This window comes from Microcaecilia unicolor, chromosome 11 (genome assembly GCF_901765095.1).
Source record: "Microcaecilia unicolor chromosome 11, aMicUni1.1, whole genome shotgun sequence".
Classification (NCBI taxonomy): Eukaryota; Metazoa; Chordata; class Amphibia; order Gymnophiona; family Siphonopidae; genus Microcaecilia; species Microcaecilia unicolor.
The window spans coordinates 122715729-122859907 of record NC_044041.1 but is presented as its reverse complement, the minus strand read 5'-3'; the positions used below and the strand labels follow the sequence as shown (position 1 = coordinate 122859907).

General features: G+C 45.6%; 1 protein-coding gene across 1 annotated transcript; it reads left to right on the top strand.

Moving 5' to 3' along the window:
- Positions 1 to 26153: 26153 nt before the first annotated feature.
- On the top strand, positions 26154 to 135420 carry EHD1 (EH domain containing 1). The gene is given in 9 exon segments (XM_030217940.1): positions 26154 to 27266; positions 43594 to 43691; positions 82731 to 83143; positions 110706 to 110870; positions 134337 to 134457; positions 134460 to 134691; positions 134693 to 134744; positions 134746 to 134791; positions 134794 to 135420. Coding segments are annotated over 9 exon segments (1596 nt in total). The 5' UTR covers positions 26154 to 26862; the 3' UTR covers positions 134859 to 135420.
- Positions 135421 to 144179: the final 8759 nt, after the last annotated feature.

The window sequence follows — 144179 nt, the reverse complement described above, 5'->3', positions numbered from 1 at the left end:
AATTGCTGTATTGGGAAATACAGTACTGTATACTGCTCTGTATTTGTGCTCAAATCGCCTGCTTTACAAGATGAATAGTCATGCCCTATAAGTACTGTACAATTTTTTTTTTTCATTTTTCCTTGCCCTATGCCTGTTCTTTACGTTTTCTGTGCATTTTTTAAGGACTTACCTTCGTTTTCCATATTATTCGATTTTTCATTTATCCAACAATGGGTCGGTCTCATTTACATCAGAAAATGGAGAATGAACTGTACAACTAAAAAAGGCATAAGCTGGAGTATCCTCTGGTAGTTTCAGCCCCCGTGCTCTCTGAATGTTGGAATCTCCCCAGATATTTTCAATACCTGCAGTCTTTGTATTTTGCTAGGAAATCCCCTGGGTATTTTAGCTTCTGCACGCTCTGCATTTTTCCAGAGTTTCCTCTTGTGTTTTCAGTCCCTATACTCTCTGAATGTCGGCAACTCCCCCCATACTTTCAACCACTGTGGTGTTTGATGTTTGAAGTCATTCTGGTTCAAAATTATCTATTCTCTCTAGACTTAAAGGATGCCTACACCCATATCCTGATAATTCCAGGTAAAAGGAGGTATCTTGGATTCCTAATTTAAGTCATTTGTGTAGACTTGCTTGAAAAGGTGAGTTTTTAGCAGCTTCCGGAAGGGTAAATGGTTATTGTGTTCCCAACTGAAATCCATCTGAGATACCCAGTTCTGACTATTTGAACTTGAAATATGCTTCCTCATTTATCCTTTTGAATTCATCCCTCTCCCAACCATCATTATTTATTCTTCCTTAATTTACAACACACTATCCCAATTTACACATTCTTTCCACTCCATCCTCTACCACCTTCCTCCCTTACCCATCTTACTTACCCACTTTTATTGTCCACCTCTTTATATACTATATTTAGCTGTTTTATTCTTTTTGTGTTATCTTGTATACCTGTTATGTTATGTAAGTCGCATTGAGCCTGCTAATAAGTGGGAAAGCGCAGGGTATAAATGTTACATTACATTTTAAGCCTCTGCACTTTTTCTCAGGTATTTTCAGCCCCTGGTCTCTCTTTATTTTGGTAGAGTCTTCTGATATTTTCAGTACCCAAGCCTCATAAATTTATAAGTCTCTCCTTTTATTTTTGGTTCCTGTGTTCTCTCCATTTTGCTGGAATCTCCTCTGGTATTGTCTGAAGCTCTGAGTTGTGCATGTTGCTGTTGGGGGGGAAAGGGGATTCTGATATGTGAACTGCTCATGACCTTGTTGCACAGTTGCCTAGAAGTTCAGACTTTCTGATCTGGTGTGTCATGCTCCTCTCTGGTCATATTCAAATCCACTCCAAAAGCTCACCTTTTTAAGGTTGTTTGTCCTGACTAGACTGTAAGCTCTCTGGAGCAGGGACTATCTGTTATGTCTTCATACAGTGCTGTGTATGCTTGGAGCACTTTAGAAATGATTAGTAGTTGCAGCAGAGTCAGGCTGTGAGCAAATGCCCTTAACATTAGATTCCCTTTCAAAAGCTGAAACTCCTGTTGAGGGCACCCACAGAATTACCACTTCCCCCTCTGCCTGAAATCTGTTACTTCCATAACCAGGACTTGGCAAACCACCAGCTAGACCACAGCAAGAGTCACTTCATATATGAAACCTCAAACCAAAACTCTTGTTATCACTTTTTCCAGTATTCTAATAATTAGAAGGAAGGGAAAGACATTATTTCAGCATTAACAGCCAGGAAATGCCAGGGACTGTGCAGAACGCCTGAGTGTTCTTGTAGCACTTCCTGCCATTAGCAGGAGTGCTGAGTGTTCCTTCCACCTTTGTTCTCAGCCTCAGACAGGGAAACAGGAGTCCGAGGCACAGTGCCGAGTTCACAGGCTCTGGGGGGGCAAACACCAAGGACTGAAACCATAGAAATCTGGAAAAAAAGGCAGTGAGAGCAGAAGCGCTGTCTAGGGAAAACACAGAGAATCTGTCTCTCCTGTGTGTGCGATCATCAGGGGTGAACTGACCATCCGGGCAACTGGGCAGTGCCCGAGGGCCCAGACACTCTAGGGGTCTCAGAGGCTCTGCCTAGTTACCTGCCGCACACTACAACCCTCCCCGGTCCTACCTTGAAGGGCCCTGGTGGTCTAGTGGCCTCTGCTGGGGGGGGGGGGGGGGGAGGAAAGAACAACACTGTTTCCTGACTGCTGCTGCTATTCTGTCCGTGTTTTACAAATGGCTGCTGAGACTCCCTGCGTTAGTCTTACGAGACTGTCGAGACCAGCGAGACTACTGTGGGAAGTCTCAGCCGCCATGTTGAAAACACGGCAGTGCCGTGCAGAATAGCGTTATTGGGCAGGAAAGCATGGGGTTCTTTCTTGCCCCTGAAAAAGCCACTAGGCCACCAGGGCCCTTCAAGGTAGGACCAGGAAGGGCCCACTGAGAGTCGGGGGATTGTGATGTGTGGGAGGTAAGCAGCAGCTGTGGTGGTAAGGGGTGGCAGTGCGGCAGTGGGGGTGGGGGGAGGCGGCAGTGCAGCGGACTGTGGTGAGTGGGAGGGGGCAGCAGCACACTGGTGGGCAGCAGCCAAGGGGGCCAAAGTCACTCTCATTGCCCAGGGGCCCAGGTCACTCTCAGTCCGCTCCTGGTGATCTTCAATACTTCTCAAGAAGAAGCCACTTCAGAAAAAAAAAAAAAAGTCAATATGAAAGCCAAGATTGTGGCCAAAATGACTGCCAGTGGCACCCTGGGCAAGGGGGAATTCTACTTCAATGACACAGATGGCCTGGGGGATTTCTTCCAATGATACAGTTGTCCTGGCTGCTGAGAGACATTTAGATTGACTTTTGTAGATAAAACAGTCTATTCGCCGAAATTATCACTTTTCCAAAACCTGCCTCCCCATAGAACACACTCTGTATCTCTATCACCCAGTCCATGGTCCATCCCCCCCCCCCCCAGCTCCACTATCTCCCCCCAGCTTCTCTTCCCACAACACAACTTCCCAGCCATCTGCCATTCCCACCAGTTAGTGTCCATCTCTATTCTCATCCCCTTCAAGCCAGTTATCCCCCACCCCACACAGTTTTTAACACCCCCCCCCCCCCCCATATCTCATTTGGAGCCACCTTTAGAATTGCTGTTCAGTTTTCTTTTCAACACCACATAGGTTCTCAGAGAATTTGAACCACATGATGCCTGAACTCCTGCCCTGTTCTCTCAGTCACCCAGGTGTAACAGCCCCAGGTCCCATCACTTGCTGTGGCATCTGTGGACCTGTGACCAACCAGTTGAGAATGCTCCTTAGATGGGCTCAGTCGACCCCTGAATATCCCACCTGGGGAAGATGGGTGTTAGCAGGGGGATTCCCCTGTCTTCCCCAAGGAAAAAAAACACCTGTAACTGTACACAGAACAGGCAATATTGACAAGTTTAATAAATTATACAACTACAGGCTCATACAAAGTTCCAGTAGAGTATTTAAATAGTCGGGGTATTAATCCCCAGGATGCATAACTGTTCATGAAAAAGAGATTCTTCGCTGCAGTTCTGTGAGATATCAAATAGCAGTATACAGAGCTGCCAAGTGATCCAGTTCCAGGAGGGAGATTTTTCAAGCAGTCCTAGTGTGTGAACCCACATCACAAATTCATGTGGGATTTGCAGTCCTTGATGCTACCCATTGGAAATCTGGGCTACAGGTTCCATAATTAAAGACAGTGGACCTACAACGTGTGGCGGATCCCTAAAGGGAGCAGGGGGGGGGGGGGGCTGGGGAGGGATGGAACATGATACTCCTTTAGTGGAAAGAATGAGCCTCTCCCTATGACGATAGGACTCCGAGAATGATCTGCTATCCCTAGCCTTCCCATATTAGGCAAAATCCTTTGCAGAGTCCTGACCTCTGTATTTTTTCCCTGAACAGCTGGCTGGAAGCCTGAGTCACTCTATGGCATGCTGTGTTCTCCTTTCCTTTCTGCCTCCTGCATAGGGAGAGCTCCTTGCTTTGCCCTAGGTCAAAAAAGGGCTTTTCCACAATCTGTGCCCAAAGAGGTGTTTGCCAAAATAGGAAAGGGGGGGGGGGGGGCTCATGTTCCCTGCTAAGCTCTAGTTCAGAAAAGTTGGGTCTCCATAACGTAATTGTCTCATTTTGCATCATGATAAACCTGTATATTGGGCCAGGAGTTACAAAAGCATGGATTGTGTAGTTAGCCTGGCTCTCGGTTTCAATTCATCCTCTTTGGGTCTTACTTCTTGTTCTCCTTCCTTTATTACTTTATCCTGATAACTATTTCACATAGTTTTAGTGGGGGGGGGGGGGGGGGGGGGGGTCGGGTTTTTTGGTTATTTCTGTCTTTCTTTAAAAGTGTACCAGTTATTTATTTTGCAAAGTCTGTCCAGGCAGCTGGAATGGTTCTCCACCCCCTCTATAGGGACTATCTGAAAAAGTTGAGAGGAGGGGGAACTCTGCTGAGAAACCAAAACTATGATGACAGAGTCTGGGTGAGGTGTGTCCTTTTTGGCTGTCTCTCAGATGAACTCATCCCTCAGTCAGCAGACAGAAGGAGGGAGGCACACTTGGCCCCTACATTCTCTGCATTTTTGCAGCAATCACTTCCAGTTCTGTATTCCTAACTGTTGCGCTCCTCATGTTGACAGTTTTCCCAGGTATTTTCAGGCCCTGTGTTTTCTGTATGTTGCTGGAATATATTCAGTATTTTCAGCCCTTGCAATATGGATTTTGCTGGAGTATTCTCTGGTATTTTTAGCCACTGTGCTCTCTGAATTTCGGAATCTCCCCAGATATTTTCAGCCCCTGCAATCTTTGCATTTTGCCAGAATTTGGTCTTGTATTTTCAGTCCCTACACTCTCTGAATTTTGGAGTCTCTCTGGTATTTTCAGCCTCGGCAGTGCACTGACTGCATTTTCCTTTGGTATTTTCAGCCCCTGGGCTCTCTTTATTTTGATGGAGTCGCCTCTGATATTTTCAGTCCCTATGTTCTCTGAATTTGGAATCTCCCTTATTAATTTTGGTCCTTGTGTCCTCTGCATTTTCCTGGAATCTCCTCTGGTATTTTCTGATTTTTGTATGGTGGGAGAAGGGGAATTCTGATGTGTGTAATGTTTTCTTCACACTGGTGGTTTTGCTTTCAGTATTAGAAACCTCAATAACCATAGTAACAGTAGAAGATGGCAGATAAAGACCTGTACAGTCCATCCAGTCTGCCCGAAGAGATAACTCATTACGGGCCCCTTTTACCAAGCTGCGGCAAAAGGGGGGCCGGCACTGGAGTCGGTGCATGTTTTACAAGCGTGCCAAGGCCCCCCTTTACCGCAGCGGAAGTACTGCCGGGCTGCTGCAGTATATATAGAACTTATTCAGAGGAAAGGAAGGTTTTTATTTGTTTGTTTGTTTTTTTCTTAATATAGGATAGATAGAGATCAAGAAATCTATTAAGAAAGGGGGACACACAGAGAAGAGAGCAGTTTAGAATTTATCAAAACAATCCCAAATGCAAATTTGATAATATAAAAATTCAAAAGAGCTTAACTTCAAAATCAGCAAATATCAAACTGATCAGACCCCACAGTGTCGGTCTATTTGCGAATGTCTTTTGGTAATTCTGACCGAATCACAGTTCTTCGGTTTGATATTTGCTGATTTTGAATATAGGTTCTTTCCGATTAATTATTCATTTGACCCCTGATGTAGGCGTTGTGACACGCCGAAACACGGACCGTGTTGGGTATCTCAATATCAGCATCAATAAAGTATTTCTCCATAACATCTCCAGTGTTGGATTCTTACTTTGGTCAGCCTCTACTTTTTCATGTCCAGAACAGGAAGTAACATCAGAGGGAGCAGGAAACCCGTGGAGCCGACAGCTGTGCGGCTGCTCCCTGCATCCCCCTGCAGCTTGCACCGGGGGAAGACCGCCCCCACCACCCCACCCTCAGTATGCCACTGGTTATGTTGCTCTTGATGTGTATAGCACATACTAGGTGTAGACTTTCAGGAAGAGTCTAACCAGCATGCTATGTGCTTTTGATTTAGCCCTCACAAATCCAGTCAGGTTTCCCACAGAAGGCTGTGTACATTATGTTTGAATGTTATCTGTTTATTTAGAACTGTTTAATTAAAATGGCCCTTTTACTAAAGCTTAGCATGTGCTAAATGCTGAGGGGTCCTTTTACTAAGGTGTGCAAATTGATTTAGTGCTTGCTAACAATTAGTGAACGCTGAATGCCGGGCAGCCCATCATATACCTATGGGCTGCATGGCACTTTACGCATACTAACTCATTAGTGTGCACTAAATCCATTAGCACAGCTTAGTAAAAGGACACCTAAGAAGCCCGTAGGCATAAAATGGCTTCTTAGCATTTAGCGCACTCTAAGCTTTGGAAAAGGGCCCCTAATTGTCTAAAATAAAATCAGCAAAAAATCCACCCATCTCCTGCATCAACCAAAGGTTTCCTGGAACCTTAGTAACTTAAGCACCTTCTGAAATCTAAAGCGGACCCATTCTTGTTTAATCATCTTAGATCCTTGGTCTTCACCTCCCAGTCCTCAAGGGCCACCAACAGGTCCGTTTCAGGATACTCCCAATGCATATGCATGAGAGAAATGTGTACACAAAGGAAATAGTAGGCATGCAAATCTCTCATGCATGTGGATTAGGGGTATCCTGAAAACCTGACTTGGTGGCCCTTAAGGACTGGAAGTGGAGACCAAGAACGTAGGTAGATAACTCCATAAAAAGGGCCCAATTAAAGAAAAGGGATGCCCTCAAATCTTCTACAATTGACAATCAATTGTATTGGGAATTTCCAACAATTCATCATTTTGTCACTAGCAAGCAAAAGATTTTGCATGAAATGAGATAGATGTGTTTTAGTATACTGCTGTAAGACCTTCTTGAATGCCAAAATGTTGCTTTGATATTTTATTAAGTTACTGTTTAAAACATCAAAATTTGACCTATTGGTGATTTATAATAAGTACATTAAATGGTAAGTTATCAATGTGGGTTACCGTTAACCAATGTTGGTCAAAGTACATAAGTAAAAGTAAATATTTTTTTAATACATAAGTAAAAGTACAGTGAAGAACACATTACAAAATTTACTTAAGTACAAAAGTTATTCCCTAATATAATACTTTTTGAGTAAAAGAAAAATACCATAACTATCATGAATGAAACTATTGTTAGCGTTTTTATCCCAACAAAAGTTTTACTCTACAATTCAATCCACTTTGCTTTTAGTAAAACTACATTTTGAAAATGACTGTCACTCATGTGAGTGTGCTTGTGAGTCATTATTAAAACCAGCACAGCTAAAAAAAAGTGTTCAACAACTGTACTGGCACTCAGTCTGCTGCCCCTCACTGTCTTTCTACCCTCATCTCCCCTTACGTTCCCGTCCGTAACCTCCATTCACAGGATAAATCCCTCCTTTCAGTACCCTTCTCCACCACCGCCAACGCCAGGCTCCGCTCATTCTGCCTCGCCTCACCCTATGCTTGGAACAACCTTCCTGAGCCCTTACGCCAAGCCCCCTCCCTGCCCGTCTTCAAGTCTTTGCTTAAAGCTCACTTCTTCAATGCTGCGTTCGGCACCTAACCCTTACCGTTCAGTGAATCCAGACTGCCCCAATTTGACTGCCCCTATCGGACCGACTGTTCACTTGTCTATTAGATTGTAAGCTCTTTGAGCAGGGACTGTCTCTCTTTGTTAAATTGTACAGCGCTGCGTAACCCTAGTAGCGCTCTAGAAATGTTAAGTAGTAGTAGGAAGTGGATTGTTCAGACTGGATAAAAAGTTCTTTCAAATCAGTGTCTTCTGATTGAGTCTGCAGATATTGATTAAGGGAATCTCTGTCTGAAACACTTGACTTCCTTATAGCAAAGAATACTTTATCATCATTATTGTCATTATCATCTACATTAGAAGTAATGTGGTATAATTCATCACTTGCATCTTCATCGTCATAAGTCACGCTGTGAGAAGGCTTTCACAAAATTGGAATCATTGTCTGTTGTTGTTCTAACAATTTTTCAGCTGATGGCAACCTCTGAATATCTTCGAGAACTGATGCAAGAACACCAAATACATGGGAACCCTTCAGCCTCAAGGCCAGACAAGCAGACTTCCTCTCTAAAGACTCTATCAATCCAGTGGACAGTCACCCCAATGTAAATTTTTCCATGAGATGACCAGCAGTCTGTTGTGACAGAGCCATCCAAGAATTCCAAACAGCTTCAGCTTCATATCCACTTCAAAGTGAGCCAACTCATCATTGTTCTGTTTGGCAGGAGACCAGTAACCAGTTCAACAAACACAGGCAACTCCACTATTCTCATAGGCTATATTCACTGAACAATACTATATACAGAGAGAATACAATGCACTCCACAATAAGAACTCTCTGGTGTAATTCTAAATTGCTTTCTGAGCAAGTAGTTTGCTGATCGGAGCACCAAACTACTGAAAAACAAAATGTTCTTCCCCAAATGGTGTTCTTCCCCAAGCCGCCCGGAGTGTGAGACGGCCCAATTTAAGATGTACACTTGCGATCACACAGCTCACATCCTGTGCAGCTACTAAGGCACTCTTGGTTTGGGCAGGACACTGCAAATTACCAAACTTCAAACTATCTTTTATATATAAGGAATTGTGGGGCCCTTTAACAAAGGTGTGCCCAGTTACCACGTGAGACTTTACCGCTAGGTCAATTGCTAGCGGTAAGGTCTCAGACCCAAAATGGACGCACGGCAATTTTCATTTTGCCGCACATCCATTTCGGCAAACATTTTTAAAAAGGCATTTTTTACAGGTGCACTGAAAAATTATTCTGCGTGTGCCCAAAACACGCATCTACACCACCGCAGGCCATTTTTCAGCACACCTTTGTTAAAGGGCCCCACAATTCCTTATATATAAAAAGATCATTTGAAGTTTGGTAATTTGCAGTGTCCTGCCCAAACCAAGAGTGCCTTAGGTAGTGCAGATGCGTGTTTTGGGCGCGCGCAGAATAATTTTTTAGCGCACCTGTTAAAAATGCCTTTTTAAAAATGTTTGCCGAAATGAATGTGCGGCAAAATGAAAATTGCTGTGCGTCCATTTTGGGTCTGAGACCTTACCGCTAGCAATTGACCTAGCGGTAAAGTCTCACGTGGTAACCGGGCAGTAATGACCTGCGCACATCAAATGCCACTTGGCACGCATACGAAAATAAAAATTATTTTTCGGACACACGCCAAAAATGAAAATACAGCAAGAGCCACATGGTAGCTGGGTGGTATCTCCATTTTGGCATGAGTTGGGCGCAGGTAGATGCTTACACGGCTTAGTAAAAGGGCCCCTGTAAATGTAATTATAGGATCATTCAGTGTGACACTACTCATGTGCACTAGAAGTGCATCAGAACAGCAAATATGGAGCTTTTTTAAGATACTGTTGCTTAAGTTAGGGACTGTGTTCATACATCCTTGTAATCCTATTTGTGAATATTTTAATATTTAACATAAATGGTACAGTGTCTAAACCTCAAATTGTGTCCATAAAGCAAATATTCATGCTTAATAAGGTGCCCAAATGAAAGCATCCACTATATCCAAAATCTCTCAAAAAACAGAATATTACAAATTACTCACTAGTAACTGTTTAACATTTTAAAATATATTTCTTTATTAATTATTACTATGGGTTAAGGGAATGGATTTTATTTTAGGAAAATTGTATTGATTTATTAATAAAGAAATATATTTTAAAATGTTAAACAGTTACTAGTGAGTAATTTGTAATATAATGTGTAACTAATTATAAAGTTGAGACCTAGATTGTAATTGTGATTCAAAAAACAGAATGAGTCGTTTAGCTGTGGCTGGTGCGATAGAGCTACGAAGGTGTGGTAGGGCTACCGTGTGGTTAGCGCTTGGCAAAAGAGCACTACCGCCAGGTGTGCCCAGGCACCCTGTAATAGTTCTGATTTTGCTGCGTGCCATTTCCCGTGCTAGAAAATAATTTGTATTTTCTAACATGGGGGGTGGGGAGTAGGCATTCCCAGCAGTAATCGGACAGCGCGGGCACATTGTTGCACGCTGCCTGATTACTGCATGAGTAGCGCGTCAGCCATTACCACCTACTAAATAGGAGGCTCTAAGGGTTCAGGTGATAATGGCCATGCGCTAATTTGGAAATGAGCACATGGCCCTTAATGGCAGAAATAAATATTTGCCAAAACAGCAACCAACAGGTCAGGGTAAGGAAACCCCCGCATGCGTAACAGCAATGAAAGTCAGAGGTTGATTGAAGTAACTTTATTTGCACCATATGTATGTATGACCAAGCTGGCGGCAATTTAGGGGAGAAAGACAGCCCTAACCCAAGACCCTAAGGAACGTTGTTCTGAAACCCACAGTGCCGGGCAAATTCTTATATCCAAGGGAGAGCGGTCTTTCAGCAAGAGTATGACGGCAAAGTGACTAACTTTATGGAGCCCTGGGCGTTTGATGACGCCGGGCTCATAAGTACAAGGTTTCTTCATTCCTCTTTAACATTAATTTGGTTGGTTATTTATGCTGGCTTATGTGACAAATTGCAGTGCATTTGGATGGAGATAGATTAAGGGCACAATTACACAAGCACTGAGCACTAATAGCACTTTTGTATACAATAAAATCACAGGAAGAGGAGCTACCCAATGAATGAAGTGCTATATTTCACCCGTTAGTGGTCTAGTAAGACTACCACGTGGGTGTTTGTTTTTCTGAGGGAGCTCCTCTTACTTTGTTAATAGTGATTTTTGTATCAATACATTTTCCTTGTTCTTTGATGAGCGTATTTATGTTTTTACCAGTGAATTTAGGGATTTATTGTTTTTGAGTTTTGGTTTACAGCTTGTTGAGGCTTTTTCCTCCTATTTGTTTAAGCAGTATCTTAGATTAAGATTTATGCTATATGAACATGTTTATCAATGGATACTTCCTTAATTGTTTGAAAGTGGAGCTGTTTTCTATGGTAAATTGAATGTATTTAGAAAATTAAACAACATCTGATTACATGGACATATCTCTCACAAAATAGTAGCTAGAAACTTTGATCAACCATCAACCTATTGATCTGATCTTAGATCGGAAATCCACAACATGTCCTAATAAGTCTAAAACGCTGAAGGAAATTAATAACCTATCCTCTTTGAACTTAGTAGATCCATGATATTTAACTCACCTAACTGATCATGAATATACTTTTTACTCAGCTCCACATAACACTTGTAGTAGGATAGATTATTTTTTAATTTCCTGAGGTGTAGTGCCTGCTCTTTTAAACTTACACATTTACTCTCTGAGCAAGTAGTTTGCTGATCGGAGCACCAAACTACTGAAAAACAAAATGTTCTTATCCAAACCGTGTTCTTCCCCAAGCCGCAGGAGTGCTAGACAGCCCAATTTAAAATTTACACTTGTGATCACACAGCTCACATGCTGTGCAGCTACTAAGGCACTCTTGGTTTGATCTTCCCACCTGCCTAATTACTCACTGCTGCAGACACTCATAGCTGCACACTTTTGCCTCCCACCTATTGTGGCAACACCACTACAATTAATTTTTCAGCCTTGATCTCTCTCAGGATAATTCTATTGTCACAAGCACTATATTAAGTAGCAGCTACTCTATAACAAGTCAGCCTTCCACTGCTGATTTATCCTTTAGACATGACCATTACTGAAGGACATTTTTCACTGCTGCGGGTATTGTTTTTATGTACTAGCTACCTTTCTTCTATATGATCAATCACTAATGCAGGCAAACCCCCAGGCAAAGTAAAAGAAGAAAAAAAAACAACAACCAGCCCCACGCAACACACAAACACAAGCACTCAGAGCCCAAACACACACATATTCACATGCAAATACCCCCAAGCCAGAAGTAACCCTCAAAAATGGCCAACCTAAGGGCATGGATCTTCTACTACTACTACTATTTAGCATTTCTATAGTGCTACAAGGCGTACGCAGCGCTGCACAAACATACTGTATAATAACAGCAACAACTCCAACCGAATGGAACAAAATACCAGTATGCATCACAGGAAGAGCCCAATCACCACCTAAAAAAACAACACAGAAGCCAAACAAACCACAAGCAATGTGAAACCAAACACGAACAACACTCAATAAAACAACAAGAGCAAAACTGGCAGACCACATAGACAACTACAAACTGTTAAAAAACAACAACATTAAACACGACACGTATATCCCGATATAAATAGGTTACATAAACACAAGATCAGCATTAAATAAGACAACACTAAGAGTCTGGATAGAAATGGAACAACTTGGACTACACTCATAACTAAATGGCTGCACCTCGAAGACGACTCTGCAGTACTAGACTTATTCCCACCAGGATACAAAATAATACATATCAACAGAACCAAAAGGAGGGGAGAAGGCGTTCCAATAATATACAAATCCTCCTTCACAGCAGAACCTGTCACTAAACACACATCCTCAACAATCAAAATCCTGGCATGCAAGATCACCGACAAAACACTAACTGACCAACTATGCATCACATTATTCTACCACCCTCCAGGAAGCTGGACGAACACCCAAGATGATTTCATGGACTTTTTATCAAACATCTGCACCAATTAGCCAAATGTCCTATTAATAGGTGACATAAACCTGCACCTAGAAAAACAAAACAACACAAACATCAGAACACTAATGAACTTCATAAACCAATGGAACTTCTCAACACAAGGAGTCTCATCGCACACAAAAGGACACCAATTAGACATAATAGCCCACAGATTCTCAATGAGTAACAACCACATATTAACAAACCACACATGGGAAGACCACAGCAAGCTTGCTTTCACACTACAATGGAAAGAAAGCAGCAAAAAAAGAGATCCAAGAACCAAACACACATTCACAACCAGAGGAAAAGTAGACAAGCACACATTTTGGACAACAACAATAAATGAACTCAATGACATATCACCTGAGAATAAACACTTAATGAAAAACTGGGATGAAACAAGTGAAAACACACTAAACAAAATAGCACCCCTAAAATAAAAAACAAAATTCACAAAACAACCACATGCCTGGTTTAATGACAAACTATTACACATGAAGAAACTCTGTAGGAAACTCAAAGCAGAACGGGCCAAAAACAAAACAGACATAAACAAAACCATATGGAGAAAAGCCATAAGAACACACACAAACAGCATAAAGAAAGTGAAATTAGAAACTACTGTACATATACGAACCGCAACCAGAACAATACAAAAATAATATTCAAACTCATGAACAAATTACTGAAAACCTAGAACATATTGGCAACAACTGAAACACCACCAACCACAGATGACCTTGCACAATACTTCTAAAACAAAATAAGAAACACAAGATGAAACCTTGCAAAAAAAAAAAAATAAATAAACATCACAGACTACCTACAGGACTGCAAAACACACAACAACCACACCACAGCAGACAGAATATGGACCTCGTTCAAACCACCCCAACTAGACACAGTAAAGACACTATTGACAAAATATGCACATGCATACTGCCTACTTGACAAATGCCCGGACTACATGATGAAAAACCCACCAAACTGGTTCATCGAGTACCTCACCAAACACATCACATACATGTTTGAAAGAGGTAAATTTCCAACAGACAAAGGCAACATAGTACTCACACCTGTCCCCAAAAACACTACCAGCAAGATCAGTGATATCACAAATTATAGACCAGTAGCCTCAATACTACTACTGACCAAAATGATGGAATGTCTAGTAACTAACGGAATACTTGACAAAATTCTCAATTCTTCATAAATCTCAATCAGGTTTCACACCACAACACAGCACTGAGATGGTCATAACCACCCTGAAAACAAAATTCTGAAGCATAATATGCCAAGGACAAAATGTATTACTACTACAATTCAACATGTCAACAGTGCTCGACCTAGCAGACCACACCGCAGTAATGACACTGCTCAACAACATAGGAATCAGTGGTGCAGTAGCAACATGGTTCAATGGCTTCCTAAAGACCAGATCCTACATTGTAAAGAAGTCCAACCAAACATCAGCCTCATGGATCTCTGAATGCAGGATATCACAGGGATCGCCAATATCACCAATACTCTTCAAGGTAATGATGGCACCACTCAGAAAAAAAACTGGAATTAATGGATTTCAACCCATTTATATATGCAGATGATGTCACCATCTTCATACCTTTCCAAAACAATATCACAAACATACAGGACAAAATAAAAAAAAAATTGAACCTCCTGGAAGAATGGGCAACAACTTTCAAACTCAAACTGAACAGAGACAAAACCAAATTCCTAGTACTGACCAGCCCACACAACCCCACATCCTACCAAAAATTCACAATCAACCAACAAACATACCACATTGAAACACATCTTAAAATACTAGGAATCATTCTTGAGAAACATCTAACACTAGACAATCAAATATCAGCAGTTATAAGTACACTAGTAAAAGAGGCCCGTTTCAGAGCAAATGAAACGGGCGCTAGCAAGGTTTTCGTCGCCAACACCCCCCCCTCCCTCCCTGGCCAATCCCTTCATTGTTCTGCCATTGCTCCGCCCCCAACGTCATGACGTTTGACGCGAGGGCGGGGCCCGGAGCGATTTCCCATCCACCCCCCACCTCCCTGCCTCCCTCCCTGCCAACCCGTTCATTGTTCTGCCATTGCTCCACCCTCGAGGGCAGGGCCCGGAGCGGTTTTGGTGGCTTCACCACCACGAACCTTCGAACCTTTTTGAAGGAAGTCAGAGCTTGGCTTCACTGACGTCAGTGTCCTCAGAACATTGAGGGTGAGTTTTATTATAGTAGATAAGTACATAAGTAATGCCATACTGGGAAAAGACCAAGGGTCCATCGAGCCCAGCATCCTGTCCACGAGAGCGGCCAATCCAGGCCAAGGGCACCTGGCAAGCTTCCCAAACGTACAAACATTCTATACATGTTATTCCTGGAATTGTGGATTTTTCCCAAGTCCATTTAGTAGCGGTTTATGGACTTGTCCTTTAGGAAACCGTCCAACCCCTTTTTAAACTCTGCTAAGCTAACCGCCTTCACCACTTTCTCCGGCAATGAATTCCAGAGTTTAATTATACGTTGGGTGAAGAAAAATTTTCTCCGATTTGTTTTAAATTTACTACACTGTAGTTTCATCGCATGCCCCCTAGTCCTAGTATTTTTGGAAAGCGTGAACAGACGCTTCACATCCACCTGTTCCACTCCACTCATTATTTTATATACCTATATCATGTCTCCCTCAGCCATCTCTTCTCCAAGCTGAATATCCCTAGCCTCCTTAATCTTTCTTCATAGGGAAGTCGTCCCATCCCCGCTATCATTTTAGTCGCCCTTCTCTGCACCTTTTCCAATTCTACTATATCTTTCTTGAGATGCGGCGACCAGAATTGAACACAATACTCAAGGTGCGGTCGCACCATGGAGCGATACAACGGCATTATAACATCCTCACACCTGTTTTCCATACCTTTCCTAATAATACCCAACATTCTATTCGCTTTCCTAGCCGCAGCAGCACACTGAGCAGGTTTCAGTGTATTATCGACGACGACACCCGTATCTCTTTCTCCTAACTCCTAACGTGGAACCTTGCATGACGTAGCTATAATTTGGGTTCTTTTTTCCCACATGCATCACCTTGCACTTGCTCACATTAAACGTCATCTGCCATTTAGTCTCCCAGTCTCGTAAGGTCCTCTTGTAATTTTTCACAATCCTGTCGCGATTTAACAACTTTGAATAACTTTGTGTCATCAGCAAATTTAATTACCTCGCTAGTTACTCCCATCTCTAAATCATTTATAAATATATTAAAAAGCAGCGGTCCTAGCACAGACCCCTGAGGAACCCCACTAACTACCCTTCTCCATTGTGAATACTGCCCATTTAACCCCACTCTCTGTTTCCTATCCTTCAACCAGTTTTTAATCCACAATAGGACATTTCCTCCTATCCCATGACCCTCCAATTTCCTCTGTAACCTTTCATGAGATACCTTGTCAAACGCCTTTTGGAAATCCAGATACACAATATCAACCGGTTCCCCTTTGTCCACATGTTTGTTTACTCCTTCAAAGAATTGAAGTAAATTGGTCAGGCAAGATTTCCCCACACAAAAGCTGTGCTGACTCGGTCTCAGTAATCCATGTCCTCGGACGTGCTCTGTAATTTTGTTTTTAATAATAGCCTCTACCATTTTCCCCAGCACTGACGTCAGACTCACCGGTCTGTAATTTCCCGGATCTCCCCTGGAGCCTTTTTTAAAAATCGGTAATACATTGGCCACCCTCCAATCTTCCGGTACCACGCTCGATTTTACGGATAAGTTGCATATCACTAGCAGTAGCTCCGCAAGCTCATTTTTCAGTTCTATCAGTACTCTAGGATAAATACCATCTGGTCCAGGAGATTTGCTACTCTTCAGTTTGCTGAACTGCCCCATTACGTCCTCCAGGTTTACCGTGAAGTCAGTAAGTTTCTCCGACTCGTCTGCTTGAAATACCATTTCCGACACCAGTATCCCACCCAAATCTTCCTCGGTGAAGACCGAAGCAAAGAATTCATTCAGTCTCTCTGCTACGTCTTTGTCTTCCTTGATCGCCCCTTTTACCCCTCGGTCATCCAGCGGCCCAACCGATTCTTTTGCCGGCTTCCTGCTTTTAATATACCGAAAAAATTTTTTACTATGTTTTTTTGCCTCTAATGCTATCTTTTTTTCATAATCCCTCTTGGCCTTCTTTATCTGCGCCTTGCATTTGCATTGACACTCCTTATGCTGCTTCTTGTTATTTTCAGATGGTTCCTTCTTCCATTTTCTGAAGGCCTTTCTTTTAGCCCTAATAGCTTCCTTCACCTCACTTTTCAACCAGGCCGGCTGTCTTTTGGACAGTTACATCAAAATGCTTCAGAACACTGTGGAAATTGAGAAGAATAACAGACTATTTCCCTAGACAATCTTTCTGGATACTGGTCCAATCAACGATACTATCGCAACTAGACTACTGCAATGCAGCATACGTAGGGTGCAAGGAAAACACACTAAAATTGCTTCAAACAGTCCAAAACATGGCAGCAAGACTGATTTTCAAGAAATCGAAATATGAAAGAGCAACCCCACTGCTTGAACTAATACATTGGCTACCAGTCAAGGCAAAAATGTTTTTCCAAAGAGAGCACCCTAATCTTCAAGATACTATTTGGAATGGCACACGAATATATGCTTAACATGATTGACCTATCCACAAGAAATGCCAGCCCAGTAAACAGAAACTACCTTCTCCTACGTCTACCTAACTGCAAAAACACCATCTACAAAACTATCTACACAGCAGGATTTAGCTACCAGGGTTCCAAATGGTGGAACACGATACCAAAAACCATAAGAAGCATCATAAATCTCCTCCAATTCAGAAAAGAAATGAAGACCTATCTCTTCAAAAAATTCTACAGCTAATCAAAAAGATATCGTTGCCTTCCTTTCAAATCTACCTGTTCAAAAACTATATGAATAAACATCACCAAAACTCTACAACTGAACACAAAAGGTACCACTACCTTTTCCTCTTCAAATCTATCTGTTCAAAAACTCTATGAATAATCACACGAACTATAGATGCCCTCTCCACATTGCACAACAATATTGTAGCTCCACCAAAATGTAAATTGTAAGCCACTTTGAACCAAAATTTGTTTTGGATAATAGTGGAATACAAGAATGCATAAATAAATAAATAACTGCTGATGCCACCCCCATAACGCTCCCAAAATAGCCAGTTTTCACCTAGGCACTAACCACAAATTTTCTACAGTGATAACCGGTTAAGTGCTGCTGAAAATTAGCAGACAGCCCGAACAAGCGATTTAACCAGTGAGTGGCCAGTTAAATCAGTTTGGAGTGGAGGAGTGGCCTAGTGGTTAGAGCACCAGTCTTGCAATCCAGAAGTGGCCGGTTCAAATCCTGCTGCTGCTCCTTGTGATCTTGGGCAAGTCACTTAACCCTCCATTGCCTCAAGTATAAAATTAGATTATGAGCCCTCCTGGGACGGAGAAATATCCAATGTACCTGAATGTAACTCACCTTGAGCTACTAATGAAAAAGGTGTGAGCAAAATCCAAATAAATAAATAAACAAACCAGAAAATGTTCACCAGTGAATTCTTTAGTCTCAATAAACTAGACAACATATGTCCTATACTGCTTTGGCCCTGAGAGGTGAAATTATGAGTTATAGTTCTTGGAAATGAAAACAAGATTCACTTAGGGGCCCTTTTACAAAGGCATGTAAGCAGGGCCGGTCTTAGCAAGTGCGGGGCCCTATGCAGACCAATTTGGTGGGGCCCCATCCTAGCCCCGCCCCCGCCCCACCCATTGATAAGATTATTCAATTTTTAGAAAATTTTTTATTTATGAAATTTCAAATAAAGACAAATGAAGCTAAACTTGTACAGAAAAACTGATTGAAATAATAAGCACAATGCTATCATGAAACCCCCCTCTCCCAATAAATTATTCAGTTCAAGTCCACAATTAGTAGTTCCAATTCTCATAACCCCGGGGGGGTCAGAGGTGCAGACACACAATCTCTCCACTGCAAAACACTATACACAGACTTGTGCAAAAACACAGTCAGAACCTTACCAAACCATAACAGCACTAATTCCAAGGACAGGACGAGCTACAACCTTATGCATGGAAAGGCAGAACTGTAATTACACCAGGCTCTAAAACACCAATACACTACCTTGTGAAAAAAAAAAAGGGCTGCAAATACTACACGCTAGCAGGATACTGCACCTTGATCACACATGAAAAACACATGACACAACAAATATGAAGGCAAAATACTGAATGGAAAGTTACCTCAAGAAGTCAGACTCAGCATGCAGCAATACTAGAAAAATTTAAACTTACATGCAAAATATCACAGATGCACATTTCTAAAAGCTGACATATTCCAATTAATAAATTCTGAATAAAATACTTTTTTTCTACCTTTGTTTCTGATCATTTAGTTTTTCTATTCGCTTTGGTCCCAGTGTCTTCTGTTTTATGCAGTGTCTTTCCGTTTGATATTTTTTCTCTCACCATGTCCACCATCCTCCTGTGTCCTTATGTGTTCTGTCTACCATCTGTAGCCCCCTGTCCCTATCCTTTCTCCAGTTTCAGCATCTGCCTTCAAAGTGTTCCGATCCAGCCCTTAAATTCAACAATTTTTCCTCCATCCACATCCAGCATTTCTCCTCTCTCCCCTCCACTCCATTTCCAGCAATTTCTCCTCTCCCTGGGCCCTGCCATCCCATCCAAGTCCATCCTTGGCCCTCTCTGCCCTTCCCTCCTCCATCCACATCCAGCAATTCTCCTCTCTCCCCTCCCCTCCATTTCCAGCAATTTCTCCTCTCCCTGGGCCCTGCCATCCCATCCAAGTCCATCCTTGGCCCTCTCTGCCCTTCCCTCCTCCATCCACATCCAGTAATTCTCCCCTCTCCCTTCCCCTCCATTTCCAGCAATTTCTCCTCTCCATGGGCCCTGCCCTCCCATCTGTTCCTCTCTCCCCTGCCCCCTGCCCCCCTCCATTCACCCATGTATCCAGCAATTCCCCTCTCTCCCTGAGCCCTGCCATCCCATCCATGTCCCTCTTTCCCCTGCCCGCCCTCTTCTCTCCCCCACGATCGATCCCTTTCCTTTTTTTTCTTTTAAATTTACCTCCAGTCCGGCAGCGTCAGTGAAAGCGCTCCCAGTAAAAGCGCTTCTCTTTGTTCAGTGACCCGCCTTCTTCTGACGTCATGACGTCAGAAGAAGGCAGGACACAACGAAGAGAAGCGCTTTTACTGGGAGCGCTTTCACTGACGCTGCCGGACTGGAGGTAAATTTAAAAGAAAAAAAAGAAAAGGGATCGATAGTGGGGGAGAGAAGAGGGCGGGCAGTTGGGACGAGCGGCGGCGATCCCCAGGCGGGCGGAACTAGGTCAAGGCTGACTGAGGCGCGCCGCGCGGGGCCCCCCTAAGCGCAGGGCCCTATGCGGCCGCCTCGGTTGCCTCGGCCTAAGACCGGCCCTGCGTGTAAGGGCCTATCCAGCTTATTTTCGAAAGAGAAAAACGCCTATAGTGCGACCTAAATCGGGAGATAGACGTTTGTCTCGCAAAGGTGCCCAAATCGGTATAATCAAAAGCCGATTTTGGGCGTTTCCAACTGCACTCCGTCGTGGAAACGAATAAAGCTGACGGGGGCGTGTCGGAGGCGGAACTGGGGCGTGGTTATCAGCCGAGGAGAGATGGGCGTCTTTAGCTGATAATCGAAAAAAAAAAGGCGTTTTGACCGCGATTTTGGGTCACTTTTTTTGGACCCTTTTTTTTCACGAACAGGTCCCAAAAAAGTGCTCCAACTGCCCAGATGACCACTGGAGGGAATCGGGGATGACCTCCCTGGACTCCCCCAGTGGTCACTAACCCCCTCCCACCAAAAAAACCCCCACTTTACAAACTTTTTTTCCAGCCTCTATGCCAGCCTCAAATGCCGTACCCACCTCCATGACAACAGAATGTGTTCGATCCTGTCACAGCCTTTCCCTGGGTCAGATGTGGCTCTCGGGTGCAGTACAGGGTCACATCAGCATTGCATTGTGGTGGGTGTAGGGTATTTGGCTCCGTGATTTCATTAGCTTGTGTTACAGTCTCACGATGTTGGTAGTTGGTAGGCTCTTCTCCCATGGTGCTTTTCCTCCTGCCTACTGGGTCAGAGTGTGCCCTGTTGTGTTTCCTGTTGTAGTCCATGCAGTAGTGGCCATTTTTGTAAGCCAGTTTTAGTTCCCTTTCCTGTGTTAGCCACATTAGAGAACTTAGTTCTTACCTTGAATGTGGCTGAAAGAGGGCATTGTACAGCATTCTGCCAGCTCTGACCTACTGCTCATCTCAGTACCAGGGAGACTCATTGCCAGTGGGGCACAACCTCTGATCTGCAGTTAATTGTGAGTAAAGGCGGTTATTCCAATAAAGGACGTTTTCAGAGAGATTAGTCTTCAGGTGTCAACTGGTGTGCCAATGTTATATAGCAGCAACCAGTCCTAGAGGCCTGCGTGTATGCAGGTCCCTGGAGCACTTTTAGTGGGTACCGCAGTGCACTTCAGCCAGGTGGCCGCAGGCCCATTCCCCCCCCCCCCCCACCTGTAACACTTGTGCTGGTAAATGGGAGGCCTCCAAAACCCACTGTACCCACATGTAGGTGCCCCCTTCACCCCTAAGAGCTATGGTAGTGTTGTACATTTGTGGGTAGTGGGTTTTGGGGGAGGGGGGTTGGGAGCTCAGCACCCGTGGTAAGGGAGCTATGCATGTGGGAGCTTTTTCTGAAGTCCACCGCACTGACCTAGGGTGCCCAGTTGGTGACCTGGCATATCAGGGGGGCCAGTGTACTACGAATCGTGGCCCCTCCCACGACCAAATGGCTCGGATTAGGAAGTTTTTGAGCTGGGCGTTTTTAGTTTCCATTATCGCAAAAAACAAACAAACGCCCAGCTCAAAAACGTCCATTTTTTTGAAAATTCGGTTCGGCCCGCCCCTTCACGGACCCGTTCTCGGAGATAAACGCCCATGGAGATAGGCGTTTCCGTTCGATTATGCCCCTCCACGCGTGTCCAGCATGCACCAAATCGGCATTACCGCCTGGCTACCGCATGCCTCTGGTGGTAATTCTGAACTTTGTGTGCACTGAAAATACGCAGTTCTACCACAGGGCGCCTACCCAGTGGTAAACGGCAGTTGGCACGTGCTGCATGCTTACCGCCGGGGTAGCGCATGAGAACTTACCGCTAGGTCAATGGGTAGTGGTGCGGTCTCAGGCCGAAAATGGACTCACGCTGGTTTCAATTTTAGCGCACATCCATTCTCCGGCCACTTAAAAATGGCCCTTTTCCTAGATGTGGTAAAAAATGGCCCGGTGTGCACCCACTTCTGCAGGCCACTTTTTACCATGGCTTAGTAAAAGGGCCCCTTAATCTAAAAAACTTGGAAATGGAAATTACAGCTACAGCATTAGAGCATAAACATATATGTTCTTTTTCTAAACAGAATAAGAAATATCAATACAATAAAATCATGAGTCAAAGAGCAGGTCAGAACATATTTATTTTCAAATTACCTCATGGCAGTAGTCCGGGCTGGAGACCAATGAAAAGAGAAGGACGCCCATCTTTAAATCAGAAGATGGACGTCCTCAACTGCCCTGTTGCAGGGACGGTCAAATTTCAAGGGGGTGTCGGAGGTATAGCAACGGGGCAGTTGAGGACGTCCAAAATTTGGACGTTTCTGCAATGGGCAGTTAAGGACATCCAAAATTGGATGTTTCTATGAGAAAGATGTCTTTCTCATAGAAGTATCCCATTTTGGATATCCTTAACTGCCCATTGCAGAAACATCCAAAATTTGGACATCCTCAACTGCCCCGTCACAGAAATGTCCAAATTTTGGACGTCCTCAACTGCCCTCACTGGCAGGTTTGCTGTAGGGGGGAATGGGGGCCTGCCAGCATGCAAATGCTTGCTGGACAGGGTTCACCATTTCTCCCCAATGATCTGCAAACCCTAACGCCAGCTTGGAGCTGGCGTAGGGTTTTTTCGCAGCTAGCGACCCAATCTTTGGCGCGCTGGATGCTGATCATTGGGGATGAATGCGTTAAGCTCTGATTAGCATGCATGTGCAGGCTACTTGCGCTAAGAGCTCTGTTTAGCATGCATTTGCATGCTACTTGCGCTAAGAGTCCTCGAGTGCATTGTTTCACGCACTCGAGGGCTCTGATCATGGGGTGGTAGCAAACACCAGTGCTAGTATGGCGCTAACAGCCTCTAGCGCCGGCGTTTGCTTTTGGTCATCTGCCTGTCAGTACTCATAAAGGAACTGAACTAAGAATATGTGCTGTGAGTAAGAACCAGGGGCCAGATGCACTAACTCCATTGAAAAAGCCCTTCCCTTAGCGATCCCTTAGCGATTCGGAAAAAAATGGGCATGCATGAAGGAAATCACATGCAAATGAGCTGCTCACTGTTAGCTCATTTGCACGCGATTTCCTTCCTAAGGAGGGGAAGCCAGTCGGCCAGCTGAGCATGCACAGAGCAGCCAAGTATTATGCTTGGCTGCTCTGCGCATGCCAAAGATGGCTTCATACACACAAACAAGCTGTGTGTATAATAGCCATCTACAACCGCCAATAAATTTCCATCTTTGGCATTGTGTAGCAGAGGGAGAGAGCGGGATCCTGGAAAGAGAGAGAACTGAACGATTCCATGGAGACCCAGGTCTCTCAGCCAATCACAGCGCATTTAGCTGACAGCTAAATGCGCTGTGATTGGCTGAGAGAGACCACATAATCAAAAGGGACGTCCATTTTGATTTGGACATTCTCGCACGTCCCGATCCCCGATTCTCCGGTGGTCAGGTCATTTCGGGCACCTTTAGAAAGAAGGACGTCCAAGTGCTCATCAGGGACGTTCTTGTTTTGTTTTTTCCAATTATGAGTGAAGGACATCCAAGTGAAGGCACGCCCCCTTGAAATTTGGCCGTCCCTGTGACGGGGCAGTTGGGGACGTCCAAAATTGTGGTTTCTGTGAGAAGAATGTCCATCTTCTGATTTGTGTCGAAAGATGGGTGTCCTTCTCTTCCCACTGGTCGTCCTTGATCTTTGCAGTTCTCTCTTTCCAGGGTCCCGCTGTCTCATCTGCTGCACAATGCCAAAGACAAGTTGCGTATATAATAGCTGTCTGTAATTGCCACAGAAGTGCTTCTTGCACCCACAACAGCTCACAGCAGCCCCAGCCAGGCATTAACGAGAGGTGCAGACCTCACGTTAGGTTTTCCACGGTAAAGGTTTTGTGCATGGGGTTGGAAAACGGCTGTGCATCTGCCTTGCATGCACATTATAATACTAATTAGCTCATTATAATAACTTTTAGATCATTTGCATTCCATTTTTGTTAGCTGCTACCGTGACAGGAAAATGGATCGGAGAACCCTTTTGTGCATGTCTTGTTTTACTACTTGCTCGCTAGACTGGCTAGAACTGGTTTAAAAACCATGTTGCTTGCTCCTTAGGTTTAGTGCATCTGGCTCCAGTACTGGGTAGCATCTTAGCTTCAACTAATATATAGTTCCAGAGAAGAGCTGTGTGCAACTTAATTGTTTAACAAGCTAATCAGTGCTGATAATTGGCTGCTAACAAGCAATTATCAGCACTAATTAGAATTTACATGCGTAACTTTCTAAGTATTCTATAAAGTGGTGCATTTAAGTTCTAATGCGCAGATCACAAAGGGGGCATGGCCATGGGAGGGGCATAGGCAGGATGTGGGCATTCCTAAAATTTATGTGCACTGTTACAGAATATGCCTGATCAGTGTCTAAGTAAGATGTGGGCATTTGCACCAGGTTTTTGGTTGGCATAAATGGCTGTGCCTATGTGGGATGGCTGCAGTGCGTATTCTATAAACCTCACCTAACTGTAGGCAAGGTTTATAGAATAGTGCTAAGTGCGATTTTAGTTCATCGCTGATATTTTTGGCATCATATATAGAATCTGACCCTAAATGTCATCTGTCATTTGGATGCCCAGTCTCCCAGTCTTGCTATTTTTCACAATCCTCTAGTTATTTAACAACTTTGAAAACTTTGAATAACTTTGGGTCTCATTTTCAAAGCACTTAGACTTACAAAGTTCCATGGGTTACTAAGGGCTTCTTTTACAAAGCCGCACTGATTCTCGGTGCAGCAAATGAGAGGAAGCCCATTCAATTCCTATGGGCTTCCTCTCATTGCCACACCAAGAAGCGGTCGCACGGCTTTGTAAAAGACCCCCTATGTAACTTTATAAGTCTAAGTGCTTTGAAAATATGCCTCCATGTAACTTTGTGCTTTGAATGTACACCTCTTTGTGTTATCAGCAAATTTAATTACCTTACTAGTTATTTGGATTCCCATCTCTAGATCATTTATAAAAAGCAGTGGTCTGAGCACAGACCCCTGGGGAACCCCATTATTTGCCCTTCTCCATTGAAAAGGCCGTAATGTCTTGTCTGTCTGTTTTACCTAGATTGTAAGCTCTTTGAGCAGGGACTGTCTATGTATGTCAACTGTTCAGTGCTGCGTGTGTCTGGTAGCGCTATATAAATGCTAATAGTAGTAGTAGTAGAATACTGACCATTTAACTCTATTCTGTTTTCTATCTTTTAACCAGGTCTTATTCTACAATAGGACACTACATCCTATCCCAAGACTTTATAATTTCCTCTAGAGTCTAGAGTCCTTCATCATGAAGCACTCTGTCAAAACGTCTTTTGAAAATCCAGATACACAATGAGGCATATTTTCAAAGCACTTAGCCTTCCAAAGTTCCATAGGTTTCTATGGAATTTTGGAAGGCTAAGTGCTTTGAAAATAAGCCTCAATATCTACCAGCTCACCTTTATCTACATGTTTATTCATGTCAAAGAAATGTAGTAGACTGGTGAAACAAGATTTAAAGGGAAAACTTGCCTCACCAATCTACTACAATTCTTTAAAGGGGTGAGTAAACATGCCGATAAAGGTGAGCCGGCAGGAATTTAAGGGGAGGGGCGGTATTCAGAAGCTTTACAACCTCTCTCCTGCTCCCATAATTAAAAGTTTAAAAGAAAAAAAGGGAGAGCTCAGATTTCCTGGGGGGGAAGGGGCATAATCCAATACTCTCAGCATGTTGCCTTTGTGTGTTAAATAAAGCTTTTAATTAAAAAAAAAAAGGGGGGGGCTTAAAAAGCTGCGCCTCTGAATTATTTGAGGAAAGTGTTCCAACAACTCCAGCAGCAGGTTAATCGGAAACAATTATTGGCATATTGTTGTCCTTTAGCGTTGAATAAAGCTACTTTGTTGATAAAAAATAAATAAGCAGAAGCGGCGCCACAATGTCCTTTGAGGGGCGTGTTCTAAAAAAAACTCCCACAACCAATCAAATCCCAGCCGGCACGACGTAGTCGCCTGTGTAGTAAATAAAGCTTCCTATGGGGGGAAAGAAAAAAAAAAAAAAAAAGAGAGCGAGAAGACGGCGTGTTTGCCCCGCCCGGTCCCGGAGAGCAGAGGGCGGAGGGTGTGTAGCTGCCGGGTTTCAGAATCAGATTCAGTTTGAGTCGATCACTCAGTTAGGGGCCGGCGAGCGGCGGTAGTGCTGGAGGGGTTGTTCGGTGGCAGTGGTCATCGCAGCGTCGAAGAGCCGCACATACGGAGTCGGGAGGATCCTTTAAACTTTCCCGCCTCTGTACCGTTCTAAACCGTTGGCTATTATTTGTTTTAATCTTAGTCCCGTCCCGTTATTCCTCCCGCCCCTCCCCCAGGCAGCGCTAAAGTGAGGGCAGGGTAAAATCCGAGATGATATGGGGCAAGCAAAGAGGGTCGCAGGGGTAACTAAAAGCGTGCAGAGGGATTGAGATGACTACAAGGAAGGTTGGGGGCGTCATAGGTAGGGGACGGGTGGTAACTGAGGAAGGGGGTTTATCTCGGGTTGCTTGTGGAATAATTGATGTGGTTTAGTTGAGCTATATCTTGTATATGGGTCAGTGCGTTACTGAAAGAGCTAATTAAGGTGGGCTAAAGATTTTGGAGGAACGATGCCTAGAGTTCCTGGGAGTATATAGGGTGTCATTGAAGAGATCTAATATTGAGTTGGTGGTCGGTATTGGGCTGAAATTGGCCATTAGGTGTGTAATAGTGAAGGAGCTGAGAACGTGAGGACCTTTAGTGGTTTGCTGGCACCATGTTCAGCTGGGTTAGCAGCGACGCCCGACGCAAGAAGGAGCCGGAGCTCTTCCAGACTGTGTCCGATGGGTTGCGAAAGCTGTATTCCCACAAGCTGCTGCCTCTGGAAGAGTATTACCGCTTCCATGACTTCCACTCGCCTGCCCTGGAGGATGCTGACTTTGACAACAAGCCCATGGTGTTGCTGGTGGGCCAGTACTCGACTGGGAAAACCACCTTTATCCGACACCTGATGGAGCAGGACTTTCCTGGCATGCGCATTGGGCCAGAGCCTACCACTGACTCTTTCATTGCAGTCATGCACGGGGATGTGGAGGGTGTGGTGCCAGGCAACGCACTCGTTGTGGATCCCAAAAAGCCTTTCCGCAAGCTCAATGCCTTTGGTAATGCCTTCCTCAACAGGTATGCCCAGTGTTTTATATCTTTCCTTAATCCTTCTGTATCACCTGTTTTACTAACCTTTTGTATGTTTGGGGCTACTATAATGAAGGGGCTGGTGACAAAAAACTTGCACAGACAAAAAGAAAGTGTGCTGTTAGTGTGATATCTGTACACACTCTTTATTTTCATTGACTTGGTCTATTGCAAATAGTAAAATTGCTGTATTGCCAGTCACAATAACAAAACTCAAGAAATATAAAAGCTAGAGTGAGAAAAGAAGAAAAGTCAATTAGACTATTGTAACGTTTTTCTGCAGGGCCTACCTCACTCACAAACTTTCTTCTTTCCAAAGACACATAACAACCATCACTTCTTTAAGTCCCCTGACTATAGAACTATCAAACGAAACACCTACCACTCTCACACCCTCTAGTGTTATATTACATCAATAATAATGTACCCAACCTTTGTCCCATTTATGATGTAAATAGCACTGAACCCTAAACAGGTGATATTAGCGGTATATAAGACCTGAATTGAATGTTTTACAGTACGCACAAAACATAGTGGTTAAACTTATTTTTGGGGGCAGATCTATTGATCATGCCATCTCACTTTGATTAAATTGCAGTGGTTTCCGGTCCAGGTGAGCATTCAATTTAAGCTATTGACGTTTGTTTACAAAATATTGAATGGATAGCTCCTATCTCCATAAGGTGGTCAATCTTTACTCGGCAGCTAGAATACTTTGTTCCATTCAGGAAGTGAGGTTGCATATACCTCCAGTTTTGGTATGCTGAAAGTGCTGTTCTCCGAGGGCAAGCAGGCTCCAATATTCACACATATGGGTAGACACCGATCCGAGCCACTAGGTCAGACATTTATGTGAAAGTAAAGTAGAGCTTTGTGAAGGGCGAGCTGCTCTGCACCGCGCAAGTGCCTTCCCGCCCGTTGTGTGAACGCAGTCTCAGCTCTTTTTTTTTTCTGCGCGAGAAGCTGCATCTTTAGGTCCTCTCCTCCCTCGCCTGGTTGAGAGAGCTTTTATTGCCTTAGCCTTTTCTTTTTTCCTTTTTTAATTGTTTTTTTAAACTACCATTTCAAACCTGTCTTTTTTTTTTTTTTTTTTTTTAGTGAGTTTTGCCTGGTTTTAAGTTTTCTTTCTTTTTTGACGTCATGGGCCATCTTTCGACCCTGACCGGTCGGGTTCTCCCCTTCTTTTTGTGTGCCATTGCCCCTTTTTAGGCACTGAGCTATTTAATTTGGCTGACGAGGTTTTCCCATCCATATCCACAAAGACTCCCAGTGGCTTCGAGCACTGTACCTGGTGCAATCGGACTATCTCAGGAAAGGACACTCATTCTTGGTGTCTGCAGTGTCTTGGACCTGACCATAGCCCTGCTGTGTTCTCTGTCTTCGCATGAAGATGACCCAGGTTTCCCGAGAGGCTCAACGAGAGAACATTGTTGGAACTACGTCCTGCATCGGCATCAATGTCGAGCATTGCACTGGCATCGGGAACCTCGGTAAGAGTGGCTGCTTCGAGACTTTGAAACACTGGGAGCAGTGAGGTGTCAAGTGGGTCTCCACCTGTCTCGAGACCTCCTGCTGAGGGGGGTGGGTGCTTGCACCTGCCATACCTTCCGCTTTTGCACCACCTGGCCTTCAGCCTGTAGTGCAGCCTCCGGCACCGTTTGTGGCACTGGTATCAACTGCCATCCAAGCCAGTACCCCCTGAACTTTGGTCAAGGAAGCTTCACCGGAGTCAAGGTGGGAGCTGGTTTCTTAACGCCGCTCTTGAGGACATGGCTCCTTGGCATCGAGGCAGGTTCGGTCTCGGACCTCTCATAGGGAGATCCTGTCCGACACCGAGGAGGAGTGCCCATGGGTATCAGAGGAAGATCCCAGATACTTTTCCTCAGATGAGTCTTATGGGATCCCCTCTGAGCCCTCGCCACCACCTGAAAGGAGACTGTTTCCACCGGAGAGCCTTTCTTTCCCATCTTTTGTCAAGAAAATGACTAAAGCTATTCCATTTTCTTTGGAGGTGGAGGATGAGCCCAGGGCCATGATGCTTGAGGTCCTTGCCTATACATCTCCTAAGGAGGCTGTGACGGCACCTCTCCACGAGGTACTCAAGGAAGTCCTTGTCGGGAACTGTGCATCCCCTCTGTCGGTCCCTGTTGTGCCTAAGAAGATTGACACCCATTATTGGATCCACAGTGAACCCGGGTTTGTAAGGCCTCAGTTGCCTCATGGTTCCTTGGTGGTGGAAACTGCACTCAGAAGAGCCAGGAGTACTAGGGCCTATGCCTCTGTGCCCCCTGGCAGGGAAACTAGAACCCTGCATTCTTTTGGGAGCACAATGTACCAGGCTTCAGTGCTGATCTCCCATATACAGTCATGCCAGCTCTTTATGAGCGTTTACTTGCAAAATTCAGTGAGACAACTGTCGAACTTGGTCGAGTCCCTCCGGAGCAGGCTGAGCCTTTTTGCCAGTTGGTCAAACAGCAGAAGGCATGTCGGAAGTTCTTGGCCAGGGGCACTTACGACACTTTTGATGTGACATCCAGGATCTCTGCTCAAAGCATAACAATGCGCAGACTCTGATGGTTGCGTGTTTTTGACTTGGAGCGTTATGTTCAGCAAAGGTTGGCAGATGATCCTTGCTGGGGGGTAAGCTTTTTGGAAAGAAGGTTGAGGAGGTCGCTGACCAGATCAAGAAACACATTGATACTATCTCTTCTCTCTCTTGCCAGATGCCTTCTGCATTCACCTCCTCATCTAGGAGGTTTTTTGGCAAGCCACGAAGCGGTCCCTACTACTATTCTAAGTGTAGGTACACTCCTGTGGCTCGTCAGCCTACTCAGGCTCAGCCCCTGCTGCTCCTCAGTTAAAGCTGTAGGCGAGCTTTTGACTGGCTGCAGCAGAGCATAGCTGCGGTAAAAGTCTGTCCCGGACGACTTGCTGGTTGGGGAAAAGGTAAAAATTTTTCAACAAATGTGGCATAACCTCCGACCAGTGGGTCTTCAAGTAGTCCATCTCGGACACGCCCTCAATTGGCTCTCCAAACATCCAAATTGCCCACCGAGAGCCCATTCTTTCAGCTCTCAGCATAGGCAGATACTTGCAGTGGAACTCTGCCCTTCTAAAGGATCGTGTGGCCGAACTCGTTCCACCAGGGGAGGAAGGGTGGGGATTCTATTCCAGGTATTTTCTTGTGTAGAAAAAGATGGGAATACGTCCCATCCTAGACCTGAGGGCCCTGAACAAATTCCTAGTCCGAGAAAAGTTCAGGATGGTTTCCTTGGGCACACTTCTCCCCATAATTCAGAAAAACAATTGGCTATGCTGTCTGGATTTAAAGGATGCATATACTCGCGTTCTGATACTTCCAGCCCACCGGAAGTATCTTCGATTTTGGCTGGGAACACCTCACTTCCAGTATCGAGTGTTGCCACTCTTGTCATCTCCCAGGGTCTTCATCAAGTGTCTAGTGGTAGTCGCAGTATCGCTAGGCAGGCTGGGAGTCCATGTGTTCCCATATCTCCGTGATTGGCTGGTGAAGAGCACCTCGGAGGACGGTGCTCAAGAGTCCATGCAGATGACTATTCGGGTGCTAGAGATACTAGAGTTCCGTTTTAAACTACCTCTTCTACACCCTGTTCAGCGATTATGGTTCATAGGAGCCCTGCTCAACATGCAGACGGTTCAAGCCTACCTTTCGGAGACGAGAGCGGACAATCTTGTCTCACTAGCATCCAGGGTTCGTGCCTCATCAGGTCACAACTCGGCATATGTTGGGATTGCTGGGCCACATGGCACGTCTTCACATGAGATCAACTCAATGGACCCTGGCTTCTCAGTGGTATCGGGCCACGGGGAGTCTAGAAGATGTCATTCAGGTGTCCCCAGAGCTTGTACACTCGCTACAGTGGTTTACCATTGATTTAATTTGACTCTGGGACTGCCATTCCAAATTCCTGAGCCACAGAAAGTGCTGACGACTGATGCATCTCTCTTGGGTTGGGGAGCTCATGTAGATGGGCTTCACACTCAAGGTGCTTGGTCCGCCCAGAAAATGAATCTTCAGTTCAACCTCCTGGAGCTTCGAGCGATCTGGAATGCTCTAAAGGCTTTCAGAGATCGCCTTTGTCAAATTATTCTAATTCAAACAATCATGTTGCAATGTATTACACTAACAAGCAGGGGGGGCACCGGATCTCGCCTTCTGTGTCAGGAGGCATTCTGAATGTGGCACTGGGCTTGCCAACACGGCATGTTTCTTCAAGCCACCTATCTGGCGGGTGCAAACAACACCCTGACCGACAGGCTGAGCAGGGTAATGCAACCACATGAATGGTCTCCATATGGACGTAGCCTACAAGGTCTTCCAAGTGTGGGGCACCCCCTCTGTGGATGTTTTTGTCACTCAATCAGAATGTCCCTCAGTTCTGTTCCAGGCTTCAGGCCCATGACAGGCTAGCATCAGATGCCTTCCTCAGTTGGGGGACAGGCCGCCTGTATGCATATCCTCCCATACCTTCAGTGGGAAAGACTTTGAAACTCAAGCAAGACCACAGAACCATGATTCTGATCACACCATATTGGCCGCGGCAGATACAGTTCCCTATTCTTCTGGAATTATCCTATGAAAAACCATGGAGATTGGAGTATTTTCCGACCCTTAGAACGAGGGGGCGCTTCTACACCCCAACCTCTAGTCTCTGGCTCTCACAGCTTGGCTGTTGAGAGCCTAGAATTCGCTTTCTTGTGTCTTTCGGAGGCTGTCTCCTGGGTCTCACTGGCTTCTAGGAAAGATTCCACTAAGAGGTGCTACTCTTTTAAATGGAGTAGGTTTACTGTCTGGTGTGAGAGCAAGGCCCTAGAACCCCTTACTTGCTTTCCACAGACCTGCTTGAATACCTTCTACACTTGTCAGAGTCTGGTCTCAAAACCAATTCAGTAAGGGTTCACCTTAGTGCTATTAGTGCTTATCATGTAGATGATAAGCCCATCTCTGGACAGCCTTTAGTTCGCTTCATATGAGGTTTGCTTTTGTTAAAGCCCCCTGTCAAACATCCACCAGTGTCATGGGATCTCAACGTTCTCACCCAGCTGATGAAAGCTCCTTTTGAGCTACTGTTTTCCTGCCATCTGAAGTACTTGACCTGTAAAGTCATTTTCTTGGTGGCTGTTACTTCAGCTCATAAGGTAAGTGAGCTTCAGGCCTTAGTAGTGGATGTACCTTATACTAAGTTTCATCACAACAGAGTAGTCCTTTGCACGTACCCTAAGCTCCTACCGAAGATGGTGTTAGAATTCCATCTGAATAAGTCAGTTTTGCCAATATTCTTTCCCTGACCTCATGCCCATCCTGGCGTAAGTAGCTTGCACACCTTGGATTGCGAGAGAGCATTGGCCTACTTCATGGAGTGGACAAGGCCCCACAGATAGCCAGCCCAGCTTTTTGTTTCTTTTGATCCCAACAGGATGGGGGTCGCAATTGGGGAAATGCACAATTTCTGCCTCACCTCACCCTATGCTTGGAATAAACTTCCTGAGCCCTTACGCCAAGCCCCCTTCCTACCCATCTTCAAATCTTTGCTCAAAGCCCACCTCTTCAATGTTGCTTTCGGCACCTAACCTTTATACCTTTCATGAAATCTAGACTGCCCCTATTTGACTGACTGTACACTTGTCCTTTAGATTGTAAGCTCCTTGAGCAGGGACTGTCCTATGTTAAATTGTACAGCGCTGCGTAACCCTAGTAGCGCTTTAGAAATGTCAAGTAGTTTCTTTGGCAGGCAGATCGCATTTTCTTCAACTATGCCCAGGCTGGTCTGGCCTTAGAGGGTCATGTCATGGCTCATAATGTCTGGGCCATGGCTGCATCGGTAGCCCGCTTGAGGTCAGGCTCCTATTGAAGAAATTTGCAAGGCTGCGATGTGGTCTTCAATCCACACGTTCACATCATTATTTCCTTGAGCAGGATACCCGACACGACAGTCTGTTTGGGCAGTCAGAGTTGCAAAATCTCTTTGGTGTCTAGGGTCTAGAATCCAGCTCCAACCTCCTAGGCCCATTTTATTTTGTTCCAAGCTGCATTCTCGCTCAGTTGTATAGTTTCAGGTTAATCTGTATGCCTTTGCGAGGCCCAATTAACCAATGTTTTTGGGTGAGCCTGGATGCTAGGGATTCCCCACTTGTGAGAATATTAGAGCCTGCTTGTCCTCAGAGCATACCTGCAACAGGTAAGTATCTTTGCTTTCTCTGAGGACAAGCAGGCTCTAATATTCTCACAATCCCGCCCATCTCCCCTTGGAATTTTCTCCTTGGTTATTTTTATTTTGTTTTTTGCTTTAAATATTGAACTGAGACTTCATTCAATATGAGTGGAGTGGAGGAGTGGCCTAGTGGTTAGGGTGGTGGACTTTTGGTCCTGGGGAACAGTTCAATTCCCGGCACAGGCAGCTCCTTAACCCTTCATTGCCCACCGCATTGAGCCTGCCATGAGTGGGAAAGTGCGAGGTACAAATGTAATAAAAATAAATTCACTCGTGCATGTGCAGTTGAGTGCCGCTCGCGCTTCACAAAGCTCTACTTTTTTACCTTGGCATAAATGCCAGACCGGGTGATGCGGATTGACATCTACCTATTTGTGTGACATCTACCTATTTGTGAAAATATGAAGCCTGCTGTCCTCGGAGAATACCTGCTACAGGTAAGTATCTTCGCTTTTCTAGGTCTAGATCTTTAGTAAAAACAAAGAGACATGATCGCAGATAAGGGCCGAATGGACCATCCTCAGTAACCACTAACTCCTCCATTTCCTATGACATCCCATGTAAATTCTGACACAGTCCTCGTCTCCACGACCTCCACCAGGATGCCGTTTCACAAATCCACCAACCGTTCTGTGAAAGATTCCTCCTAACCATAGGCGCCGACTCCGTGGGTGCTGTGGGTGCTCGAGCACCCCCAATATTTGACCCGCTGGAAGTCCTGCCCGGAATGGAAGTTCCCAGCCAGCCCGACCTGTGCTGCCCGCCCTCTTCTCCCTGTCCTCGCCTGCCCCTCGCCTTCCTGCGTGCTGCCCAGAATTTAAAAGTTCTTACCTTGGGGTCCGGCGGCAGCAGTGAAAGGCGAGCAGGCTTGGCGCTTCAGCCTGCCATCCCTTCTCTCTCAGCTGACAGCTCTGCTTCTGGTCCTCTGGCACTTCCTCCTATCACTTACGTATTTAAAAAATGTCTTGTACCCCAATTTTACCGTATTGGCTATATTTTCCTCCATTTGCCTCTTTGCTTTCCTGACAGCTTTTCCAGCTAGGAAAAGGTCTGGAGCTATGGAATAAATTACGAAAAGGTATCTGACATATTACCCATTCTGTATTTGAGGGTGGTTAAGGCTTTTGTTTGCCTAACATTTGAAGGTCCCTTGATTATGGAGGAAGAGTGTTTTTTTATATGCCCCATTTTTTATTTTGTTTATCTGCCTAGAACCTATTTAAATAGAGTGGAATAGAAATGTCCATATTGGATCCAGATAAAAACAGAAAAATGACTGATATATTGATGACATCTCATATACTGAGGAAGGTATGATTGAAAAGCTAAATCTTGAAGTTTTTTTTTTTTTTTTTTAATGTTGAATAAGAGAGATTCAGTTTATTTATATTGGACAGTATAGCATGTTCCAAAGTTTTGGACCAGTTTAGGCAAATGCAGCTTTCTGAGTGACATCCAAATGTAAACAGGTGGGTGGAGGGATCTTTGAGAAGTCTGAAGTGGATGAGCAGGGACATGGGGTATGAGTAGGTTAGAGATACCTGGGGCAGAAGGTTGCCATCCCTTATAAACCAGTGTTAATTTACATAAGTACATAAGAATAGCCATACTGGGTCAGACCAGTGGTCCATCTAGACCAATATCCTGCTTCCAACAGTGGCCAATCCAGGTCAGGAGTCCCTGGCAGAAACCCAATTAGTAGCAACATTCCATGCTACCAATCCCCTGTGGCTTCCTCCGTGTCCATCTAAATAAGACCATGGACTTTTCCTCCAGGAACTTGTCCAAACCTTTATTAAACCCAGATATGCTAACCGTTGTTACCACATCTTCTGGCAACGAGTGTCCATCTCAATAACAGACTATAGGCTTTTCCTCCAGGAGCTTGTCCAAACATTTTTTTTAAAACCCAGACATTTTAACTTACCACATCATCTGGCAACAATTTCCAGAGCTTAACTATTCTTTGAGTGAAAAAATATTTCTTCCTTATTTGTTTTAAAAGTATTTTCACATAATTTCATCATATCCCCTGATCTAGATACTTTTTGAAAGAGTGAAAAATAGATTCACCTTTACCTGTCCTACACCACTCAGAATTTTATAGACCTCAATCATATTCCCCTTCAGCTGTCTCTCTTCCAAGCTGAAGAGCCCTAACCTCTTTAGCCTTTCCTCATATGGGAAGAGTTCCATCCCTTTTATCATTTTGATTGCCCTTCTTTAAACCTTTTCTTTTTTGAGATACAGCGACCAGAACCGAACGCAATACTGAAGGTGAGTCGCATCATGGAGCGATACAGAGGCATAATAATCTTGGTCTTATTTTGCATATCTTTCTTAACTCCTAGTAGTGTTTTATTTTTTTTTGGCCGTTGCTGCGCACACTGGGCAGAAAATATCAGCGTATTGTTTACAATGACATCTATATCTTTTTCTTGAGTGCGGACTCTAAGGTGTACCCTAGCATCAGGTAACTGATTTGGATCATTCTTCCCAATGTGCATTACATTGCATTTGTCCACATTAAATTTAATTTTCCATTTGGATGTCCAGTCTTCTAGTTGCCTAAGGTCTTCCTGCAATTTTTCACAGTCCATGTGTTTTTGACAACTTTGAATAGTTGTGTTATCTGCAAATTTAATCTTCTCACTCATAATGATTTCCCGATCATTTATAAATGTTAAATAGTACTGGTCCCAGTGCAGATGCCTGTGGCAGTTCACTATTCACTCTCCTCCTACTTGTTTTTTGTCCAGTAACCAATTCCTAATCCACAGAAGGACATTGCCTCCTATCTTATAACTTTTTAATTTTCTGAGGAGCCTCTCATGAGGAACTTTGTCAAAATGAAAATCTAGGTAAACTACTTTTATCCACATATTTATTCATGCCTTCAAATAAATAAAGCAAATTGGTGAGGCAAGACTTTCCTTGGCAGAAACCATTCCGACTGTCTCATTAAACCACATTTGTCTGTTTTCTGTAATTTTATTCTTTATAATAGTTTCTGCTATTTTACCCGGCACTGAAGTCAGGCTTACGGGTCTATAATTTCTCGGATCACCCCTGGAATCCTTTTTTAAAAAATCAGTCACCCTCCAATCTTCAGGTACTACAGATGATTTTATCGACGGAGATGAAATTGATAACCAGTGTTCAGATTTAAGTAAAAGATGTAGCACAATCCAAATTTTCTGGGTACGCGATACAGAAAGGGGTTTTGTGCAGAAGCTAACCTGGCACAGAATCTTCCTTCGACACCAGTGCACAGCATATAAAACTCAGCCAGTGAGGCTATTAGCAATTCTCCACAGTACAGAGAGCTTTGCAGAAGACTTTAAGGTGAGCACAGTACAGGAACTTAGAATGCCAGTTCTGAGGGAAACATAGGGTTAGCTAATTTTCTGTAGCAGTGTCTGAGGAGGATTTATTGCCTGATTCTTTTTGCTGTAAGCATAACAGTATCTGCAACTTCTTAAGACAGTCAGACTGTATCTGTTCATAAATATTAACATTGTGAAAACTTTATGCACAGAAATTTTGTGATTGTGATATTTATGTGCAGAATAATATTCCGACACATGATAACCTTACATGCATGTGTTCGGAGTGCCCGCCCTAAATGGCTCACAAGTTGTGTGCATCAGATTTTAAATATAATTAGCTTACTATATTAGAAGGCAAAAATTGGGTGTTGCACTTGTACTAGTAACCGTGCAGTCAGCCATCAGGGTGGAGCTCCTAATGCAGGCATTATACAACGGCTTCAAAGTATACTTTGTGCAAACTTTTGTGCACTGCCATGGGTGTTGTGTTAATGCGTGGTTAGCTTATGCACAGTACTCAAAGATTGCAACAGTGCATAGCTCATTTAAATTTCAAGCTAATGATATTCACTGTTCAAGTGCACAAAACACTAAAATGCCGAACATGGGGTTTTAACTCGAGGTCTGAGAAGGCGTGAAAGGGTAGCTAGCTGTTTGTTTGGTTTTTTTTTTCTCCTTCAGCCAGCATTGTGGGGATTTCATGCTTGTTTCTTCTCTGTAGAGTGAGAATTGGCACCTGCAATTTTTTTTTCCTGGGCTTGTTTTGAACAGGTTGAGTCCAAAAAATGAGCTGATGGGGGAATATGCTTGATACTGCAAAAGCTGCATGAGCACTCATTGGAGTTGCATATGCTAAAATGCTATTCTGCACTTAAATAACTGGTATTGCAGAAACTTGTATGCACAGAATAGTATTCTAGCACATATGCCATTGTATGTGTGTGCTAACAAAAATTATATCGGCACCAAGGGTTGCAAGTGCTGCTAACACAGCCCTGTGCCCATCCATCTGTCAGCAATCGTTGTCTAGGGAAGGTCCCGGGGTCCAGTTCACAGAGGCAGTGAGTTCGTAGAGGCAGTAGGTTCCCAGAGAATACACATTCCATATCATCATGCTGATCAATCCATAGACTGGTGGGTTGTGTCCATCTACCAGCAGGTGGAGATAGAGAGCAATCCTTTTGCCTCCCTATATGTGGTCATGTGCTGCCGGAAACTCCTCAGTATGTTCTCTTATCTCAGCAGGTGGTGGTCACACACAGCAGCAGCTCTGGCTAGGTCTCCAAGCCTAATTCTTAGGTTTTGTTGAGTACCTGAGGTTGAGGGCTCTTCTTGAGCAAGTGCAAACCTGGTGGTGCCAGGTCCCTCCTTTTCTCCCCCCTCCCGCTGGCTCCGGTGCGGCGGTTTTTCCCGCCATAAGCGCCCATCCCCCGCTTCTCGGCCACTCCATGTTTGCCGGCCACTCTGCTCGGGCGGCTTTTTCTTGGGCCGCCCTCGAGCTGGGAGACGTTAATAGTATGGTCGCCCTTGATTCGGGCGACGGTAAGAAAGCAGCCAAAGTTAAGCGCCGTTCTTCCCACGCGGCTCCTTCTTGGAGTTTCGCGCCGGATGCCATTTTGGATGCGCAGCACGTTTCTCTCCCGCTCTTGCGAGCGCCGGTTGAGGGTGCGTCTAGGGCCGTGGTCCAAGCTGCAGAAGTGCACAGTTCGGGGGGGTTCTCCCCTGAGTTCATTTTGCTGCTGCATCAGGCTTTTCTTATGCAAAACGCTGCCCCTGCCCCCCTGTCTGGTAAAGGGGTTGAGGCCTTCGGGAGCAAACGCCCTCGGGTGGATTTCCAGATAGAGGACTCGGTCTCCTCTGATGTAGATGAGGGCAGCGTATCTGAGTTCTCCCAACGGTCCTTTGGGGATTCCTTGGAGGAGACGGATTCCCGCTCGGATGGAGCGGATGACCCCTCTGCAGTGCGGATTTTTCGCTCAGAGGATTTACCCAACCTGTTAGTGCAGGCCATGAGCATTTTGAAGATTTCCTCTCCGGAGGACGTCTCTCCCTCAGCCTCTGCTGGCTCTGCCATTATGCTGGGGACGAAGCGCCCGCCTAGAACCTTCCACGTGCATGAAGCCATGCGCACCTTGATTTCGGCTCAATGGGATTTCCTAGAAGCGAGCCTTAAAGTGGCTAGGGCGATGTCCCGCCTCTATCCTCTCCCTGAAGGTGAGCAGGAGGCCTTTCTTTGGCCTACCGTGGATTCTTTAATTACTGCGGTGACTAAGAAAATGGCGTTGCCGGTGGAAGGTGGCACGGCCCTAAAGAACGCCCAAGAAAGAAGATTGGAGGCGGCTTTAAGGTCGTCCTTCGAGGCGGCTGCTTTGTTTGCAGGCCTCAGTTTGCGGCTCCTATGTGGCCAGAGCATGCCTGACGACTGTGCAGCGGGCTTCTCCCTCGGATCATTCCTTGAGGGCTGATTGGCCGGCCCTGGAATCGGGCTTGGCCTACTTGGCAGACTTGCTGTATGATGTCTTAAGAGCCTCGGCAAAAGGTATGGCTCAGACAGTCTCTGCAAGGCGCTGGCTTTGGCTGAAGCATTGGTCTGCTGACCACGCCTCTAAGTCTCGCCTGGCTAAGTTGCCTTTTAAAGGCAAGCTGCTCTTTGGGGTCGAGCTGGACAAGATTGTGACCGATCTCGGCACTTCTAAAGACAAGAGGTTACCAGAGGTCAGGGCTCGGGCCAGTGGTCCCCGCCCCGGTCCCTCCAAAGGATGGTTTCAGGAAGCCCGTCGGTATCGTCTGGGCAAGTCGAGCTCCTCTGCCTCCTCTTTCTTCAAAAGGAACTTCTCCCCCAAGCAGCATTCCTTTCGCAGAGACCGCCGTCCCGGAGGTGCGTCCTCTGGTCCTCCCCCAGGGTCTCGTACCCAATGACGGGGCCCTGGTCCATGGCTCAGAGCAGATTGGAGGAAGCCTATCCTCGTTTCTGAGCGAGTGGACCAGGGTAACTTCAGACGCTTGGGTGCTGGAAGTCATCAGAGACGGCTACAAGCTAGAGTTCTGCCGACCCTTAAGAGACGGGTTTGTACTCTCTCCCTGCAAGTCTCCGGTCAAAGCTGACCGGACAGCAGACTTTGGACAATCTAATCCGCCTGGGTGCGGTCGTTCCGGTGCCAGAAGATCAGCTTGGCAAGGGACGCTACTCCATTTACTTTGGTACCAAAGAAAGGAGGTTCTGTGCGGCCTATCCTCGACCTCAAAGGGGTCAGTCGGGCCTTGAAAGTTCGATACTTCCGAATGGAGACTCTCCGCTCTGTTATAGCGGCAGTGAAAGCAGGGGAGTTCCTGGCATCCTTGGACATCAAGGAAGCTTACTTGCATATTCCCATCAAAGCTTTCTGCGTTTTGCAGTCCTGGGCCGACACTTCCAGTTCAGAGCCCTCCTGTTCGGGTTGGCTACTGCTCCGCAGACCTTCTCCAAAGTAATGGTGGTCATCGCGGCCTTCCTACGAAAGGAAGGAGTATAAGTCCATCCTTATCTGGACGACTGGTTGATCCGAGCTCCCTCTTATGCAGAGTGTGGCAGAGCTGTTGACCGGGTGATTGCTCTTTTGAGCTCCCTGGGGTGGATCATCAACTGGGAGAAAAGCCAGCTGCGCCCAACTCAGTCCCTGGAGTATCTGGGAGTTTGTTTCGACACCCAAGTGGGCAGAGTGTTCCTGCCGGACAATCGGATTGTCAAGCTTCAGGCTCAGGTGGACCAGTTCCTAGTAGCCTCTCCTCTTCGGGCTTGGGACTATGTGCAGCTGTTGGGCTCTGACGGCCACGATGGAAGTAGTGCCCTGGGCCAGGGCCCATATGAGACCTCTACAGCTCTCTCTGCTGCAGCGATGGACTCCAGTGTCGGAGGATTACGCTGTGCGCCTTCTCTTGGATCCAGCGGTGCGCAAGGCGCTGAGCTGGTGGCTGAGGACAGACAAGCTGTCCGCAGGAATGCCTCTTTTGACCCCGGAATGGGTTGTCGTCACGATGGACGCCTCTTTGACGGGCTGGGGAGCCCACTGCTTGGGAAGGACAGCACAGGGGCTCTGGTCTCCTGCAGAGGCAAAGTGGTCTATCAACCTCCTGGAACTCAGAGCCATTCGGTTGGCACTTTTGGAGTTTCTCCCGGTGCTGGCGGTGAAGCCAGTACGGGTCCTGTCAAACAATGCCACGGCTGTGGCCTATGTCAATCGCCAGGGACCAGAGCGCCCCTCTAGCCAAGGAGGCCATGAAGCTATGCCAGTGGGCAGAAGCGAACGTGGAACAGCTGTCGGCGGCCCACATTGCGGGAGTCATGAATGTCAAGGCGGACTTTCTCAGTTGCCATACCTTGGATCCCGGAGAGTGGCAGCTATCGGCTCAGGCGTTCTTGGACATCATGAAGCACTGGGGCCAGCCGAGCTTCGATCTGATGGCGTCATCGGCCAATTGCCAAGTGCCGCGCCTTTTCAGCAGAGGACGGGACCCTCGCTCTCTGGGAGTAGATGCTCTTCTCCAACGGTGGCCGACACAGGAGCTTCTCTGTGTTCCCGCCCTGACCCATGTTGGGCAGGGTGCTAGACCGGGTGGCAAAGCATCTGGGTTGGATAATCCTGGTGGTTCCGGACTGGCCCAGATGTCCCTGGTATGCGGACTTGATCAGGCTCTCGGTGGACGGCCCTCTGCGGCTGCCAGCGGTGCGGGGCCTGTTGCACCAGGGTCCCGTGGTGATGGAGGATCCCTCCCCCTTTGGTCTTACGGCCTGGCTATTGAGCGGCAGCATCTGAGGAAGAAGGGCTTCTCAGACAAAGTCATCGCCACTATGCTGAGAGCGAGGAAGCGCTCTACTGCTACTGCTTACGCCAGGGTTTGGCGTACCTTTGCATCGTGGTGTGAGGCAGGCTCTCTTTCTCCCTTCACTGCTCCAATTTCTTCAGTGTTGGCGTTCCTGCAAGTAGGTCTGGAGAAAGGCCTGTCGCTCAGTTCCCTTAAAGTCCAGGTAGCGGCTCTGGCTTGCTTCAGGGGTCGCCTGAAGGGTGCTTCCCTGGCCTCGCAGCCAGATGTGGTGCGCTTTCTCAAGGGAGTTAATCACCTACGCCCTCCTCTGCACTCGGTGGTGCCTGCGTGGAATCTCAATCTAGTGCTAAGAGCCTTGCAGAAGCCGCCTTTTGAACCCTTGTCAAGGGCATCTCTGAAAGACCTGACGTTGAAAGCAGTCTTTTGGTGGCTATCACTTCAGCCAGACGAGTTTCCGAGCTCCAGGCGCTATCATGTCGGGAACCCTTCCTGCAGTTCACTGAGGCAGGGGTGTCTATTCGCACGGTGCCTTCCTTCCTGCCCAAGATTGTTTCTCGTTTCCATGTGAATCAGCAGCTCTGCCTACCCTCCTTTCGTAGGGAGGACTACCCAGAGGAGTACTCTGCTCTCAAATATCTAGCTGTGAGACGAGTCATCATCAGATACTTGGAAGTGACCAATGATTTCCGGAAGTCGGATCATCTGTTTGTGCTGTTCGCAGGTCCTCGTAAGGGTCTGCAGGTATCCAAGCCTACAGTGGCACGATGGGTCAAGGAAGCCATTGCAGCGACTTATGAGGCCGCGGGGAAGCTGCCGCCTATCCAGCTGAAGGCTCACTCCACTAGGGCACAGGCGGCCTCAATGGCAGAGGCCGGGTCCGTCTCCTTGGAAGAGATTTGTAAGGCGGCAACTTGGGCATCGGCTCATACCGTCTCTCGTCATTACCGCTTGACTGTGGCTGCTCGGGCGGAGGCCCGGTTTGGAGCTTCAGTGTTGCGGTCAAGGATTTCTGTCCTGCCCTGGGTGAGTACTGCTTCGGTACATCCCACCAGTCTATGGATTGATCAGCATGATGATATGGAAGGTAAAATTATGTATCATACCTGATAATTTTCTTTCCATTAATCATAGCTGATCAATCCATAGCCCCTCCCAGATATCTGTACTGTTTATATTCTGGTTGCATTTCAGGTTCAAGTTTAGTCTTCAGTTCCTGTTCAGGAGGATCTTCGATTGAATTCTTTTGGAGTTGAGACGATTTTGTGTTACAGTGAGCTGCTGCATTCCTCTCCCCTCCGTTTTAGGGGCTGGATTGAAACCTAAATTCTGCCAGCGCTCCCTCCCGCTTCGTGCGGCAGTAGGGTAGCATTATATCCCTCCCGCTTTGGCGGTGTTAGGGTCAGCCAGCTCCTCCTGCGGTTGCGGTCGCAGGATAAGCCAGATCCCCCTGCATCGGCGGGTGTGGTGTCCCTCCCCCCCGCTCCGCGGGGATGAGCTGGACGGTTTCCCCTCCCCCACTTGTGTGGGGATGAGCTGGGTTGATTCTCCTCCCCTGTTTCGGCGGTGGTGAGCTGGGCAAAGTGTCCCTTTGTGGGTGTAATTCTCTAAGTGCTGAGTCCTGCGGATGGAGCTTTGATATCGACATACTGAGGAGTTTCCGGCAGCACATGACCACATATAGGGAGGCAAAAGGATTGCTCTCTATCTCCACCTGCTGGTAGATGGACATAACCCACCAGTCTATGGATTGATCAGCTATGATTAAGGGAAAGAAAATTATCAGATATGATACATAATTTTACCTTCCTTTCCTATTTCTTACATTTTTGTTAAATGTGAACTGCCTGGGTTTGTTTACAGAGTATACAGAATTAATAAATGATAAACAATAGATTTTGCAGCTTCTGATAGCCCTTCTTTTCTGTCTCCCAGATTTATGTGTGCCCAGCTACCTAATCCAGTCCTGGAGAGCATCAGCATCATTGATACCCCAGGGATCCTCTCTGGTGAGAAGCAGCGGATCAGCAGAGGTATGCCATGTATTATGTGTGACCCAGGTTGGAAGTTCTTTGGCAGATGGGTAGCTGAAAATTCAGCACAGTACCGATATTCTTTCTTTAGAAAATTTCTTCATGCAGTCATGTTTGGTGTATGGGGAGCACTTCTGGAACATAAGTTCTGTTCCACTTTTCCAGTTAAGAACAATGCTGTATCTGAATTCAAGAAAGCAAGGGACAAGACAGGATTTCTAAGGAAGAGGAATGGATACAGTATGAATGGCACACCAGATATGCCATTTGGTCTTATCTGCCATCATTTTCTGTTTCTGTGTAAGTGAATGTGGTGGTAAGAAATGAAGGAATTTGCCAGAGGTCACAGAACATGAAGACTTCCATTTGTCTGGTTTTGTTCTCATCTGGCAAACATGGTTCTCTGTTGACAGGTGGGGGTGGAGGAAAGGATGCAGCCATACGAATGAGTGATGTCATTCTGACAGCTCCAGTCTGCTGTCTCCTATAACCCAGGAATACCATTTGAGGCTTCAGTGGGCATAGGTACTTGATATACCTCAGCTCTCCTCTAGACCTTTTTTCAACTGCTCCATCCAACAGCAGCTCTTGCTTCTGCTGCTGCTCCTCATCGTGTATAAAAGCACGAAGCAATCTTAAGAAAATAAAGGAAAGGAATAGCATGGCTTGCAGAGGGCCTCCCCCCCCCCCCCCCCCCTTTGGATCACCAAGTCGGGTCCCTCTGTCAGTAGCAAGAGCTTTGGCTTCACCTCCCAATGGGCATGAAACAATACTTGCAGGAAATAGTCTCTAGGGCAGTCTCATTTGCCAACAGACTGGGGGGGGGGGGGGGGGAGTGACACTATTTGTTTTTGGAGCTCCACACTTGCTGCCGCAACCTGTGCTGGAAACCTTGGCAACTTCACACTGGAAACAGATGGGAGAAAGTAAAGCAAGCCTCTCCTACCTCAGTAGCCTTCTGTCATCGCAGCAACCCACAAATCAACAGACTGTGGGGTACCTAAACAGACCAAAAAAGGCACGACAGAAAGCTTTTAAAGGTACAGAACCCTGGGGTAAAGGCAGGCATAAATCCAGTCCCCTTAATGGGAAACTGCAGGTGGCGGAGGAACAAATTCCCCTAAAGGGGTATTGCATCTTGTATGGGAACTGGTTTATCAAGCTCAGATAAAAGCAGTTTATATATACCTTCCACAACTAAAATAGCTCAGAACAGTTTACAACCAACATGCTAAACAACTTAATCAAAAATTCCTTGGCGTCAGCAGCAGGTGAATCCAAAGACTTGCGGGTTGTGACCAGTACCAGTAGGTGGAGATAGTGCTGAACTGCTACACTGTCTTATAGAATAGGATGCTCCTTGGTCAGTCAGTATTCTCTGTCTCCTGACCAAAGGTTTTTTTGGTTTTTTTTTAAAAGACTATGAAAGCGCTCTCACTCCCAGCCCACTGCTATTTCCAGGATAAACAAAACATCAGTACCATTTTACAGTCCCTCAGTACTCCTAAAGTGGTTCTGGGCCTTCCAAACCATCATATTCTACTCAAGATCTGGCAAACCGTGCTCGCTACCCAGCCAATTTGCAGATGTCTGGATCTTAAATATAAGGTTCACCCCATTCTGGGTCACACATGGGGAAGCCACTACTTGCTCTGGGATTGGTAGCATGGAATGTTACTACTATTTGGGTTTCTGCCAGGTGCTTGTAACCTGGATTGGCCACTGTTGGAAACAAGATATTGGCCTGAAAGAACCATTGGTCTGATCCAGTATGGCTGTTATGTTCAGCAGAGAACAGAATAAGACTCTTCAGAGGCACGGGAATCCATCACCACAGACAAATGGGGTCTGAGAACTAATTAGCCAGGGATACTGAATAAACCTGACCAAGTGCCTTTCCCCAAGACTTCCCCACAAGCATTCCCTTCCATGTCAGTCCTGGTTTCAGAGTTAGAATCTCTCATAAGCGCAAACACAATGGAGCTGGTATCCCAGACTCAACTGAACTTGCAGTTCTAGTCTTGATTCTTCCTCATTGCAAAGAAGTCAGGATGATTTTGACCCATATTGGATCTCCAGAGCTCAGTAAGTTGTTTGCAAAGAAATGTTCATGGTGAACTCAGCCACCATCACCCTACAACTTGACATCAGTGATTGACTAGCCTCTTTGGATCTCGGATGCTTATATACACATACCTATCTATCCACATTATTAGCAATTCCTTTGGTTCACGTTTCTAAACTATTAATACAAAGTCCTCCACTTAGGACTCTCCTGCACACCCTGAGTATTCACTAAGTGTTCAACAGTGGCATCCGCTCATCTACACAAGAGGATGCTTTTTTTCCTCTGGCTGACAGGTTGATATCAGGACAGCCAGCACTAGACATGTGCAACACTCCAGGCCATCTCCACACTTCAAAAGCTCAGGTTTCTCATAGGACTCCAAATCCACCCTGAGGCCTTGCCAAATGATCCACTACTTTGGCACCATGTTGGGGACACAATGTCAATCTATATCTTCCCGAAGACAGGAAGCAACCATTGGATTGGAATGTCCCATCTGCAGAATCGGAAAGAAGTAGGGAGATTGTGGACGCCTGTCGAAGTGCCTTGCTCAGATAAATGGTGCCTGAACCCACGAGGGAAGGGTCGCTGGATTTAGTGCTCACAAATGGAGGAAGCGTTTCCAATATCCGGGTGGGTGCCCACCTATGTAATAGTGATTATCACACGATAAGATTTGTTTAAGAAGGCTTATTCCCCAGGTTCAACCTAATTTAAATAAATCTCTTACTATTAATAAGATCAAAGGACACTAATTACTTATCTCAGGCTTATTGCTGTTTATTTCCTATATTCTCAATTTATATAATTTGTTCTTCTTGCACTGTAGCCTCACTACAAATTTATGTAAGCCACTTTGAGCCTGCTATCAGTGGGAATATGTGGGATATAAATGTAACAAATATAAGGGCAAATGCGGAGAGCGGGCGCACAAAACTCAAAAGTACTGGATTTCAGACGTACTGATTTTGATAAAATGGGGGAATACCTGAAGATGGAGCTGTTGGCGTGGGCAGGCATAGGAGAGTGGAAAACCCAGGGGTCAAAGCTAAAGGCTGCTATAAATATGGCTACTGATCTTTATGCGAGGAAAGAAAACAAAAACAGGAGAAACAGGAAGCCTATGTAGTTCTCCAAACAGCTGAAAAAATAAGAGCAAAAGAGGCTTTGTTCAAGAAATACCACACTCCTCTATTCAAGAAATACAAAAGAACGCAACAAGAGGATCACGGAAAAGATTATCGGATTAAACTCAAGGAAGCAAAGAGAGAAATACGGATAGCGAAAGTGCAAGTGGAACAAAAAATGGCTAAAGATGTAAAGAGAGGTGACGAGGCCTTTTTTAGATATATTGGAGAAAGGAGAAAAGATAGAAATGGAATTGCAAGACTGAAAGATAATGAGCTTTCAATGTGGAGAGTGAGGAGGATAAAGCAAATGCGCTAAATAATTGCTTCTGTTCGGTGTTTACGGAGAAAATCCTACTGAAGGACTGCGGTTGGCTGCCAAGAGAATATATGGGAATGGAATGTGTACTGCGCCATTTACAGAAGAAAGAGTTTATAAAACAGCTGGAGAATCTGAAGGTGGACAAAGCTATAGGATACATCTCAGGATACTCTTTAGAGATGGGAGAGGTTCTGCGGGATTGGAAATGAGGATGTGGTCCCTCTTCACAAAAGTGGAGACAGGGAAGAAGTGGGAAACTACAGACTGCAAGTCTCCCGTCAGTGGTAGGAATAATAATGGAGTCGCCGCTGAAAGAAAGGATAGTTAACTTTCTAGAAACCAATGAGTTACAGGACCTGAGGCAACATGGCTTTACCAAAGGAAAATCCTGGTAAACTAATCTTACTGATTCTTTTGACTGGGTGACCAAAGAACTGGATGAAGGATGTGTGCTAGATGTAATCTACTTGGATTTCAGCAAAGCCTTTTATATGGTCCCCCACAGAAGATGTGAATAAACTGAAAGGGCTGATCTTGGGACTGAAAGTGGTGAATTGGATAGGTAACTGGTTGGCAAACAGGTGGCAGAGGGTGGTGGTAATTGGAATCCGCCCAGAGGAAAGGAAGGTGAGCAGTGGAGTTCCTCAGGGGTCAGTGCTGGGGCCTATTCTGTTTAATATATTTGTGGGAGCTATTGCTGAAGGGTTGGAAGGAAAGGTTTGCCTTTTTTGCGGATGACAAGAAGATACCCAATTGAGTGGATACCCTGAGGGAGTAGAAACGATGAGAAGGGATCTCCAAAAGTTAGAAGAATGGTTGAAGGTCTGGCAGTTAAAATTTAATTTCTTGTAAAACTCTGGGGTATCAATTCCGGTTTCTCTAATTATAGCACTCAAAAGTTACAGAAACCTATTTCACTTGTGTGTTTATATATATGTGATAGTGTTAAGAAACTGGGTGCATATCATTGAGCTGATAAATAGCACCTTAGCCCACCATCATAGCACTAATGTTCTCCTGCCTACCTACTAGTTACTATTGTTCATCAGAGTCCTGTCTGTTTTTCTGTGACATTAAAGTTATATCATATTATAATCTCTGAAAAGTCAACTTATCTGTAGGAGCATCTCACCAAAGTACTCTTTATGGTGCCAGTTGGTGGGTTATAGTTCTCAAGCACCCACTCACTGGCACCACAAGGAGTAATTTGGCGAGATGCTCCTATAGATAAGTTGAATTTTCAGAGATTTTAATATGATATAACAAACTTCAGTGTCACAGAGAAACGGACAGGACTCTGATCAACATAATAGAGAGAGGGAAAATGGGACTTGATATATACCGCCTTTCTGAGATTTTTGCAACTACATTCAAAGCGGTTTACATATATTCAGATACTTACTTTGTACCAGGGGCAATGGAAGGTTAAGTGACTTGCCCAGAGTCACAAGGAGCTGCAGTGGGAATCAAACTTAGTTCCCCAGGATCAGAGTCCACTGCAGTAACCACTAGGTTACTCCTAGGTAGGAAGGAGCACAATAGTGCTATGATGGGCTAAGGTGCTATTTAAAGAGCTATTTATCAGATCAATGATAGTGCTCAGAAACTGGGTGAGTATCACATATATATAAAAACACATATTGAGTAAGTGAAATAGGTTTCTGTAATTTTTTGAGTTAAAATTTAATGCCAAGAAGTGCAGAGTGATGCACTTGGGGTGCAGAAACCCAAAAGAGAGATACTGGATAGGAGAGGAGAGATTAGTAAGATTGACTCAGGAGAGAGACCTTGGGGTGTTGGTGTCGGAAGATATGAAGGTGAAGAAACAATATGACAAGGGAATGGCCTTGAACTATCATATAAAAATATATAAACTCCTACATAGAAATAGCGTCAAATATATGTTTAATTTATAGGGGAAAAGCCTCAATCCCGGCGCGAGCTCCTTGTGTTGTGAAACAACGTAAGGGAGCACCGCCCGATCATCACTGGCTGAAAAACCCCTATTCAAGTAACCCACTTCTATTTTCCAATTTTTAAAGAAGTCTCAAATTAATGGTTACTTAGCTCACTGCTGAAAAAAATCCTAAGCAGTTAACCGGAACACAGTCATCTGAACCCAATCCACGGCCCGACTCAGCCCAAGTTTCGCCTTCTTCCTCAGGCTCCGCGGGTCAATCAACTGTATTTCAATCGGCTTATCGCTTTCTTCAATGCCGGGATTGAGGCTTTTCCCCTATAAATTAAACATATATTTGACGCTATTTCTATGTAGGAGTTTATATATTTTTATATGATAGTTGATTGATTTGACTGCCTATAGCTCCAATATTGATTATTAGTAAGGGAATGGCCTTGGCCAGAAGGATGCTAGGCTGCATAGAGAGGGGACAACCAGCAGAAGAAAGGAGGTGTTGATGCCCCTCTAGGTCGTTGGTGAGGCCTCACTTGGAGTATTCTGTTCAGTTTTGGAGACGTATCTTGCGAAAGATGTAAAAAGACTGGAAGCGGTGCAAAGAAAAGCTACAAAAATGGTATTGGATTTGCATTGCAAACTGTACGAGGAGAGACTTGCAGACCTGAACATGTATACCTTGGAGGAAAGGAGAAACAAGGGTGACATGATACAGACGTTCAAATATTTGAACCTTTTCCGGAGATGGGAAGGTGGTAGAACTAGAGGACATAAATTGAGGTTGAAGGGTGGGGGGCAGACTCAGGAGTAATATCAGGAAGTATTTTTTCATGGAAAGTGTGGTAGATATGTAGACTGCCCTCCTGCGGGAGACGGTGGAGATGAAAACGGTAATGGAATTCAAACGTGTGGGATAAACACAAAGGAATCCTGTTTAGAAGGAATGGATCTATAGAATCTTAACGGAGGTAATTGGGAAGCAAAACCGGTGCTGAGCAGACTTCTTTGGTCCACGATCGTAGCTGAATAGATATAGAAAGTTCAAGAACAGTGCTGGCAGACTTTTACGATCTGTGCCCTGAGAAAGGCAAGGAAAAATCAAACTTGAGTATTCATATAAAGTATCGCATACCATGTAAAATGAGTTTATCTTGTTGGGCATACTGGATGGACCGTACAGGTCTTTATCTGCCGTCATTTACTATCCATCTCATTTTCCAAAGAGAAGGGCGCCCATCTTTCGACACAAATCGGGAGATGGGCATCCTTCTCTCAAGGTCGGCCAAATCAGCATAATCGAAAGCTGACTTGGCCGTTCCTCAACTGCTTTTCATAGCAGGGACAACCAAAGTTCAAGGGGGCGTGTTGGCAGTGTACCAAAGGCGGGACGTGGGCGTGGTTAAGATATGCCTACAACTAGTGGGAAAATGTGGGGTATAAATGTATTAAATATGGGCGTCCTCGGCCAATAATGGAAAAAAGTGCATCCCTGACGAGCATTTGGCCGACTTGGTCCCTTTTTGTTCACGACCAAGCCTCGAAAAGGTGGCCAAACTGACCAGATGACCACCGGAGGGAATCGGGGATCACCTCCCCTTACTTCCCCAGTGGTCACCAACCCCCTCCCACCCAAAAAAAACAAATTAAAAAAACATTTTTTTTTTCCAGTCTCTATGCCAGCCTCAAATGTCATACCCAGCTCCATCACAGCAGTATGCAGGTCCCTGGAGCAGTTTTTAGTGGGTACTGCAGTGCACTTCAGGCAGGCGGACCCAGGCCCATCCCTCCGCCACCTGTTACACTTGTGGTGGTAAATAGGAGGCCCTCCAAAACCCACCCGAAACCCACTGTACCCACATCTAGGTGCCCCCTGTTACCCTTTAAGGGCTATGGTAGTGTTGTACAGTACAGTTGTGGGTAGTGGGTTTTGGGAGGGGGTTTGGGGGGCTCAGCACCCAAGGTAAGGGAGCTATGCACCTGGAAGCAATTTGTGAAGTCCACTGCAGTGCCCCCTAGGGTGCCCAGTTGGTGTCCTGGCATGTGAGAGGGGACCAGTGCACTAGAAATGCTGGCTCCTCCCACGACCAAATGGCTTGGATTTGGCCGTTTTTGAGATGGCCGTCCTCGGTTTCCATTATTGGCAAAAACCGAGGCCAGCCATCTCTAAGGCCGGCGATCTCAACATTTAGGTTGACCATCACTTAGGTCGACCTAAGTGTTGAGATTTGGCCGTCTCCGACCGTATTATTGAAACGAAAGATGGATGCCCATGTTGTTTCGATAATATGGGTTTCCCCGCCCCTTCGCCGGGCTGTCCTTACAGATGGGCGCCCTTAGAGATGGGCGTCCCCGTTCGATTATGCCTCTCCACGTTAACTATGTATAAACAAGGTGCTCATGTTTACATGGTATCACCTTTCCAACTACTCAGAACATTGTGCAAGTCCCTGGGCATGTGGCTTCAGTTGTTCACATTGTTCCCTTCCTAACACTACACATGGCATCTACTCCAGTGGCACCTCAAGCTTCACTGGGATAAGCATTTATGTGTCCATATATACTCCTCTTGCAAAAAGTCCGTAAACTGGTGATGAGGCAGTGTACTTCTCCTGCAGCTGCCTGCCAGCAGCTTCCCTGCACCATCAGCTTGACACAATTGTTCAATGGGATGGGGAGCTCATGTTTTGAACATGTGCATTCAAGGCATGTGGACAAATCAAGAGCTTTCCTTATCAACCAGTTGGTGCATTGGGTAGTATGCTTGTCCCTGCAGACCTTCCAAAACTGGCTGTGCAGTGAAACCATTGTCATACTGACAACCAAGTTGCTGTGTTCTACATCAACAAACAAGGTGGCTGAGTCTTCACCTCTGCTGTAAAACCACCAAGATCTGGAACTGGACACTTTTTTCCAAGCCAAGTATCTTCCTTGAAAATAAAATTCGTTTGCAGATACACTTTAGCAGGTGGTCACTTGATGATTCAATTCACTGACAATATTCAGTGTGAGGGTCCTCAGATGTGAGCCTTTTTTGTCATCCCCCACAGTGCAGAAAGCAACACTCCCCGTAACTGTTGCACAGACTAGCACGTGATGCTTTTTGCTGTCTCTTGGGCCCGTTTCCACACATCTCCAAAGTACTGCAGAAAGCTTGCTTGTACAAAACTACACTGATCTCATTACACCACACTGGCACAGGTAAGTCTGGTTACCAGACTTTTTGCAATGACCTCAGTTTTATCAATTCCACTGGCGTAGCTTCCATCCCTTCTTGACTTAGCAAGGGTCGCCACCTACATCCCGTTCTTGTTGATGGCCTGGCAACTGAATGGCAAGTTTTGACCAACCTTGATTCCCAGAGACAATCCAGCACACTATCCTGGCTTCTGGGAATTCATCCACTAAGAGATCATATCAATTCAAATAGAAGAGATTTCAAAAGGGGGTGTGACCATATCCACCGCATGTCCCCTCCCAGGTATTTGCTGTCTAATTTGGATCTTCGGATCCCTTCACTCTGTCTACATCTTTCTGCTGTTAAGTACATAAGTATTGCCATACTGGGAAAGACCAAAGGTCCATCGAGCCCAGCATCCTGTTTCCAACAGTGGCCAATCCAGGTCACAAATACCCGGCAAGATCCCAAAAATGTACAAAACATTTTATACTGCTTATCCCAGAAATAGTGGATTTTCCCCAAGTCCATTTAATAATGGTCTATGGACTTTTCCTTTAGGAAGCCGGCCAAACCTTTTTTTAAACTCCGCTAAGCTAACCACCTTTACCATGTTCTCTGGCAACGAATTCCAGTACACGTTGAGTGAAGAAAAATTTTCTCAGATTCGTTTAATTTATTACGTTGTAGCTTCATCGCATGCCCCCTAGTCCTAGTATTTTTGGAAAGCGTGAACAGACGCTTCACATCTACCCTTTCAACTCCACTCATTATTTTATAGACCTCTATCATATCTCCCCTTAGCCGCCTTTTCTCCAAGCTGAAGAGCCCTAGCCGCTTTAGCCTTTCCTCATACGGAAGTCGTCCCATCCTCTATCATTTTCGTCGCCCTTCTCTGCACCTTTTCTAATTCCACTATATATTTTTTGAGATGCGGTGACCAGAATTGAACACAATATTCGAGGTGCGGTCGCATTATAACATCCTCATTTTTGTTTTCCATTCCTTCCTAATAATACCCAACATTCTATTTGCTTGCTTAGCCGCAGCAGCACACTGAGCAGAAGGTTTCAACGTATCAATGACGACACCTAGATCCCTTTCTTGGTCTATGACTCCTAACGTGGAACCTTGCATGAAGTAGCTATAATTCAGGTTCCTCTTCCCACATGCATCACTTTGCACTTGCTCACATTAACCGTCATCTGCCATTTAGACGCCCAGTCTCGTAAGGTCCTCTTGTAATTTTTCACAATCCTCCGGCGATTTAATGACTTTGAATAACTTTGTGTCATCAGCAAATTTAATTACCTCACAGCAAATTTAATTACCTCACTAGTTAACTCCCATCTCTAGGTCATTTATAAATATCAGTCATTTGGGTGGAAAACCCATCTCTCCATCCCTGGGTCTCATTTCAGGAGAGGTCTACTGAATGAGGCTTTCTATCTGCCACATCCTCAATGGGATTTCCATATTATCCTCAGTGGACTCTCCAAACCCCTTTCAACCCCTGGGAGATGCATAATTCAAACACCTTATTTGGAAAACTACATTCTTGTTGTCATAACATTGGCACGTAATCATTGAGTTTCAAGTGCAGTCAGGATGACATCACCAATTTGGGTAGCTGCATCTCTACCCCCCCCCCCCCTCCCCCACGGTCAATAGGGATGAGAACAAAAATAGACAAGTGGAAATCAAGTTCTGTGACTTCTGGCAAATCATTTCTGTGTGATGAGCACATCTATGTACACAAATGCAGAAACACTTCCCTGCCCACAAGTGGCAGCTATATCGTATACTGAAGAAAGGAGGAGGGGAGCTGGGTACACCCTTTAGGTAGGTGTAGTGTGGGAATACTTATTGTTGTCCAGAGAAGCCTCTTCAAAGATGTTTTCCTGGGCTATGAGGGGAGTGGGTGATATCCTGATGGGTTCCTGTGTCTATTCTTGTGGCTGCATTCCCCTGTTGTCCACAGAGGCCCTGTTAAGATAAAAATCTTTCTCAAGATATCCACCCTTCTATGCCATACAGAAAGGTACCACTTTCCCTTCCTATGTGCTGGTTAGTGCTCTGACCCTTAAGTTGTTTCCTAAATTAGCTCCCTTAAGGTTTTTTTTTTTTTTTTGCTCTGTACTCTTTAATTTTATTACCTTCAATAATAAGATAACGTGAAAGCTGATTAAGCAGGGGAGCTGTAGTGTAGAGCAGAGGGGTTATATACAGGAAGATTTTTAAAGTATGATAAGATAGAGTAGAGGAGATAAAATATTTAATCTTGTGGTGGTCTGGGGTCCTAGCTCAAAATGACAATAGGGAGATTAAAAGTGTTTATTTTATTAGATCTGCCTCACCCGTTTGGGCAGCGGAAGCCACGCGCTCTCTGTACTACCCTGGACAGAATTATCTGTCCTCTCTAGGTACTTAATTACCCCAACCTTGTATCTGCTCATGACAGGCTTACACTGTCAGGCAGTAGCAACCTCCCCAATTAGAAAGGAGCCCAGTATTCAATAGAGTAATATAGTTTACTAGTAAAAAAAAAAAAAAAGCCCCGTTTCTGATGCAAATGAAACGGGGTCTAGCAAGGGTTTCTTCAGAGTGTGCATGTGGGAGTGTGTGTGTCCCTGCCCTCTGCTCTGTCCCTTCCCCCCTCCCAGTCGAGTCCTTCAGTGTTAAGTTTCCTGCTGTGCTGTGTTTGTGTTACAGAGAGAGTGAGGGTGTCTGCCCTCTCTCCCCTCCCCCCTTCACTGTTACAGAGAGAGCGATTTCGTGCTGTGCTGTGTTTTCCTTCACTGTTTGTGTTACAGAGAGAGCGAGGGCGGGGCAGACACTCATGGGGAAACCAGATATCTCTGCCACTTCACACTTCCAGCTGGAGGCTTCATTTAGAACGTTGGTGGTGCCTTTTATATATAGAGATTAGCATTCTCATCTCACCCAAAGATGGTACAGGCAAGCAGGTATTCATATGATGGTACAGCAGTTCACGACATGTCTCTCTCTACAGCCTTCTGAAGACTTCTGCATCTAATACCCCTCAGACTGCTCCTTATATACCATTTTGGCCCTATTCATTTCAATGGACCCAGCTTTGTCACCAGGGCTGTTGGCCCTTATCAGTTGATCAAAATGACTTCATCATATTCTCAAGCTCTAAGTATAAACAAGATAAGTTCAGAGCACATCTTGTGAGATGACTTCACAGGTCATTCTGCTCTCTTCAGTTCCCCCCTCCCTTCTACTTGCAGCTAACCCTCTACTATCTTTTATTTTAATCAAAATACCTTGGCTCATGACTTCTTGCAGGTGCCAGTCTCAGGATTGTGGACAAGAGCAAATGCTCCCTCCCTTGCCAGCTCTCAATTAACCTCATTTCAGCATTTGCTGCAGTGAAATGTAACTGTGTCAAAGGTGATATCTGATTCTTTAAGGGCCTAGCTCTTAACCTGAGCCATTGGCCTGCATTTCACTGAGAGCAAGGGCTACTATATTTCTTCAAAAGGTAGTAAAGCTGTGCTCACTACATATCTCCAGACATGGCTTTAGTCCACTGCTAATGTGTCCCAGACACATGTTTATGGACTCAACTGAACTGCAAGAAGCACTGTTTGGAGATAAGACCGATTTTCATTTCTAAAGGATTTAGTACAGGGATGTGAAAGTTTTTGCCCCCTCTTGATTTTTTCTGTTGCATTTTTCACACTGAATGGTTTTTGTTGTTAAAATGTAATAATATCAAAGGGGATCCTAAGTAAACAAGTTTTAAAAATATTATCCAATACTCGTATCCCCCATGTGAGAGAAAGTAATTGCTGCCTCCCCCTCCCCCCCCCACTTAGTTATTAACTGGTTGACCAAATTTTAGTTCAGTTCATAGAACACAGCTAGGCTTGATTTTAGCTATCTGTGTACAATCTAAATCTCACTATATATTGAACCTTAAGAATGCTATAGCATAATCAAAGGAAATTCCAGAAGAGATGAGAAGTTTGTTGAAATCCAGTCTGGAAAGGATTACAAAAACATTTCTAAAGCTCTAGGACTCCATTGAACCACAATGAGAGTCAATATCTCCAAATGGAGAAGACTTCTGGTGAATCTTCCCAGGAGTGGGCAGCCTGCCAAAATTTACTCCAAAGACGCAGCAACAACTCATCCAGGAAGTTGCAAAACATGCCAGAAAAACGCTCAAAAAAAAGTGCAGGACTCTAGTCTTAGCTAAGGTTAATGTTTGACTCCACAGTAATAAAAGAATAAGGTAAAAATGGGATTCATGGGAGAGTAACAAGGCAGAAACCACTGAAGACTGGTGACATTCCTCGTCTCACATTTGCAAAAACACTCCAGGATAATCCCCAAGTTTTTTGGGAATAATGTTCTATGGAAAGATGTCAAAAGTGGAATTCTGGGGATGCTTTGCTGTCTCAGGACCTGGAAATTGTGCCATTATTGAAGGAATAGTAGGCTGGTGCTCTGGGTGCTTGAGCACCCTCATCGTTGAGTAAACTGTGTTCAGGGAGAGGTAATTTTATATTGGGTATATCTCCCTGTGGTCTCCATAGTTTCACGGAATCTTTTCCAAGGTGGTTATGGTGGTCATGGCATTCCTTTTTTATAGAGAAGGTATCGAACAGGTCGTAAGAGTTACTTCCAGGGTAATTTAAGATGCCAGGGGTCTTGGGCTGGTTGGTAAATTTTATGTAAAGAGCATAATTGTTCCTTGTTCTTGGACTATCTGGGAGCCTTATTTGACAACCAGAGCACAGTTTTCTTGATGCATGAGAGATCTGAAATTGCACACTCGAATCCAGTTTCCATATCATCAAGCTGATCAATCCATAGACTGGTGGGTTGTGTCCATCTACCAGCAGGTGGAGATAGAGAGCAAACTTTTGCCTCCCTATATGTGGTCATGTGCTGCCGGAAACTCCCCAGTATGTTCTCTATCTCAGCAGGTGGTGGTCACACACAGCAGCAGCTCTGGCTAGGCCTCCAAGCCTAATTTTTAGGTTTTGTTGAGGCCTGGGGTTGAGGGCTCTTTTGAGCAAGTGCAAACCTGGTGGTGCCAGGTCCCTCCTTTTCTCCCCCCTCCCGCTGGCTCCGTTTAAAAAAAAAAAAAAAAAAAAAAATTTTAAACGTCTTTAAAGGCGTTTAATTCGACGTTTCTTTAAACGTTCATTGCAGCTACTCACTGGGACACCAGTTCGTTACAGCTCGGAGCGGCAAGCAGGTAATTTTACCTTTTTATAGCGGGCAGGGGGTTCCCCGATTCTTCTCCTCGTGGCAATGGCGTCGGAGGGCGAGGGCGCAAAGGGTCGCTCCCCGGATCGCTGGAGCGCTTCTAGAGGGGATGCGGGGGTTTTACAACCTGATTCGCCCTTGATGGGTGATAGTTTAGTGACCGATGAATGTCCCGGTCGTTCCTCCGGCGTGGCGGTTTTTTCCCGCCATAAACACCCATCCCCCGCTTCTCGCCTCCGCCATCTTGGCCGGCCACGCGGCTCGGACGGCTTCTTCGTGGGCCGCCCTTGAGGTTGGAGACATTAATGCCATGAACGCCCTTAATTTGGGCGACGGCACAAAAGCGGCTAAAGTTAAGCGCCGTTCTTCCCGCGCGGCTCCTTCACGGAGTTTCGCGCCGGACGCCATTTTGGATGCGCAGCATGTCTCCCCCGCTATTGCGAGCGCCGGTTGAGAGTGCGTCTAGGGCTGTTGCCCAGGCTGCGGAAGTGCACAGTCTGGGGGGTTTCTCCCCCGAGTTTGTTTTGCTGCTGCATCAGGCTTTCCTCATGCAAAACGCTGCCCCTGCTCCCTCTTCTGATAAAGAGGTTGAGGTTCCCAGAGGTAAACGCCCTCGGGTTGATTTCCAGGCCTTGGAGGACTTTTGTCTCCTCCGATGTAGATGAGGGCAGCGTGTCTGAGGTCTCCCAACGATCCTTTGCGGATTCCTTGGAGGAGATAGATCCCCGCTCGGATGGAGCGGATGACCCCTCTGCAGCGTGGCTTTTTAGCCCAGAGGATTTGCCCAACCTGTTGTTACAGGCCATGGACACTTTGAAGATTTCCTCTCCGGAGGACGTCTCTCCCTCAGCCCCTGTTGGCTCTGCCATTATGCTGGGGACGAAGCGCCCGCCTAGAACCTTCCACGTGCATGATGCCATGCACACCTTAATTGCGGCTCAATGGGATGTCCCGGAAACGAGCCTTAAAGTGGCTAGGGCTATGTCCCGCCTCTATCCTTTGGCTGTGAGTGAACGTGAGGCCTATCTGTGGCCTACCGTGGATTCTTTAATCACTGCGGTGACTAAGAAAACGGCGTTGCCGGTGGAAGGTGGCACGGCCCTAAAGGACGCCCAAGATAGAAGATTGGAGGCGGCCTTAAGGTCGTCCTTTGAGGCAGCTGCTTTAAGTTTGCAGGCCTCAGTTTGCGGCTCCTATGTGGCCAGGGCGTGCCGGACTATGGTGCAGCGGGCTTCCCCCTTGGATCATTCCTTGAGGGCTGATTGGCCGGCCCTGGAATCGGGCTTAGCCTATTTGGCAGACTTGCTGTATGATGTCTGGAGAGCCTCAGCTAAAGGCATGGCTCAGACAGTCTCTGCGCGGCGGTGGCTTTGGCTGAAACATTGGTCTGCTGACCACGCCTCTAAATCCCGCCTGGCTAGATTGCCTTTTAAAGGCAAGCTGCTCTTTGGGGTCGAGCTGGACAAAATCGTGACCGATCTCGGCACGTCTAAGGGCAAGAAATTACCAGAGGTCAGGGCTCGGGTTAGTACTCGTCCCGGTACCTCCAGAGGACGGTTGCAGGAAGCCTGTCGGTACCGCCCGGGCAAGTCGGGTTCCTCTGCCCCCTCTTCCTTCAAGAGGAATTTCTCCCCCAAGCAGCATTCCTTTCGCAGAGACCGCCGTCCCGGAGGTGCTCCCTCCGGTCCTCCCCCAGGGTCTCGTACCCAATGACGGGGCCTTGGTCCACGCCCCAGTGCAGATTGGAGGACGGCTGTCCTCGTTTCTGGGCGAGTGGACCACTATAACTTCAGACGCGTGGGTGCTGGAAGTCATCAGAGACGGCTACAAGCTAGAGTTCTGCCAACCCTTAAGAGACGGGTTTGTACTCTCTCCCTGCAAGTCTCCGGTCAAGCTGTGGTAGTGCAGCAGACCTTGGACAACCTGATCCGCCTGGGTGCGGTCGTTCCGGTGCCAAAAAATCAGATTGGCAAGGGACGTTCCTCCATTTACTTTGTGGTTCCAAAGAAAGGAGGTTCTGTCCGGCCTATCCTCGACCTCAAAGGGGTCAATCGGGCCTGGAAAGTGAGGCACTTTCGCATGGAGACTCTCCGCTCTGTTATAGCGGCAGTGAAGGCAGGAGAGTTCTTGGCTTCCTTGGACATCAAGGAAGCGTACCTGCATATTCCCATCTGGCCTCCTCTCCAACGCTTTCTGCGTTTTACAGTCCTGAGACGACACTTCCAGTTCAGAGCCCTCCCTTTCGGGTTGGCTACTGCTCCGCGGACCTTTTCCAAAGTAATGGGGGTCATAGCGGCCTTCCTGCTAAAGGAAGGAGTACAAGTCCATCCTTATCTGGACGACTGGTTGATCCGAGCCCCCTCTTATGCAGAGTGCGGCAAAGCTATGGACCGGGTAGTTGCTCTTTTGAGCTCCCTGGGATGGATCATCAACTGGAAGAAGAGCCAGCTGCGCCCGACTCAGTCCCTGGAGTATCTGGGAGTTCGATTCGACACCCAAGTGGGCAGAGTGTTCCTGCCAGACAATCGGATTGTCAAGCTTCAGGCTCAGGTGGACTAGTTCCTAGTAGCCTCTCCTATTCGGGCTTGGGACTACGTGCAGCTGTTGGGCTCTATGACGGCCACGATGGAAGTAGTGCCCTGGGCCAGGGCTCATATGAGACCACTACAGCTATCTCTGCTGCTGCGCTGGACTCCGATGTCGGAGGATTATGCTGTGCGCCTTCCCGTGGACCCAGCAGTGCGCAAGGCGCTGAGCTGGTGGACGCAGACAGACAAGTTGTCTGCAGGATTGCCTCTGGTGACCCCAGAGTGGATTGTCGTCACGACAGACGCCTCTTTGATGGGCTGGGGAGCCCACTGCTTGGGAAGGACAGCGCAGGGGCTCTAGTCTCCTGCAGAGGCAAGTGGTCTATTAACCTCCTGGAACTCAGAGCCATTCGGTTGGTGTTATTGGAGTTCATCCCGGTACTGGTGTTGAAGCCTGTACGGGTCCTGTCGGACAATGCCACGGCTGTGGCCTATATCAACCGCCAGGGAGGTACCAAGAGCGCCCCTCTAGCCAAGGAGGCTATGAGTCTTTGCCAGTGGGTGGAAGTGAACCTGGAGCAGCTTTCAGCGGCCCACATTGCCGGAGTCATGAATGTCAAGGCGGACTTTCTCAGTCGCCATACCTTGGAGCCCGGAGAGTGGCAACTATCTGCTCAGGCGTTCTTGGACATCACGAAGCGCTGGGGCCAGCCGAGCCTAGATCTGATGGCGTCATCGGCCAATTGCCAAGTGCCGCGCTTTTTCAGCAGAGGACGGGACCCTCGATCCCTGGGAGTAGATGCTCTTCTCCAACAGTGGCCGACACAAGAGCTCCTCTATGTGTTCCCGCCCTGGCCCATGTTGGGCAGGGTGCTAGACCGGGTGGCAAAGCATCCCGGCAGGGTAATCCTGGTGGGTCCGGATTGGCCCAGACGTCCCTGGTATGCGGACTTGTTCAGGCTCTCAGTCGACGATCCTCTGCGGCTGTCAGTGGAGCAGGGCCTGTTACTTCAGGGTCCCGTGGTGATGGAGGATCCCTCTCCCTTTGGTCTTACGGCCTGGCTATTGAGCGGCAGCGTCTGAGGAAGAAGGGCTTCTCAGACAAGGTCATCGCCACTATGCTGAGAGCGAGGAAGCGCTCTACTTCTACTGCTTACGCCAGGGTTTGGCGTATCTTTGCAGCATGGTGTGAAGCAGGCTCACTTTCTCCCTTCACTGCTCCAATTTCTTCAGTGTTGGCGTTCCTGCAAGAAGGTCTGGAGAAAGGCCTGTCGCTCAGTTCCCTTAAAGTCCAGGTAGCGGCTCTGGCTTGCTTCAGGGGCCGCCTGAAGGGTGCTTCCCTGGCTTCGCAGCCAGATGTGGTGCGCTTTCTCAAGGGAGTTAATCACCTGCGCCCTCCTCTGCACTCAGTGGTGCCTGCGTGGAATCTCAACCTGGTGCTAAGAGCATTGCAGAAGCCGCCTTTGGAACCCTTGTCGAGGGCATCTCTGAAAGACCTGACGTTGAAAGCAGTCTTTTTGGTGGCTATCACTTCAGCCAGAAGAGTTTCCGAGCTCCAGGCGCTCTCATGTCGAGAGCCTTTTCTGCAGTTCACTGAGGCAGGAGTGACTATTCGCACAGTGCCTTCCTTCCTGCCCAAGATTGGTTCTCGCTTCCATGTGAATCAGCAGCTCTGTCTCCCTTCCTTTCGTAGGGAGGACTACCCAGAGGAGTACTCCGCTCTTGAATATCTGGATGTGAGACGAGTCATCATCAGATACTTGGAAGTGACCAATGATTTCCGGAAATCGGATCATCTGTTTGTCCTGTTTGCAGGTCCTCGTAAGGGTCTGCAGGCTGCTAAGCCTACAGTGGCAAGATGGGTCAAGGAAGCCATTGCAGCGGCTTATGTGGCCGCGGGGAAGGTGCCGCCTATCCAGCTGAAGGCTCACTCCACGAGAGCTCAGGCGGCCTCGATGGCAGAGGCCGGATCTGTCTCCTTGGAAGAGATATGCAAGGTGGCAACGTGGGCTTCGGCTCATACATTCTCCAAGCATTACCGTTTGACTGTGGCTGCACGGGCGGAGGCCCGGTTTGGAGCTTCAGTGTTGAGGTCAGGGATTTCTATGTCCCGCCCTGGGTGAGTACTGCTTCGGTACATCCCACCAGTCTATGGATTGATCAGCTTGATGATATGGAAGGTAAAATTATGTATAATCATACCTGATAATTTTCTTTCCATTAATCATAGCTGATCAATCCATAGCCCCTCCCAGATATCTGTACTGTTTATATTCTGGTTGAATTTTAGGTTCAAGTTTAGCCTTCAGTTACTTCAGGAGGACTTCGTGTTCAAGTTCTTCTTTCACTTGGATTCTTCAAGAGTTGAGACGAGTTTGTGTTACAGTGAGCTGCTGCATTCCTCTCCCCTCCGTTTTACGGGGCTGGATTGAGACATAAATTCTGCCGGCACTCCCTCCCGCTTCGTGCGGCTGTAGGGCAGCTTTGTACCCCTCCCGCTTCGGCGGTGTTAGGGTCAGTCAGCTCCTCCCGCGGTTGCAGGATAAGCCAGATCCCCCCGCATCGGCGGGTGTGGTGTCCCTCCCCCGCTCCGCGGGGATGAGCTGGACGGATTCCCCTCCCCCACTTGTGTGGGGATGAGCTGGGTTAATTCCCCTCCCCCGTTCGGCGGTGGTGAGCTGGGCAGAGTGTCCCTTCGTGGGTGTAATTCTCTAAGTGCTGAGTCCTGCGGATGGAGCTTTGATATCGACATACTGAGGAGTTTCCGGCAGCACATGACCACATATAGGGAGGCAAAAGTTTGCTCTCTATCTCCACCTGCTGGTAGATGGACACAACCCACCAGTCTATGGATTGATCAGCTATGATTAATGGAAAGAAAATTATCAGGTATGATTATACATAATTTTACCTTTCAGTTCCAGAAGGCTTCACAGGTAACATTTGGGGATAGTGACTGCAATGCTGGAGCTCATACCCTGGTCAAGATTGCGCATGGGGTCCTTAAAGCTTTATCCTGTTTTTCTCTCCTCTCTCCCCCCCCCCCCCCCCCCCCCCCCAGTCTTGAATAGTTTAACCCAGTGAGACATCGCTGAATCTCCCAAAAAGGATGGACTTAAGAGTCTCATGGCTGAATTGTAGTTACTTTAGATGTGAGCTAGGCAAGTAGCAGTGGAGTATTGGTCCAGTGTAAGGCACCATGACCCATAGAAGGGCTGCAGACCAGAGCCATCAGACTTGCACTACTGTGTTTCTGCCCTCAGCAGGGCAAGCTTTAGACACAATGGAGCCCAGGACAGAAACAGGGAGGGGGTCCTAAATCATAGTAACATAGTAGATGACTGCATATAAGGACCTGAACAGTCCATCCAGTCTGCCCAACAAGACAAACGTGTAGCATAAGGTATGATGTGATACTACATATGTATCTTGAATTTGTCCTTGCCATTTTCAGGGCACAGACCGTAGAAGTCTGCCTGGCACTGGCCTTGTTCTTCAATTACTGACATTGTCATCGAATCCCCACTCCAACCCATCCAAATCTGTCCAGCCATGATCAGGGCACAGACTGTAGAAGTCTACTTGGCACTGGGCTTGTTCTCCAGCTACTGAAGAGCTTTCTGAGTGCCTTTCAGCATTTTTTGGTGCCTGTTTTTGGCGTGCCCTTGTTCGGGTCCCCCCTTTTCTGTCTTCCTATATTGTTTTGTTTTTTCTTTTTTAAATTAGTAGAAGAATTTCATTGAGAAATCAGACACACATATACAATAACAAAAACCAATAGGATAACAGGAACTAACTACAGTGTCCAATCACTCCAACAAACTGAACTAGAATGTTGATTCTTCTGTCTTTTTTTGAAATAAGGTCATAGATAATGAAAAACAAAAGCCTGTACTACAGACATTAAAGAAATAATCCCCTTCCCAAACCTCCCATCCTCCAACCCCTGTTGATGAGGACATTGCAAGATCAACTGACAATCATCAAAGTAGTACCTTATTCCCCCCCCCCCCCCCCCAAAGGACTCTTTAATATATTTTTCCCCTTCCCTCTCCCCCATTCCCCCCTGCCCATCAAGACATTGTAGAGTCCAGACTCCAGTTACACGGTAGAAGCCTGTAAAAATGGTGCCCAAATATCTTCCCACCTTTCTTGAGTTTGTCTGTTAATCGCAATACGTTCCATATCACAGACATACCATAGTTTGGAGATCCACCTCAGCAATGGATCGGCTTGACGGCGAGTGGCTTGACGGGCATAGCGGACCAAACTAGCCTGGCTATGAGTGAGCCCTCGCGGCTTTCTGCCAGATAGAAACACAGCAGGGTGCCATTGAACATCACATCTCAGCCAGCCTTGCCAATGGGCCTGAACCGCCTTCCAGTAATCCCTTGCCTTGTGACAAGTCCACCAAAGATGACCCATGGTACCCTTCTCTCGACAGCCACGCCAACAATAAGGCAAAGCCTCTGGAAACATGTGATGCAATCTAACTGGGTAAGATAGCAACGATAAAACACCTTAATCGCATTTTCCTTAATAGATACAGCAATAGATGACTTCAATAAGGTGTTTTCCATAGTAAGCCAGTCATCAGGATATATAACTACCTGTTCCCAGTTAGCCCTATGAAGGTGATACGGGGGGACTGATTCTATCAAATGTAGATAGGTAACAAAGCTTTTAGTACTCCTTGAATCTTCACACAAGTCCTCCAAATAGGAGTCATCTCTTAGTATGCAAGATAGAATAGTAGGGCTAGCCAGAAAGTGCTTCAATTGAACATAAGCATACTGATCACAGGGTAAGAGCTGATAACACGTCTGCTAAAGATTCAGAAGATATACAGTCCTCATCTTCAAAAAGCTGACCCCAAGTACTGAGTCCCAATCATGCCCAGCGAGAAAAAAACACCCCGACCAACCTCCAGAGGGAACAAAAGGCTTCTAGCATTGCTCTAGTATTTACAAACGGAATCCTAGTAGTGAAAAGTGGAGAGAATTGAGGGACACAGGTCCAGCAGCAAAAAGCGATGCTTGCGATGCAACCAAATAAGATGTTTCAAAAGACATGCCCCTAGCATATGCTGATCTAGAAACATCCATAGCTTAGAGAGGGATGCGTGGAACCACTCTCTAGCTGCTCAGGCCTGAGCGACTCTGTAGTACCAAAGCAAGTTCGGAACCGCAAAACCTCTGTAACGGCAACACCTAAAAGAGATACAAGAAATGAGGGAGAATAGTCATCTTAAGTGGCTATCCGGCCAAACCAAGAAAGCTTCAAGATCCCCAGTGATCTCACGGAGAAGAGCTGGGTAATTAGCCTAAAAAGAGCATCAACATTTTTAGGCAGGTTAACACCAAGATAGTGAATGGACTTGGACACCCACTTAAAGAGGAAGGAGGTCCGCAAAGTCTCTATAAGAGCTGATGGAAAACCAATAGCGAGGTCCTCAGATTTAGAAGCGTTGAGTTTATAGCCTGAAACCACAGAAAAAGCCATTGGTTCCTTCAGTAAGTTTGGAAGAGAAATTAGGGGACAAGTGAGTGATGGTAAAACATCGTCAGCAAAAAGTGCAACTTTAAATTCAGTAGCTCCACTCCTCATCCCAACAATGCCAGAGTTACCTCTAATTGCCACCGCCAAAAGATCGATGAACAAGGCAAATAACAATGAGGAAAGGGGACATCCTTGATATGTCCTTCGGGTAAGAGAAAACAGTGCTGAATTACCCCCATTAATAAGAGCAAGGCTTTTGGCGCAGCGTAGAAGGTCTGAATCCAGAGACAAAATCCCTGTCCTAGCCCACGTCTAGACAATGCCTTATCAAGAAATGCCCAATGAACCCTGTCAAAGGCTTTCTCAGCGTCTAAGCCCAAGAGACATAAGGGTAGTCTCTCCTGTTGAGAGAGGTAAAGCAAATCAGCGGTACGACACACGTTATCCATAGCCTGTCTTTTAGCTACAAAACCAACTTGGTCTGGGTGCACCAAATCAGGAAGAACCCTAGCCAAGCGATTAGCCAAAATTTTTGCCAATATGTTGACATCCGAATTAAGAATAGGGATAGGATGATAGGATGCACATTGCAAGGGGTCACCCTCTTGAACCGAGTTTAAGATCAAAGCTAAGTAGGGTGCCAAGTCTGCCCCCAAAGGCCCTGTAAAATTCGTTGGTAAAACCATCCAGTCCAGGAGATTTGCCAGTAGGTAAGTTTTTTTTTTTAAATCACTAACAGAACCTCCTGGACCATAACAGGGGCGTCCAGAATCTCCATCTGGGTATTGGAAAGGGTAGGAAGTTGTTTAGAATGTAAGTAAGCATCTGTCGCATGCATATCAGTACAGGGATCTGCTGTGTAAAAAGCTTCATAAAATTGTTGAAAACGTTCCCTTATCTGGGAAGATTTGGTCAAAAACTGTTCTGACCTGGTTTTACAGCCTGCCTCACTATCTACTCAACAATTACTGTGGATTCTTTTGGATTCGTATTAGGTAAATGTGACTTTTTTTTTATTAGAGGTTTAAATGGAGAGTGTTTAAGTCGTCATTCTCTAAGATACACAATGATTAAGATATACACAATGATTAGCTGAAGAGAAACAATACCTATAAACAATCATTACATCACTGCATCCAAGTAAAACTAGTAGTTTCTAGACCAGGAAAAGAAGTGATAATAAACTATATATACATCACTGGTCACCACGTCACCCAGGCTTTGTACATCAGCTGAGAAAAGTCCCTTGCGAAGCCAGAGTCTCGTGACCAGGAGTGGTCTTTCTATGCGATGCGTCCATCCATAGATGAGCTTCTGACTTCACTGGTTAGAGATCCCCTTTTTATTAGGCTTAGAACTCATTTTCAGAGTTGAGGAAAATTACAGAATGCTTGAGACATCTGAAAATGTAGTCACATGTTTCTCTGTTCAGGTGGCCAGCCTGGACTTGAAATATGCTCCATCTCCCCCCGCATGTAGCTGTGTCTTATCTTCTTACACATTCCAAATCATTTTCACACAAACAGAATTATACACTTTAACGAAAGAGTGCACTGTTGGTCACTCAGAGTTCTAAAGCAATCTTTAAAATCCTTTCATTACAACTGTCCACCTCCATCCTTCAACCACAAGATATGCTGGTCAGCCCTCGCCCTCCCCAGTTTCATAGCCAGTAGCCTACCAGTTTTATCACTGTATTCATAATGAGTTTGCTTCAAACGGGAACTGAGAAATTGCAGGTGTTCATCTTGGATAGCAGCCAATTCTAATCTAACTGCCTGGAGCTCCCGAAGGTTAGCAACAGACCCTGAGGCCCTATACCTCTCCTCCAAGAGTCCCAGTCGAGTTAGACATTGTGACAATTGATTTTGCTATTTCGTTAGAGTACTAGTTTTCTGAAGAAAAAAGCCCCTTGCCACTGCCTTGAAGGTGTCCCACACCATTCCAGTAGAGGGCCCTGAATCCATATTGAGTTCAAAGTAATCCCTCAAAGACTTTTGAAAGGATTGACAAATACCTTGGTCCTGTAACAGCAAGTTATTTAGTGTCCATCGCCTGTCAGACTTCATGTGATAGGGAAGGTATGAGAGCTCATACCAGAGCGTAGTCTGATATAGTAATGTTTACAATTGGAGATCCTACAGGGTCTTATCTACAAAAATGTAATCCAAGTGAGAATGGGTAATTGGGGAGATGAAAAAAAGGTGTAATCCCGGGCTGCAGGATGTGCTAATCACCAGAAATCATACAACCCCAGAGAGTCAATCATGTTCTGTAGTGCCTTTGAAAGCCTCAAATCCCCTGCCAAAGGAGAACCTGTCTTACCCAGGGCAGGCTGCAACCTTGAATGGCAAACTGAAGGTGAGTGAAAAAGAGATCCTGATGTTCATTAGGGGCATAAATTGAAGCAACAGTGACTGCTGTCTGGTCTAGCAGCATGTGCAGAAAAAGAAAACGACCATCAGGATCTCGCCTAGCACTGACAAACTGAACAGATAAAGATTCATGAAATAAAATGGCTACTCCTCAACTTCTGCCCATGGACATCAGAAGCATGATAAACAAGCAGATAGGATGTGTCAGCAACCCCTCATGTTGTTTCAGGAGATGTTTCCTGCAGACAGACCATGTGAGGTTGAGCTCTCAGCAATTCCCGAAAAACAGAGCAATGTTTGTAGGGGGAGTAAGATTGTTGATTGTGGCTCAATGGTTCCCATGAATGGGATGCAAACATACCAGGCTATAATCTATTTAGGAAGGATAGAGATGGTCGTAAAGGTGGAGGAGTAGCTCTGTATGCGAGAAATGATATCGCAGTGACTGAAATGAGAGGGACCTGGGGAAAGGAAGAAGCAATATGGATCACCTTAAAAAGAGATGATAGAACCTCTGTCCACGTGGGTGTTGTCTACAGACCCCCGACACAGTTGGAGGAACTAGATCGCAGATATTCAAAAGTTGGGAAAGGAGAGAGGTGCTGTTGCTGGGAGATTTCAATCTGCTGGATGTAGATTGGAAGGTTCCATCTGCGGAATCGGAAAGAAGTATAGAGATTGTGGATGCTTTTCAAAGTGCTCTGCTCAGACAAATGGTGACAGAACCCACGAGGGAGGGAGCGACGCTGGATCTGGTGCTCACAAATGGGGATAGTGTGTCAAATATCCGAGTGGGTGCCGACCTGGGCAGCAGTGACCATCAAACAGTTTGGTTTGATATGACAGCTGAAGTGGAGGGCGGCCACTCAAAAGTCCTGGATTTCAGGCATGCTGACTTTAGTAAAATGGGGGAATACCTGAGGAAGGAGCTGATGGGCTGGGAGGGCGAACGAGAAGTGGAAGGACAGTGGTCCAAGCTGAAAGAAGCTATAAATATGGCCACAAACCTTTATCTAAGGAGAGTAAATAAAAGCAAGAGAAAAAGGAAACCGGTATGGTTCTCCAAGCAAGTGGCTGAGAAAATAAAAGCTTAAAGAGTTGGTGTTCCTGAAATACATAAAAACTCAAGAAGAGGAACACAGAGAGGAATACCGGATGAAACTGAAAGAAGCCAAGAGAGAAATACGTCTGGGAAAAGTGGAAGAGCAAATGGCTAGAAAGGTAAGGAGGGGTGACTAAAATTAGTGAAAGGAGGAAAACTAAAAAGAGAATTGTGAGACTGAAAGATGCCGCGAACTGCTATGTGGATAATGATGAAGAAAAGGCAAATTTGCTAAAGAGATACTTTATGTTCTGTTTTCACATAAGAAAATCCTGGAGAAGGACCTTGATTGACTGGCAAAAGCACGAATGAGAAAAGAGTGGATAGAGCACTGTTCACTGAAGAGAGTGTGTCTGAGCAATTTGAAAATCTAAAGTTGGACAAAGCCGTGGGACCGGGGATCCACCCCAGGATAGTGAGGGAGCTCAGAGAGGTTCTGGCGAGGCCTCTTAAAGATTTGTTAATCCTTGGAGACGGGAGAGGTTCCGTGCGATTGAAGAACGGTGGACGTAGTCCCTCTTCATAAAAGTGGTGATAGGGAAGAAGCTGGAAACTACAGGCCGGTAAGCCTCACTTCGGTTATTGGAAAAGTAATGGAAGCGATGCTGAAGGAAAGGATAGTGAATTTCCTGGAACCAATAAGTTGCAAGATCCGAGACAACATGGTTTTACCAAAGGTAAATCGTTCCAAACGAATCTCATTGAATTATTTGACTGGGTGACCGGAGAATTGAATCAGGGACGTGCTAAAGATGTAATCTACTTAGATTTCAGCAAAGCTTTTGACATGATTCCCCACAGGAGGCTCTTGAGTAAACTTAACAGGCTGAAGATAGGACCCGACGTGGTGAACTGGATTAGGACCTGGGTGACGGACAGTCCGACGCCAGAGGGGGTGGTGGTTAATGGAATTTGCTCGGATGAGGGAAAGGTGAGTAGTGGAGTGCCTCAGGGATTGGTGCTGGGGCCGATTTTGTTCAATATATTTGTGAGTGACATTGCCAAAGGGTTAGAAGGTAAAGTTTGCCTTTTTGCGGATGATACTAAGATTTGTAACAGAGTGGACACCCGGGAGGGAGTGGAAAACATGAAAAAGGATCTGTGGAAGCTAGAAGAACGGTCTAAGGTTTGGAAATTTAAAATTCAATGCAAAGTGATGCACTTAAGGAGTAGAAATCCACGGGAGACTTATGTGTTAGGCGGTGAGAGTCTGATATGTACAGACGGGGAGAAGGATCTTGGGGTGGATAGTATCTGAAGATCTGAAGGCGACAAAACAGTGTGACAAGGCAGTGGCCATAGCTAGAAGGTTGCTAGGCTGTATAGAGAGAGGTGTGACTAGCAGAAGAAAAGAGGTTTTAATGCCCCTGTATAAGTCATTTGCGAGGCCCTACCTGGAGTATTGTGTTCAGTTTTGGAGGCCGTATCTTGCTAAGGATGTAAAAAGAATTGAAGCGGTGCAAAGAAAAGCTACAAGAATGGTATGGGATTTGCGTTACAAGACGTATGAGGAGAGACTTGCTGACCTGAACATGTATACCCTGGAGGAAAGGAGAAACGGGTGATATATGATACAGACGTTCAAATATTTGAAAGGTAATATTCCGCAAACGAACCTTTTCTGGAGATGGGAAGGCGGTAGAATTAGAGAACATGAAATGAGATTGAAGGGGGGCAGACTCAAGAAAAATGTCAAGAAGTATTTTTTCACTGAGAGAGTGGTGGATACTTGGAATGCCTTCCTGCAGGAGGTGGTGGAGATGAAAACGGTAACGAAATTCAGACATACGTGGGATAAGGGAATCCTGTTCAGAAGGAATGGATCCTCAGAAACTTAGCCGAGATTGGGCGGTGGGGCTAGTGTTTGGGAGGCGGGGCTAGTGCTGGGCAGACTTCTACGGTCTGTGCCCTGAAAATGGCAGATAACAAATCAAGGTAAGATATACACAAGAAGTAGCACATATGAGTTTATCTTGTTGGGCAGACTGGATGGACCGTGCAGGTCTTTTTCTGCCATCATCTACTATGTTACTATGTTACTCTTAACATTATAACTAAGCAGTTTAAGTGCCATCACTCAACCAATTGTGTAAAGCAGAAAATGACAAAGTAAAATTAGTACATTCAGCACCAGAAAGGCAGATGGTCCTTATCCACATAAATCCCGCCTCTCCCCGCTTTCCCCGACCACCCAAACTACCTACACCAACCCATCGTTCTCTGCAACAAGAGAAGAGCGACAAGGTGGGAAACCGAGGGCATGACCCCCAAGCAGACACAGCATCCCCCTACTCCATACATCTGAATCAAATGAGCTTGAGAGAGGAAATAAAAACCTAAGCTTAATAACAACCCTCCTGCCAAACAAAATAATATAACCCATAAGCATAGAAAACACATACTGATCTGTAAGTATCTAGTCCACAGTCAAAGTGATCTAAAGTCCAACTCCTAGTTGAAATGTTCATATCTTCGTCTGTAGCTTTTCTCTCGTTGCCAGAGCCACCAGTGGCGGGTGAAGTGCTGAAGAAATAACTCCAGCCTCATGAAGAATCTTCCAGGCCTCTGCCATTTTACGCACGTGATGCAATTTCCCCCTTGCAGGAAAACTCAAAGCAAATGGAAACAGCCAATGGTATTTAATATTGGCTGATACAAGTAGGTCCAAAATGGGTTTCATCGCCCAACACTGCTGTAGGGTGTAAGTAGAAACGTCTTTATACACTGAGACTGTGGCATCATTGACGAACAGAGGGGGGAGTCTGTGTCTGTCTGTCTTGCAACAAGACCCACTCTTTATCCTTGTTCAGAAAGCACACCACGATGTCTCGAGGGAGATTGTCCTTGAGTTTCCCCAAGGCACTATGGACCTGCTCAAAGAGAATCTGCTCTTGTTCAGCACCCCCCACTAATAAATGACGACACAGGGTTTGCACTATAACTGAGATGTCCTCTGTGGCTTCTCCTGGAACCCCACAACCACTGGTTCTTCTGTGGCCAAGGTTCTCGAGATCATCCATTTTTATAAAGTAATTCCTCATGTTGCTCATACAGCTGGTTTACCTGATGCTGTGTCGTAGTGAAATTCTCCTTGTGGTCATCTGCCTTAGCTCCCAGCTCTGCCACACGATTACCCAGTTCCCTCAGATCCGCACTTGTTATCAATGCGTTCTGCAATATCTTTCTGGGATGCCTTAATTTCCTCTTTGATCTCAAGCAAGTAATGCCGTAGTTGCTGGGTGCGCTCCAATGTTTCTCCCACCTCTCCCTGCGAGCCAGCGACTGAAAGCAGAGTTGGAATCTGATTCCGACACTGGGGCCGAGACAGCATGGCGGCAGGGTGTTTTTGCAGATGTCTGAGATGCACTGCTCTCTCCCTCTTACACTCCAAATTCTGAGACTTGCTCATTATGGAGGGGTTCAGCAAGCAGGTAGGTACAGAAATCAGCACCACTCATCCGTGCCTGTTATAGCCTGAGGGCAATGTTGATTGAGGTGGAAAGAATCGAAGGAATCAAGCTGCCATTGAGGTCAGTGATTTCACTTCCTCCCTTTCTTTATTATTATTATTTTTTTTAATAGGTTTTCTTTATTTTTTGGCACCATAGCATTGTTTGATTTATTCAGAAGTTTTCCCTTCCATGTCCACGAAGGTTCCCGTTGGGTTTAAATGCTGTGCCAGGTTCAATTGGACCATCTCTGTTAAGAACGCCTATTCTTGATGTCTTCAGTGTTTAGGGCCCGACCATAGCCCTGCTGTGTCCTTTGTTTTCATGTGAAGAAACTGACCCAGTTAGCCAGAGAGGCTCAGCAAGAGGATTTTTGGAGCCAGGTCAGATTCCTCAACATCTGCATTGAAATTTATTTATTGCATTTGTATCCCACATTATCCCACCTATTTACAGGCTCAATGTGGCTTATATTGTTTTGTTAACATTGTCATTACAGGGTGACATACATTTAATGTTGTGCAGAGGTTTAAATAAGGGTAGAAAGAGGAAGGAAAGGAGTGATTAAGGTAGTTATAGTAGGTGTGCTATCTTAACTGAGTGGGTGGGTTGTCGGGTGGATTAGTGTGACTATTAGTTCTCATTGTATGCCTTGTTGAAGAGATACCGAGTACTACACTGGCATTGGGAGCATCGGTATGTATGTATTGCTGCTAGACCTGTAGACGTTGGGAGCAGTGGTGCATTGAGTGGGTCTTCAAATGCCTTGATGCTGACTTGTGCAGGGCCCCTGAGACCCGACCCCGAGTCGACGTGAGTATTCGACAAAGTTACAGAGGAGCCTTAATGAATGACTTCAGGTGAAGGCCAAGAGGCATCTCTCCCCTTATAACTGCCTTGGCCGCTTCCCAGTATAATATTGGTTTACTCACGTATGCTTGGTTAAAGGTTTGATACTCCCATTTCTTGCCTATAAATGAGTGATAATATTGATCTGTATACAGTTCTAAGGGAAACCTCCAACTCCTCCCTCCCCGCCCTCCAATCTGCATCTGGAGCCACACCATTGCATGAGGGCCTATCTCAGCCTTAGTTATTTTAGAAAACAATGGCCCCTAGATGTTAACAGTCAATTCTAGACTGTGTGGAATGTGCACGTGATAGATGGGTGTAATCTCTGTCTCCTGGACGTAGAACCCGCCACACATCCAACATATCTAACATATCACACAACATGGGTAGCCCAATAGATACATCTATGTGCGCCGATGGAGGCAGCTTAATAGTGTTTGATCCTGGGGTGGATAGATCTAAAGTTGCCCCCCCCCCCCCCCCCCCCCCAGTATCAAGGTATCTTGTTATAAAGGAGACGGGAGTCCTATCAGTTGCCTAAAAACTCCACGTGCATACACATTTGCGGCATAAAAATTGCAAAAAAGGAATTGTTGCCTTGTAAAGTTAGCAATGCCACAACATACTGGTCTCCCTTTCTCTGTATAACCTGATTTATCTGTATATCAAGGCCCCTACAAAACAGTGAGTACATCAGCCTTCCTATGCTCAGCTGGAGATTCCACTAACTCCCCTACCCACCATCTCTGAAATTTTTTATGTTCTGCAGAGGACAAATGAGTTTCCTGGAGCATTGCCACATTGGCTCACTGTCTGTTCAATGCCTGCAGAATGTTTTGTCTCTTAATTGGCGAAGCCACCCCTCCCACATTCCAAGATACAACTTTAAGGGATGTCATCCCAAACTCCTTAACTGCCCAATTAAGAAAAAACACATATGCATAATATAAAGGGGAAGCTGTCCCAGCCACCAGCCCCCCCCCCCCCCCCCCCCCCAATCACCACATAGCACTTCTCTACCCGACGTGGAGACTGAAGAACCAAATCAATACTCTAAATAATAATTTAAAAAATTATATAAAAAAAATCAAATAATCAGGCGCACACATCATCCCCCACCATCTGTCATCCAACCAAAATCTTCCCCAAAACTCCCCAACAGAACTCTCGTTCCTACCTTACAATGGCCTACCCAGGCCCCAGTCACTATGAAGAGCACTCCCCCCCCCCCCCAAACAACACTTTCCAGACCTTTGAAAATATAAAGCCCCTCGTTCTCTATGACTTCACTATCTCCCCTGCTTGGTTATTATCAAATACTCAATAATTGCAAAACAGCAGGACTAATTATCCTCAGTACATGATAGGTGGAACTCAACCCCCTATAAAGGTCTCACAGATAATCAGCAACCAGTTGACCAAAATGTAAAATAAATTTTCCTCCATAGCACTTCAGATGAATCACTTGCGCCTCCCAACTGCTGCTCTAGATCATCCTCCCATTCTCCAACACAGAGCAGCCATATGATTTGTGTCTTGTAGAGTGACCACCACCAGATTGTTTGTTTATTTATTGTATTTGTATCCTGCATTTTCCCACCTTTTTGCAGGCTTAATGTGGCTTACAATGTTCCATTATGGCATTCGCCATTCCAGGGTAAAAAAATAACAGTTGGCGTTGCATACAGAATAGGATGATAGGCATAGAAGGAAATCAGCTAGAATATAAGGTAAAGTGGTGATGTGTAGTAGTTACAATTATTGATCGTTGTGGTATGCCTTATTGAAGAGATATGTCTTCAGGGATTTGCGAGTTAGTTCGTAAATTGTTTTTAATTTACATGGTAAGGCATTCCATAACTGCGTGCCTGTGTATGAAAAGCTGGACGCACATGTTAGTCTGTATTTCAGTCCTTTACAGCTGGGGAAGTGTAGATTAAGGAATGTGCGCGCTGATCTTTTAGCGTTCCTGGGTGGTAAGTCAACAAGGCTTGACATGTAGGCCGGGGCGTCTCCGTGAATGATTTTATGAACTAATGTGCAGATCTTGAATGTGATACGTTCAAGTGGCAGCCAGTGTAGCTTTTCTCTTAGTGGTTTTGCAGTTTCGTATTTTGTTTTTCCAAATATGAGTCTGGCTGCAGTGTTCTGGGCTGTTTGAAGTTTCTTGATGATTTGTTCTGCAGCCCGCATAGAGTGCATTGCAGTAGTCAAGGTGACTCACAGCACCACTGACTGTACCAGGTTGCGAAAAATTAACCTTGGGAAGAAAGGTTTTACTCTCTTGCCTTTCCACATTGAGTGGAACATCTTTTTAGTTGTGTTCTTCACATGACTTTCAAGTGAAAATTTTCAATCGATGGTGACTCCAAGAATTTTCAGAGTGCCTGACACTGGAAGGGAAAAGTTTGGTGTGGTTATAGTGGTGAATGTACTTACGTTATGTTGTGAAGTATGAGACATCGTGTTTTTTCTGCATTAAGTTTCAACTGAAGTGCATCCGCCCATGAGTGCATAATATGGAAACTTTTGTTGATGTCATTGGTGATTTCCTTTAGATCATGTTTGAACGGGATGTAGATCGTGACATCATCTGCGTATATGTATGGATTGAGGTTTTGATTGGATAGTAACTTGGCTAATGGTGTCATCATTAGGTTGAAGAGGGTCGGCAAGAGGGGAGATCCTTGAGGGACTCCGCATTCAGGTATCCAAGGGGCTGATGTAATTGAGTTAAATATCACTTGTTCTTAGTTGGTTTAGAGGCTGACCACAAGATCATATCAAGTGATATTTAACTCAATTACATCAGCCCCTTGGATACCTGAATGCGGAGTCCCTCAAGGATTTCCCTCTTGCCGACCCTCTTCAACCTACCAACTCCGAAGTATTCTAGGATGTGTAGTAATATTTCATGGTTAACCATGTCAAAAGCACTAGACATGTCAAATTGTAAGAGAAGAATTTTGTTGCTGGTTGCAATTGCTTGTTTGAATTTGGTCATGAGGGCTACTAGTACTGTTTTGGTGCTGTGGTTAACCCAAAATCCTGATTGGTAGTCGTGAAGAATTGAGAATTTGTTTAGGGAGTTGTTGAGCTGCTTGGTAACCATGCCTTCTGTTAATTTGGTTATCAGCGGTATTGATGCTGCTGGGCGATAATTGGTTAAGTCGCTTGTACTTTTCTTTGCATCTTTAGGTATTGGGGTAAGTAGAATATTTCCTTTGTCCTTAAGGAAGAGTCCATTTTGTAACATATAGTTCAAATGCATTGTAAGGTTTGATATGAGTTGTTGAGGGGTGAATTTTATAAGGTTATTAGGGCATATGTCTAGTTTGCAGTGAGACTTGGCAAATCTTCCGAGCGCTTGGGAGATGAGATCTGAGAATATGTCGAAGTTGGTCCAAGTTCGATCAGCTGGATGTTCATCAGGGATTGGGTCTAGGCAATCAAGGAGTTTTACGTAGTCAATGGTATTGATAGATATCGTGAGTCGTAGCTTTGCGATTTTCTCTTTGAAGTATTTCGCAAGATTGTCTGCTGATGGGGTGTCTATGTTGCTAGAAGTAACCGGTGTAGTATTTAATAATTTGTTGACGAGTTGGAAAAGTTTGTTCCAGACCCTTCTGCCAGATTCATCGCGTTCCTTCCATAAAGCATAGCCTCCTTAGCATCCTGAAAAAAATGCGGTTTCTGTCCATTTGTAATCCTCAGCCGTGCTGGATACAGCAATACAAAGGACACCTTTTTTTCTTATAGAGCAGTGCACAGACAGTGTGAAAAGCCTTGCGTTTGTCGCTACCGAGGCCGAGAAATCCTGGAAACATAGGTCTTTATGGTTGTCATATTGTAAATCCCCTGCGGCTCTTGTAGCTTAGTATTTCTTGTTTCTGAGCAAAATTCAACAGTTTGCATATCACCACACGCGGCCTTGCCTCAGATGATTTCAATATTCCCAAGCGGTGGGCCCACTCCATTCTTAGGGGGCCCGTCCGGGGCAACATTTTAGGGCCTTCGGAAACCAGTCCTCCAAAAACTGCCTCAAATCTACCTCCCTGATGGATTCTGGGAGCCCCACAAATCGGAGGTTATTTCTTCTCGAGCGATTTTCAAGGTCTTCAATTTTATCTTCAAGCTTTGCTATCACTGCCCAAAGTTCACGCTGCCCCATATCCTGCTGCTGGAGCGTGTCTTCTACTGTGGACAGTCGCTGTTGGTAATTTTGTAAATCAGTATGCATAGTTTCCACACGAGTGCCTACTAAATCTATTTTGTCTGCTGTCTTTTGAAATTTTTTGTCCATGGATTCTTCCAGAATAACTCTCAGCTCCGCCGCTACTTCCGCTGCCCATACTGAGCTCACCAAGGGCACACCTGGTTGTTCATCTTGTCTCTGCGGTCGGACAATTTTCTCAGCGTTTTACTAGACATCCTGGGGCAGATGTCACTGGCAACTCTGGGATATTGAACCAAAAATTTTCTGCTTTCCAAATATGCTAGGAGGTAAACGGTGGATGGTCTCGGGGGGGGGGTGGGGATTAACCCATCCAGGCAGGAGCGCTCCTCACACGTTCCCGCTCTTCAGCGCAGCATCATGTGACCTCATTTAAAATGCCCTATTAAGGCTCATGTGGTAGCTTTTGATGTTACACTCCCTGGGATTAGTGGTATAGCGGCCTAGGTAACTATTGATGTTAACTGTCATTTTTAATACTTGGTCTTGTATGTGTGGACTTTATATTTTTGTAGTTTTTCTTTTAAAAGCTTTTATTTATTATACATGGCTGTGGTCTTGAACAAAGCCAACTATAAGCTATCTTTGCAATAGCTATATAACTTTAAGTTGAAAAAGGCCAAGAGGACCTGTTTTGAAAAACAAATTCTTCCCATAACCCTACTAGACCTTAGAAATTAGTTACCTCTTAGTTGGTACCTACTGTTCCATGCATGTCTTTTATTGCTTTCCCTTAACTCCTTGGATGCATAATTCTTCTGCAGCCCTGTTGCTGCTGTTTTCTGCTTCAATTCTATTTCACAAGGTTGGGGTTTTTTTTGTTTTTTTTTTTTTTGGCTCTGGGTTTTGTTTTGTTTTTTACCCAGTCTGTGTGGAGTTTTTCCTTGGTGGGCTTCACTGGGGCTATAGAAACATGACATAAGGGCCAAATGGCCCATCCAGTCTGCCCATCCTCAGTATCCTCTAACCCCTCCTTTTCCTAAGGGATCCCACGTGCCTGTCCCATGTTTTTTTTTAATTCTGACACTTTGTCTCCACTACCTCCACCAGGAGGCCATTCCACATGTCCGCCACCCTTCCTGTGAAAGAGTATTTTCTTAGATTCTTCCTAAGCCTTTTTCCTCTTAACTTCATCATATGCCCTCTCATTCCAGTGTTTCTCTTCATTTAAAAAAAGATTCTCCTCCTGTATGCCACCAAGGTGTTTAAAAGTCTCTATCATATCCCCTCTCTCCCACCTCTTTTCAAGCGTATACATATTAAGGTTCATAAGCCTATCTTTATATGTTTTATGACAGACCACTTAACAGTTTTGTAGCTGCCCTCTGGACAGACTCCATCCTGTTTATATCTTTCTGTAGGTGCGGTCTCCATAATTGCATGCAGTACTCTAAATGGGGTCTCACCAGAGACTTGCACAAGGGCACTATTACCTTTTTTTTTCTTGCTGCTCATACCCTCTCCTTATGCACCCAAGCATCCTTCTGGATTTAACTGTCACCCTTTCTACATGTTTGGCCACTTTAAGGTCATAAGACACAATCACTCCCAAGTCTTGTTCTTCTGTGCACAGACGCACTTCACTCCCTAGGTTATACCGTTTCCTTGTATTCTTGTAACCCAAGTGCATGACTCTGCATTTCTTAGTATTAAATCTTAGTTGCCAATTATCAGACCATTCTTCAAGCTTCACTAGATCCTTTCTCATGATGTCTACCCTATTAGGGTTTGGTATCATCTGCAAAGAGACAAACCCTACCAGACAGCCCTTCCGCAATGTCGCTCACAAAGATGTTTGAGAGCTGGCCTGAGGACTGATCCCTGCAGCACACCACTGATAACATCCATTTCCTCAGAGCACGCTCCATTTACCACTACCCTCTGTCTCCTCCCACTTAACTAGTTTTTGACCCAGACAGTCACTTTAGGTCCCATACCGAGGGCACTTAGTCGCATGTGCGGAACCATGTCAAACACTTTGCTAAAATTCAAGAACACCATCGGGCTCATTTTCAAAGCACTTAGACTTACAAATTTCCATAGGTTACTATCCTGCTTATTTTCGAAGGAGAAGGCCGGCCATCTTCAGACACAAATCGGGAGATGGCCGGCCATCTCCTAAACCCGGCCAAATCGGTATAATCGAAAGCCGATTTTAGCCGCCTTCAACTGCTTTCCGTCGCAGGGCCGGCCAAAGTTAAAGGGGGCATTTTGGCAGGGTACGGAAGGCGGGACAGGGGCGTGGTTACGAGATGGCCAGCTTTGGCCGATAATGGGAAAAAAAGACCGGCTCTGACGAGCACTTGGCCGGCTTCACTTGGTCCATTTATTTTTAGGACCAAGCCTCAAAAAAGTGCCCCAACTGATCAGATGACCACCGGAGGGAATTGGGGATCACCTCCCCTTACTCCTCCAGTGGTCACCAACCCCCTCCCACCCAAATAAGTTTTTTAACATTTTTGTACCAGCTTCTATGCCAGCCTCAAATGTCATACCGAGCTCCATGACAGCAGTATGCAGGTCCTTGGAGCAGTTTTAGTGGGTGCTGCAGTGGACTTCAGGCAGGCGGACCCAGGCCCCCCCCCCCCCCCCCCCCATCTGTTGCACTTGTGGTGATAAATGTGAGCCCTCCAAAACCCACCCGAAACCCACTGTACCTACATGTAGGTGCCCCCCTTCACCCATGAGGGCTATGGTAGTGGTGTGCAGTTGTGGGGAGTGGGTTTTGGGGGGCTCAGCACACAAGGTAAGGGAGCTATGGATCTGGGAGTAATTTATGAAGTCCACTGCAGTGCCCCCTAGGGTGCCCGTCCGGTTGGTGTCCTGGCATGTGAGGGGGACCACTGTATTATTAATGCTGGCTCCTCCCACGACCCTAATGCCTTGGATTTGGCCGGGTTTGAGGTGGCCACCATTAGTGTTCATTATCGGCGGGAAACCAACGGCGGCGATCTCTAACGCTAGCCATCTCTAACGCCGGCCCAAATGTTGAGATTTGGCCGTCCGTATTATCGAAACGAAAGATCTTATTTCGATAATACGGTCGGGTATGCCGCTTTCTGGGGCTGGCCATATAGATGGCCGGCCCCGTTCGATTATGCCCCTCCATGGAACTTTGTAAGCCTAAGTGCTTTGAAAATACGCCATCCTCATGTAGCACTCCTCCCACATCCATTTGTTTGGCTACCCAGTCAAAGAAGTCAATTGGATTTGTCCGACACGACCCGCTTGTAGTGAATCCATGCTGCCTAGGGTCCTGCAGTCCATTAGCTTCGTCACAAGGGTTTACTAAGATTGTGACAGTTGAAAGAAGGGCCACCAAAATGCTGTACATTGTGAAAGCAATATACAGTAGATGATGAGAGATAGATCTGCATGGTCCATCCTGTCTGTCCAACAAGAAACTCTTAGTATATGATATATATAACACATACCTACTTGATCTTGAGCTGCCCTTGCCATTTTCAGGAACCAAAAGGTAACTGAACACAAAAGTCCCACAGGAAAATAACGGCATACCAGAAAGTGGGACATGAAGGCTGGACATACAACAGGATCAACAGATAAAATTGATTGCTACGATATATTTTAAAAAAATGCATATAAATGTGCATAAAACTCAAAATCAATACTCAAAGACTCAACATGGCACTGCATTTTGGCACAGATGTGCCTGCCTCAGGAGTCTTTAAAAAGACTGTGCATACATGAATGATGCACAATACAAAACGCTATTGCAATGTAGCGCTAAAGTGCTCCGACTGAGCAAAGTGCCTGGAACGGCATCAGAAAATTGACTTTAAAATCTTTGATTTTAGAAATGCAGAAGATTTGTATCGAGGTGTACAAAATTAGGAGTTGCTCAAATGTTTGTCTTTGTTTATTCTGTTGATCATCAATAAAAATTATTGAAACACAAAATTTTTGATTTTAGAAAAAAGAAACCCCAAATTCAAGGACCCCCCCCCCCTCCCCATACCCAAAATACCCAAACTATCTTCCCACTGCCATGAAGCAGGCTATCAAACTCCACTTTGTAGAAACTCTGTGCCTACTTATTTAAATGTTTTTACAAAGGGTCCCAAATCCTGCTCCATTTAGCAATAGAATCATTACACTCAGCCCTGAGACGTTCCGTCTCACTGAAAATGTACTCGGGCCAACCATTGTACAATTGGAGGCATGGCCTGTGATTTCCAATAAGCAGACAAAAGCAAACGTGCAGCACAAGAACTATGAGTAACAAATAGTTGCTGTGCCAAAGTAAATCCCACAACTTTCCTATTGAACAAAAAAATAGCTGGGTCCCAGGAAATAGTTTTCCGCATCCAGTGCTGCAAACTTTGTCGCTATTCTCTGAACTACTTGAATTCTTGTAACGTTTTCAGCGAGGTATGTACTGTGTTCAAGTTAATGCTTCTGATAATAGTCACCTAGCAGCAAGAATTTTCTGTTTTGAGTGACTTGGGAGTGTCTTTTGGACTGAGTTTTATCTTCTTGATCATTGGCTTTCGGCTTATTGTCAGAGCATCATAATGCTCCAATGCAGCAAAAAAAAATTAGAGGCAAAGATTGGGATGAAGAATGCTTTTGAGACCTGTGACATAACCTACCTGAGCCTACTATAATCTATTCTTGGGTTTCCTTATTCTTTGAAGAGCAACTATTTTTACATTCCAGAAAAGAGAAAAAATAAAACCCCACTGCCCCTTATGATCTTGAGCAAGTTGCTTCACTTTTCATTGCCTCAGGTACACACTTAGATGTATGTAAGCCTCTGGGGATAGGGAAATACATTCAAGCAGAGCAACTTGCCTTGAGCTATTAGTGAAGAGAAAACATTCAAATAACTCTTATTGAAGTCTGCTAGATATCTTCCATAGAACAAAAAGCTCAATGACAATGCAACTAAAGGGAATAAAGGCTTAAAAATATTTTCCCTCCAGAGGCTGGACACTTGGACCACTAGAGGATAGACATGAGGATAATGGCTAAAGAAGGGAGGAAGATGATTACGGCTCCAGTAGGATCAGTGAAAGCACAATAGGAACATGTAGATGGGCAGACTGGAGAATTCAAATGATCTTTGTGCTATTAGTTTTTTTTTCTTGGTACTGATTCTCCACTTTTTCTCACCCCCTCTTAGGTTATGATTTTGCAGCAGTACTGGAGTGGTTTGCAGAGCGTGTGGACCGCATTATCCTGCTTTTTGATGCTCACAAGCTGGACATCTCAGATGAGTTCTCAGAGGTGATCAAAGCACTTAAGAATCACGAGGACAAGATCAGAGTTGTACTGAACAAGGCAGATCAGATTGAGACACAGCAGCTCATGCGAGTCTACGGGGCCTTGATGTGGTCTCTGGGCAAAATCATAAATACACCTGAGGTGGTTCGGGTCTACATCGGTTCCTTCTGGTCCCATCCCCTCCTCATTCCTGATAATCGCAAGCTCTTTGAGGCAGAGGAGCAGGACCTGTTCCGTGACATCCAGTCACTTCCCAGGAATGCTGCACTTCGCAAACTTAATGACTTGATCAAGAGAGCACGGCTGGCCAAGGTATGTACAGACTAAGACTCCGATTGGAGTGAGGAAGTTGGAACATGCTCCAGTGGAGGCCTATTGCAGGATAGTTCTAAAATCAGCTGTAATGTATAAGTTTAAATGGACTCTGAACAATGGAATGCATGTCTGGAAAATGGCAAAGAAAAGTCTTTCTGTCCTCTTAAAAGTTTCTCCCTCCTAGCACAGGATGTCTTAGCTGCAGTGTTCATGTTGTTCACATGAATTGAACCTCTGGCTTAAATTGGTTTCATGTCTCGTTAAGCTTATTTCATTTTATATTCCATTTATGTGGCTATTGTAGGTGGATTGTAATCAAAAACAAATAGAAGAAAATTAGAACATCCATCCCACCTCCTGTCTCCAATGTCCTCTCCCCCTCTAATTATCAATCCCAGCCATTTATCCTCCGTCCAACTTCATCTCTATACTGGTAATGCAGAGTGGGCGTACAGTGATGTGGAAAAGTATTCTCTCCCCCCCCCCCCTTCTATTTCCCTTATTGCATATATGTCACACTGAATAGTTTCCAATCTTTAAACAAAATATATTAGACAAAGAGAATATGAATAAACACAAGTTGAAAGCAGCTATAAAAATGGCTACTGTCTTTTACGTGAGGAGAATAAATAAAAGCAAGAGGAAAAGGAAACTGATAATGGTACGCCAAACAAGTAGCTGAGAAAATAAAGGCAAAAGAGTTGGTGTTCATGAAATACAGAAAAACTCAAGAGGAACACAGAAAAGAATGCTGAATGAAACTGAAAGAAGCCAGAAGATATGTCTGGAAGAACAAATGGCTAGAATGTAAGGAAAGGAAAAAAGAATTATTTCAGGTATATTAGTGAAAGAAGGAAGACTAAAAACGGAATTGAGACTGAGAGGTGGTGTAAACCGCTATGCAGAGTGAGGGAAACATAGTAAACATAGTAGATGATGGCAGAAAAAGACCGGCACGGTCCATCCAGTCTGCCTAAGAAGATAAAATTCGTATGTGCTACTTTTTTATTTGTACTGTCCTCTTCAGTGCACAGACCGTATAAGTCTGGCCAGCCCTATCCCCGCCTCCCAACCACCAACCCCGCCTCCCAACCAGCTCTGGCACAGACCCTATAAGTCTGCCCAGCACTATCCCCGCCTCCCAGCTACCAGTCCCGCCTCCCACCACCAGCTCTGGCACAGACTGTATAAGTCTGCCCAGCACTATCCCTGCCTCCCACCACCGGCTCTGGCACAGACCGTATAAGTCTGCCCAGCACTATCCCCGCCTCCCACCACCGGCTCTGGCACAGACCGTATAAGTCTGCCCAGCACTATCCCCGCCGCCCAACCACCAGCCCCGGCACAGACCGTATAAGTCTGCCCAGCACTAGCCCCGCCTCCCAACCACCAGCTCTGCCACCCATTCTAGGCTAAGCTCCTGAGGATCCCTTCCTTCTGCACAGGATTCCTTTGTTTATCCCACGCATGTTTGAATTCCGTTACCGTTTTCATCTCCACCACCTCCCGCTGGAGGGCATTCCAAGCATCCACCACCCTCTCCGTGAAAAAATACTTCCTGACATTCTTCTTGAGTCTGCCCCCCTTCAATCTCATTTCACGCCCTCTCGTTCTACCGCCTTCCCATCTCCGGAAAAGGTTTGTTTGCGGATTAATACCTTTCAAATATTTGAACGTCTGTATCACATCACCCCTGTTTCTTCTTTCCTCCAGGGTATACATGTTCAGGTCCGCAAGTCTCTCCTCATACGTCTTGTAACGCAAATCCCATACCATCCTCGTAGCTTTTCTTTGCATCGCTTCAATTCTTTTTACATCCTTAGCAAGATACGGCCTCCAAAACTGAACACAATACTCCAGGTGGGGCCTCACCAACGACTTGTACAGGGGCATCAACACCTCTTTTCTTCTGCTGGTCACACCTCTCTCTATACAGCCTAGTAACCTTCTAGCTACGGCCACTGCCTTGTCACACTTTCATCGCCTTCAGATCCTCAGATACTATCACCCCAAGATACCTCTCCCCATCCGTACCTAGCAGACTCTCACCACCTAACACATACGCCTCTCTTGGATTTCTACTCCCTAAGTGCATCACTTTGCATTTTTTCGCATTGAATTTTAATTGCCAAACCTTAGACCATTCTTCTAGCTTTTTCAGATCCTTTTTCATGTTTTCCACTCTCTCCGGGGTGTCCACTGTGTTACAAATCTTAGTATCATCTGCAAGTAGGCAAACTTTACCTTCTAATCCTTCGGCAATGTCACTCACAAATATATTGAACAGAATCGGCCCCAGCACCGATCCCTGAGGCACTCCACTACTCACCTTTCCCTCCTCCGAGTGAACTCCATTCACCACCACCCTCTGGCACCTGTCCGTCAACCAGTTCCTAATCCAGTTCACCACTTTGGGTCCTATCTTCAGCCCATCCAGTTTATTTAAGAGTCTCCTGTGGGGAACCGTGTCAAAAGCCTTGCTGAAATCTAAGTAGATTACGTCTATAGCACGTCCACGGTTCAGTTCTCCGGTCACCCAATCAAAGAATTCAATGAGATTTGTTTGGCACGATTTCCCTTTGGTAAAACCATGTTGTCTCGGATCTTGCAACTCATTTTCTTCCGGGAAATTCACTATCCTTTCCTTCAGCATCGTTTCCATTACTTTTCCAATAATCGAAGTGAGGCTTACTGGCCTGTAGTTTCCAGCTTCTTCCCTATCACCACTTTTGTGAAGAGGGACCACCTCCGCCGTTCTCCAATCCCTCGGAACCTCTCCCATTTCTAAGGATTTATTAAACAAATCTTTAAGAGGACCCGCCAGAACCTCTCTGAGCTTCCTCAATATCCTGGGATGGATCCCATCCGGTCCCATGGCTTTGTCCACCTTTAGTTTTTCTAGTTATTGATACACACTCTCTTCCATGAATGGTGCTTTATCCACTCCATTCTCAAATGAACTTTTGCCAGTCCATCGTGGTCCTTCTCCCGGATTTTCTTCAGTAAAAACAGAACAAAAGTATCTATTTAGCAAATTTGCCTTTTCTTCATCATTATCTACATAGCGGTTTGCAGTATCTTTTAGTCTCTCAATTCCCTTTTTAGTCTTCCTCCTTTCACTAATATACCTGAAGAAATTTGTCACCCCTTCTTACCTTTCTAGCCATTTGTTCTTCCGCTTTCGCCAGACGTACCTCTCTCTTGGCTTCTTTCAGTTTCCTCCGGTATTCCTCCCCGTGTTCCTCGTCTTGTTTTTTTTGTATTTCTGGAATGTGAACTCTTTAGCCTTCAGTTTCTCAGCCACTTGCTTGGAGAACCATAGCGGTTTCCTTTTTCTCTTGCTTTTATTTACTTTCCTTACATAAAGGTTTGTGGCCCTATTTATAGCTTCTTTCAGCCTGGACCACTGTCCTTCCACTTCTCGTACGTCCTCCCAGCCCATCAGGTCCTTCCTTAGGTATTCCTCCATTTTACTAAAGTCAGCATGCTTGAAATCCAGGACTTTGAGTTTTGAGTGGCCACCCTCCTCTTCAGCCGTCATATCAAACCAAACCGTTTGGTCACTGCCGCCCAGGTGGGCACCCACTCGGACATTTGACACGCTATCCGCATTTGTGAGCACCAGATCCAGCGTCGCTCCCTCCCTCATGGATTCCATGACCATTTGTCTGAGCAGAGCACTTTGGAAAGCATCCACAATCTCTCTACTTTCTGATTCCGCAAACGGAAAAAAAGCGAACATGCTAAACAAATACTTTGTTCACAGAAGAAAATCCTGGAGAAGGACCGTGATCGACTGGCAAAGGTACATGTGAGAATAGATGTCGCATTGTGTATGGAAGAAAGTGTTTATGAAAAACGTGAATAATTTAAAGGTGGACAAAGCCATGGGACTGGAGGGGATCCATCCCAGGATATTGAAGGTGCTCAGAGGTTCTGGTGGGTCCTCCTCTTAAAGATTTGTTTAAATCCTTAGACTGGAGAGGGTCCATAGGACTGGAGAAGAGTGGATGTGGTACTTCACAAAATTGATGACAGAAGAAGCTGGAAACTACATGCCGATAAGCCTCACTTTGGTTATTGTAAAAGTAATGGAAGCCCTGCTGAATGAGAGGATAGTGAATTCCCTAGAATCCAAGGGGTTACAAGATAAGGCAACATTGTTTACCAAAGGAAAACTTGGGCAATCAGAGAATTGGATTGAGGACATTCACTAGATGTAGTGTACAGAGTTAAACAAAACGTTTGACACAGTTCTCGTAGGAGACCTTTGAATAAACGTGACAGGCTGAAATTAGGATCCAAAGTGGTAAACTGGTTACAAACTGGTTGACAGACGTCAGAGGGTGGTGGTTAGTGGTATTCACTCAGAGGAAGGAAAGGTGAGTAGTGGGGTGCCTCAAGGATCAGTGCTGGGGCTGATTTTGTCCAGTATATTTGTGAGCAACATTGCCAAAGAGTTAAAGTAAGGTTTGCCTTTTTCTGGGTGATACCAAGACTTGTAACAGTGGACACCCTGGAGGGAGTAAAAAAAACTTGAAAAGATCTGCAAATGTTAGAAGAAATGGTCTGTGTGGCAGTTACAATTCAGTGCAAAATGATGCACTTGGGTAGTAGAAATCCAAGGAAGCCATCATATGTTAGGAAGTGAGAGACAGATATACACAGACAGAGGGAGGGACCTTGGGGGGGGGGGGAGGGGGATGATGTCTGAGGATCTAAAGGTGACAAAATTGTGACAAGGCGATGACCGTAGCCAGAAGGGTGCTAGGCTGCATAGAGAGAGGCATAACCAGCAGAAGAAAGGAGGTGTTTATGCTCCTGTACAAGTGGTTAGTGAGACCCACATGGAGTATTGTGTTCAGTTTTTGAGGCCATATCTTGCTAATGATGTAAGGACGTGAAGCAACAAAAATGATATGGGGCTTGCACCAAAAGATGTGTGAGAAGAGACTTGAAGACCTGAATATGTATACCCTAGAGGAGAGACAAGAGATATGATAAATGTTTACATACGTGAAAGATACTAATATAGACATATTTTCCGTAGAAGGGAAAACGGTAGAACCTAGAGGACCTGAACTGAGGTTGCAGGGTGATAGACTTACAAGTAATGTCAGGAACTTATTTTTTTTAGAGAAGGGTGGATGATGCCTAGAATGCCCTCCGGAAGGAGGTGTTGAGACAGTGATGGAATTCAAAAAGGCATGGGATGAACAGAGATAATCTCTAATCAGCAAATGAATGGTATGAAAAAACAAAACTTAAATGGTTGCATGTGTTTGTGTCAAGTGGTGCTTAGGTGGCAATTTGGCTTTGAAAAACTAAGGCCAATGCTGGGCAGACTTTGTATCGTCTGTGTCCCGTATACCGTATATGGCAATCTGGTTTAGGATGGGCTGGAGAGAGCTTTAACAAACTCCAATAATTGGAATGGGAGGACAGTGCTCGGCAGACTTTTATGGTTGTGTCCTGCAAATGACAAGATGGATTCAGATAGGCTGGAGTGGGCTAGGCAGACTTCTACAGTCTGTCCCAGAAATGGCAAAGTAGGACATGATCAAAGTATTTTATATCTCATTCATTGTTTAATCATGAATTGATAATGAGTGTGACTGTTGGACAGACTGGATGGACCGTTCAGGTCTTTATCTGCTGTCATTTACTATACGAAGTTACCCAACATCATATCACTCCTGAAAAAGTAACTGCCACCTTTTAGTTATTCAATCAACACTGCCACCTTTTAGTTATTCAGTCAACCAATTGACCAAATTTCAGCTGATTGAACACATCCAGGCTTGGTTTTACAGCCAGCCCTTTTGAATTTTAACCTCACTATATATTAAACGTTACCATGAGAGTGAAGTAACTACCTTTCGCAGGAGGTGGTAAAGATGAAAACAGTAATGGAATTCAAATGTGCATGGGATAAACACAAAGGAATCCTAATTAGAAGGAATAGATCTACGGAATCTTATGGCTTCAAAACTTGTACTAAGTGTTCTTGTACTAAGTGCTGGGCATACTTTCATGGTCTGTGCCCTGAGAAAGGCAAGGACAAATCAAAAACTCTGGTATACACACAGTTTCACATACCATGTAAAATAAGTTTATCTTGTTGGCAAACTGGATGAACCGTTCAGGTCCTTATCTGCCGTTATTTACTATGTTACTATGTATGTTACTATGGTCCCTCTTCACAAAAGAAAAGCTGGAAACTACAGGCCAGTAAGCCTCACTTTGGTTATTGGAAAAGTAATGGAAGCGATGCGGAAGGAAAGGATAGGGAATTTCCTGGAATCCAACAGGTTACAAGATCCGAGACAGCATGGTTTTACCAAAGGTAAATTGTGCCAAACACATCTGAATTCTTTGACTGGGTGATTGGTGAACTGGATTGAGGATGTGTTCTAGATGTCTACTTAGATTTTAGCAAAGCCTTTGACACGGTTCCTCATAGGAGGCTCTTGAATAAACTTGACAGGCTGAAGTTAGGACCCTGTGTGGTGAACTGGTTGATGGACAGACGCTAGAGGGTGGTGGTTAATGGAGCTCACTCAGAGGAAGGAAAGATGAGTAGTGGAGTGCCTCAAGGATTGGTTCCAGAGCTGATTCTGTTCAATATATTTATGAGCTACATTGCCGAAGGTTTAGAAGTCAAGGTCTACCTTTTTGCAGATGATACCAAGATTTGTAACCGAGTGGACACTCCAGAGGGAGTGGAAACGGATCTGAAGAAGTTAAGAAGAATGGCCTAATGTTTGGCAATTACAATTCAATGCAAAGAAGTACAAAGTGATGCACTTAGGGAGTAGAAATCCAAGGGAGATGTATGTGCTAGGTGGTGAGAAGTACAAAGACTGGGTACACTCTAAGTTGCATGGAAATACTTTTAAAACAAGTAGGAGGAAATATTTTTTCACTCAACCAATAGTTAAGCTCTGGAACTCTTTGCCAGAGGAGGTGGTAACAGCAGTTAGTGTATCTGGTTTAAAAAAGGCTTGGAGAAATTCCTGGAGGAAAAGTCCATAGTCTGCTATTGAGACAGACATAGGAAGCAACTGCTTGCCCTGGTATTTGTAGTACGGAGTGTTGCCATGATTTGGGTTTCTGCCAGGTACTTGTGACCTGGCTTGGCCACTGTTCGGAAAACAGGATACTGGGCTAGATGGACCACTGGTCTGACCCAGCATGGCTACTCTTATATTCTTATGATTTGGATAGGCTGGAGTGGGCTTTGACGGCAACTCCAGTAGTTAGAACATAAGGACAGAGCTGGGCGGACTTCTATGGTCTTGTGTCCCAGAAACACAAAAGACCATCATCAACTATATACTATGTTCATTGTTGTTTTAAATCTTGAAATAATGAATGTGACTGGGCAGACAGGGTGGACCATTCAGGTGTTTATTTGCCCTTACTATGTTGTTTTCGCATAGAAAAGCGCCCACTCATATATTGACAGCCAAAAGTCATCAAATCTGAGGCGGGATTGGTGTTGGCTTTGTGAGCAGTTGAAACTTTCTCCATATTCAGTGATGATGTTCTCTCTGTTGGGAAATAAGGATTTGGATTCTGATCCTACTAAGTTATATTTGAAGTGCTGGTCAGATAGTGGCTTATGACAGTTCCCGAATTATGTATTTATTTATGACATTTATATCCCATAATATTCCCGCCCATGGGCAGGCTCAATGTGGCGTACAATAATTAATAAGCAAACAATAGTACAAAGTACAGTGGACAAGGTCACAGGAGAGAGAGAAACAACAAAGGAGGGAGAGGAAGAGAGGGGAGGTGACAAATTATCACGGAGGAAGCCGCAGACTAAAAGGGTATGGCACCTGTTGGATTCTTAGTGTATGCACTGCCAAAAAGGAAGGTCTTAAGCCGCTTCTTGAAGGTCGGATGATCTGAAGTGAATTTGACCTTTCGAGGCAACCCGTTCCACAATTGAGTGCTGAGATAAGGAAAAGAGGAACCATAGATGGTCTTATATTTGAGGCCATGAGGAGCAGGGTAGTGGAGGTTGAGGTACGAGCGAGCCGACCTTCGGGAGTTCCTGGGCGGCAAGTTAATGAGTGTCCATGTAGGAAGGGGCATCACCATAGATGATTTTGTGCACCAATGCGCAGGTTTTGAAGGTGATGCGGTCCTTCACAGGAAGCCAATGTAGCTGCTCACGTAACGGTCTTGAACTGTCAAATCTAGATTTGCAGAAGGTAAGTCGAGCTGCTGTATTCTGAGCTGTTTGCAACTTTTTTAGGAGCATACTCGTACAACCCCCATAGATGCTATTGCAGTAATCAAGACGGCTAATCACCAGGGACTGGACAGGACTGCTGAATACATCTCGAGGGAAGTATGGCTTGATACGCTTAAGCCTCCAGAGAGAATAGAACATTTGCTTGACAATTGAGTTCACATGCTGCTCTAATGACAAAGATCTGTCAAGCAGAACTCCCAAGATTTTTAGGGATTTCGAGATAGGCAGGACAAGCTCTGGAGTAATCAATGTAGGGGGCCTGAGTTTGTTATAGGGAGAGGAGAGGATCAAGCAGTGCGTTTTCTCGGTGTTGAGTTTGAATCTAAAAGAGTTGGCCCAGTCAAGCATGGTGTTAAAGCCTTGACGTATCCAACTGGTAATTTCATTGAGGTCTTTCTCAAAAGAGAGGAAGATCGTGATGTCATCTGCGTAGATAAATAGGTTCAATCGCAGTTTGGAGAGAGCCATTGCCAGGGGGATCAACATCATATTGAAAAGGGTAGGTGATAGTGGGGAGCCCTGTGGCACACCGCAGTCAGCTTTCCAGTGGGACGAGAAGGCGGAGTTGGCATGTACTTGGTAGGATCTAGATGTAAGAAAACCTCTAAGCCAGGCTAGTACATTTCCACTTGCACCGAAGTAGTCAAGGAGCCTTAGAAGTATACCGTGGTGCACCATGTCAAAGGCACTGGACATGTCGAACTGCAAGAGTAAAATGCTCTTCCCTTCAACAATTTCTCTCTTGAAGTTGGATAGGAGAGTGACAAGTACGGTCTCAGTTCTGTGGAGCAGTCGAAATCCCGATTGCGAGGTGTGCAGAACATTAAATTTATTCAGGTGCTCACTGAGTTGTTTATTCACCAGGTTCTCCATAAGTTTTACGAAAAGGGGGGTGGAGGCTATTGGCCGGTAGCTGGTCAGATCACAGCTGTTTTTCTTAGCGTCTTTAGGTACCGGGGTTAGTAGGATGTTACCATGACTTGTAGGGAACTTGCCAGTACCAAGCATATAGTTGAGGTGCAGGGTCAAGTCATCTAGGAAACAGGCAGGGGCACACTGGAGCAAGTAGTTGGGGCATACATCCAGCCTGCAGTACTTCCTAACAAATCTGCGGAGCTCTAACTTGACTGAAGCAACAGAGAGAGTGGAGAAACTGGAGAGTAAACGGTCTGCAGGTTGCTCGTCAGGCCCCGGGTCCAAGCCATCAATAAAATCACTAATGCTGGAATGATTTTTGCAGAAGGGTGCTCTGTAGGTTCTTGAGTTTGTTTTGAAAGAACCTTGCTAAATCGACAGCGGGTGGGATGCCCACTCCCGCAGTGGTAAGTACTGCGGTATCCATTAGCTTGTTTACAAAGAAAAAGAGTTTCTTGGCATCATTGTAATCTGGGCCAATTTTTTTTTCTTGTAGTAATGTTGTTTTGCCTGCCTGATGGCATAATTGTATTTCCTGTGAGACTGCTTCCATGCAGTAAGATGCTGAGTGTCCTGGTGCTTACACCAGGCCCTTTCAAGTCGTCTGGTACTAACTTTGAGTGTTCTAAGGTGTTCGTTGAACCTCAGGGCGGCAACTTTCCTCTTTGTGGAGCACTCCTTGAGCGGCGCAATGGCATCTAAGGTAGTTCTACAACGGTCGGCCCAATTGGAGAGGAAGCTGTCCGAGTCTGCCGGGTTGAGCCAGTCGGACTCATAGACTGCCAGAACACTGCAGGGTCAACATACCCTCTCGTTGCATATGATGTTGGGGAATGTGTGCGCCGTGGTCCTTTTAACTGCCACAGAATAGAACAGGTGAGCTTAAAGTGGTCGGACCAAGGGACAGCTGACCACAAAGCTTTAGCTATGCACTGAGTGTTGTGGCTGGCCGACTTAAAAGAGAAGAGGTCTAAAGTGTGTCCTTTGGAGTGGGTAGCCTGGGTAGTCCAGTAAGTAAAGTCCCAAGAGCTGAGGAAGTCCAGACAGTCACGCATGTGTGCGGAGGAGTAATCTTCAAGGTGTAGATTGATGTCTCCCAGGACTATTACATTGGGGCAGGACAAGCATGTGTTAGAGATGAAGTCAGCAAAGATAAGTTGCGCTTCGCACCAGTTGCTGGGCGGTTGGTAAAAAAGGATGCATGTCAGATGACCAAATAAGGTTTTATTAGATATTCTCACTGAAGCAATTACGAGTTGCAGCATAATGGAGTCAGCAAGGGGCTCTACGAGGAAGGTGGAATGATAGATGAGGGCTATACCTCCACCTCTCCTTCCAGGACGCGGCCAGTGGACAAGCTTATAGCCTGCAGGACATCAAGCAAGATGGGGTCAGTTTGGTGGCAGATCCAGGTTTCCGTGATGAAAACCAGGTCAAGGCTGTCTAGCACTATCCAATCAGTGAGAATGGAGGCTTTGTGGATTACAGATCTGGCATTGATATAACCCACTAAGATGGGGCAAGAGGCAGGTGACAAGGACTGCGAGTAGCAAATGCATAGCAGTTGGCGCTCTTTAGGTGGTTTGGTACGTAGACTGGAAGGGCTGCACGGCAGTCTGCAGGAGGTGCGGAGGATGGGAATAGGGCTACTTTCTGAAGGCGAGATGGAAGAAGAGAAAGAGAGCAAGGAGAGAAAAAGACACGCAAAGAAAGATACAAATACGTCCATTTTGGAAGCAGGGAAGAGGAGCAGTTCCTAAGATGACACGAGTCACTGTAGGAAGTCGAGCAGTCCAGGAGTTGGCAGCAACACAATGAGTGAATAGTACAGCTGTGAAACTTGCTTCAGCACCACATCTGAAAGGTCTGCATCCCAGGCCACTCAGGTTCAATCCTCAGTGAAAGAAGACTTGGCAACACTCTCTGAAGTAGAAAAAGTGAGGTGAGGGCCAAGGTCTCAGCCAAAACAGGCCCACAGCATTGAGAAGCAGAGTCTGGTCAAGGTGGGCGGGCATTTAAATGTTCACGCCCCCAAATTGTAGTAGCTCCCTCTTCAGCGACTGCACTCTTCCAGCTCTGAGGAACAGAGGCAGCGAGTGCTGGTCAGGAAAAACCAGAGCGGAGCCGCAAGCGAAAAAGCAACAGTCAGCTGGGAAGTTCGCCACGGCCTTCAGGACCAACCGAATTATGTTTCTCTCTTTTTTTGTAATCCGCATTGAACTTCATAGGCTTTTCCGATATGTAATGTAGATCCTTTGAGGTATTGCAAGAGAAGGACCTCCTTTTGCCGACTGACTGGTATTCGTATTTTCATGTTACACATCGCTACTCTGGATGCTGCAACCTTGAATGAGGATTTGGTGGATTTAATAGCAGAAACCTTGGTTTTATCCAGACAAACAAACTAAGACTAGTCTATCATTTTACCAACTCAGTCTGCGAAGTCTAGCCCCAGAATGGGATTATGATCAGCTGGCCACAGTTTGGAATGCGGGTTGCCTGAAGAAACAGGCAACTGGAGATGGCCTGTTGATGAAAAATATCAATAAGCCTTCCCAATTGGCAGGGTTACAAGAGCAGCAATATAAATTTCTTATGAGATTATATATTTCCCCACATCAGGCCTATCTGGCTTGAATAGCAGACTCAACTGAATGTTCAAAATGCAGAACTCAGCGTCTTGTTGCATTTGTTTTGGGTGTGCAGCTATATTTGGTCATTTTGAGAGAGCATACTGAACTATCTTGGTCCAATTTTAGGGAAGCGAATACCTTTGCGGGCTGATATCTCTATGCTTATAAAAGGTACCAAATTTTTATTTCACGGAAATATGTATTACTTAATTGGAGACAACCTGTTGACCCTTGCTGACTACTTGGAGAAATGAACTATACTATCTCATGAAGAAAGAGTGTTTGGATCTCCTAGATCTTGGTGGCATTTTCAGCAAACCTGGTCTTGTTTTGGAGCCAGCTACCATTGTGCCCATATTAAATTTGTGAAGTAGAGCATATCTCCAAAGAGGGGGGGGGGGGGGGGGGGGGGGGGGGGGGGGGTGAGGACAGAAGTCTTGTCTGCTGGGAGGAATAGGGAAGGCACCAATGGTGCCTGAACCAAACAAATCTTTTGTCCTGGAGAGTTCAGAAATAGAAGATAATAAAATAGATTATTACACTCGTAAAAATAAACAGAAGAAGCCTTTTTTTAAAAACTATCATGCTGAATTAATGTTCTAAAAAGAGTTGTGACACGATTACAAGGCAGAGAAGTGCATAATTGCATTGCCATGCTAACTTGTCTCCTGCTAGCCACAAACAAGGCTTGTCTGTTTTATTTTCCAGGCACCATACCCCTCCTTTACTTTTTAATGCTTGAACACGCGTTTATATCATTTGCATACTGTTAGCGTCGAGCAGTAGGAAGTAATTCCTTCATGCAGTTGTGGTATATTCTGGCGCCGTTTCATACAGTGCCAGAGTTGATCATGTTACACCACTTTTGAAAGCAGAACACTACCCATAAAGCTATTCATAATATAGAAAATCTTATTAGCACATAAAATTTCTCCACTTGGGGCAGCCATTCTTCCTGTCTTGTTACTTAATCACATACTACTTTACATCTTCTTTGTTCATCACAGCAGAAGCTTTTGGTAGCCTGTCATTCCATCACATTTTCTTAGATACCTTCCGCCCTATGCTGTGGAATTGACTGACTTCATGTCTGTACTGGGAAACTCCCTCCAAAAAGCTGAAGCTAGTGACATGCAACTCACTTACCTTGGCTAACATTTTTGAGAAGTGGCTACTAATGCCAGAATCTGCAGATATAGAAAGTGTTCTATTGCTCTTTCTTTCCTGTTTCCTATTTGAATTGTAGTTAATTATTCCTATTTCCATTTCTGTAGTGGGCTTATTAGGACTGTCTTTTTACTGTGATCCACCTTGATTTGTAAGGCTATATATGATAGCTAAACTTAAAACGTGGAAGCAAAGTGCAGCTGAGTTACTGATCCCACATAGTTACTGTAGCACAGCAGCTCTGAACTATTGAGCCACAGGGCTGATGCAAACAAGGTAGGGTGACAGCAGGAAGCACAGCCAGATAGCAGGAGATGTGGTTACACAACCCCATTCTTGCTTAGTGTACTGTGAAGTGTGCTCAATCCCTGGTTTGCTGGAAGTGCACTTACCAGGTTTTCTCTTCTAGTGGGCAGAGATTCTAGAAGTGAAAATCTGAAATGCATGACTTACTGGCAACTCATGAGCATAGCTCACAGAAAATTTAAGGAAGAAAGAGGTTTGTGTTTCTGTATCTCCTGCCGCTGGGCTTCCTCCTGCTGCTCTGCTCATCTGTCAGAGCCAATACCTTCCTGGATATTGAAGGGGCAGATGTTGCCCTTTGAGGGGTGGGGAGAGGGGACAGATATGAATGAGGCGGAAGATGATGAGAATGGAGAGAAGTGTGGTAATTGGGAGTGGGTGAAAGATGGAAGGAAATAGGAGTCTGGTGGAGTGAGACAAATGGCAGTTCTAGGGTTGAAGAGGAGATGGTGAAAAGATGGACTGAAGAGAGAGGGTGAAGTTTGAGTTGGCAGATAGAAAAAGAGCAATATTTTAAGGCGTTTGCTCTTGTTCTATATTACTATACATCTACTACACTGCAAACTGATATTGTGCTTATTAGATGACTGTATTAAAGAGGAAAGACTTCAGAATCTCTCTCAGCTGATCGTGCTACTAGCCATACAGCTGACCACAGTGCTCAGCGTGACTTTTATTCTTAGTTCACGCTGGCGAGAATCCTCATTAGCCAAAACCTCTATCAAACTGTAAACATACTTTGTTACAGAAGTACTTAGCTGTGGATAGTGCTGGATTTGTTGCTCATGTCGGTGCCCGACGACGAGCTCCCGCTTTGTTCTTAGCTTCAAGGAGCCGGACTGCACATCCCTTCACAGCACCTACAGATGTACATAGAAAAATGTTTGAATCCGTCATCTTTTAAACACGGGAAGTAATTAGTTAACTCACTCACTTAGGTACTCGGGTTCACCTTCCTCTACCACCGGCTTACTCAGTTGTAATTATCTTCTGCAGTGCCAGGGGTATTTAAACCATTTCCTGTTTAGACTCCTCCTATTCCTTACAGAGGGAATTTAAAGGGCAAGACAATACCAGCCTAAAGTGTTTTTTTGAAGAGATGAACTTTTTTGAAGCCTTAGGCTGGTATTGTCTTGCCTTTAAATTCCCTCTGTAAGGAATAGGAGGAGTCTAAACAGGAAATGGTTTAAATACCCCTGGCACTGCAGAAGATAAATACAACTGAGTAAGCCGGTGGTAGAGGAAGGTGAATCCGAGTACCTAAGTAAGTGAGTTAACTAATTACATCCCGTGTTTAAAAGATGACGGATTCAAACATTTTTCTATGTACATCTGTAGGTTCTGTGAAGGGATGTGCAGTCCGGCTCCTTGAAGCTAAGAGCGAAGCGGGAGCTCGCCGTCGGGCACCGACATGAGCAACAAATCCAGCACTATCCACAGCTAAGTACTTCTGTAACAAAGTATGTTTACAGTTTGATAGAGGTTTTGGCTAATGAGGATTCTCGCCAGCGTGAACTAAGAATAAAAGTCACGCTGAGCACTGTGGTCAGCTGTATGGCTAGTAGCATGATCAGCTGAGACCGAGATTCTGAAGTCTTTCCTCTTTAATACAGTCATCTAAGAAGCACAATATCAGTTTGCAGTATAGTAGCTGTTGTATAGTAAGATAGAAAAAGAGGAAATGTCAGACAGTTGTAGTGAGGGAATGAAAGATGAGAGGAAAGTGGAGAAAGGAGACATGGGCAGCAACAACTGGAAAGTTAGCAGAAGATAGGAAAGCAGAAGAAACTGGGACCAACATTCTGGAAAAATAGTGCCCAAACAAAAGTAGTGTTATGTTGAATTTATTAACTAGAATGTTAGCTTTTCAAAATATGCATTGTGGATGTTTTGGTTTTTTTTTTCCATTTTAAATATTGTATTTTTGTTCATGCCAAGGTATACAACTGGGAAATAGAACAAACAAGGAATGTAAACCCACCCTAGGTGCTGCCCTCCACTACACCAAGACAACAAATGCAATACAAAGCAGAGCCCCAAAACAGTAACATTCCTCCAAAGATATATAACAAGAGTTAAGTCCTAGTGGCATAGGTCCTTTCCTGCTCCCCTAATGCCACTTTCTTCCTCTGTCTTCCCTACTCTCTTTTGTCCTGCCTCTATCTATTAAAAAAAAAAAAGCTAGCAACTGCGATTCTCTTTGGGAGCACTTGTGCTATGGGAAGATTGTGGGGTTCAGTGCCTTGGAGGTCATGAGACTGGCTATTTCTGTGAATATATTTTTTTATTCTCTGAGCCCGTTCAGTCTTGTGCATACTGCAGGGATAAGCTCTCGGCTACCGGTTCCTGCATGCTATGCTTTATATCCATGGACATACCGCTGTTGCCTAATTTGGCCGTTAGTACTCAGTCTCTGGGAATTCAAGTGGGCTCTTCTGTGATGGAGGTTTTGGCGGGCTCAGCAACAATGACCCCTGTGCTCTTCAATGCTTCAACGGCCATTTTGTTTGCAGGTCCTTCGCCTGCTACTGTGTCCCAGGATATTGGTTTTACAGGCGTGGAAGTCTCTGCCCTGCTGTTTTCACCTGAATTTGTTCTTTATTGCATCAGGCATTTTTATTAGCTCAAACTGTACCTGCTGCTCCCTCTCATATTACTTCTGAGGGGTAGCCTCCTAAGAAATTAAAACCTTCCTTTTTGCAGGATTTGGAGAGTGGTCTTCCGTGGGACTCGGAGGAGGTTTTGTCTGTGGAGTCTGACCATTCTAGTTCTGCTGATGTCCCCGACTTGGACATTTCAGAGGCAGATGGGGTGATATGTAACCTGTCATTAAAATCATCTGTAGGACCTGAAGACTGGAAAATGGCCAGTGTGATGCCAGTTTTTTAAAAAGGCTTCCAGTGCCCATTATGTAGCAACATTCTCAGACTTCACTCAGTGGTCGGATGGTGTTTAAGCTTAGGGAGTTCTTTCAGTCCCTGAGGGAGGGTGAGGTATCTGTTTCATTATTCTATAAAGCCCTCTCTAAATGGAAATCTAAAGATTACAGCAGGTTGAAACTAAAGTGGGAACGAGAGATGGGAGCTCCCCTGGTACATTTGGACATATTAGTTTCTATTGCATGCATACCAGCCCTTACTACAGATGCACGACTAAGGGAATGCGCTTACCGCATTATTCATAGAGCATATATTTCTTCCACTCAGCTATTTCACATGGGAGGGTTGATGGAACCTACCTGCCTGAAATGTGGGAGAGCCCTGGGGGCACTGTATCATGCTCTGTGGGGCTGCCCCGCGTGCAAGCATTCTGGTGCTGGGTAACACACGTTTTATAGAGCATGAGTTGGAAATTAAGGTCTTGGAAACCATAGAACAGCTGCTCCTGGATATGCCGGGAGCTTTTGGGAGTTGGAATAAATATGATGTGATGCTCCAACATAAGCTGTGCTTACTTGCCCAGAAATGCATTTTGCAATATTGGATGGTGCAAGACCCTCCAGCATATTGGCATTGGAGGAACCAAGTACATCTCTTGGTGTCCTGGGAGGCCCGAGAATCTAGGTCTTCCCCCAAGAGACGAGAGAGGTTTTTGGCCATCTGGGGGTTATACTTCCAGATTTTGCATCCTCAAGGTCATAGTCTTGATTCTTAATGTGATGTGAAGAGTGGTGGTATGTTATTTTCCCAGATTGGAATAATGAGTTTGGTTGGGGGGAGGGGGTTACTGTTTACAGTTAGGTGACAAGAACATGATTCTGTTTATACTATTCGGTTGTATTATTGTTCCTGGAAGGTGCCATTAAACACAGAGGAACTCAAGCTAGAGGGGGCATGAGAGGGGGTACGAAAATACCAAGCACTAGAGGATAGACCTTACTCTGCCGTCTTTGCATTGTACATATTTGAATCTCTGGACATCTATATTGGTGCAAGTGGTTTCTTTGCATTGTTATAACTAAAAATGTTGAAACATAAAGTGGACTATTCAAAGAGTAGCTGGATAGCTGCTTATGTATTAGCATTGATTCTTTTGATATAGGGTGTATGTTGCTCAAGGGATTATTTCATTTGTAGTATTCATGCTAAAACTGTTGAATTGTTGGAATCAATAAAGGGGGGGGAGGTTGGGTTAGGGGGGAAGGGAGAACTTTGACACAAAAAGACAAAAAGGTTGATGATGGACTTGATCACTTTATTTCTATTTCAAATGTTTTGAGATGTTGGGATCTTTGTTCACGCCGGTTCTTGGATGTATTTCTTTACGTTTGTCGCCAATAAAAATGTTGAAACGTAAAAAGGCTTCCAGGGGTGATCTGGGAAATAACAGACTGGTAAGCCTTATGTCGGTGCCGGGAAAAATAGTGGAAACTATTATAAAGGATAAAATTACAGAACACGTAAATAAACGTGGTTTAGTCAGCGTGGTTCCAGCCAAGGGAAGTCTTGCCTCACCAGTTTGCTTCATTTCTTTGAAGGCATGAATAAACGTGGGTAAAGCTGAGCTGGTTGATATCCAAAAATACTAGGACTAGAGGGCATGAGTTGAAGCTACAGTGTGGTAAATTTAAAACGAATCGGAGAAAATTTTTCTTCACCCAACGTGTAATTAGACTCTGGAATTCGTTGCCGGAGAACGTGGTACGGGCGGTTAGCTTGACGGAGTTTAAAAAGGGGTTAGATAGATTCCTAAAGGACAAGTCCATAGACCGCTATTAAATGGACTTGGAAAAATTCCGCATTTTTAGGTATAACTTGTCTGGAATGTTTTTACGTTTGGGGAGCGTGCCAGGTGCCCTTGACCTGGATTGGCCACTGTCGGTGACAGGATGCTGGGCTAGATGGACCTTTGGTCTTTCCCAGTATGGCACTACTTATGTACTTATGTACTTATGTATCCAGATTTTCAGAAAGCTTTTGATAAAGTTCCTCATGAGACTCCTGAGAAAATTAGAGAGTCATGAGGTAGGAGGAAATGTTCTGGTGTGGATTACAAATTGGTTATTGGATAGAAAACGGTAGGGTTAAATGGTCATGCCACTCAATGGAGGAGGGTGAATAGTGGAGTGCTGCAGGGATCAGTACTGGGACTGGTGCTATTTAACATATTTATAAATGATATGGAAATTGGAACTACGAGTGAGGTGATTTAAATTTGCAGATGACACACAACTATTCAAGGTTGTTAAAACACATGCAGACTGTGAAAAATTGCAGGAAGATCTTAGGAAATTGGAAGACTGAGCATCCAAATGGCAGATGAAATTTAATGTAGACAAATACAAAGTGAGACACGTTGGAAAGAATAATCCAAATCATAGTTACCTGATGGTAGGGGGTTAGCACCCAAGAAAAGGATCTAGGTGTTGTTATTGATAATATGCTGAAATCTGCTTGGTGTGTGACGTTGGCAAAAAAAAGCAACAGGATGCCAGGAATTATTAGGAAGGGGATGATAAATAAGACTGACTATAATGCATCTGTATTGCTCCATGGTGTGACTTCACCTTGAGTATTGCATTCAGTTCTGGTCGCTGTATTTCAAAAAAGATATAGTGGAATTAGAAAATGTTCATAGAACAGTGACCAAAATGATAAAGGTGTTGAAACGCCTCTCATGTGAGGAAAAAGGCTAAGGAGGCTGGGGCTCTTCAGCTTGTAAACGAGACAGATGAGGGGGAGATATGATTGAGGTCTACAAATTCCTGAGTGGTGTAGAACGAGAAGAAGTAAATCGATTTTTTACTCATTCCAAAAGTACAAAGACTAGGGGACACTCAAGGAAGTTACATGGAAATACTTTTAAAACAAATAGGAAATATTTTTTTCACTCAATGAATAGTTAAGCTCTGGTATTCTTTGCCGGAGGATGTAAAGCTTTTAGTGTATCTGGGTTTAAAAAGGGTTTGAACAGATTCTTGGGGGAAAAGTCCATAGTCTGCTGTTGAGACGGACATGGGGAAGCTATTGCTTGCCCTGGGATTGGTAGCATGAAATGTTTCCACTATTTGGGTTTCTGCCAGGTACTTGTGACCTCACTTGGCCATTGTTTGAAATACAGGATTCTGAGCTAGATGGATCATTGGTTTGACCCAGTGTGGCTATTATGATCCTACTGTAGCTCGGTTATTTTTGAGGGCAGTGTTGCCTCTGTTTAATCACAAAATCTGTGGAGGCTTTAAACATTTCTTCCTCTGCTTCTCAATCCTCGGGTCCTGCTCCCTCTGTTATGTCTGGTTCTAAGAGGCCTCCTATGTCTTTCCATATTCATGTGGCTATGCATATTGTGGCTCAGTGGGAGACCCTGATTCTAACCTTTGGGTGGCTGGTGCTATATCCAAATTATATCCCCTTCTACTGTGTGATTTGGAGCAGTTTGCTCTACCTAAGGTGGATGCCCTTGTCACATCATTTACTAAATGTTCCACTATCCCTGTTGAAGGTGGCACTGCATTAAAGGATATGCATGACCTCAATCTTGAGGCTTCCTTGAACCTTGCCTTTCAAATCGCTGCATTAAATTCTCAGACAGCAATTCCTTCTTTTGTGTCCATGGCTTTTTTATTATGGAGTCAGCAGTTGTGCACATTGGACTCTCCTCCAGACTTTCTCCCCTCCCCTCCCTTGAGGCGGGGTTGGCCTATTTGTCAGACACTCCCTATGATAGTTTTCGAGCGTCAGCTTAAGGGTCTGTCTGGCCTTGGCTATTTCGGCATGATGCTAGCTGTGGTTGAAACATTGGTCTTTAGATGTGCCATCCAAATCTCATCTGGTGAAGTTGTCTTTTTTGGGAAACTGCTCTAACTGCTTTTTGATGCAGATTTGGAGAAGATTCTTAAAGACCTGGGAGATTCCAAGATCCATCGGCTACCTGATGACAAGCCTAAGCCTCAGTTCTGAACGGTTGTCTCATTTCTGAGATGCGCAGATGTATAGACGGGGAAGGCTAGTGCTTCCTCTTAAACCTCGCTTTCCTCACTGTCTTCTTTCAAGGAGGCAAGTCCTTCCTTGCTACCTCGAGATCCTTTCCCTCTTCACAGCCCTTGCAATGACCTCTCCCTGTTCATAGCCCTCGAGGTTCACTGTTTGTATATAGGCATAGATGGGCATCTTTCCCACTTTTACAAGGGGTGGACCGCCATCACTACAGACCAATGGGTCCTGGATATTCTGAATTGCTACAAGCTAGAATTTGTCAAGTCACTCACAGATCTCTTCTTCCTGTCCCCTTGTAGCAGCTCCGCAAAGAATCGGGCAGTGCTAACTACCTTGACATCTTTGATGCGACTTGTTGGGGGGTGGGGGGCATTGAGACCATTCCTCTGGCAGAGACAGGACGAGTTGATATTGCATCTATTTTGTCATCCCAAAGAAAACTCACTCTTTGCCCGGTTCTGGATCTCAGAGGAGTAAACAAGTCTCTAAGTGCTCCACTTTTCATGGAGACTTTGATAGTTTCGGTCCGACCAGGTGAGTTTCTCACCTCTTTGGACCTCAAGGAGGCTTATTTTTGTATCCTGATTTGGCCTCCTCACGGGAACTTTCTCTGGTTTGCGTTTCTGGGAGATCATTATCGATTCACGGCCATGCCTTTTGGCCTTGCCATTGCACCTCGCACATTCTCCAAAATTATGGTGGCGATAACAGCTTTTCTTTGCAGGCAAGGGATCCAGGTCCGTTCTTACTTGGGCGATTGGCTGATTTGGGTGCCTTCTTATCAAGAAAGCCTAAAGAGTACAGAGAGTACTATTTGAGAGTTGCACAGGGATAGTGGGATTCCAGCAGGGACGCCTTCCAGGTCTGCGGGATTCCAGCGGGGATGCCTTCCAGGTCTGCGGGATCCCTATAGAAGTGCCCTCCCTCCCCCGAGTGCAGGGTGCCCTCCCGGTACATAACTCAAGGTACCCTGGTGTCTAGTGGCTTCTTTGGGGCAGGAAAGATCCCCACTCTTTCCTGCCTACTGCCACTGCACTGATCTTCTCCTCTCCGCATTTTTTTAAATGACTTCCATCATTTTTTTTTTTTTTTTTTGGTTACATTTGTACCCCGCGCTTTCCCACTCATGGCAGGCTCAATGCGGCTTACATGGGGCAATGGAGGGTTAAGTGACTTGCCCAGAGTCACAAGGAGCTGCCTGTGCCTGAAATGGGAATCGAACTCAGTTCCTCAGGACCAAAGTCCACCACCCTAACCACTAGGCCACTCCTCCACTAGCAGCCTCAAGTCTTGCCAGGCCACCGCTGGAAGTCTCGGCAGCCATTTAAAAAAAGCGGCGACAGCAAGAAAATCAGCAGCAGCGGACAGGCAATAGAGGGGATCTTTTGTGCCCCAAAGAAGCCACTAGACCACCAGGGTACCTTAGAGAGAGTGCCAGGAGGGCACCCAGGGCCAGAGGGGAGGTGGATGGATGGAGTTGCGATGATGAAAAGTTGAAGCTGTTTAGGGGAGTCGGTTTCCCTTTCCTCTCACAGCTGTCATTGCTGTACTCTCAATACAAAGCAAGCAAACCTGGCCCACAACAACTAAGAGAGAAAATTTACTCATTGCTACTGCAGCCTAATATATTTGGCTTACATTCCTAATTTTCTACCTGCTAATAAGCCTTTTCTAATTCCACTATATCTCTTTTGAGATGCGGTGACCAGAATTGCGCACAATATTCGAAGTGCGGTCGCACCATGGAGCGATACAGAGGCATTATAACATCCTCCTTTTTGTTTTCCATTTCTTTCCTAATACCTAATATTCTATTTGGAGTGCAGAAGTAGCCTAGTGGTTAGTGCAGTGGACTTTGATCCTGGGGAACTGAGTTCTATTCCCCACTGCAGCTCCTTGTGACTCTGGGCAAGTCACTTAACCCGCCATTGCCCCTGGTACAAAATAAGTACTTGAATATATGTACACTGCTTTGAATGTAGTTGCAAAAACTTCAGAAAGGTGGTATATCAAGTCCCATTTCCTTTTCCCCTATTTGCTTTCTTAGCTGCCACTGCACACTGAGCAGAGTGTTTCAATGTATGATCAATGATGACACCTAGATCCCTTTCTTGGTCTGTGATTCCTAGTGTGGAACCTTGTATTATGTAGCTGTAGTTCGGGTTCCTCTTTCCCACATGCATCACTTTGCACTTGCTCACATTAAACGTCATTTGAATGCCCAATCTCCCAGTCTTGTAAGGTCCTCTTGTAATTTTTAACAATCCTCTTGCGATTTAACAAGTTTGAATAACTTTGTGTCATCAGCAAATTTAATTACCCTCACTAGTTACTCCCATCTCTAGATCATTTATAAATATGTTAAAAAGCAGAGGTCCCAGCACAGACCCCTAGGGACCCTCTCCCCCCCCCCCCCCCCCCCCCCCCCCCCAGTTCTCTGCCTGCCAGTCTTTTGATTACAGAAGCAGGAATTAGTTCCTCTTCCTATTGCAATAATGTGGTTTGCTTGCATTGACTCAAATAGAACAAGTTTCAATCACTTAATCCAGTTTTGCAAATATTTGAAAGTGTGGTGCTGTCATAATGCTTTGAGATAGTGTCAAGGGTTTTGGGGGAGTTATATAATATTGTGGAGAATTGGATGTTTTAAATCTTTTTGCTGTTATCCGCTTAGAATTTAGTGATGATAGAATCCAAGATGGTGATTTGTCTCCACATGAGTTTTATTTTTTTTATTTATTTTAGTTACTTTTGTACCCCGCGCTTTCCCACTCATGGCAGGCTCAATGCGGCTTACATGGAGCAATGGAGGGTTAAGTGACTTGCCCAGAGTCACAAGGAGCTGCCTGTGCCTGAAGTGGGAATCGAACTCAGTTCCTCAGTTCCCCAGGACCAAAGTCCACCACCCTAACCACTAGGGCACTCCTCCACTCTTTCTTCTGCTGGATTTTTTTCTGTGATGCTGACTGTCTGCCATAGTCTCTCAGCAGCCAGTCCTGCTAGCAGTTGGCGTTGTTGTCTTTTATTTTTTTTTTTCCCTGGCGGAGACCTGGGGTGTCATTAGGGTCAGCGGGCAGCCTGCGTGTGACGCCTGCAGTGAGTGGAGACCCCAGGGCATTCTTAAGGCTCGACGTCATCTTGAGCCCTGACCACAGATCACCTCCCTCGCAGCCGCAGAGCACCAGTTTGCTGCTGATGTCGTCTTCGTTCTTGCAGCCAAGAAGTGCTGTTGAGTTGGAGCGGTAGACTTGGGGACGCAAGAGAACTGGCGTCCCTATCTGCTATTGCAGATCCATCTTCAGGTGTGGGTGAATCCTTTGATATGGATGGTAAGTGTGAAGTTACTTCGTTGAATACTCAGCAGGTGCCGATTTCATTGTCCTTTTTTTAGTACTTGAGAAGCCATCTGAAGTTATTCTTGACAATTTGTGGGCCCTAATAGCTAACCTGGGTAATGCTTTATGCCTCCAGGTTTAGAAATTGGAGCAAGAAACTGTTTTTTAAACAGAAGCTGGAGACTCTTGACTGGTGTTGAATGTGTAGAGAAGCAAGGAAAAGAATTGGATACTGTTCAGAGGATCTAAAATAGTGACAAAAGATGTAGCTGAAGCATTTGAAAATTGTCTTAGAGGCAACAACTTGTTTTCCTAAATTTCCCTAGGGTTTTTGTTACCCCTAGGGAAATGCGTAGAAGATATATTGGACATATCTGAGGAATCCATTTCTCCTTTACTCATATCTACTACCTTCCAGTTAAATCCATGGAGGATCAACAAAATTTGGAACAGAACAATTTACCTTTAGATATATCAGCAGTTTGTCTTCGGATACTGAAGTGGCAAAGTGGCCAACTTTGTTGGCTACTGTTCTTTTAGTACCAAATAAGAATTGATTGTTTAAGATGTTCTTCAGAAATAAGGAGAAGACTTTCATGGGTCTTGTTTTTCCAGATGTATCAAGAGACAAATCAGAAGAGATGTTGCCAGTTTCTATTTCATAAACCAGCAGTACTCCAAATAGGCACTACCTTTTTACCAGCATTATCCTTGTAAATGTGTAGTTTGATACTGTTAAAAATGTGTGTTTTGAACCTTCTCATCTCACTGATTTTTTTAGCAGCAAAAAGGGTAGTGGGAGTTAGTTAATATCTGTATTTGCTCTATATTTTATTTTACGTATTTTGTATCACATTAGGTCTAATTTCCCTGGTACACTTTTTCCTTATAAAATAGTTCTACTATATGTATTCTTGGATTCATATTGACTGTAACTATCTATTTTTCTTTGGATGTATTTGTAAGATTTTCCTAAAAAGTTCAGTTGATAGTGTTCCTTTCTGTACAGGTATTTACTTGGTTGTAAGATTTTAAATGAAAATTAAAAAAAACTTGGTGGTCAAGCAGGATACAAATACTGTTATTAAATAAAACATTTTGATGCAAATCTGAATATTTTTTTGCAGCAATATCTGCCAAATGTAATAAAAATTTAAAGCAGTTCTTTTGCTTTTCAGGAGTTGTCAACATAGCAGATTTTACATGTGCACACAGTTTTTTGTTTCATGTCATCTATATGAGGCAGTTTATGAAGGCATTTATTTATTTATTTATTGCATTTGTATCCCACATTTTCCCACCTCTTTGCGGGCTCAGTGTGGCTTACAATAAGATATGAATAATGGAAATACATTTGTTACAATTTGGTTATGGGTTACATTTGTACAAGTTATGCGAGATCATCAAAGTATTGTTAGGAATATAACAATGGGACATCAACATTGATTGATACATTGGAAGGAGACAAAGCATAAAGGGCAGTATTAAAACACAAAGACATATGGTGTATATATTTCTGTGAGTAAATGTATGAGTGATGTGGAATTACGGGGGTTGAGAGATCAGAAGTGGATGTATGATGCATTGATGAACAGTGAGTGTGGACTCTGTGTTTTGGCTCTTTCCGTAAATTGTTTCAAACAGATGGGTCTTCAATAATTTGCGGAAGGAAGCTTGTTTGTTAATCGTTCTTAAGTTGCGCGGCAGTGTATTCCAAAGCTGCGTGCTCACGTGAGAAAAGGTTGACGCGTGTAGCGTCTTGTATTTCACGCCCTTGCAATTAGGGAAGTGGAGGTTGAGGTATGTTTGGGATGATCTTTTAGCATTTCTGGGTGGTAGGTCTATCAACTCGGACATGTAGGCTGGGGCTTCGCCATGAATGATCTTGTGGACTAATGTGCATACTTTAAAAGTGACGCATTCCTTAAGTGGAAGCCAGTGTAGTTTCTCTCGTAGTGGTGTTGCTCTTTCATATTTTGGTTTTCCGAAGATGAGTCTGGCTGCTGTGTTCTGGGCTGTTTGAAGTTTCCTCAGTATTTGCTCTTTGCAGCCTGCGTATAGTGAGTTGCAGTAATCCAGATGGCTGAGGACGAGGGATTGCACTAGGTTGCGAAAGACTAATCTTGGGAAGAATGGTCTTATCCTCTTCAATTTCCACATGCAGTAGAACATCTTCTTAGTTGTGGTGTTAGCGTGGGTTTCGAGTGTTAGGTGGCGGTCGATAGTGACTCCAAGGATTTTTAGCGTTTCTGAGATTGGAAGGTTTAGGCTTGGTGTGTTTATCGCATTGAATTCATTTGTGTTGTATTGGGAGGTGAGTATCAGGCATTGAGTTTTTTCTGCATTTAATTTCAGATGAAATGCATCTGCCCATGTGTTCATGATGTATAGACTTTGATTGATTTTCGTTGGAGATTTCTTTGATGTCTTGTTTGAAAGGGATGTATATTGTCACCTCATCGGCGTATATATATGGGTTGAGGTTATGGTTTGATAGGAGTTTTGCTAAAGGGATCATCATGAGGTTGAAGATAGTTGGTGAGAGAGGTGATCCTTGTGGAACTCCACATTCAGGTGTCCATGCCTTGGACGTGGTTGAATTTTATGTGACTTGATACGAACGCAGGGTTAGGAATCCCTTGAACCAGTTCAGGACGTTTCCTCCAATGCCAAAGTAATCAAGTATGTGTAGTAGGATTCCGTGGTTGACCATGTCGAAGGTGCTTGACATGTCAAATTGTAGTAGGAGTATATTGTTACCAGTTGCTATTATTTGTTTAAATTTGGTCATAAGGGTGACTAATACTGTTTCTGTGCTATGGTTCGACCGGAATCCTGATTGGGCATCATGCAGTATTGAGTGTTTGTTTAGATAGTTTGTGAGTTGTTTAGTTACCATTCCTTTGGTTATCTTGGTTATTAGTGGTATGGATGCTACTGGCCTGTAGTTGGTTATTTCGCTCGTGTTTTTCTTTATATCTTTAGGAATTGGGGTGAGTAAGATTTTTCCTTTTTCTTTTGGGACGAGTCCGTTTTGTAGCGCATAATTTACATGGTTCGTTAGGTCTATTATGAATTGTTGAGGAGCAGATTTCATGAGGCTATTTGGGCATGTGTCTAGTTTGCAGTTAGATTTGGCATATCTTTTGAGAGTTTTAGAGATGAGGTCTTCTGATAGTAGTTCGAATTCGGTCCAGGTTCTGTCTGCTGGGTGTGTTCCTGGATCTAGACAGTCTAGAAGAGTGGCGTATTCTATAGGACTAGCGGGTATTTTGTGTCGTAATAGTATAATTTTCTCCTTGAAGTATTTTGCAAGGTTGTCGACATCTGGTATATCTTTGCCGTTATTTGTAACTGGTGTGGTGTCTAGCAGTTTGCTCACGAGATTGAAGTTTGTGTGTCTTTGTAGTTTGGTCCTATTATTGTTTTGTAATGTAGTCTTTTTGTCTGTTTTATGGTGTATTTGTATTTTCTCCGAAGTAATTTCCAGTCGTTTAGTGTTTGTTCGTCTTTCTTTTTGTTCCAAGCTCGTTCTAGTTTCCTGACTTGTGTTTTAAGTTTTTTCAGCTCTTCGGTGAACCATGGATTTGCTTTTTTCCTGTGTGATGATCTGGTTTGGATTGGGGCGATTTTGTCTAATGTTGTTGTACATAAATCATCCCATTCTTGGAGGAATTGGATGGTGTCAACGTTTGTTGTCCATTCGTTATGCTGATATGGACCAGTTGAATTCAAGCTTTTGTAATGTCACCTAGATATTACACAGATGGCTGTTCCAGTATATGGAAAATAGCATGGAAACTAGTTAAATTCTAAACCAGCTTATTACATACCTCCTTGTCCACTGAAATTGTTTTGTTTTTTGTTGTTGGGGGTTTTTTTTTTTTTTTTTAAATAGTATGTTATAGGTAGTGTTTAATGCTATTCTGGTTTTTGTCTGTGCTTGAAATGATCTATGGGACTGCCTTGTCACAAGTTCTACCTATTTTGTGTTTGCTACAGGTCCATGCTTATATCATCAGCTCCCTGAAGAAGGAGATGCCTAATGTGTTTGGGAAAGAGAACAAGAAGAAAGAGTTAATCAGTAACTTGGGTGAGATTTACTTGAAGATTGAAAGAGAGCATCAGATCTCTCCTGGGGACTTTCCCAGCCTGAAGAAAATGCAGGTATGGTATGTGGTACAAAAGACGCACACATACAGCCTAAAAGACAAAGGCAGGTTTAACACATTACTTTCTGCTGCTTCTTCAGTGAATCTTTTCAGTGCCATACTGAAGACATGGGTAATCTTACTACAGAATTACATTTGTGGCTTTCACCTGCACTAGGGACATCTGCCCTCAGAACTCCAGTCGGGGCGAGCTGAGGAACAACAGAACATACTCCCAGCTTGCACCTTATATAAAAGAGGCTTTACAGTGTGACATCTGTATAAGTTGTTTTTAATGTAATATAATTTTTATAGCACTACTGGGTGTACAGATATACTGTGATCCTACCCCCAAACTTTACAATCTTAAGTGAATGCCTGAGGCAGTGGGAGAAGTGTCGGTGGCACAAGCATGAACTGAACCCTTACTTTTCTGGTTCTTGGTATGTTGTAACCATCAACAGTACTAGACCAATTAGAACACAGCGTTTACTCCAAACCCCCCTCCCTCCCCCACCAAACATGCACATTTCCTCTTTCAGCTACTACAGCCTTCTGCCATTTTAAGATGGTTAGCAACTCCCACTTGCTTTGCAGAGAAAGAGTGATGCTGTAGCTCCACATCTTCCTGTTCAAAGATTTGATATTGATGGGAAAAGCTATTGAGCTAGAGGATTAATAATTTTATTTAATATAACAAATAAGGTTAAGGATGAGTGGGCCAACATATAGGGTTCATGGGCTGGTTTTGTTCTGTAGGCTGTGGTTTGCCCACAACTAAGCTATTATGATTACTCAAAGGTGGTGTTTGAATTGAACCATAACAATTTTGTCAAGTGTTCTTCTGGACATTACAGTACTGAAAACATAATATACAATGCCTTGAACTTGACATTTGTAACAGAATCCCCTTCCCCCTTAGCTGACCCAAATTCTACCAATACTGCTGAAACACCCACCCCCCTCTAGGCCAAGCATACTCTTAATGTATGTGGGACATGCTAGCTCTGGAGAAACTTAGCCTCACAGAACAGGAGAAAATATTTGCTCATCTTAGAGGAAGTGCTTGTGTTCTAACTGTACATGAAAACATTTGATAGGTAATGGAATTGTGCAGAACTTGAGGGTGTTTGCTCTGCCCTTGAAATGTTAGTATGGCTAGTGCTTTAGCTTCTGCACTGAACCTGCTTTTAACTGATGTCACCCAGTTATGACACAAGAATGGAATGCATACACCCAGAGCATTTTGTGACCTGTTGACCCAGAGGTACACCAAAGTGTGCCAGTTGTCTGCAGCAGTGCCAATAGGCCAGTTCCCCCCCCCCCCCCCCACCCCCCACCCCTAATTTCACTGAACCAGTTCTGCAATATTTCAGGTATTTGGTCACAAGGAAATGCTTATTGCTTAGTGAAGAGTTTGTTTATGCTTCTTTTTGTTGCTGGTTCTTATTTGTGCTCTGTTAAGACCTGCTGAGTAAGGTCATATGCTGTAACTTCTGGCATACTCCTAGGTGGAAATTTTGGGATAGACCCCTTTCCTCTGTTTCATCCAGTGGTAGATGCCCTTTTTGTATATAAAGCTTGTGCATGAGCTAATCCTCTTTAGCCAGAATATGTTTTGTAACTGGTTCTGCAGATCCATATTACAAATCTCAAACACTAAATAGCAGGATCAATAGTAGAATCTGTCTAATGCTTCTGTAGCGGTGGATAAAGTGCAATGGGAAAATATGCCAAATACACATTGTGATTCACATTCGTAAAAAATAGCACAAAACCCCTCAAGTCCACCCTCCAGGCTGTCATCTGAGAATCTTTAATTGCTTTCTGAAAACTAAAAGATTAGTTTCTAATCACAAATCCACAGGAAGAGCATTCTGTAATTCCACAGCTGCTACAGAAAGTCCTCAAGCGAAATTGCACCAAGGCAAATTCCCTCAAAAATGATTGCAGACCAGCAGCTCCCACTGTGAAGCATACCTTCAAACCTATCCTACAGGTCCACTGGTCTGAACCCCAAACATGCCGTCAAGTTAGAACTTTAAACTGCATCTGGTAACCCACTAGAAGCCAATGAAGAAGTTCTAACAGAAGTAAAATATGGTCATAAAAACATGACAGCAGATAAGGGCCAAATGGCCCATCCAGTCTGCCCATCCTCAGTAGCCACTTTCGGCTCCTTTTCCTAAGAGATCCCAATTGCCTGTCTCAAGCTTTATTATTCTGACACAGTCCTTGTCTCCACAGCCTGCACTAGAAAGCGATTCCATGCTTCCACCACTCTTTCCATGAAAGAGTATTTTCTTAGAGTTCTCCTAAGCCTATTTCCTCTTAACTTCATCCTATGCCCTCTCATTCCAGAGTTGTCCTTTATTTGAAAAATGCTCATCACCTGTGCATTAATGTCAGTAAGGTATTTAAACATCATCTCTCATAGCCTCTCTCTCCCACCTTTCTTCCACTGTAGACATGTTGAGGTTCGTAAGCCTGTCCCTATATGTTTTATGATAGAGGCTGCTGACCAATTTTGTAGCCTCCCTCTGGACCAACTCTATTCTGTTTATATCTTTCTGTAGGTGCAGTCTCCAGAATTGCACACACTACTCTAAATGGGGCCTCACCAGAGACTTATACAAGGGCACTATCACCTCTTTTTTTTTTTTTTTCCCCCTGCTGGTCATCTCTGCTAATGCACCTGAGCATCCTTCTGGCTTTGACCATCGCCTTTTCTACCTGTTAGGCCACCTTAAGATCATCAGACACAATTCACCTCAAGTCCTGCTCTTTTGTACACAGAAACACTTCACCCCCTGTACTATACCGTTCCCTTGGATTTTTATCATTAAATCTAAGTTGCCAATTGCTGGACCATTCTTCAAGTTCACCAGATCCCTCTGCATGCTATTCACACTCTCCAGGGTTTCCACCCTATATTACAGAGTTTGGTATCATCTGCAAAGAGACAAACCTTATCCAGATAGTCCTTCTGCAATATTGCTCAAAAAGATTTTAAGAGCTGGTCCAAGGACCGATACCTGTGGTACACCACTGATAACATTCTTTTCCTCAGAGCATGCTCCATTTACCACTACCCTTTGTCTTCTTCCATTTAACCAGTTTCTAACCCAATTAGTCACTTAGGTCCCATACCGAGGGCACTCGGTTTATTTATCAGTCGTCTTTGCTAAAATCCAAATACACCACATCTAGTGCCCCAATGTGCTCTCTGGTTGTTTTATGGCAAAATGTGCTTCTGGGGCCTTTTTGTTGGGGATTGTTGCATCCCAGTCACTGTGACCTCCGAGCTGCAGTTGGCAGGAAAACCTTGGCGTGTGGAGCTTCTTCTAGAGCCATGTTTTTTGGCACTATATTTTGTTGCTTCTCATGTCGGTCGCTCATTTTTTCAGCAAGGAAGTTTTACTTTCCTACTGCTCTTAGGACTTCTGCTGTACTTTTCTATTCCCACCATCTCACCTCAGATCAGAAGGACCTGGAGATGGTCAGGAAGGGATACTCTCTGGAGTTTGCCCATCCAGTGCATGACGAGTCAGTCTGTCTTTCAAATAAACTTCGCATTAATTCACCACTTCAGTGTCCTCTCTTTGGATAGCCTGGTCTTTACCCCCATTTCCCTTTCTATTTGAGTTTCTTCGTGGGACTGTTTGAGTTCTCCACGTATGTGGATTCTCTTTTGGCGTTCATGGCCTCTCCATGCAGCAAAGCCTTTTGACCTGGAAACAGTGCCCTGCACGATTTCCAAAGGGATGGTGTTGGCTGCATATCTTCAGCGCCAGAGGGTTCGAGTTAATCCATACCTGGACAACTGGCTGATTCGAGCAGACTCTGTGGAGGAGGCCGTCAGTCCACCGATCAGGTCATCTCCGTCTTGGTGTCTCTGGGCTGGGATGTGAATCAACCAAGACCTACCTGATTGTCTCAAGTTCTGGAGTACCTGGGAGTCCGCTTCAACACAAGCCGGGGAATGGTGTTCCTTTTGGAGGAGAGGGTGCAGAAATAAAATACTGGTTTTGTGAGCTTCCACTGCCCATGGTCCGAGTCTGTGTTCAGCTCGTAGGCTCAATGGCTGTGACTCTGGAGGTGGTGCCTTGGGCAAGAACTCGTATGTGCCCTCTACAGTGGGCCCCAGCCTCTCAGGAATTCCATCAATCTCTCCTCACTCCCCGGGTGTGTCTCATTCTGCTGTAACGGGACAGTCCAGTGAACCTGTTGAGAGCGGTCCCTCCTGGATCCTCCTCAGTGGGTGCTAGTCACTATAAACGCAAATCTCGGGCAGCTCAGTCTTGGGAGTGGCACAGAGCACCTGGTCAAGCCAGGCGGTGACCTGGTTGATAACTGCCTGGAGACCTGGGTGTCTGGCTTTGCAAGAGTTTCAGCTGTTGCTGGATGGGAAAGCAGAATGATGTCAGATAACAATGGTGGTAGCATACATCAACAAGTAGAGTGAAACCAGGAGTCAGGCCGTGGCCCTGGAAGATGGCGAGTCTGTTGGTGGGCAGAGATGTATCTGTAGGCTGTCTCGGCTGTCCATACTGCAGGCAAAGACAATGTGCAGGTGGACTTTCTCAGTCGACTTCTGGATCTGGGAGAGTGGGAGCTGGGGCTCCCAGGTCTTTCAGCTCATTGTGGACCACTGGAGGTTGCCTCAGTTGGGTTTTATGGTGTCCAGAGCCAATGAGAAGGCAAAGCACTTTTTCAGTCACTGGAGATAACCTGACTTCTCGGGGATAGATGCCCTGGTACAGGCTTGACCGGTAGTGGAGCTTCTGTGTTCTCTCCCTGGCCTCTCATTTGGCCACATATTGTGCAGGATTGCATGTCCTTATCTGGTCTTGCTGGTGGCAAAGGATTGGCCTCACAGACCTTGGTTTGCATATCTCTCCAACATCTGCTAGTGGAGAATCCACTTTCTCTGCCCAGGGGTTGGTGTCTGCTTTGGCAAGGGCCAGTAGAAATGGAAGATCCTGATCCCTTTTAGCTTATGGTATGGCCACTGAGAAGTGGTGATTAGAGAAGCCCGGTTTTTCCCCAGCAGTGATTTCTACCCTGGAAGTCCTTTGTTGCTGACTTTGTCAGGGTCTGGCATGTTTTCATCCTGGTGCAGGAAACAGACCCTGAAGGGCTCAGGTTCCTGATGTTTTGGGTTTTCTGCAGCAGGGGCCTGACCTTTAGCTCTCTGAGGGTCCAGTTGAATGTGTTTGACTTTCGGGGGGGAAGGTGAAGGGGCATCTTTCTGGCTTTGCGAAGAGAGATGGCTCCGTTTCTGAAGGGGGTGGCATATCTGCTCCCCTCTTCATACATCCTTTCCTTCTTGGAATCGCAGTCTGGTCCTCCAGGTGCCATCTAAGGCTCTATTTGAGCCCCTGCATTTGACTTCCATCTAAGATCTGACCCTCAAGGTGTTTGGTGGCCATCACTTCAGCTAGGAGATTTGTCAGGACCCCTATCTCTCCTTGGAGAATTCCATCCTTTCTTCCAAAGGTGGTATCTCCATTCCATTTGAATCAGGAGTTTCACTTGTCCTTTTTGGTGCACGGATCACTAGAGGATTGAAGGCTTCACAAGCTGGATGATCCAAAGGATGTTGCTCATATACCTCAAGAAGACACACGGTACTGGGAGCTCTGGGGCGTCAAGAGAGTCAGCACCCGAGAAACGTTGGCGCCAAGAAGATCGCTCCCCCTCGATACAGGAGGTGCCAATGCATCAGTCTCCTAGCAGCCCAGTACCTGCTCCCGAGCCTCCACGGATTCTGACACTGCCTGGTCCGCCGACCCCGCAGCCTTCGATGGTGGCTCTTGACGAGCGCATCAGGGCCTTGTTTCCAGAACTTCTGGAGGGACTGCTATGACAGCTTTGGTGTCGGGGGTGCTTGCGTCTTCTGTACCTGCTGCTGCAGCGGTGTCTGGCCCTTCACCTGTGGTGAGGTCCCCCAACCGTGATGCCACTTGCGGCATCGACGTCAGCTGCCCCCAGGTCGACTCCCCTTCGACGTTGGTGGAGGCAGCTTCACCGCAGTCGGACCTGGCATTGGCCTCTCGACATCGCCATAGAGGACATTGTTCCTTGGCGTCGAGGCAGGTCCAGTGTCGAAGCACCTTAACTCAGGTTTTATCCGACACTAGAAGGAGCGTTCGTAGGAGTCAGATGAGGATCCCAGGTACTTCTCTTCTGGTGAGTCCTTTGGGATTCCCTCTGATCCTTCCCCCTCCACCAGAAAGGAGACTGTCTCCACCGGAGAGTGTCCTTTTCCTCTTTTGTCTGGGAAATGGCTATGGCTATTCCTTTCCCTGTGGAGGTTGAGGATGAGCCCAGGACTGAGATTCTCAAGGTCTTGGATTATTCTTCTCCACCTAAAGAGGCTGTGACAGTTCTTCTGCATAAGGTACTGAAGGAAGGCCTTATGTGAAACTGATCAGCTCCTCTGTCTGGTCCCGTGGTCCCGAAAAAAAGCTGAATCCCAGTATCTGATCCACGGTGAGCCTGGGTTGATGAGGTCTGTTACCCCACAATTCCATGGTGGTGAACTCCGCCCTCAAGAGAGCCAGGAGTGCTAGAGACTATGCTTCGGCGCCTCCAGGCAGAGAAACTAGGACTCTTGATTCTTTTGGAAGGAAGACGTATCAGGCCGCTATGCTCGCGGCCAAGATCCTGTCATACCAGCTCTTCACGAGCATACACTTGCGGGACTTGATACATCAACTGTCCAGCTTGGTGGTTGCACTCCCTACGGAGCTGGCCGAGCCTTTTCGCCAGGTGGTCAGGCAGCAGAAGGCGTGTCGCAAGTTCCTGGCCAGGGGTACTTGACACTTTTTGACGTGGCATCCAGGGTCGCATCTCAGGGTATAGTGATGCACAGACTCTCATGGCTGCGTGTGTCTGACCTGGATCATTCTGTCTAGCAGCGAATGGCGGATGCCCCTTGCCGGGCACCTTCTGCTATTGCCTCCTCATCTAGGAAGTTTTTTGGCGGGAGGAGGAGTGCTCCCTATGCCTATTTTAAGCGTAGGTGCATTCCCGCTTCTCGGCAGCCTGAGGCTCAACCCCAGCGCATTTGTTCTCAACAGCGTGCGACTAAGGCCCATTCTGCTCCCCAGCAAAAGCAAGGGACGGGCTTTTGACTGGCTTCAGTTCAGCGTAGCCTCAATAAGTGTCCGTATCGGACGACTTGCCAGCAGGGTTGCCAGGTGGAAAATTTTTTTTCCCTCCCAAACGAGCCCAAATCCAGCCCAAACCCCCCGCCCCTGACACCCCCGCCCATGCCGTCATCGGCCCCTCCTCCCCGTCATCGGCCCCGCCTCCCCGTCATCGGCCTTGCCCAGAACGTCACTAACCCTGCCCAAAAAGTCACTAACCCTGCCCCCCCGCAGCAAAAAAAAAAAAAAAAAAACAACCACTTAAAAAACCGCCCAAAAGACCCAAAACAAGCCCAAAAAACCGCAACCCGCCGCGGGCAAAAATTTCCTGCGGTGGGTCGCGGAAAACCGCCCAATTGGGCGGTAAAACCGCCCACCTGGCAACACTGCTTGCCAGTTGGGAGGAGGTTGATGTTTTTTCACCTAAGGTGGCCTATCATAACCTCCGATTGGTGGGTTCTTCAAATAGTCCGGTTAGGATTCACCCTCAATCTGGAATCCAAACTTCCAAATTGCCCACCGGGAGCTCATTCTTACAGTTCCCAGCACAAGGAGGTACTTGCAGAGGAACTCTCTGCCCTTCTAAAGGCCAGTGCGGTCAAACCCTTTCCACCAGGGGAAGAAGGGCTGGGATTCTATTCCAGGTACTTCCTTGTGCAGAAAGACAGGGGGGATGCGTCCCATCCTAGACCTAAGGGGCCTGAACAAATTTCTGGTTTGAGAAAAGTTCAGGATGGTGTCTTTGGGCATCCTTTTTCCCATGATTCAAGAGAACGATTGGCTATGCTCTCTGGACTTAAAGGATGCCTACACACATGTCCCGATACTACCAGCTCACAGGAAGTCTCTTTCTGCGCTGGGTTGGGTGGTGAATTACAGCAAGTGTCATCTCCCATCCAGATCCTGGATTTTCTGGGGGAGTGTTTCAGTACCCAGGTGGGGAAGGTTTTCCTGACTCAGCATTGTCAGCTCAAGCTTAAACAGCAAATTATTAGGCTTCTCCGTCTTCCCTGCCCAAGGGTGTGGGATTATTGCCCGGTTCTCAGTTCTATGCTGGCAACTTCAGATGTGGGCGAAGATCCACATGCGGCCCCTACAGTTGTCCCTGTTGAGCTGGTGGCTTATTATAACCAGCTGGTGCCTTGGACACCTCAAGCCAGATTCTGATTGGTGTCTTCTCCCTGCCCACACTCAGGCAGGGTTGCCCTTACAGACTCCAAGTTAGTATGTTCTCACCTCCGATGCCAGCCTCTTCGGATGGGGAGCTCATTATCTCCACTACTCTGCACAGGGCTGCTGGTCGAGAGTGGAGGCTTTCTGGTCCATCAACAGATTGGAACTTCAAGCTGTCCGGAAAGCTCTACTAGTCTTTGAGCCTCTTCGTGGGAGGCCAGTGCGCTTGCTTTCAGACATTGTTACAGGCATTTCTTACATCAACAGACGAGGAGGAACAAAAAGTGTATCTAGCCCAGGAGTCGTGTCTTCTTTTTCAGTGGGCGAAATTGAATATTCCGATTTCAGCGTCTCACATAGCGGGTTCACTGAACTCACAAGTGGATTTCCTCAGTGGAGTGTGTCTGGACCCGGGGGAATGGCAACTGTCAAAGATTGCATTGCATTTCACCTCATTTCCACACAGTGGGGCCTTCTAGTTCTGGACCTCATGGCATCCAGACTCAGTGCGCAAGTACACAGATTCTACAGTCGCTTCATGGAGAGACTCCGTAGAAATGGATGCACTGGGTACTGCCTTGCCTGTTGGATGGCCTCCTTTACATGTCTCCTCTCTGGCCTCTCGTGGGAAGGACATTGCACAGGATTGTGCGTCATCCCGGAGATGTCATTCTTGTAGCTCTGGACTGGCCTAGACGTCCTTGTTATACAGACCTCATCCATTTTCAAATCGCTCCTCAGTTGACTCTTCGTCCACAGACAGGCTTATTGTACCAAGGTCCAGTACTTATGGAGGATCCCTCCTGCTTTGGTCTTATGGCCAGGCTCTTGAGAGGGCACGATTGAGGAGGAAGGATTGCGCAGATGATGTTGTTACTACCTTTCAGCAAGCCCAAAAGCAGTTCTTATTCTTTTGCGAGCTGGTCTGCACAGAATGGTGTTTCTTCATTTTGTGCTTCTTTACTCAAATTTTATCCTTCCTTCAGGAGGAATTAAAAAGAAAGGCTTGGTTCTGAATTCACTCAAGCTTCAGATGCCGCAGCATGAGCTTGTCATAAAGGCAAGATACAGAATGCTTCATTGGCTCCTCACCCTGATATAGTGCAATTCCTCAACCTCATCTGTGTTCCCCTTTCTGCAATATTTGTCCTCAGTGGAGTCTTGTGTCTCTTAAGGCACTTCAGTCAGCCCCCTTTTAGCCCCTTCGGCAACTATCAAAGATCTTACTTTCAAGGTAGTATGTCTAGTTGTCATTTTGTCAGCATGGAGAGTTTCAGAGCTTCAAGCTCTCTTTTGTAGGGTTCCATTTTGCCGCTTTTCTGACTCGAGAGTTTTCATATGGACAGTTCTTTCCTTTTTGCCAAAGATTGTATCTCCTTTTCATATCGATCAGACTGTTTTTCTTCCTTTTTCCAGGGAGGGTTATTCTGTAGAATGTTTGCCTGTGACTGTTGGATGTGATGCGCTAACTTACTGCTACCAGCTACTTCAGATGATTTGATCGTCTTTTGTCCTCTGCGGGATGCCAGAAGGGTTTACTAGCCTCCAAAGTGACAGTGGCTTGATGGCTTAAGGAGGCTATTTCTTCGGCTTACATTCTGAGGGGTATATCTTCTCCCATGCATGTCAAGACTCATTCTACCAGGTCTTTGGCTACTTGTTTGGCAGAGTCTAGGGCAATTTTGACAGAGATCCGTCGGTAAGCGTTGTGGTCTTCATGCCTTTAAGCATTACCGTTTGGATGTCTGCTCGAGCAATTGCTTCCTTCAGGGCCACGGTTCTCGCTGCAGGGTATATCACAGTCCCTCTCCTCTTAAGGATTGCTTTTGTACATCCCATTTGTCTGGACTGATCCTTAGGGCGTAATGGAAGGAAAAAGTAGTTAATTACCTGATAATTTTCTTTCCTTTAGTCCCAAAGGATCAGTCCAGAGTCCGCCCTTATGTGATGGTTTCGGTTTTTCTGGGTTCTATGTAATTTTTTTTTTTTTTTTAATTCTGTTTCTGCTATTTCTAAGGCATGAGTTTTGCCCTTTATTTCATAAGTTCTTTTTCTATCTAGAGGCTGGAATTGGGGTTTGGTTTTTTTTTTTTTTTGTCTCCTTGAGTCACTCTTTCACTGCTTTATCGAATACTGGCTTGGTTGCTAAGAGCAGGAACTTATGAGGCACAACTCGGAAGTTCACTCTCTCCACCTTCTGGTGGATGGAACACCCCATTTGTCTGAATTGATCCTTTGGGACTAAGGCCCAGATGTATCAACCAAACGTAAAATAATCTAAAACATAAAAGTCCTTAACGAATTTGGAAAAACGAAGAATGCACCAAAAAAAAACCAAGTCGCACGTGTTCGGTGCGGTATTGTAAAGTACAATGCATTAAAGATTCGTTAAACTGGTGTAATCCCCGTTGGTAATCGGCCCCTAAAGCATGCGCAGAGCAGCCAAGCGTTATGCTGGCTGCTCTGCGCATGCCACAAACGTCAAAACAACAACAAAAAACCAACACAAACACATGGCTCCCCGCTTCCCCCTGCATAAAATAGAAAATCAAAACAAAATTAAAAAAAGAATCGGGAGGGGGCAAAGGTGCTCGTCAGGAGCGTCCTGTATGGACGGCCTTGCCCCCTCTCCCCCCCCCCCCCCCCCGCCCGAGGTCCCCACTGCTCCCCACTTCGCCCTGCATGAAAAAATCTAAATTTTAGCAGCCCCGACCCCCCCTCCCTTCCTCTCTACTTTCTCCCACTGCCCCGCCCCCCTGAAGTCGTCACCACAGCTCCCCCCCCCCCCCCCCCCCCACCTTACCTCTGTGTGAAGGCGCTGCACGGGCAAGAACATCTGATCGCCGCCGAGTCTTCAGGACGGCTCTCCTTCCCTGACCTGGGCCTGCCCTCGTCTGACTTAAGTAACCTTTTTTGATTTTTGTTTTGATTTTCTATTTTATGCATGGGGAAGCGGGGAGCAGCGGGGACCTTGGGGGGGGGGGGGGGCTAGGCCGTCTATACAGGACGCTCCTGACGAGCGCCTTTGCCCCCTCCCGATCCTTTTTTGATTTTTGTTTTGATTTTCTATTTTATGCAGGGGGAAGCGGGGAGCCACGTGTTTGTGTTGGTTATTTAATCTCACTTATATTTTCAAACATGCCAGCTTGGATTTTTATGCTGCAGGTGGAAGTGGGGAGCAGCGGTGTGTCTGAACAGTTGACAGCTCAGGTCTTAACAGCAGCTCTGACCTCGCGTTAAATATATCGCGGTAAATGATTTGGTGCAATCGTCGGTATGGTTAGTGCATCCCGAATTGTCCACATTGCAATGGTAGTTACTCGTTTGCATTCCGTTTTCGTTAGCTGCTAGCGTCATCGGAAAATGGCCTTTAATGCATGCTACGGTTGAAAATTTCTTCGTTAAAGGGTCGTTAAAGTTTAGTGCATCTGGGCCTAAGGAAAGAAAATTATCAGCTAATTATCAAATTTTTCCATTTCTTTAAAGGGGTGAATAAACAAATGGCTAAAGATGAGCCAGTCAATATTGTGTATCTGGATTTTCAAAAGGCATTTGACAAAGTACCTCATGAACGGCTCCTGAGGAAAGTCATGGGATAGGAGGTTGTGTCCTATTGTAGATTAAGAACTGATTAAAAGATAAAAAGCAGCAGGCCCAGCACAGAACACTTTCTTCATTGAGAATACTGATAATTTAACCCGACTGTTTTCTAATGTAATTAAATTTGCTGATGACAGTTATTCAAAATTTGTTATATCACAAGTGGATTGTGAATAATTGCAAGAAGACGGTATGAGACTGGGATACTGGGCATCAAAATGGCAGATGACATTTAATGTCAGCAAGTTGCTACTATTTGTTTTTTTGCCAGGTAATTGTGACCTGGATTGGCCACTGTTGGAAACAGGATACTGATCTAGATGGACCATTGGTCTGACCCAGTATAGCTATTCTTATGTTCTTAAGTGCAAAGTAATCCATGTAGGAAACAGTAACCCAAACTATATAGCTACTGTACATGATGCAAAATTCTACATTAGTTCACCGCCCAGGAAAAGGATCTAGGCATCATCCTTCATACGTTGAAATCCTCTGTGGCAGCTAAGAAAGCAAATTGAATGTTAGGAATTATTAGGAAAGCACTGGAATACAAAAATGAGAATATTATAAAGTCTTTGTATTGCTCTGTGGTGTGGCTGCATTTCAAGTACTGTGTGCAATGCTGGTCTCGAACTTGGAACGTTTTACACTAAACGTCCCAAATCCAAATAGAAAACACCTTTTTTTGAAACCACAAAACTTTTTTTTTTTTTTTTTTGAAAACACCGTTTTGCTTTTGTGCTGTATGCATTTCTCGTCAGGCCATTTTCGGGGAAAAAAAAGTACAAGTAAAAGAATTTAGAAAATCAAGCCATTGGGATGTAGAAGGGACCAACATTTTTAGTAGACTTGTTCTCCAGACATCCCAGGAGAGCAGAGGGGCACCTTAAGGGGCACTGCTTTGGACTTTCATATAAATTTTCCCACAATTAGAAGATGTTCTTAAAGAACAAATTCTTGAAAAAAGGCACACTTATCTCTGTGCTGCCGAGTGTGTGCACAACACCCAGCAGCTGATGCTTATACCGGCGTTTATAAAATCTCCTTTGCTGCTGCTTCATATAGTAATGTAGTAAATGACGGCAGATAAAGACCTGTATGGTCCATCCAGTCTGGCCAACAAGAAACTAATTTTATATGGTATGTGATACTTTATATGTTTACCCAAATTTGATTTGTCCTTGCCTTTCTCAGGGCACAGACCATAGAAGTCTGCCCAGCACTGTTCTTGTACTAAGTTCTGAAGCTCACGTCGAAACCCCTTAAAATTTACACTCCAACCCATCCCTATCTATTCAGTCACGATCAGGGCATAGACCTTAGAAGTCTGCCCAGCTCCCGTTTTGTTTCCCAATTACCGGCGTCACCACCCAATCTCCGCTAAGATTCCGCTGAACCATTCCTTCTAAACAGGATTCCTTTGTGTTTATCCCACGCATGTTTGAATTCTATTACCGTTTTCATCTCCACCACCTCCCGCAGGAGGGCATTCCACACATCCACCACCCTCTCTCCATGAAAAAATACTTCCTGACATTAGTCCTGAGTCTGTCCCCCTTCAACCTCAATTCATATTTTCTAGTTCTACCGCCTTCCCATCTCCGAAAAAGGTTCATTTGCAGATTTATACCTTTCAAATATTTGAACGTCTGTCTCCCCTGTTTCTCCTTTCCTCCAAGGTATACGTGTTCAGATCAGCAAGTCTGTCCTCGTACGATTTACAACACAAATCCCATACCATTTTTGTAGCTTTTCTTTGCACCGCTTCCAGTCTTTTTACATCTTTAGCAAGATACAGCCTCCAAAACTGAACACAGTACTCCCAAGTGGGGCCTCGCCAACAACTTGTAGAGGGGCATCAACACCTCCTTTCTTCTACTGGTTATGCCCCTCTCTATGCAGCATAGCGTCCTTCTGGCCGCGGCCGTCGCCTTGTCACATTGTTTCTTCATCTTTAGATCCTCAGACACCAACACCCCCAAGGTCTCTCTCCTGAGTTGATCTTACTAATCTGTCCCCTCCTATTCAGTATCTCTTTTGTGTTTCTACACCCCAAGTGCATCACTGTACACTTCTTGGCATTACATTTTAATTTTACATCAAAAACGTACTCCTAATAATATTTTAACATCTGTAGATTTTTATTAACAATCACACTCATCTAAATAATCACCTAACTGATGCCTAAGGAACTCACTCATTCATGCCTTTCACTTCACCATCCAGCCATAACGCCTGTGTACATAGTCAATTCTCCGAGGACAAGCAGGCTGCTTGTTCTCACTGATGGGTGACGTCCACGGCAGCCCCTCCAATCGGAAACTTCACTAGCAAAGTCCTTTGCTAGTCCTCGTGCACCCATGCGCACCGCGCATGCGCGGCCGTCTTCCCACCCGAACCGGCTCGTGTTAGTCAGTCTTCTTTTGTCCGTGCTCGGTACGGTCGTGTTTTGTGCCGTTCGTGCCCCTTAAGTTGACCCTCGCGCGTCTTTTTGACTTCTCGCTAAAAAAAAAAAGGGGGGGGGGATTCCGGAGAAGGGCCTTCTGGTCTTTTCCCTTCCCCCTATTTCTAGTTTTTGGCCCCGTTAAGTTTTCTTTCGTTTTCGGGGTAGGCCCTTTTGAGGCCTCGGGTTGAGTTTTTTTTCTCCCCATCTTTTTGGTACCTTTCCGCAATTACGAGTTTTGATTTCGCCGGCGTGATTTTTCCGCCCATGTCATCGAAGTCTCCCAGCGGCTTCAAGAAGTGCACCCAGTGCGCCCGGGTAATCTCGCTCACTGATAGGCACGCGTCGTGTCTTCAGTGTCTGGGGGCTGGGCACCGCCCGCAGGCCTGCAGTCTTTGCGCCCTTTTACAGAAAAAGACTCAGGTAGCGAGATTGGCCCAGTGGAACGTTTTGTTCTCGGGCTCTTCGTCGGTATCAGCACCGGGAGTATCGAGTGCGTCGACAGCGTCAAATCCTCCGCCCTCGGCCGCGACGGTATCGATTGCATCGAAGCATCGACCCTCTGCATCGTCGGGGCCGAGGCATCGGACGTCAGCGTCAGTGGTACCGGGACCTCCGCTTCTGCTGATGTCGTCGGACGGTGGTGCTTCGTCTGGAGTGCAGGTGAGGGCTGTCCATTCCCCTGCTGGTGGCGGTGAGCCTTCGGGTGGGTCTCCCCCTACTCTGAGGGCTCCTGCGGTACAGCCCCCCCGAGACCGACCTGCCTCGGCCTCGAGGAAGCGACGGTTGGATTTTACGTCCTCGTCGGTACCGGGAAGCTCCGGTGACGTGCTTCGTTTGAAAAAGTCAAAAAAGCATCGACACCGGTCTCCTTCCCGCGTCGGTACCGAGAGCTCTGGGTCGCCGAGGGAGTCGGCACCCAGTAGGCATCGGCACCGGGAGGACCGCTCACCCTCTGTTCAGGAGGTGTCGATGCGCTCCACCTTGGACAGCCCGGAACAGCCTCCACGCCCGGAACAGACTCTGACTTCGACTCCTGCATCGGCTTCCATGTCTTTCTCCACAGCCGCCCTGCACGAGAGTCTCCGGGCCGTTCTCCCAGAGATCCTGGGAGAGCTGTTGCACCCTTCCCCTCCGGTACCGGGGGTGCTTGCGCCACCGGTACCGTCAAGTGAGGCACCGGCTGGCCCCTTGCCCGGGTGAGGTCTCCGACATCGGTGCCGCTTGCGGTACCGACTGCGGTCGCCTCCCAGGAAGGCTCCCCGACGACGTCGGCGGAGGGAGCTTCGCCGGTGCGGGCGAGGGAGTCTACCTCTCGACGCTCCCACCGTGGCCGTGGTTCCACGGAGTCGAGCCGGGCACGGCTTCAGACACAGGTTCGTGAACTTGTGTCTGATACCGATGGTGAGGCCTCGTGGGAGGAGGAGGAGGACATCAGATATTTCTCTGACGAGGAGTCTGATGGCCTTTCTTCGGATCCCACTCCCTCCCCTGAAAGGCAGCTTTCTCCTCCCGAGAGTCTGTCTTTTGCGGCCTTTGTCCGGGAGATGTCTACGGCCATCCCCTTCCCGGTGGTTGTGGAGGACGAGCCCAGGGCTGAAATGTTTGAGCTCCTGGACTATCCTTCTCCACCTAAGGAAGCGTCCACAGTACCCATGCATCATGTCCTAAAAAAGACATTGCTGGCGAACTGGACCAAGCCTTTAACTAATCCCCACATTCCCAAGAAGATTGAGTCCCAGTACCGGATCCATGGGGACCCAGAGCTGATACGCACTCAGTTGCCTCACGACTCTGGAATTGTGGATTTGGCCCTAAAGAAGGCTAAGAGTTCTAGGGAGCATGCTTCGGCGTCCCCGGGCAAAGACTCTAGAACCTTAGACTCCTTTGGGAGGAAGGCCTACCATTCCTCTATGCTCGTGGCCAAAATTCAGTCTTACCAGCTCTACACGAGCATACACATGCGGAACAATGTGCGGCAGTTGGCGGGCTTGGTGGACAAGCTCCCTCCTGAGCAAGCCAAGCCATTTCAGGAGGTGGTCAGGCAGCTGAAGGCGTGCAGAAAATTCCTGGCCAGAGGGGTGTATGACACCTTTGATGTTGCGTCCAGGGCCACTGATCAAGGTGTGGTGATGCGCAGACTCTCATGGCTGCGTGCCTCCGACCTGGAGAATAGGATCCAGCAGCGGATTGCGGACTCGCCTTGCCGTGCGGATAATATTTTTGGAGAAAAGGTCGAACAGGTGGTAGAGCAGCTCCACCAGCGGGATACCACTTTCGACAAGTTCTCCCGCCGGCAGCCTTCAGCTTCTACCTCCACAGGTAGACGTTTTTATGGGGAAAGGAAGACTGTTCCCTACTCTTCTGGCAAGCGTAGGTACAATCCTCCTCCTCAACAGCCTGCGGCCCAGGCTAAGCCCCAGCGCGCTCGCTCTCGTCAGCAGCGTGCGCCTCGGCAAGGCCCTTCGGCTCCCCAGCAAAAGCAAGGGACGAGCTTTTGACTGGCTCCAGCAGAGCATAGCCGCCATCCAAGTGTCAGTGCCGGGCGATCTACCGGTCGGAGGGAGGTTGAAAGTTTTCACCAAAGGTGGCCTCTCATAACCTCCGATCAGTGGGTTCTTCAAATAGTCCGGCAAGGATACACCCTCAATTTGGCCTCAAAACCTCCAAATTGTCCACCGGGAGCTCAGTCTTGCAGCTTCCAACACAAGCAGGTACTTGCAGAGGAACTCTCCGCCCTTCTCAGCGCCAATGCGGTCGAGCCCGTGCCATCCGGGCAAGAAGGGCTGGAATTCTATTCCAGGTACTTCCTTGTGGAAAAGAAAACAGGGGGGATGCGTCCCATCCTAGACCTAAGGGCCCTGAACAAATATCTGGTCAAGGAAAAGTTCAGGATGCTTTCCCTGGGCACCCTTCTCCCCATGATTCAGGAAAACGATTGGCTATGCTCTCTGGACTTGAAGGACGCCTACACGCACATCCCGATATTGCCAGCTCACAGACAGTATCTGCGATTTCAGCTGGGCACACGTCACTTCCAGTACTGTGTGCTACCCTTTGGGCTCGCCTCTGCGCCTAGAGTGTTCACGAAGTGCTTGGCTGTAGTAGCAGCAGCACTTCGCAGGCTGGGGGTACACGTGTTCCCATATCTCGACGATTGGCTGGTGAAGAACACATCTGAGGCAGGAGCTCTACAGTCCATGCAGATGACTATTCGCCTCCTGGAGCTACTGGGGTTTGTGATAAATTATCCAAAGTCCCATCTTCTCCCAGTACAGAGACACGAATTCATAGGAGCTCTGCTGGATTCTCGGACGGCTCGTGCCTATCTCCCAGAGACGAGAGCCAACAACTTGTTGTCCCTTGTCTCGCGGGTGCAAGCGTCCCAGCAGATCACAGCTCGGCAGATGTTGATTGCTGGGCCACATGGCCTCCACAGTTCATGTGACTCCCATGGCCCGCCTTCACATGAGATCTGCTCAATGGACCCTAGCTTCCCAGTGGTTTCAGGCTGCTGGGGATCTAGAAGACGTGATCCACCTGTCCACGAGTTTTCTCAAATCCCTGTATTGGTGGACGATTTGGTCCAATTTGACTCTGGGACGTCCTTTCCAAATTCCTCAGCCACAAAAAGTGCTGACTACGGATGCGTCTCTCCTGGGGTGGGGAGCTCATGTCGATGGGCTTCACACCCAGGGAAGCTGGTCCCTCCAGGAACGCGATCTGCAGATCAATCTCCTGGAGTTACGAGCGGTCTGGAACGCTCTGAAGGCTTTCAGAGATTGGCTGTCCCATCAAATTATCCAAATTCAGACAGACAACCAGGTTGCCATGTATTACATCAACAAGCAGGGGGGCACCGGATCTCGCCCCCTGTGTCAGGAAGCCGTCAGCATGTGGCTTTGGGCTCGCCGTCAGGGCATGGTGCTCCAAGCCACTTATCCGGCAGGCGTAAACAACAGTCTGGCCGACAGGTTGAGCAGGATTATGCAACCTCACGAGTGGTCGCTCAATTCCCGTGTAGTGCGACAGATCTTCCAGGTGTGGGGCACCCCCTTGGTAGATCTCTTTGCATCTCGAGCCAACCACAAAGTCCCTCAGTTCTGTTCCAGGCTTCAGGCCCACGGCAGACTGGCATCGGATGCTTTCCTCCTGGACTGGGGGGAAGGTCTGCTGTATGCTTATCCTCCCATACCTCTGGTGGGGAAGACTTTGTTGAAACTCAAGCAAGACCGAGGCACCATGATTCTGATAGCTCCCTTTTGGCTGCGTCAGATCTGGTTCCCTCTTCTTCTGGAGTTGTCCTCCGAAGAACCGTGGAGATTGGAGTGTTTTCCGACCCTCATCATACAGGACGAAGGGGCGCTTCTGCATCCCAACCTCCGGTCTCTGGCTCTCACGGCCTGGATTTTGAGAGCGTAGACTTTGCCTCTTTGGGTCTGTCAGAGGGTGTCTCCCGCATCTTGCTTGCTTCCAGGAAAGATTCCACTAAGAGGAGTTATTTCTTCTGTGGAGGAGGTTTGCCGTCTGGTGTGACGGCAAGGCCCTAGATCCTCGCTCTTGTCCTACACAGACCCTGCTTGAATACCTTCTGCACTTGTCTGAGTCTGGTCTCAAGACCAACTCTGTAAGGGTTCACCTTAGTGCAATCAGTGCATATCATTACCGTGTGGAAGGTAAGCCGATCTCAGGACAGCCTTTAGTTGTTCGCTTCATGAGAGGTTTGCTTTTGTCAAAGCCCCCTGTCAAACCTCCTACAGTGTCATGGGATCTCAACGTCGTTCTCACCTTGCTGATGAAACCTCCTTTTGAGCCACTGAACTCCTGCCATCTGAAGTACTTGACCTGGAAGGTCATTTTCTTGGTGGCAATTACTTCAGCTCGTAGAGTCAGTGAGCTTCAGGCCCTGGTAGCCCAGGCCCCTTACACCAAATTTCATCATAACAGAGTAGTCCTCCGCACTCACCCTAAGTTCTTGCCAAAGGTTGTGTCGGAGTTCCATCTGAACCAGTCAATTGTCTTGCCAACATTCTTTCCCCGTCATCATTCCTGCCCTGCTGAACGTCAGCTGCACACATTGGACTGCAAGAGAGCATTGGCCTTCTATCTGGAGCGGACACAGCCCAACAGACAGTCCGCCCAATTGTTTTTCTTTTGATCCCAACAGGAGGGGAGTGGCTGTGGGGAAACGCACCATATCCAATTGGCTAGCAGATTGCATTTCCTTCACTTACGCCCAGGCTGGGCTGGCTCTTGAGGGTCATGTCACGGCTCATAATGTTAGAGCCATGGCAGCGTCGGTAGCCCACTTGAAGTCAGCCACTATTGAAGAGATTTGCAAAGCTGCGACGTGGTCATCTGTCCACACATTCACATCTCATTACTGCCTGCAGCAGGATACCCGACGCGACAGTCGGTTCGGGCAGTCAGTGCTTCAGAATCTATTCGGGGTTTAGGATCCAACTCCACCCCCCTAGGCCCATGTTTTTATTCTGTTCCAGGCTACAGTTAGTTGGATAAGTTGTTAGGTCAATCTCAGTTATGTCCTCGCTGTTGCGAGGCCCAATTGACCATGTTTGTTGTTTTGAGTGAGCCTGGGGGCTAGGGATACCCCATCAGTGAGAACAAGCAGCCTGCTTGTCCTCGGAGAAAGCGAATGCTACATACCTGTAGAAGGTATCTCCGAGGACAGCAGGCTGATTGTTCTCACAAACCCGCCCGCCTCCCCTTTGGAGTTGTGTCTTCCCTTGTCTTTGTCTTGCTACATACGGGACTGACGAATACGAGCCGGTTCGGGCGGGAAGATGGCCGCGAATGCGCGGTGCGCATGGGCGCTCGAGGACTAGCAAAGGACTTTGCTAGTGAAGTTTCCGATTGGAGGGGCTGCCGTGGACGTCACCCATCAGTGAGAACAATCAGCCTGCTGTCTTCGGAGAATACCTTCTACAGGTATGTAGCATTCGCTATAGCCAGCTATTGATTATTTCAATGGTAGCGCTAATTCAAGAAATAGGAAACGACTATGTTTGATTTCCATCTATGAAGAAAGTTAATCGTAAACTTTTAGTGTTCTATTGACTTCCAAAGTATTGGATTTTGGAATAGTATTCCAGTTGTGTCAAATCAATTCTTATTTTTTATTTAGGAAGTACTTGAAAACCTATTTGGTCTCTATTTGTTAGGTTTGAAATTGTGTTTTTATTTTAATAGATTGTATAGATAACATGATTTGTATGTAAATTCCTTTTTAATGTAGAAGCTTTATTGTAATCCGGTTTGTAACCTACATTAAAGGTGGAATAGAAATACTCAAGTACAATACAATATCCTGACAACCTGACTGGGCGGAGAATTCTGATCTAATATGTAGGCAGAATTTCCTGTGTGCATTATATATCAGAGAACAAGTGCACCACAATACTGTCTTTTATTTATGACAGAGGGTCTCTGTAGGTCTTTCAGCATAAAGCCAAGAGATCCTTACCCGTAGCTCACCTGTTAGCCTATCCTGGAAGCCAGTGAGTTGTCATGCTTTGTATAGTCTGGCAACTGCTCCCTTAACCCCTTCCAAACCTGATCATAAGACTTCCATCATTATCACACTTTGTTCCAGGTCATCTCTAATCCTGCCTTTGATGTAGTATCTTAACTGAAAATAGCTATATTGGTCTTGGCCATTCCGGATCAAATCTCTTTAATCTCAAATGTCATTATCTCTCCCTGTTCTAGTAGAACCCCAAGTTTAAGACCCCTTCCCCATTTTTGATAAACTAGAGAAATGTTTCCTGGAAGAAATTCTGGAATTTGCTGGATTGGTGCCAGGCAGGAAATATTTGTCTCTCGTGGTTTGCATAGGGGCTTGTCAATCTTTGCCTCCTGTTTTCCTCACCCCCACCCCAGTATTCATATCAGTCTGGTCTGCAGTCCCCTTTCCAGTGCCTGCCCACTTTACTGACTCGTTGATTCTCTGTTCTACTCAATGCTCTCATCTGGGCTGCTACATAGTTCCTTTTAAAGTCTGATGCTGCCAGCCTTCCTTGTGGTTTGATTTAGTATAATGTGGTCCTAGCCACTCAGAGGCCTGAATCTCCATATATTCAGAACACACAGGAAAGTGTGTATGTGTATGAACACTTCCCTGTGTATTCTGAATGACCTAGGGCTTTAGTCAGTAACACATGGAAGAAGTATATAAATCTTAGTAGTTGCCATTTTAACTCTAGCTATTTTCCCAACCATGATTAAATCTAGTAGCCCATTACTTTAATCTTCTAGTGCCCTCTTGTGGGACTTCTTATTTGCGTGATTGGTAGCATTCTTTTATTTTTTGTCTATCATTTTACTATACCAGAAACACCGAGTGACCCATCCCAATGCTGGAGATTTACCACCGCAATGCTGGAGATTGAAGGCCAATGAGTGAGATTTTTCTTGCATGCCCCAGCCATGTCTAAAACTAGTTATAGCAGATGCACATTCCAAAAACTGACATGTTCCAATAATAAATAGAAAATAAAATTCTTTTTTCTACCTTTGGTCGTTCATTTTTCTTATTGTCGGGTCCTAGTCTTTGGTTTCTATGTCCACCATACATCTCTTCTCTCGGCATCCCTATCTGACCCAGCATCACCTGTGTGTTCCTGCCATGTTGAGCATCTCTCGTCCGTGTGTCCCTATTATTGCCCTGTCCAACATAACTCTTCTATGCCCCTATTCCCCCCCCCCCCCCCCCACAACTTGCCAGCATCTCTCTTCTTTCCCTCCTGACTCTCCCAGCTAGCATCTTTCCCTTGCTCTCACCTCCCTCCCCCGCCTTCCAGGTCCACTAAGTGTTCCTTCTTTCGCTCTTACACTGGTCCTGCAAACAGGAGAGAGCATCTCCCTTTTCCTTCTTTCCCTGCAGGTCCTGGCACCTCTTCCCCTTTCTTTGCCCCCTCTTCCTCACTCTCCTTATTGGATCTCTTCCCTACCTGGCTTCACTGTCCAGCACATCTCTCTCTTCCTCAGGGGTCCAGCAAGTGTTCCTTTCTTCCTTGCTCCTGCTCTCTCTCTTTTGCAGGACCAGCACCTCTTCCCTTTTCTGCCCCCTTCTTCCTCATCTCATCCCCCCCCCCCCCCCCCCCCCTGTTTTGGATCTTTCTTCCCTACTTGGCTTCCCTGTCCAGCACCTCTCTCCCTCCTCCCCCCCCCCCCCCCTCCCCATGATGCAGTACCTCTCCCTCTTTGTCTTCCTCCCGTCTGGCATCTTTCATCTTCTCTTCTTGCTGCGATTAATCTGTGCAGTGCCCTCGGCAATAACTGGCTGCTTCAGCCAATCTCGGGGGCCTTCCTTCAGCTGAGTCGTACCTTTGTTGAAGGAAGGCCCTGGGATTGGCTGAAGCAGCTGCTGCTGAATAGCTGGCTGCTTCAGCCAATCCCGGGGGCTTTCCTTCAGCTGCATCCTGCCCTTGCTGAAGGAAGGACCCCCAGGATTGGCTGAAACAATAGCAGGCTGCTTCAGCCAATCCTGGGGGGCCTTCCTTCAGCAAGGGCAGGATGCAGCTAAAGGAAGGCCCCCGGGATTGGCTGAAGCTGCTTGTTCTTGCTGTGGGTGCCGGTACTGCAAAAAGAACTTAAAAAGAGAGGAGAGGTACTGTATTGCGGTGGTGGCCAGGGGACGATGCCAAGGCATGAGATTGGACCCCTTTAAGCATTTGAGCTGGAGAAGGGGCCTGATTACATATGTCATATGCTGAATGCATGTGACTTTTGGCATGCCTGCTATACATGTAAACTACTTTAACCTGTGTCAGAACAAAAAGAATAGCAAATACTTAACATAAATGTCAGTGCTTTGTAATATATTTGATAAATTTTACTTTGATAAATTTTCACGTGCTCTGTTTACCTTCTCAAAGAAGTGCTGTCTTCCTGTTTGAGGAGAGAAATGTTTACTATGTAATTTAAAATCATAATCCACCTAGGAAAATTGTTAGGCAGAATTTCAAATTTGAAAATAGTGCCCAGGTTCTGTGTGTGGTGAATAACATTTGTAAGTTTCGTGTCCTTGTTGGTTATACTTTGGGCCTGCCATGATATAATCCACTGATTCTAGTCTTTGGTCTCTCCTTAGGAGCTTCTCTTGATGCAAGACTTTGCCAAATTTCAGGCCCTGAAGCCCAAGCTGCTGGACTTGGTGGATGACATGTTGGCAAATGACATTGCCCGGCTCATGATCTTGGTTCGACAGGAGGATCCCAGATGCCCAGCCAGGTGGTGAAAGGAGGAGCTTTTGAGGGCACTATGAATGGGCCCTTTGGTCATGGCTATGGAGAAGGAGCTGGTGAGGGCATTGATGATGTAGAGTGGGTGGTAGGCAAGGACAAGCCTACCTATGATGAGATCTTCTATACTTTGTCACCAGTCAATGGCAAGATCACTGGTGCCAATGCTAAAAAGGAGATGGTGAAGTCTAATTACCCAACACCGTGCTGGGCAGATCTGGAAGCTGGCTGATGTGGACAGGGATGGCTTGCTGGAATGATGAAGAGTTTGCCTTGGCTAACCACTTGATTAAAGTCAAACTAGAAGCCATGAGTTACCTACAGAGCTGCCTCCTCATCTAATACCTCCCTCCAAACGAAGGCATGAATAGCTTGGGTGAAGATATACCTTTCTCTCATTCCCTCATCTTTACCCTCCCTGCACCCAGAGCTGAGGAATTTATTCCCTGACTTAAGCATCCTTCCATAATGATGGTTCAATTCCCTCTGTCTACTCATAGAAACCTAAACTGTGACATGGGGTGATGGCCTTTTTCCAAGAGGTTAATAAAATATATAACTTTGTGAGCCTGGGGTGAAAGTGCATGAAAATAAGAAATACGTTGGAATTTGAGGCATGAATCATAGCTGGGACAGTAAATGAGCTTTATGCTATGTCAACTAATACTCTTTATTTAAGATTTGGTTGTCAGTTTGAAAGGTGTCTGTGAATATTAGGGGTCTCGTGCAGTGGGGGAGCAGCACTGCAGTTCAGGATGCATTTATAAAATAAGCATACAGCATGGAGCAAATGAAAGAGAATGAGCTGGGAAATCCTAGAAGCAGGGTTAGTTCTGCTTAGGTAAGATGACTAACCATGAAAAGCATGTGTTCTAGTATTTGGCTGATACCAGAACCTCTTCTGGGTAGTCTGGGGTTTTGAGATGGGGCGGGGGGGGGGGGGGGGGGGGGGGGGAGAGGAAGTAGGTTGTGCCTGAGCAGTGCATAGGTATATTTGGGTGGCAGAGGTCACTATCATAAAGACCTAATTGGTGGGATGTTGCTGCCAGGCTCAGTGTAAACATTTTGATTTGCTCATCTAACTAAGATTGTATTGCTAAATTCAAACTGCAGGTTTTATTAAATTGGGAGAGCCCACTGGTTGATCAGGTGTAACTTGCTGCCTCTTCCATAAGGGCTATCCACAGTGCTTGATAGAAGTAGTTGGCCTTTTGTGGGAAAGGAAGGGGGGGAAACCCTTTTTTCATGAGTTTCCCAAAAGATCAACAGGACTTTCAGTGATGGATCTTGTCATGGCATCCGTATTACTTTCAGGGGTGCTGAGGAGACAGAGCTGGGGCAGGGCCGCCACCCGCCACCCCCGCCCCCCCCCCAATCCCTTGGGCAGCTGCTGCCTCTGCCCCTTTACCTTCCAGCATTTGCTTCTCTCTGTCTCACTATCCTGCTCCTGTGTGTTGCGACCCGGGTCCTCTCACCCGGGTCCCAACACACAGGAGCAGGAGAGAGATGGATCCTAGGGCCAGGCCAGGCACCCCCTTGGAGGACAGGCCTGGGGAATCTTGCCCCCCTGACCCCCCCCCCCCCCCCCCCCCCCCCACCTCGGCAGCTCTGATTACTTTTGCCAAACACAAATGAAAGCATATCAGGAATATCACATGGCTAAGAAAAACAGCAAAGGGTGGTGTCCAAAAAAAACAATCCTATGTTTTAAGGGTCATAGATCAAGCACATGACTTCCAATGTCATAACTTAAATAACATATCCTGTAGCCTATTGCGACAGAGATTATATCCAAGAGACTTTATTAGTATTCCTTATCAAATTTCACAATGGATTTTAGATAGTAAAGCAAAATGCTCCTTTCAGATATGATGGCTAAACAGCCTACATTTGACTCAATTGACAATGCATAGCTTTCAGAAGATGAGCACTGACATTTTGTTGTACTTATGCTTTGCCATGCATTGCATGGCCTTCCTCATTTCTGAAGTATTTCACTTTGAATACCTCTATGGTTTTCTCCTGTGGTGCTATTCATGTTTAAATTGGCTCATATCAGGGGTCATTCCCACTATGGGCCCTCTCTTGACTTGTTCCTATACAGCTCTCATCACGGATGTTTTAACTTTTTTCCCCCTTTATCCCCTGATTTCCATACTGTCTCCTTTCATATAATCACAAGCAATGAAGCAAAATGGTGACGTTCTAGGAAATAAAATGGCTGTCTTCCTGTCCCATTGCTTTTAATTTGGATTTTTTTTTCTTAAATAAGTTTTTGCTAAATTACCAAAAAGAAATTTGGGGTCCTTGCAACTAGGCTGAGAATGTTGATATGTATTGTGTAGGAGGCCCCTGTGGACAAGCACAGGCTTGATAATGGCCTGGAAATTGGGTTGAGATATTTTTCTATAAAAACCAAAGTCCATAGTAGCCCCAGAAAGAGGATGCTGTCTTACCCTCATGTCTTAAGCTTTACTGGAACTGGGTCTTACTAATGTTTTTGTTCTGGTCCCATGGAAAGCAAAGTCTAATGCACCCCTGGAGAGAGTTATGAGCTTTTGAAGTGATACATACAAAAAACTTAGGGCAGGGTTTGATTTGACTAATTTGTCAACATCTGTTGACACAACTGTTGATTTGCTGACTTAGTCTGTAAATCTTTAGCAAAACAAATCTTGGTGCATAATGCTGAAAGCGTGAGGGAGTTCTGTAAGACCATTTGGCTAAGTTCATAGAGGATCAGAAAACATGTACACTTGTTAAATTCTGAGATTTTTTTTCCTCTGGTGGCATGTTGTTTTCCAGACCACTTTGGTGGCCAAATGTGCTTTAAAAAAAAAAGTGTCTTGTCTTAGTCTCAAGACCTGTTTGCAGTTTTGTAAAGTTTTTGTTTTGCAAATGATAGGGTGCCAGATTATAAACAGATTATAAACAGCTTGTTACCCTGTGGAAAGCAGTGGAGGTGATGTGTATATTTTAAAATACTTTAGAAGTTGTGGTATCTTTCTACATAACTACTCAATTGTATAATCTTATTAAACTTGCAACACTGGCTATCATGTCTCTGTGTGTGCAAGGATTTCTAATTTGCTTATTCTGTAATTTTAAAGGTCCCCCAGTGTGATCTAGCTTTCCCTTAGATTGTATTTGGTTTGAAGCAGTGTCTTGTAGCCAGGGGCATTTGAAGCCACTGTCGTCATAACCTTCTGTGAAATCAGTTGAACAAAACTTTCCTACTTCTGTTGCTGTTGTAATTTTAAGATGACTTTCCTGTCTCCAAACACAATGAACAACTTAATCTGAATCTTATAGCCATCCCCATCTCTTGGTCTCTATTATCAGACGTAAACAGGACCAACCCATTGTTGGATAAGTGAAAAGTCGGATAATATGGAAAACAATGGCAACCCTTTAAAAATGCACAAATACACTACAGCATGGTATACAGTGCAGCAGCTATACAGCAGTCATGTGAACAGAAATACAGAACCGAGCAAGAGAACCATATTTACAGGAATAGGTGTACATACAGTACTGTACTTCATAAAATTCATTGTGCACAAGAATCTTACCATGGTTCACCTGCTGCAAAAGCAAGGTGTCTGATCAAAAGTGGTTCCCTGGCAGAAAGAGCAGGCTCTCAGATCACGTGGAGGGGCACAATTGAACAGGGCGCCCACGTTTTCCTGAGGACGTCCTCGCGAAGGGGTGTGGAAACCTGTATTTATCGAAACAAGATCGGTGTCCATATTTCGTTTCGGTAATACGGTCGGGGACGCCTAAATCTCAATATTTAGGTTGACCTTACTGTTGAGATGGTCAACCTTAGAGATGGTCGTCACCAGTGTTCGGCGATAATGGAAAATGAGGATGCCCATCTCAAAAACGACCAAATCCAATTCATTTGGTTGTGGGAGGAGCCAGCATTCGTAGTGTACTGGTCCCTCTGACATGCCAGGACACCAACCAGGCACCCTAGGGGGTACTGCAGTGGACTAACTGATGCACTAACTGAACAGAAAAAGCCCTTCCCTTACCGATTCGGAAAGGAACGGGCATGCATGAAGGAAATCGCATGCAAATGAGCTGCTCACTGTTAGCTCATTTGCATATGATTTCCTTCCTAAGAAGGGGAAGCCAGTGCAGAGCAGTCAAGCATTATGCGTGGCTTCTCTGCGCATGCCAAAGATGGCGTCATACATGCAGACAAGCTCATGTATAATAGCTGTCTACAACCTTAAATAAATTGCCATCTACAACCTTAGAAAAATACAAGTCCAGGTGAAAACATCCCAAACATCGTCAGGGATTTTTTTTTTTTTTAAAAATATAGAGTATGGGTGAAGGACGTCCTTCGCTATGCCTCCGTCCCTGCGACAGCAGTTGAAGACGTCGAAAATGTGGATGTTTCTGTGAGAAGGATGTCCATTCCTGGATGTTTCTGTGAGAAGGACGTCGTCCATGCCTTTGCTATGCCTCCAACACCCCCTTTTATTTTTTGGATTTTGGATCACAGCAGCAGTGGGATTTGAACCAGCCACTTCTGGATTGCAAGACCAGTGCTCTAACTACTAGGCCACTCCACTTCACTGCCTTGAAATTTGGCCGTCCCTTTGGGAGGAGGGGAGTTTTCTGTGAAAGCAGTCTCAGATCAAAAATGATTCCCTGGCAAGAAATGTGGGAAAAGCAAGGTCTTGGCTCAAAAACATCTTTAATGTTCACTTTCTTTAGCCCTTTTTCAGCTGTCTGGACAAAACAACTTTTTTCCTCTGGACTTGCCAAAAATTGCAGCCATGCTGTAAAATCAAGGTCTCAGCTTAAAACTTCTTTAATGGTTCCCTCACCGCAATAGTGGGGTCCCAGATCCAAAAATGCCTGCCATGTTGTAAAAGCAAGGTCTCTGCTTAAAACTTCAACGAAAGAGAAACCATGCACTTCTTATGAGTGCCATGAAGGAGTATTAGCTGCAAAGCATGGTTCCCTTACAGAGAAATATGGTCTCAGTGGTCTCAGATCAAAAACATGGCTTCCTTGCAGCGTATGAAGGATGTGATGCAATGATGTCACTTGGGGGGGGGGGGGGGGGGTGTCTGTCGGATATGCCAGATAGTCTGATTAGCAAAGGACAGATAATAGAGACTGTACAGTGTTTGATTTCAGTCAAGTCATCTACCAGTGGTCTTTTCCAATCCTTCAGCATACCTCACTGTTATGTATAAACCAAGCAGCTGTTTTGGGATAATCATGATTAAGAAGGAGTCTGATGATGGAAGTTGTATTGTCCTTCCGGGTCATGTTTTGAGCCTTTGAAGATTGTAGCACACGCTTTTTTTTTTCTGTTTTCTCAGCAACCACTTGGAATGTCAATGTGAAATTTATAGCTTTATTTGTTACGAGCTACATTTGTGCCGAGTGGAATGAGATGAGCTTTAAAAACAGTGGTTAGACTTTTTAGTGTGCCCACCCAGTGATTTTCACATGTTCAAAAATGTTTGCACTGTAAAACTATCATTTTTGGGGGGAGGGGGGGGGGACCAGCTTACTGATAATGTCAGTGATGTGGACTTATGTAAACAAATTTGCTGAGCCTAAACCCCTTGGACTACCATTTCTGGGGAGCAATGTTGGAGGCGACACATTGTTAATTGTATCCTTTGAATGACATTATTTTACTTAGCTTTAGCTCGAACATTTTTAACATTCAAAAATTGCTAGGTAGTAACGCTAAAGTGTTAACATTTATATAGCTTGATAATAAAATTTTTAATAATACATAAGTGTGATTAAAATATGTAAACTTTCTCATTGCAAGTCAGTAGTTGCCGAGAATAGCAAAAAAAAAAAAAATAAATTGTAGGGTGTTACTTTTTCTCATCTTGTATGTGTGCATGTAAAAATCTATATAGATAGGCCTACCAAAGTCGTCTTAAAGTGATATGAACACTGAGTAGCGTCGGTTACAGACTCGAATGGCAACATGAAAATGGAGCTCCCAAGATACTGCCAACAAATAGCTTAAAAATTAGCGATCCTCCGCGAAGTATCAAGCGAGACACGTCTCTAACTGGAGGGCAGGTACGCTGCATGGATTATGCCTACATCTGGGGCGAAAACAGTTGATTTACAAGCATACATATTTTAACGGAAGGCCATGTCTCCTGCTACGCATACCGAGAAATATGGTGCCTGAGGAGACAGCCAACAGCTTACGCAGGAAGTGGCGGGCCTCAATGTGAATGGAGAGGCATTGGAACCACAGCACGAATCATGGCCCACACTATGCAGTTGGCTTCAAGAAATCAGGTCAGATCTAAAAGCAATGTGCCACGAGCTGGCAACGCTGGGAGCGGACCTTAGAGGAGAAGTAGCAGACCTGGGCAGCTGCTTGGCTGAGGTGGAGGTGGGTCTGGAAGAGCATGCTGAGTTGTTGACTCTGTTGGAACAGTGATTACAGGACCAAAAAAATGAAACTAGATATCTCCTAGATAAAGTGGAAGATCTAGAAACTCAGAGCCGTCACTCCAATATACGGGTCCGTGGGCTGCCGGAGCTTCCTGAATATTCTGACTGCGAAGAAGTAATTCAGCGCCTTGTGGCCCATTTGCTCTCTGACCCTGATAAGCCATGCGTACCGGCATCAATTAGGATTGAGCGTGCCCATTGAGCCTTAAGGGTGAGAAAGTCAAATGCGCTAAAAGACATAGAGGCATATTTTCAAAGCACTTTGGGAGGCTAAGTTCCATAGGTTTCTATGGAACTTTGGAAGGCTAAGTGCCTTGAAAATGAGCCCCATAGAGGCATATTTTCAAAGCACTTTGGGAGGCTAAGTTCCATAGGTTTCTATGGAACTTTGGAAGGCTAAGTGCCTTGAAAATGAGCCCCATAGTGGTCTGCTTTGCTGAATTTAAAATGAAAGAAGCAGTGATGCATAAAGCAAGTGCTGCTAACCTATCCAATGGGATAGCTATCCTATGGAGATCTGCCATGACCTCTCATCAACTACACTCAAGCAACGGAGCAAATTGCGCCCACTGACTGGCCGATTGAAAGAGGAGGGAATCCAGTATAAATGGCAGCATCCTTTCGCGCTAGTGTTTTACAAAGAGGGCACGCAACGCAGAGTGGCCTGCTGGAAGAAGCGCAAGAGTTTTATCAACTGGTGATCAAAACGATCCACCGGGGAATCCTCAGCGGCGTGGTAATAAGAAGCAAGACAGGCCAAAATGGCACAGAGTATCCCTGGGGAAAGGCCGCCTTAGGAGGCAGATCTTGGGAAGACAAGCCATATTGCCCCAAGTTCCAGCTGAGGCCAACAGTATTTGAGAAAATATTTTGCTATATGAGCGGAGTGGATTTTGGATAAGCGTGGAGCACTGGCAAATATGGAGGACGATTGATAATGACTTGGCAGATGGTTCGGGTACTCACTTCCTTCTCTAGTAGCCATGTCACGACTGGGTAAAATGGCATGCTACGGCTGGTATGGGGGAAGTGCTGGGGAGAGGGAGACAATATGGCTTCTGGTGGTGGCTGACTAGGATAGCTGAACAAAGGGGGACCAGTGCATATGCTTGTGTGTTACTATGAATGTCCGTGGTCTTAACTCGCCAATGAAACGTAAGCTAATGTTTAAAGAAATGGTGCGGTTAAAGGCAGAAGTAATGTTTATTCAGGAGACCCACTTGAAGCCGCAGCATGAAAAACTAGTTAATCATAAGCGGTATCCCACTATAGCATTTGCCTCTAATACAATTACAAAAATGAAAGAGGTGCTGATAGCTTTTTCGAGGAGCCACCCATGGCATATACATGATACAATGTCAGATAAGGAGGGTAGATATCTCATTGTTACAGCCTCCCTGTATAATGTGCACTATACTATGATGTTCATTTATGCACCTAATGAAGGACAGGGGCCCTTTATAGCAGACATAGAGAAGGTGTTGCAACGCCATTCGCGGGGACAATTGATCATAGGGGGGGATTTTAATCTCACAATAGATCCACCATTAGATAACCCAGAGGCAAGTGGACTATGCCAAGTGAGAGAGCCATATTTAAAAGCTTCCTGGCGCACTGGGGATTGGTTGACCTTTGGCAGGGGAGTCATGGGCAGGAAAGGGATTATACATATTTTTCCCCCAAATATAACACATACTCTAGGATAGATCTTTGGTTGGGAGATGGGGATATAGTTCATAATTTGCATGCGACAGCTATTGAATCCCGGTCATGGTCGGATCACTCCCTGGTGGTTTTGACATTGGGAATATCAGGAATTCCTAAAGGTCCTAGATACTGGTGGCTTAATGAATCAATATTACAAGACCCCCAGAATGTGTCCACTGTGGAAAAATATATCATGGAGTATCTAGAATTAAATGATGTGGGTGAGACTCAGCCTACCATACTGTGGGAGGGTTTGAAAGCAGTTCTTTGGGGAAACTTGAAAGCACTACAGGCAAACCTTACTAAAACACAGGAGGCTCAAGAGCAAGATATTAGAGGCCATATAGCTGAGTTGGAGTTACTGCATAAAGCAGATCCCGATGATTTTCAGAGGGCTGAAACATTGCATCAGCTTAGATTAAAGCGTAATGAGATTCAAATGGCTGAGATACCTTCTCAGCTTCAAAGGGTACAGCAAGAGCACTTTTAATTTGGAGATAAAGCCAGTAGATTATTAGCATATAAATTGAAGAAGCAAGCCCAGCAAAATCACATTTTTATGATCAAAAATGCCTCAGGGATACAATGCACTCAGAGCAAATACAGAAGGCTTTCTATGACTACTATGCAGGGCTTTATACACCTGAGGCAGTGCCCATGTTGTCTGACATAGAAGCTTATCATCAGGAAGCCAATATTCGGCAGTTATCGGTGGGAGAAACGGCTATGTTATCAGCACCCATCAAACTAGATGATGTTGAATGGGCGATCTCAATCTCCCTCAGAATAAGGCCCCCGACCCAGATGGCTTCCCCACTAGGTTCTATAAATTATAAGGACATAAGCACTGCCATACTGGGAAAAGACCAAGGGTCCATCAAGCCCAGCATCCCGTCTCCGACAGTGGCCAATCCAGGCTTCAAGAACCCGGCAAAACCCATTAAAAAAATTTAATTTTTAATAATGTTCAATGGACTTTTTCTCAGGAATCTGTCCAAACCCCCTTTAAACTCCATAAGGCCAGCTGCTGTCACTACATTTTCCGGCAACGAGTTCCAGAGTCCAACTACACGCTGAGTGGAACCCTGCCTCATGCAATTATAGTTCAGGTTCCTCTTTTCCATATGCATCACTTTTGCACTTGCTCACATTAAACGTCATCTGCCATTTGGATGCCCGGTGTCCCAGTCTCGTAAGGTCCTTTTGTAATTTTTTACAATCCTCTTGTGATTTAACAACTTTGAATAAGTTTGTGTCATCGGCAAATTTAATTTCTAGAAATGGGAGTAACTAGTGAGGTAATTAAATTTGCCGATGACACAAACTTATTTATAAATATGTTAAAAAGCAGCAGTCCTAGCACAGACCCTGGGGAACCCCACTATCTACCCTTCTCCATTGAGAATACTGGCTGGCTGACTGTATCTCCTACACGTATACTCAGGCTGGGCTTGCCCTTCATGGCCAGGTCACTTGCTTAGAACGTGTGAGTCATGGCCGCTTCAGTAACCCATTTCTGCTCT